The sequence below is a fragment of the Miniopterus schreibersii genome, assembly GCF_964146895.1.
Source record: "Miniopterus schreibersii genome assembly, chromosome: 22".
Classification (NCBI taxonomy): Eukaryota; Metazoa; Chordata; class Mammalia; order Chiroptera; family Miniopteridae; genus Miniopterus; species Miniopterus schreibersii.
The window spans coordinates 15995783-16100210 of record NC_138124.1 but is presented as its reverse complement, the minus strand read 5'-3'; the positions used below and the strand labels follow the sequence as shown (position 1 = coordinate 16100210).

The 104428-nt window shown below is 50.2% G+C and overlaps 5 protein-coding genes across 37 annotated transcripts; 4 read left to right on the top strand and 1 right to left on the bottom strand.

Moving 5' to 3' along the window:
• The first annotated feature begins 5596 nt into the window (after nucleotides 1–5596).
• Nucleotides 5597–33762, top strand: ZFAND6 (zinc finger AN1-type containing 6). Of its 20 annotated transcripts, XM_081124419.1 has the most exons (9): nucleotides 6064–6234; nucleotides 8664–8842; nucleotides 17175–17334; nucleotides 22110–22227; nucleotides 27524–27694; nucleotides 28967–29075; nucleotides 29932–30032; nucleotides 30623–30736; nucleotides 32842–33762. In XM_081124419.1, exons 5-9 carry the CDS (start codon nucleotides 27541–27543, stop codon nucleotides 32988–32990), a joined length of 627 nt encoding a protein of 208 aa, XP_080980545.1. In that variant the 5' UTR covers nucleotides 6064–6234; nucleotides 8664–8842; nucleotides 17175–17334; nucleotides 22110–22227; nucleotides 27524–27540; the 3' UTR covers nucleotides 32991–33762. The 20 variants fall into 20 exon arrangements, with proteins under 20 accessions (XP_080980542.1, XP_080980545.1, XP_080980551.1 ...); XM_081124417.1 differs by lacking the exon at nucleotides 8664–8842 and having other exon boundaries at nucleotides 6088–6234; XM_081124421.1 differs by lacking the exon at nucleotides 8664–8842 and having other exon boundaries at nucleotides 6089–6224.
• A 1334-nt stretch (nucleotides 33763–35096) lies between these two features.
• On the top strand, nucleotides 35097–45627 carry FAH (fumarylacetoacetate hydrolase). Its single transcript, XM_081124414.1, has 14 exons — nucleotides 35097–35268; nucleotides 37245–37355; nucleotides 37970–38091; nucleotides 38526–38575; nucleotides 39249–39339; nucleotides 40383–40480; nucleotides 40587–40639; nucleotides 40833–40932; nucleotides 41629–41759; nucleotides 42545–42620; nucleotides 42801–42847; nucleotides 44384–44485; nucleotides 44627–44744; nucleotides 45421–45627. The coding sequence occupies exons 1-14, from the start codon at nucleotides 35188–35190 to the stop codon at nucleotides 45498–45500; spliced, it is 1260 nt and encodes a 419-aa protein (XP_080980540.1). The 5' UTR covers nucleotides 35097–35187; the 3' UTR covers nucleotides 45501–45627.
• A 573-nt stretch (nucleotides 45628–46200) lies between these two features.
• BCL2A1 (BCL2 related protein A1) lies at nucleotides 46201–56331 on the top strand. Of its 11 annotated transcripts, none has more exons than XR_013997911.1 (7): nucleotides 46223–46697; nucleotides 49173–49255; nucleotides 51495–51647; nucleotides 52062–52741; nucleotides 53520–53735; nucleotides 54260–54483; nucleotides 56049–56331. XR_013997911.1 is itself a non-coding variant. In XM_081124410.1 (5 exons), the coding sequence occupies exons 4-5, from the start codon at nucleotides 52322–52324 to the stop codon at nucleotides 56154–56156; spliced, it is 528 nt and encodes a 175-aa protein (XP_080980536.1). In that variant the 5' UTR covers nucleotides 46223–46697; nucleotides 49173–49255; nucleotides 51495–51647; nucleotides 52027–52321; the 3' UTR covers nucleotides 56157–56331. The 11 variants fall into 11 exon arrangements, 4 of the variants coding, with proteins under 4 accessions (XP_080980536.1, XP_080980539.1, XP_080980538.1 ...); XR_013997912.1 differs by having other exon boundaries at nucleotides 52027–52741; XR_013997908.1 differs by lacking the exon at nucleotides 51495–51647 and having other exon boundaries at nucleotides 46209–46697; nucleotides 52190–52741.
• A 1480-nt stretch (nucleotides 56332–57811) lies between these two features.
• Nucleotides 57812–68245, top strand: MTHFS (methenyltetrahydrofolate synthetase). 3 transcript variants are annotated; one of them, XM_081124409.1, is made up of 3 exons: nucleotides 57812–57968; nucleotides 62159–62420; nucleotides 67370–68245. In XM_081124409.1, exons 2-3 carry the CDS (start codon nucleotides 62213–62215, stop codon nucleotides 67600–67602), a joined length of 441 nt encoding a protein of 146 aa, XP_080980535.1. In that variant the 5' UTR covers nucleotides 57812–57968; nucleotides 62159–62212; the 3' UTR covers nucleotides 67603–68245. The 3 variants fall into 3 exon arrangements, with proteins under 3 accessions (XP_080980535.1, XP_080980533.1, XP_080980534.1); XM_081124407.1 differs by lacking the exon at nucleotides 57812–57968 and adding an exon at nucleotides 59002–59194; XM_081124408.1 differs by lacking the exon at nucleotides 57812–57968 and adding an exon at nucleotides 59398–59751.
• A 15334-nt stretch (nucleotides 68246–83579) lies between these two features.
• MINAR1 (membrane integral NOTCH2 associated receptor 1) lies at nucleotides 83580–96723 on the bottom strand. Of its 2 annotated transcripts, XM_081124456.1 has the most exons (4): nucleotides 96674–96723; nucleotides 91587–93922; nucleotides 89537–89788; nucleotides 83580–87537 (listed from the first exon to the last, which is right to left on the bottom strand). In XM_081124456.1, exons 2-4 carry the CDS (start codon nucleotides 93870–93872, stop codon nucleotides 87340–87342), a joined length of 2736 nt encoding a protein of 911 aa, XP_080980582.1. In that variant the 5' UTR covers nucleotides 93873–93922; nucleotides 96674–96723; the 3' UTR covers nucleotides 83580–87339. The 2 variants fall into 2 exon arrangements, with proteins under 2 accessions (XP_080980582.1, XP_080980583.1); XM_081124457.1 differs by lacking the exon at nucleotides 89537–89788.
• Nucleotides 96724–104428: the final 7705 nt, after the last annotated feature.

Below are 104428 nucleotides of genomic sequence, written 5' to 3'. Positions count from 1 at the left end.
CCGGGCGGGGCTTCGGCACCTGGTCGTTGCCCTGCTGGCCCTAAGCTCCAGGGCCCCGTGTCATAGGGCCTGGATCTCCTGGCCCTGCCTCTGTCCCGGGAACCGTCCTGGGTCCCGCCCTCCGAGCCCCGGGTCCTGCAGGGTCCCTGGGGCGTCCAGCTCCGACCCGCGGGCGGGGACTGGCCACTTCTCGCAGGCTCTCCCGGACAACACTACTCACCAGAGGTGACATGGGTGGTGGCGCCTGTGAAGAAAAATCCACTGAACCGAAATTGAAAGAGAAACACCCATCAACTTGAACGTTTAAAACGGGTATATTTTCTTGTATGTACATTTTGACTTGGTCAGTTTCATTTATTTCTTTTTAAACCAGCCGGCTTCATTTTTGCTTGAAAGACAAAAACTAATTCTCCACACAGGAGGCGGCAGAGGGTAGGAGAGGTGGGGGTGAGGGGGGTCAGTTTCCAGAAAAAAAAATTACGTGATTTGTACTCTCCTCTGACACACCCTCTTTCCTGCCCCCGGGCCTTTGCTTGTGCTGCCTGCTAGTCTCCCTCCTTCGGTGCTCCTCTCCTCCGCTCTCCACCTGGCTCTGCTTCAAGTCGTAGTTTAGTAGCCACATCCTGCCCCCCTGTGCTCACTAGTGCTCTGTAATGTCTTCCCTCATGTCCTGTGTCATGCTTCTTAATTACACATTTGTTTGTGTCATTATTTGTTTCATGTTTGTGGCCCTAATTATACTTCAGAAAGGCAGCAACAGTGTCTAATTTGCTCATCGCTTGGTTCTTAAGGCCTGGAATCGTGGCACTTAAGTGGCCAAAGTAGATGCCCTTTAAGTGGGTGGATGGATAAAGGGTGTTTTAAATACAAGTGTTATTATTTAGCTGTGGCAAGGCCAACTGATCAGTAGTTGACTGGCATTCAAAAAAAGAGTTTGTGATACAGACCCCAACAGAACGGGGCACAGGCCACTCCAGGGGTAGAAGCACCAGGGTGGTCAGGAGGCAGAGGGAGTGAGGGGACTGTGTACGCAACAAGCTTTCTTGCAGTTTCTATAGCAAGGACGGGAGAGACAGGGTACGAAGGGTTAGGATTGCCCAAACTCCACCCAGAAATGGGAAGGTTGCAGCTGCTCGTCTGGAGCATGATCACATTTCCCAACTAGATGGACCATTTCTACATGCTGGGCCAGCTCACAAGGCTTAGCATCTGGTCCTGAATGTCGCTGTCCCTAGAAATGCATTAAAAAGCTCTTGGAACCTATAAGACACCCAGGTGAGGATTACCTCGTTTTTATCCTCAGGATTTAGTTCAAGATCCCTGAGTTCAAATCCTCACTCTGCCGTGATTTATATGCATAATTTTGGGAAAGTCATGTAATTTCTTTTTTTTTCATCCATTGGTTCCACAGAGAGAGAGAGATTTGTTGTTCTACTTATTTATGCATCATTGGTTGCTTCTTGTATGTGCCCCAACTGGAGATTGAACCTGCAACCTTGGCGTAACAGGACAACGCTCTTACCAACTGAGCTACTGGGCCAGGGCCATGTAACTTCTTGAGATAGCAAGTGTCTCATCTATAAAACAGGCTGGTGCCTGCCCAGGGCCTTAGGGAGCCCCTAAGGGTGGGTGGACCGATGCATGCTGCCTCCTCCAGGCCTCCCTACCCCAGGTGTGCCACCTCTACCCCCTGCTCCACCCCACGATAGCACTCAGCACACTGCATATAATTGACTAGCTATGTCTTCCTCCTCCCCAGTCGTCAGTCCACAGGAACTGGTCTTATTTACCAGTAGGGCCCCGCACCAAGCCCACTGCCTGCACAGAGGAAGCATTGCAGATAAATATTTAATGAGTTGGTCAGCACAAGAGGCAAACACTGAGCATTAGAGTCAGTGGGGCAGGAGAGGGTGGAGTTGGATGTGAGTAAAAGGCGAGGCAGTTGCCAGCGTCAGTTAGTACAAGAGGCTGAGAGCCAAATGGAGCACACACATGCTGATGGCATGTGACAATCACGTCTGGAGACATGCCTGGAGCCAGCAGAGGTGAGGAAGGACGCAGCTGTACGACACTTGAGGAGAGACATAGGGCGGGCCCACGGCATCATTCTGGCTGCCCTAAGGTTCTGGCCTAGGCCTGCAAGGTCACATCATGGCCTTCAAAAGGAAACACCCACACGTGACACTTCACGGCTTCTCTTCTGCATACGGCTCTGTATGTGTCTGTGCTGAGTTCCCCTGGGACACAGGCACCCCTGGGGGGGGGGCTCCCTTTTTTATTGCTTTCTGGACCCTGCCAATGCACTGCCCAGCTCCTTAAGAAGACAAGTGCCCCCGATTAGGATCCAGCACACATGTATTGGCGGAATGAGCGGCCTGCAGAAGAGAGAGCGCTGGACCTGGCCGTTAGACCAGCTCTTGGGGAGGCCCCTAAACAAACACAGCCTGTGCCAGGAAATGTAGCAAAATGAGGCCCCATGGACATTGTGAGGTTGTTGTCAGAGTGCTTCCTGTTTGTGTGCTGGTCTATTCTGGTCCTCTCGTTTTGACTTACCATCTTTCAAAATGATCAGCATCACCATTTCATTCTGCCCTTTCGAGCTCCTAGTTCTGCAACAGCTAAACTGCAACTTAAGTGCATTTCCTCAGCCAACACTTCCTGGGACCCTGGAATGTGCTGTATACAAAGTCCCCAGACTCGAGGTTCCATAGGAGAATCTGGACAGACAGCCCAACAATAAACGTGTGTCCGGTCGAGATAATAAGAGAGCACAGCGCCCAGGAGACACCGGAGGCAGACACCAAACCAAAATCACACAGTATTGATCTTCTGTGCTTTTCCTGACTGTGTTTCCTCCCTGTAAGAGTGACTGATGCACAGCAATTGGAGGAATTCGGGTCAGAGGTGCCTCTGTTTCCCAGATACCCAGCTGTGCGGTCCCTGAAAGCACCTGGGGACAAACGTTAACCCTGAAGCAGTACTACTTCCAGGGACCAAGCCTGGGGCTCAGCCTCGGGGTCAGAAGTGACTCACTTGGTGCACAGCCACTCCTCACCCTCAGCTGTTCCAGGACCCGTCCTTGGGGCTCGTCACTCTAGACTGGTGTGACCACTGTCAGTGTTAGCATTGTTCCTGCACACCCTTCCGTCCCAGGTCAACAGGAACAGTGGGTCACCCTTCTGTCTGTGTGATTTGCTGCACGTGCTGGTCTGCACACATTCCAGGGCAGCTGGTCTGGATCAGGGCTAAGGGACAGAGAAGCGTCAACTGCCGCACAGAAGCATCTTGGTGTCAGCACCTGCCTCCCTGGTCTGGCTCCCTGCCAGCTCCAGCTCCCAGGATTCAGGCCACTCAGACCTGCTGCCGGCTGACTCATCCATACCTCACCTGTCAAGTCAGTCCCGCCAGGGCAGGTAAGGCAGCTTTGAGCTCTGTGAGGTTGGAGAGGCTGCTGTTCTGTCCACTACTCTCTTTTTCATAGTTGGCACAAGGCTCTAGGAGCATGAATGAGTTAGGGATGGTCTCAGTCTCTCTGTTCAGGGGGGCTAAGGCTAAGTAAGCCCCTGACCCATGCCATGTGCCCCCTACTCAGGTCTCCCCCACTGCCATTTGGACACAGGGACTCCAGACTCCAGGGCCCGGCCTAGAGCACCCATGTGGCCTGGAACCCAGCCCTCTCCCATTTCCCCGTCCCATGGGGACTTGAAGCTGCCCAGGCCACTTGGCCAGTCTCTGCCCTGTCCCCCTGAAGTAACCTTGCCTCATTCCTGCCAGACGTCCCAGGGCCCAATGCTGGGGTTTCCACCTCCTGGGCTGATCACAGTGCTGGCTGCTCAGTCACCTCCATGGTCCCTACTGGCAGCTGCCTGGATGAGGAACCCTGTGTTTGACCTACACTTACTGTGGGAAATCTGTATGTTGACTTTTCTGAACCTCTGGGCTGGCAACTCCTGTGGGTTCTGTCCCCACCCCTACTCAGCTGTACCCACACTTTTATGTGCATTTCTGTAGGTGCAGAGAGGTGGGTGTATTTAAAATTTTGAGAACAACTGCATTCTGGTATTGTCGAGCCCCAAACGTCGTGACACAGGGTCCATTTGGTTGTGTCCTTTCCAGCTGTAAAAATCCCTGAAGCAGTTTTCAACTTTGGGAGGCAAGATGTGGGACCACACTGCTGTTTCTGCATTTCTTTGCTTTCTAGTGGGGTTGAGCATCTTGACTACTTTGCTTGCCAGCTGCTCTAGTGGCTTGCTAATTGTCATGTGCGGCCTTACCCATTTATCTATTGCAAAAGATCGTCTACTTTTAGCCATCACTGAATCAGACAACTAATTAGAAAACATTTATAATTACTGTTTACTGACCACTTATTTTTGTCCTAGACACTGTACTAAGCACTCTGCATAAGCTGTTTTCCATGTAATCAACGTAATGAAGAAAACAATATTGCCACTTTATTTTAAAAAATATTTTCATTGATTTCAGGGAGAGGAAGAGAGAGAGGGAGAGAAACATCGATGAGGAGAGACACTGATCAGCTGCCTCCTGCAGGCCCCTGCTGGGGATGGAGGAGCCCACTACCCCGCCATGTGCCAGAATCAAACCAACATCTCCGGGATCCTAGGTCTATGCTCAACCTCTGAGCCACGCTGGCCGGGCTTATCGCCCCTTTAAAGACAAAGAATCAAAGCAGGGAGAACTTCCATCAGCTTGCCCAGGATTACTCCTGGCGGATGAAGCAGCCACAGTTGGAGCCCAGCACTGGCTGCCCACTGCTCTAACCACTGGGCCCAACTTTACGCATGAATTCCTGACCTTGCCCCTAGAGCCTCTGTCAGTCTATCTGTCGAACCCCACACTGCCTCTTCCAGCCTCCGGAGCAGAGCAGGAAAATGCTTCTTTGGGTTCCCAGCAGGGCTAAGCCTTATGCACTCTTCAGTGCCCAAGCTAGAGCTGCCTCCTCCCTGGGGACTTCTTTCTAGCCTGTATCTTACCCTCTATAATTAACTGCTTCCTATCCCAAAGGCCCACTGCACAACACCTAACCTTTACACTGCCAGTCGCGTGAAAACCCGTCCCCAAGTGAGACCCACACAAGGGTGAGGACAGTGATACTCAATAATAGTGTAAAATTCAAAGGGACACCAAGAAGCTCAGTAATCAAGATAAATAGCATTTTAACAGTGTTTTTTTAATCATCAAAAATGGATGCAAAAGACTCATAATGAACAAAACATAAAATTTAAAAATGAAGATGGGATCCTCGGGACTGGGTCCGCCTCCTACCTGTCTATCCATCCGAACCACTCACTCAGGTAACAGGATAAAATGACCTCCAACTTGACCTTGCACTTGTTGCTACTGCTGCAAGAAGCCCGAGGGCAGGGACGCTTCGGGCAGCCATGGTCCTCATCACCCCCCACCCCGCTCGACTGGGGGTGCAGGGGCCGCGCTGCAGGGACCCGGGGCTGGGGGGCGCGCGTGCCCCGCTTGCGCGTGAAGCACACGTGTGCACGCGCACTTTCCGGCCGGCTGCGCTCTGCAAGCCTGGGGTCGGTACCGGGCAGCGCCCTGCCCTCCGGGCGCGCCCCGAGCTCGGACTTTGCACGGGCGGGGCGCAGGGTGCAGGTTGCAGAGCGCACTCGGGATTCCTCTTGCACAACTAGCAGGTGGAGCGGCTCCTCCTGGAGCCTCAGGTCCGGACAGGAACGCGCCAGCCCTGCGCGGCGGCAGAGGCCCTGCTGCTGCTCTCCAGCCCCTTCGATCGTCCGCGACACCCCCACAACTGCGCGCCCACAGCTGCGATCGGAGAGGCCCCAGCCGCGGGCCAGGCGGGCGAAGGCGGGACCGCGCGGGCAGGGGCGGGGGGCGAGGAGGAGGGTGCCTCCCACGCCCCGCCCCATCTGGATCTAGCCAATCGTCACGCGCCCCGAATCCTGGCCCCGCCCCTGGCCTTCGGCCTGCGAGCCGCCCAGCCGGTAATAATTAAGCTGCGGGGGGGCGGGGCGCCGCGTCAGCGCCGGACGCCGGCCAATAGGGCGCGCTCTCCGTGTCGCGTCATAGGCCGAGCAACCAAACAGAAAAGTTTACTAAACAGCGGACGAGAGGCCGACGGTGGCGGCGGCGAGGGGTCCAGAGCGAGCGGGTTCGTCGGCCTCACCTGTCCTCGTTCACCCGCGGCGACCGGCGGCGGGCAGCGCGTCCGGCGGAGGGGCCGCCGCCAGGTGAGACGAGGTGAGGAGCTGCCCGGGCGGCGCCGGTCCCCCCGCCCCTCCCCCTCCGTGAGGCGAGGCGCGGCCCGGCCGGAAGCGGACCGAGGGCGGCAGGTGGCGGCGGGGCCCGGCGTCCGCTGAGGGCCAGGCGGAGGCCGAGGGTCCCGGGGCGGGGTGGGGAGGGGGCGCCCGGCGGGCTCCCGGCGGCCGCGTTCCGGGCGGTTGGCGGGCGGGGGTCCCGGCGCGCCCGTCCCGAGCTCCCGTCGGCCCTTCCGGGACCTTTCCACCTGCGGGCGGGAAGGGGCCGGCGTCCGTCCCGCTCCCGGGGCCCCGGGCGCCTGCGTTTCTCGCCCGGGACGGAGCGGTTTCCTGGTTTGCGCCTGAGGCTGCGAGACCGGAGCGGAAGACCGTGTTGGAAGAGGTTTTTAACTTTTATTTCGTGTTGGAAGAGGCTTTGACTTTTGTTTCGGCCCGTCGTGGGGAGGCCGCACGGTCGAAGACGCCGCGGCGGCCCCGTCTCGCGAGCGGGAAGCTGCTGCCCGACGGGAGCGGCGAAGGTGCCGGCGCCACCTGCGCTCGCGCGTCTGCGCGCCGCCGGCGGTGGGAGCGGGTCGCGGTGAGCATGCTCCGCGAGGCCGCGCTGAACCCTCCCGGCGGGCTCGGGGGTGTTCAAACGTGAAGAACCGCAGACCGGCTGAAAACACTGCAAAATGTAGTTGGCGTGCGGTGTTAGTCTCAGGGGTGCAACAGGGCGACTACATGTATGTACCTCGCAAAGTGACAGCCACCCTAAAGTACCCTAAACTTTGAATGTTAAGGTTAGTTATGTAATGATCATGTTACCAGTTTTTAGGACACTTGCCGAGTTACTCACAGTCCAGGGCTTTCAAGGGGAAAAGTTTTTCTACCCAAATATTCCCATTTAAAGTAAACAGGTTGTCTTTTAACTCTTTTTTTTCCAATACTGTTTCGTGTTGGCTGACTTAAACAATATATATATATTTTAAAAGGATAATAGTTCTAGGAATGCAGTAGATACTATTTAATAAAACCTGTTGCATAAATTAAACAAAATAAAAATATACTTAAGAGAGGAGCAGGGATTACAAAGATACAGGATGAAATCTAGGGGTTAGTGGACTATTGTCTTCATTGTGCAGATAATTTCCTGGTGTCAAAACTGATCACATCTTGCCCTTTAAATATGTGCAGTTTATTGCATGTCAGATATACCGTCCATGAAGCCGAAAAAAGTATTCAAAATTATATTTCGCTCTGGCGGGCGGTGGGGGGGGTGGGGGGGGGTGGCTCAGTTGCTGCCTGATCAAGTGCACTGAGGGATCTGGGGGTTCCATTCCCCAGGTTTTGGGTCCCATCCCTGGTGGGGGTGTGTATGTGAGGCAGCAGATGGATGTTTCTCTCTCTCCCCCCCTTCTCTTTAAAATCAGTAAAAATGTTTCCTCTGGTGAGGGCTTTAAATAAAATAAAATAACGTATTTAATACCACAGAAGAATGTGGAACACAATTCAGTATAAAGAGGTAAAACGTAATAAAAATCCATGACTCCTCCCCAAACCAAGAACTGGAACATTGCCAAAACTTGCATCTGTTTACGTTTATGTTTCTTATCAGTCCTGCCTCTCCTTACTCAGGCAATCTGCCTGTCTAGTTTGTGTTTATCATTCCCTTGCCTTTATAAAAAAAAACAACTTTCATCGCATATATTAGTAAGTATTTTTTAGTTTGCTTTTCTTTCAAGCTTTATAAAAATAATGTAATGGTAGTCCATTTCATTGCTGTATACTATTGTATTGATCTTCCATCACTCATGGGCATTTAGATTATGTTTTTGATTTTGTTTTGCTAGCAACAATTGTGCTCTGTGAACACTGCTTCTTGACTCCTGGTGCAAGAGCATCTCTATAGTACATAGTGTAGATTGCATGAGAAAGTTTTAGGTAGTCAGGAGTAAAATATATTGAAATACTAGAAATAAAATGACTTAACAACATCTGAAAAACCTTAGGACTCTCTTTTATGTTTCAATGGAAAATTTATAGCCATAATGATTACTTCATAGTTTTTGAACATTTGCAGGAGAAACCAGGGTTCCTTGTTCAGCTGTGTATGCTGAATCTTTTCCTTTGAAATCACATTATAAGGAGGCTGGCACTATTTGTGATCTCCTTTTTCAATGTAAAAGTAAATAGAGCCCTGGCTGCTGTGGCTCAGTTGGTTGTAGCGTCAACTCATACACCAAAGGGTTGGGGGTTTGATCCCCAGTCGGGTCACAATCTGTGTGTCTCTCTCACACCGATGTTTTTTCTCTCTCCCTCCCTCTCTAAAAATCAGTTTTTAAAAAGTAAATACAGTAGAAAAAAGGATTGTATGTGACATAAATCACCCTTTCTGTGTTCCCCTCCCCCCTTGTGTAATCTGGCAAATTATAGGCATACCTCGGAGATGTTGTGAGTCCAGTTCCAGACCACCATAATAAAGCAAGAATCGCAATAAAGCGAGTCAAAATCTTTTGTGCTGGTAGAGGGTCAAGCCTTCAGTTTAAAAAAAGAAAGAAAAACAAAAAAACGCAACGTCTGTGAAGTAATAGAGTGGAGCGCAATAAAACGAGGTATGCCTCAGGCCGCAAAAGAGAGAGAAGGGAACTTAAAGTATGCCATTCTGTTTCCTGTCCTTTTTCTATGTCTAGCAGTTAACTTTGTTGTGTTATTTGGCACATGAAAATGTATGACTATTAAATCTTAATACTTGAGGATTATGAATGCTTTTTCCCTTACGATACTTTGGTCTCAATATTGTGATCCCTGTTCCTTTTTAATTTACATTTGGTGTTGACCCTCTAGACTTAAAGTGGTATACTGTCTCCTGGAACGACATCTCTTCTTGCAGCTAGGTTTTTGCTTTGTTACCTATTTTGCTGAATGAGCAATTACCACCCTCCTCCTCTCATACTCACCTTGTGGTGGTTTTTCCCTTAATGAGTTAGGAGATGCACACCAGGAATTGTAAACTCCGACACATACCTCACTTTTGAGGGCAATATGTATTTGTCAGTGAAATACTTATAAAAATTATTTGTTTTCTCCACTAGTTGGTTGTTTTCAGACTTTATCCTTAGTGACCCTAGCCGTGTTTTGCTCATGTCAAGGTGGTCCTTTCATCTATGTAAACCACCTATAGTGCCCAGGGATGATGCCAAGGACTCACGTCTGTTTTAGGAAGAATAGTTTGAGTTATTTTAAGTCCTGGAAAATTCTAAGGAAGTTTTCATTTTGCTCTCTTGGTACCAAAAGTTATTACTAATAGTCTAGGTATTGATTCTTTATATAAGGCCTTTTTAATCTAAAGTGAAATGAGACCAAGTTGTTCAACAGCTTTTTCTCTTCTAAGTTGTTTTTAGTTGATAGGTTTGGGAAATCTCTGAGCCCCCACAAAGAATATACAGTAAGTCCTTTGAATACTTGATGTTCAGAACGTGGTATTGTCACATTTAGTCAGGGAGTCTTGGAGCTTTGCGGACGCTGTGTTCCTATGAAGCAATATTGTTGTTAAATAATCTTAGTCCTGATACCGCTGTTTTATTTTTATTTTTTTCTTCTGCCACTGATTTAGAAGTAGAATACAATACCTTTAATTTTAACCTGTGAGCCACCTTAAGATGATATTTATCACCTTGAGCTTCTTTCAAAGAGATCCTGGAGATTTTTGAGCCATCTGGAATAGCTAAATCCATCTCTCTTCTTTTGGTCATAGATTGAGACTGGTCTTGGTGTTATATTAGTGTTTGTGATCTGTGCCTGTTGTATATAAATAATTAATTTTGAAGTGAAATATTGTTTCAGAGCCAAGGTTTATTTGGTTCCCTTCACAAACTACTAATTTTATGCTTGCCAGATTTTAAACTTTAAATGTTTGCCATCTCTTTTTCTGTAACGCTGTAAAATTTGAGCCATCTAAGACCTGTTCTCTCAGTGTTCATCCTGTAACTCAAATTCTGTGTTGTATCTGTTGTTGGCTCCTATAGCTCTTCTGCCTCCTGCGTTCCCTTGCAAGAGTGTCCACACAGCGGGAAGGAAACCTGAACTTGACTCAGTGAATCCTTGCAAAGGATCTTGGGACTAGACCTCTGTGAATTGGCTCTTTCAGTTTGTCCACTTAAAAGGCGTAATAGATTATGCAGCTGTTTGGGCTTCTGCAGGATATTGCTCCACATTCATGTCTAGTTGCATTATGTGAATTTTTACTTTCTTACAAAGAATTCTCTTGGTATTCAAGACAAGCTTGTAGGCTTTGTGTTCTAATACATGCATTTGAGAAAAAAAGGCTTGCAAGAATTTGAACTTAGAAAACTGTAAACTAAAATTGAAAACTATATAAACTTAATGAAAGTATATTTTAAGAAGAGCCTCTCTGGTTTGCTTTAATTTTGAATTTGTTTTCATACATGAGTCAAATTTTTTGGTAGAGGTGAAATTTCAACTTTACCGAACAAGGTAAGTGTTACTCAATCAGATAATGGTTAATGTTGGAGTAATGTTTTATGGACCACCCTACTAAAACAAGCAGTTCTGATTAAATATACATATAGTAAATGTTTAAAGTGACAGATCGTTTTTACTTGAAAACCACAGTGCCCATATACTCTCTTTAGAAACTGTAGTAAAAATATAATTTAATATAATTTAGTATTTTAAGGGGAGTATATCCTTCGGCTTCATCTTGAGGTGCCCATTGCCACCTTAAAATAATAAGTAGGGTGCAAAATGGTGTCCATCCTTATTTTAAAAAACAATAAAAAAAAAAAAAAATTAAGCCATCCTAAGCTTTTTACTGAACATATCATAAGAACAAATTGCCTTTTCTTTTTATCTTGGTGTGCATAAGTATTAACCTGGGCAAAACCATTGTCAGACCTGAAAATATGTTAATAGAGAAATAACATTTCCATCTCATTTTTCTTCATTTTTAAGTAGAAATATCAAGTTTTGATGTCACTGAAAATGTTATACTGAGAACATGATGAATTTGATAGCTTAGAAATTCATGCTTTGCATTCGGTATTTTAGTGCTATTTATTTTCACTTAAGTTGCAGTCTTCTCTTGAAATCTTAGAGAAGATATTGTCTTGTTCCTCTTCGCAAAGTGTTGCCTAGGATTTTCTGTTGCCGTTCTGAAATTTTGTGAACGCTCTTGAAAAAGGAGTCTGTCTTTATGAAGAATAATTTCACCTTCATGGCTCTGAAAAAATATCAAACGATTTTGGTTAAAAGCATTGTGTTTTAAGCAGTTGGACACTGACCTGCAAACGAAAGCTTCTCCTGTGAGGTTTTCATTGCTGTTAGTTTATTTTTACACAGACAAAAGAGCAAGCAAATAGCATAGAATGGGAAAACTGAAAGATTACATACTGTTTCTTTAAGAAACCAGCTTAGCCAGGGGGTTTTAGTGTGTTTAACCTAACCTGCTAGCAAGGAAAAGTTCTTTAAAATAATGGATATTAGCCTTCTCCAATCACAATGACCAGTTTCACTAACAAGGAGGAGATTTTGCGCTTTCGGCCACTAGAATTGGAGAAGGTGGAGCTTGATGTTCAGGTTTGGTTGCTTTGGGTACAGCTTCAAGTGAAGTTAATCTGAGGTGAAGCAAACAGAAAATTGTGGAGGTTTTGTTGGTAGGATTTTTGTTCTAATCTTTTAATGATCCTTAATTTTACACTTTTTATCCTTTATGCTTCTGTGTCCGCCAGGTTTTGTCATCATTGCTGTTTTCTGATGCAAACTGAACATTAAAATAAGCAGGGAAGCAGAACAAAAGGGCTGTTTGGACAGGAAATAGGTGTTCAGAGAATCAAACTTGACTTTCTTTTATCATTATTTTTAGTTCAGAATGTGAGTGTCATTTTTTAAAATGTTTGACTCAAAATCATCTCAAGTAACAGGCTTAGCTCTTGGGCTGGATGTTCGAGCAGTCATTTGTCAGTTTTTATAAATGACACCTTGAGGTCGATTTGATATGTCATTTTCCTTAAACTTAAGATGTTAAGTTCCTAAAAGACAGATAAATGTGGTAGGCTTAAATTTGTTTGCTTCTTGTTGTTTTTTAAAGAACTGAAATGCCAGTTGTTTCATTTTTTCCCCTGCACAGCCCCCCTTTTTAACTTCAGTATATTTTAAATTTAGAAATATGTTGGCATTTTAAATATGCTCGTAATTTTAGCTTCCTTTTTAAGAAGATCATTGATTTATTTTATATAGAACAAGGTAAAACTGCTTTCTCCGTCATTCAAACTTTATTTCAAAGGTGAAGATAAGTAATTAACACCCTTTTGAAACAGGAAATGAATAGATACATATTTGTAAGACCTATAGCTAGGCTACCAAAACTTTTTTCAAAAGTATCTAGGATTCTGTTGACATTTCTTACTTTTGAAATAATTGTATTGTTTCAGCACCAGAAGTTTTCTTTAGAGACCATTTTCTTTATATTGTTGTCCTTTGATCTCATAGTCGTTAAGGTATAAAAGTTCATTTCAATAATCAGCCCAAACAATAGCTAAGCATTTCAGCCAGGGTAGTACTTGTATTTGCTGTGCTGCTGCTTTCAGATCACGCAAAGGCCTTTAAATTAATGCTTTTCTGCTCTATCTATTGCTTAAATAATGCAGCAATAATAATAATAATAGTTACAGTAATAAAATTAAGAAGAGTCGCCACATACCCATGAGAGTGTTGTGTGGTGGCCTTATAATTTCCTCTTCACTGTCTGTACCATGTTCTTGTATTTTTCTCAGAATTGTACAGAAGTACAGTTTGGGGGGTTTTTTAACTTCACTAGATCGTCTAATGTTCACCTTGTTTTAATTTCTGTTGCTGTATAATGCTTTTGTTAGTGGGACCTTACTTCACCTAGGCTTTTGCCTGTTTTATATTTAGCTTGTTCCTAATTTTTCACCATTAAAAATGGCATTGCATTGAACAGACTTCTGTGTGTAAATTTTAAAATCTTTTCCTCTTTATTTTTATAAATGATTTATTTGCTTTGGAAAAATCCCCTGGAGTGGGCTTACCTAGATCAAAGGATATGAGCACTTCATTGGACAAATTGCATTTCAGAAAGGGTCTGCAAGTTTATATTGCCACCAGCAGGATGGGCTTTAAAATTTCTTTAATGGTAGCCCTGAAATGTTCTGTTGAAGCTTGCCTATGTAGCCCTCAGACTATTGATTAGTTTTCTAAACTAATAGCCTATCTTAAATTCTATTTTCCAATATGTAGATGGATCTAAATCCATTTTTCTGAATATTGAAATCATCTGAAGGAAATTTGGAAAATTTTCACCCACTTAAGTGAGCCAGTTATATCTTTGTTGGGTATTTTACTTATTACATATATTGCTGTCCATGAGTATTTTACACTGGCATTGTGGTTCAGTCCAGCTTTCCTGAGCACATGCTTCTGGTAAGCACTTACCAGGAGAAATATTTTGTTCCAATAACATATCTTAGAGAGGGGCTGGAACAGCGCCAGTTAACATTTTACCTGTCTCTAAGCAGATATGAATAGCCTTTGTCACTCTTTGTGCATTTCTGAATTTTTTAAGTGCAGTATAGATACTGAATATGTATATACAGATCTAGGATTTAAAATGGTATATCGGCACCTTCCTAGTATTTCACAGGTTTTCAGCTAAAGGTAAGATACACGGGGTGGTCCCGGGCATGTTGTTTCTGTTGGTCTTAAGAGCATTCTTTGTTTGGCAATAAGTGCTGATTACATGGACTTTTGCCAGCTAGTCTATGAAATGGAATAGTCTGTAACTGAACTTGTTAACTGTTGTTCCAGAATAAACTTAAAAAAAGTTGTTTTAATGCAAAAATGAAGACAATTAAAAATACCAATATAATTTATAAATGGGAGGCGATGATAAGTCATGGGTTAAGCTCTAACTCATTGATGCGACCAGTAGTTGAGCATGTGTAATCTTGAATTTCTCTAGCTCATTTTCAAATTTAAATAATTTAACTTATTACCTGTAAATTTTTATTTCAGTTTACTCATAACTTAGTGTATCCAACTTTGAGAGCTAAGGTTGGTATGTTGGTTATTGAGTCTGTTTCAGGAGAAAGTTTGTTTTGTTTTCTTTTGTTTTGTTTTAAATATCTATTTTGTTTCTCATACCTGAAAAGTTTGATTTTCCAGACACTGGTTTTCTTATCTGGAATAGAAAAGAAAAACTTAACACTGTCCACTTTTAATCAGTGAAAAAATTCTTAGGAAATACATCTTCTAGGCATTTGCTAGTCATTTGCTAGATGTGTCAGACTTTATGCAGACAAATACTTTATGCATGAATACAATGATTGAGTTTCACTTAAATATTTAAAAATTTGTGTGGGTGCTTAAATATTTATGTCATGAATACTCCCTTCGTTCTGCATTTGAGAAAATGTATTTAATTTTCTTCTTAACAGATTAATTTTCTTGCTGCCAGGTAGAGATGAAGATAACTGTAAATATAACAATTTTAGTGAAAGTCATTTCCAGTTTGGCTGTAGATAACATTTTAATGGGCACCCAAGGTAAAGGTTTACCTCCTCTTCTAGTACTCTGGGAACACTGGAACTTTGATAAATGATTGTCTCTAATCATTTCTCTGCTGTGCCTCTACTATGCTGGTCTCTGGTTGATCGCCAGGGGTATCGAGTTCTCCCATGTAGTACCTAAGTTTTATTCAGAGGGTAGGAACCAGCTTTCTAGAGGGAGAAGGAAACACTTTATTATTATTATTAATGTATCTTTATTAATTTCAGACAATGGAAGGGAGAGGGAGAGAGAAATAGAAACATCAATGATGAGTCATTGATCAGCTGCCTCCTGCATGGCCCCAACTGGGGATCAAGGAGCCTGCAGCCAGGGGCATGTGCCCCAATTGGGGATTGAACCTCAATCTCTTGGATCCTAGGTCTATGGTCAACCACTGAGCCATGCCAGCCAGGCAGAAAGCACTGTAAATGATGTAACATTCAGGCAAGATAAGAATGGTGATAGCTTTATTTTATTTTTTTAGAATGTAGAAAAAGTGATATTTTTTCTAATAACAGAAGAAAAAATTTTAATGGACAAATAAGTTGGTAAAACTTAAAAGAACCTGGAAGCAGTGGCTTACTACTTGTAAGGTCTCTTTGTTCTATGTAATAAGGGGACTTGACTGTTTTGCAGTGTGTTTTCCTATATGACTTCTTTGTAAAAGTCGATAAATGTTTTAGGAGGAAATTTTTTTTTTAGCTTTTCTTTGTCTTTTATGACATTGACATTTTGGAAGAATGACAAGACATTTATTTATAGAATCTTCCTCAATTTGGGTTTTTCGGATAGGTCTTTGTGATCATATTTAGGAAATGGAGTTTGGGCAGAAGTGCTGTATTAGTGATGTGTGCTTCTCGGCGGGTCACATCAGGAGGCACATGTCCTCTTGTCCTGTTTTCAGTGACATTCATTCTGATCTTTTGATTAATGTGGTCTCTGCAGGTTCTTCCACTTAAAAGTTACTGTTTTTCCTTTGGTACTAAGTAATTTGTGGGGAGATACTTTGAGACTCAGTATAAACTGTTTCTCATGAAACTTGGATCCACAAAGACTTTAACATTCTTTGGTAATTTTGCCAGAATCTCTCATTAACTGTTATTTATTATTATACAGAAAGTATGCTTCTGTTTTACAGCCCAAGATTGGTACAATTTATTTTTTAGTCACTGTGTTGTACTACAGTAGGCTCACTTAAACCAGCAGTGAAAATAAGCTTATAATAAGTTCCCCTGAAGCTCAGACTCTTGGACGAACACTTTAACTTGTGTGAAAATTATTCTGTGAAGTTACAACTTTTATGAGGTCTTGAATTATTTTTTTTTTTAATTTTTATTTTTTGATTTGAGGTGGGGGGGGAGATTTGTTGTTCCACTTATTTATGTGTTCATTGCTTGTTTCTTGAATGTACCCTGACCGAAATCGACCCACAACCTTGGCATATCAGGACGATGCTCCAACCAACTGATCTGGCCAGCAAGGGCCTTGAATTAATTATTTCTGAAATCATTTATATGTACACTATAAGTAGATTATAAGGAAGTATTTGAGTTATTTCGAATGAGCCCTGAAACCGTTATCTTTGAGTGCACAGAAAAGGTGCAATAAATATTTCAGCATTAAATAATGCTTTAAAAATTTGTGAAATTCTAGTGTTTAGATGCTATTTCTCATGGTGTTTTTAAGCCATGTTGCTAATATAAATAGTAAGCTGACTGTGAAATCCTGAAGTTTTCCCTAAAACTCACTGTAGAAGTTGAGGCCAGTATTGCACGTGTCGGGGAAAGTAGTTATCTAGGTATTCTAGGGTATTTTGATTGTTTTGTTTTTCAGACAAGCCCTCTAACACTTGATTAACCTGGAGCAGTAATGATGCTGTAGAACTTTGAATCTGGGGGAATGTGCTGTAAACCTTTGGAGTAAATGTCGGAAATGGGGCTCCTCCTCCTGTCCCATCCTCCCCAGTCGGGAGGGTCCCGAGGAGTATTCTTGGGACACTGAAGTCACTCCATTGACTGTAAAAGTTATTCTTTAGTTGTTTGTTAGCTGTTTATGCTAAATATAAATTAGCATGAATTAGAAAAATAGAAAAATACCTAGTTGGCTTACTTTGCATAGAAATGATTATAAAAAGTAATCCTTGCTCACCTAGCTTGTGGCCAGGTGAAGAAAAACCTATATGTTAAAAGTTACCTATTATTATATTATACATTGGTGTCAAATACCAAATGAAGTTATTTTATTTCTTCCTTGTAACTCAACAGCCCTTTTTTGAAAGCACTCCTTAAAACTTTAGACAATTTAAATGCACATATTCAATTTTAACTGTCTCAACTCTGTCTCATGTTAAATGTGTTACAGGAATGAATCTGAAGTCTGCTGCAGGAAAACACTGAAGGCTTTAAAATGTTTTCTTGCATAAAACTCAAACTTTAAGTAGCTGCTTATGAGGATAGGGAAGGCAGGAAGCTAATGTCTGTCTCCAGATACAGGACAGCTCTTTGCTCGTCACCTCAACTGTGTGAGTAGACCTAAGCCTGTAACCTCTGTAACTGGGCATAGTAACTTCACGTTTCCAAATCTCAAGGGCTCAAAGGTACCGAAGTCAGCGTGAGAGACATTTCTTAGGGTATTTTTATTTATTTATGTTATTTTTTGGTGGGTAGGATACTGAGGGTGGAGTGGGTGGTAGATTTTCATTTATGAAGTATTATTTAGAATATCTAAATATCATTAGTTATTGTATCTCTTTTGCAGAATTATGTTAAGCAGTGGAATCCACATTACTAATCTTACTGTGAGACAAAAGATGATAATTCATTAGATTGCTGTTTCTTTCGCAGTTGGTTTCAGCCTTTTTAAATTAATATTTTGACCAAACAGCCATAACACATTTTTCAGAATATGATATTAGGTATTAATATAGAATGGCTCTTGGGAGTCATTTAAGTTATAATTAATAATTTTAAAAATAGCCCTGTTTAACCGGAGAACATGCACCTCAAAATAAAGGAGCTCTTGTGCCCTAAATGTAGTTGGGAATCTTTTAAACTTGCCAACTTGGGTTTCTTAAAGTGCTTTGACAATATAAATACCCATTGAAGAAGAAAAAATATCCTTTTTTTCTTAATAAAAGTTATCACCTTAAGAATCAGTGTGTGTGTGTGGGGGGGGGTAATGTTTTTCGACTTTTCCTGTTTTGTTTTTTTCTTTATAGATTTAGGAGTGAGACTCTTAATGGAATGTTTTCCCCCCTGGAGGAATGCATCCTGGAGGAATGCATGGTTGCACAGATGAGATGATTAAAATATAAGATGTTGCAGTGACCAGAGTGATAAGCACATAGATAAAGATTTACAAAATCTTAGTAATTATTTAGGGAGGCGTGGACTGGAAGGAATGTTATTTGATTGAGGCGAATTTGCTTTTTCTTACATGACAAATGTGTTGGCTGAAGAAAAATCAAAACTGACTGTCTTCAGAATCAGGAATGAGAAGTCTTTTTAGAAAGCATAGGAGCAATATACACTGGCTCTGGATATTCTTAGGAAAGTAGTTCAAGGTACGAGGCAGAAATGAAGGAGATGTGCAGTTTGGTTCAAAAATAGGGACCTCTAGATGTCAGTTTGCCCAGTTTTTCCCTTTCCGGTTTGGTCAGCAGATACACAGCAGTGTGAAGTCTCCAGGGTTTATCTAGTTCCCAATCTTTCACTAGCTCTAAAAGAGAAATATTATAATCTCCTTGTTTAGTGGCTCATAATGATTATTTATAATTTGGGAATTAGATGTGATATCTGTGCAGATACGTGAAAATCACACATTCCTTGTCCTTATTCTGATTCTTGAGAGCAGAACCGTGTATCATGAACTTTTCTTTTCTAGCACTGAGTAGAGCAGTAGGCACCACAATAAGTACATTAAGGCACCCTGGACAAAGAGCTATGGCAGAAGGAAGTAAAACTGACCACAGCCGTATAATTTTGCTATATCTTTCCTGATAACATTTTAACTAAAATAGTTTTGAAATCATTTATTCATCCAGTGTATACCTCCTGTGTGCCTGGCATTGATCTAGAACGGGGATTGGCAAGCTGTGGCCCACTGGCCACATCCTTTTGGACACCTCTTTCTGTAAATAAAAGTTTTATTGGAGTGCAGCTGTGCCCATTCATTTACATAAAGTCTGTGGCTTCTTTCTTATACCCAAGGTGGAGTTGAACATTTCCGACACTGTATGGCACACAGAGCCTAAATTATGTAATGTTGGGCCCTTTAAAGCAGAAGTTGACCAGCCCATATCTACAGTACTGGGAATACAACCCTGAAGAAATGAAGTAACTGCTGTCTGTATTTATGGTTTTCCTCGTTTATGTTCTCTCCTTACAGACCATATTATTCGTCCCTTATTCATAGTTCATGTAGAAGGACGATGTTGCTTGTTATAAGTAGCTGTCCTTTTCCTCTGAATTTGTGGAGTATGTTTCCTTAGCTGGCCTCCCCCTGAAATGGGATACTGACTAGGAGCTGTGTGCCCAGATCTGTCTGAGGTGGACTTCAGTTTATGTTGCTGTTTTATTAAGAATATTCCTAAGTGATGGTGGCTTTTTTTGTTGAGTGTGGCAATGAGGACTGCAGTGACTGACTCACACAGTTGGGTGCTGCTGCCTTGATCTGTGCCAAGGCTCCAGCTGTTGGGCCCTCCCTGCTTTTACACTGCCAGTCAGCACCTGGAAGGACAAACAGCAAGCTCTTGTTTGTATGAAAATGGTTTTGAGCTCCTGGACCTCTGGAAGGACCACAGGGATATCCAGGGTCCACAGATACGCCTGGGGAATGACTGGTTTAGGGCATGGGCAGCGTCCAGACTGCTTAGGTTGACGCTCAGCTCCATCACTGAATAGCTGTGTGACCTTGAGAAATTCTCTTACCCTCTGATTTCTCTTCTGTAAAATGAGGATGGTCATAATACCCATTTCATAGGATTGTTGTAAGGATTAAAGGAGTTGATATTTATAAAGTTCTTAGAACAGTGCTTAGCACATAAAGCATGATATAAATATTGTTAAATAATAAATAGTAAAGCCAGTTATTGGTATAAAAAGTGCTGTATAAAAAAAATTTCAAAGGAACAGAAGACATTGAAATTGAGAGGGTAACCATATTAAACAGAAGAAATCTTGGAGGGATAGTCATGTACAACTATTGGAAGTCAGTTGGAGATTTGCCTTAAGGAGAGGAGACTCAAAGGGTTGGGGCTGGAGCAAAACACAAAGTTTGCATGGTTGAATGATAATACAATGTTTAGGGTCAAAGAGGAGGGAATAAAAAGGGTTTTGTGTATGGATCTTGCATATCAGATACTATTTTATGTTAGTCTTTTTGAGAAGAAAAGTGAATTTTGAAAGTCCAGAAATACGGAAACCAATGGGATAATTTGATTGTTTTTCCCCCCTTTTGCAAAACATGATTTTATGCTGCCTTGTGCTGATAATAACTGTGACTAATTCTTAAGGCACGTGATATATGGAACCTAGGTCAATTTGAGAACTTAAAATTGACCAACTTAATTTTACTCGTAAAAGTACTATTCGGCATGCTGAGTTCGGCAGATTGCTAAATGAACCCCTCTGAGTTGACTGAATTGGAAAAGCTTGTTCAGTGCACAAGTACATAACTGTATGTAGCGGCCCCTGCTGGCAAACCCAAGCAAATTCAGTTTCTCAAACAGCAATTTTATTTTCTTTGATCCCGATCCAGTTATTTGCCTTTGGACAAGTACTTCACTACTATTGGTTGTGTGCTGGCAAAGGGGCAGGGCCATTTCCTCCATGCTTTCAGCAAATACTGAAGGCCTGCCATGTACCCAGCATTATTTTAAGCATTAGTGAACAGAATGGACAAAATCCCTGCCCAGTACAGAGGTCATGTTTCAGGAGAGGGAAGACAGGCTGTGTGAGTGTAATTTAATAGTAAATGAAATTGAGATAGGTGAGGAAGGAAAACATACCAGACAGACACAAACTGTCAGATTTTGGAATGTAGATATCTTCCAGGTTCAGTTATTGAATGATTGTATAATATTAAAAAAAATTTTTTTAATCCTCACCGGGGGATATTTTTTTAGAGAGAGTAGGAGAGAGGGAGGGAAGGAAGGGGGAGAGAGAGAGACAGAGACATTGATGTCAGAGAGATACATGGATTGGTTGCCTCCCACACACACCCCAGTTGGGTCCGGGGATCGAACCTGCAGCCTAGGTACATGCCCTTGACCTGGAAATCGAACCGATGACCCTTTTGTGTGCAGGCCAGTACTGTAACCACTGAGTCACACCTGCCAGGGCTGATTGTGTAATTTTTAAGATACTGTGGATTTATTTAGTCTTGCTGAATAAAAAACAGTTTGCTACATAGAGGTGGGATTGTACCAAGAGCAGTACTGTCATTTTTCTCGTCATAGCTACAGCTGTCCACATAAGCCGTACCTGGGGATACAGATTTGGGTGCACCCTGCCTTTCTTCGTCCTTTCCCCTTGTTAGGTGATGAACATACACTTAACTAAGGCAGATGAGACTTAGCAAGAGCAAATAACACTTAAAATTTACACTCAGCTTTGGAGTGCAGAACCCCACAGTTAATGGTACTGTGCTTGAATCCCATGTCTACCCAGCCGCCCCACAGCTCACATAAAAGGCATTTCTTAGTCAGTCCAGAGGTTGGCACATTTTTGGCTTCTTACCTACTTTTCGTTCAGCCCATGAGCTGGGAATGTTCTTTTGGGGGGGAGATCAAAAGAGTGAAATTTTGTGCGGTGAAATTCCGATTTTAGTGGTCGTAAGTATGGCTTTGGACCACGGCAACCATGCTCCTTTATTCATTATTGTCTGTAGCTGCCTTTGCACGGCCACAGCAGTCAGGTGGTTGCAGCAGAGACTGTGCGGCCCATGAAGCCTAAAATACGTACTGTGGTCGTTTTCAGAAAAGCTTGCCGACCCCCGATATAAACATTGGTGGGCAGAAGGCAGCAAATGAGGGCCATTGCAGATGGAAATACCACTCAGAGTTTCTTTAAAAGCCTGTCTTTTTCAGCTGCAACCAACACAGTGACCCGTTTTTGAGTGAAAACTTTCCTTAGAGCAATAATGGGACAGTGAGGTTTATATTTAACTTTAGGGGTCTCTCTATATAACCTAGTATGTTGGAAGTGATGAGTTAATCATTTGCTGGAAAGAATAGGTAGTATCCCAAAGGTGTTACTTTCATGTTAGCCAGACTCCTCATGCCTTTTTGTCTTCCAGCCCAAGCAACAGCAGGAAAGAGCCTGACCTAGGGACCTGGGGACTGCTGTACAGAGACAACTACAAAGCATCCTCAGTACCATAGGAACCTAACCCAGGTCCTTATGTGTCTATCAGCGTGAGTAGCATTTGTCCCAAGCATTTTATAGCAAGTCATGCTTTCTGATCTGTTTGCTTTATGAACTTCCCTGGATTTTTTGGTCACCCCTGCAAAGTTTCTCACCCCCCAGAATGTGTGTATCGCCCATGTGATAGCTGGTAGACCAGATGCTCGTAACATGGGATGTCATTGTGCTACCAAAAAACACTAGTTTCAACACCTGTGCTGGGACGAGCATCCCTCCTTTGATCCCTTATGATCAAAAAGTTGAAGCAGGGTGTTCCCAAGTTCCACTTGGTCCTTCTCTGGGGTATCCACTTGATGCAGTTGTGAGATCAGCCAATCCTGAGTGGTTAGGAAAGACGGGAGGTGAGGGGAAAGCTGGCCTTACCACCTTGTGCCTGCTACACGAGTTCAAAGTTCGGTGTCCATTCTTATTTAACTCAACATGTTATGTGAATTTTTTCTTCTCCCGACGTGAGTAGTAAAGACCCCAGATTGAAAAGGTGATAACCTAGGAATTGTAAACGGATGCGTATAAGGTGAGTCAGTCACTGAAAGTAGAAGTGGCCTTGAATTGGAGAGCACAGGCTCTAGGAGGGGTTTTAAGTCTGAGAAGACGAGTCCACTGTTGTCAGGTCTTCCTATTTTTCAAGAGAAACTGGAAATCTGGAATTTTTATGTGACATTCCCCTTTTAGAAATTGGTATTGAATTTCCTTTGCAGCCTTAAAATACGTGATCTTGAATTTTTATGATAATGAGACTCTTAGGTAAAAAAACTTAAAGGAAAAACAAATTTTCTCAAGAGCTTAGTTAAGCTAATTAAAGCTGCATAATATCTTAAGGTTGAATAATAAATGAAATTTTTAATTGTCTTTAAATAAAAAGAATAAGAATTGATGGATGTTCACAAAGTTATGGGATGGGCTTTGAAAGTCATAATCTTCATTTTTTAGACAAAGACCTAGCTGCTTACTACATATGTGACCTTGGGCAGGTTAGTAAGTCTTTTTGAATATTGGTTTCCTCATTTTTTAAAGGGATATCAGTAGCACCAGCATCAGAGGATTCTGGATACAGTTAAATGAGATAATGTACATGAAACTGTTCTTGGCCCGTAGTAAGCTGTGAATAACTCTTAAGTACTATCTGAGAGAATAGGACAGGTAATGGGTTGTGGTTTTGATTGTGAATGTTATTAAGAGTCAGAAAGCAAGTTTTCTAAATTCTCTGCAAGTCATAGACTTAAAAAAAATTATACCATGCTAATCAATGTTTTGTTATGTCCAGTAATCTCATCCTTGACCTCCTTGGATTTGTGGCTTTATAATCCCACAGTGCAGCAGCTAAGGAACTATTCTGTCTTTTCATTCCCTTCCCTCCTCTCTTTTCCTCCTGAGTGCTGGACTAATGGGCCCTGCATGTTGTTTTACCTGCTGAAAAGGTGCAGTGAGTAGCAAGGAGGCAAGACTTGCAGTCTCCCCACAGCTGCCCCCCCCCCGCCCCCACACGTTCCCATAGACTAAGATGCCCTTCTGTGGTTTTGGTCGTCTTCTGAATCTTTGTAGAAAGGTTCATTTTGAGGCCTAAAGATGAATAAATAAAGTTGATTTCCCCCCCCTTTCCTTTTTAAGCTGTGAAATCCTCTGTGCTTTTACCTCACAGGACAGTAGTTTTTTATAAGAAAGCTCTTGACTTTGAAAATCATTGTTAATTTGCTGCGGTGCAGGGCAGTTAGCCTTTGGGAAATTGCCAGTGTTACCAGTTTTTCAGTTTAAATCTTACTGTTCAAAAGTGGGTAATGTGACATGTAACGGCTTGGTGGTCATATGTACTTTTAATCTGTGACTATTTACTTGAGTTTTCATAGAATCAGAATATTTTTTCTGGAGATGTGGGATTGCCAGCCATGTACGAAAGTACCCGCGGGGAAAGTTCCTTTAATTCTTATCTTACATCATTTTAATGCCAGTAATAGGCAGCATAGAATAGCTGGTGGTTTAGAACAGTTGTTTCTTTTCTTTCTTGCACTCCTCAGAAGCCTTTTCAAACCGTTTGTTCCTAATTGGACTCCCACCTCTGAAAAATTTTAATTTTACAGCTATATACCTATTTATGTATTATATGTATAGCCGTGTTTTATACATAAAGAATAAGCGTTTTTTTCATGTGCTCCCTTACCCCAGAGAATCACTTTGCCCCTTTGAGGTGGTCCTGGCTGCCTTGAGAATGCATGATGCCACAGCAGTGGGTTCTCCAAAGTTTTCATTTCAGAACCTTTATGTTCTCTAAAATTACTGGGTGCCCTACATAGCTTTCATTTATGTGGGTTCTATTTAGTGATATTTATCATATTATAAATTAAAGCTGAGAAAAATTACAGAATATTTAAAATTTTTTGTGAAAAAGAACCATTCCTTTCCCCCCCCAAAATGGCTTAGTGAGAAAAGGGGTTTGTTGCCCATTTCTGCCAATCTCTTCAGGGTCTGGCTTAATGACAAACAGCCAAATTCTCCTAATTGCCTCTATGTTCAGTGTGTAACAGTGCTACAGAGAAGCACCAGTGTCACATATAGCATCTGGGAAAGCAAGGAGTATTTCAACAACCTTTTCAGATAATAGAGGTTCTTCTTTGGTTGTTACACTAAACAATGTGTGGTTTCCTAAAGGTATACATGCAATGTAGAATCTGAAGCTCTATAAAAACTTTTGTTCTGTTACTTTAAAATCCATTGGTCTATCTTTCACTTTGAATAGATCTTTTGTTCATAAGTAATTTTGAACCATTATACATTGATTGCTTAGAAAATAATGGTTTCCTGACTTACTCTGATCTTCCAAACGTTGATGTGGTTACCAGTTGCTCACATGTCATTAATATCACCACTGATCTTAGCAGAAACTCTAAAACTTGGAGGTACTTGTCAAGATTGTTTTCACTTAAATGTTTTACTCGGCCGTAAGTACTATTATAGTTGTTTTTCTTCAGGTGACAGGCTCACTTTGTTCATTTTTGAGAAGGTGTCTGCCATATACTCATCTGAATAACAAGAGTTTATCAGTCTTCTTTCAAATAAAAGACATGTCCCGTGAAAAAGGTGCCTCGGTCAGCACACAACTTGAACAGTTGCACACATGCCTTCCCTTCAGACTGTCATCACACCTCTGTGTGCAGCAGGCATGCTTATGCGTGCTGCCCAGTCTGTCGCACAGAATGCTAGTAAGACATGTGAGTTCGGGGTCGAGATTTAATGAAATTAACTTTCTGTGAGCGTGTGCTGATGAAGAATCCCACTGTAGTATTATACTTAGGTGCCACTGTCAGGATTTGGCTCCTTGTTCAGGCTCCAGGTATTTCATTCACTATTGCTTTTGTAACATGTTACCACTTTGAAAAAGGCAAATAACTACTTGTTAGCATGAAAACAGTTTGACCTCCCTGGTGTTTGTGGCGCACACTTGGACAACCACTGGTATAGTGTGGACTTCAGAGCCAGACTGCCTGTACTGAGTCCCAGTTACTAGCTGTGTTCATGACCTTGAGCAGTGACCCTGGAACCCAAACCAGACAAACACACTATCCCTCAGGAACATGGGCCCCCAAATCAGAAAATGTTTGTGAGTAGCTTTTCTGTCTCATCATCATTTTTTTTTAAATCTGATACGTATATTTACAGAACTGTAGGCGAGGGAGGGACCTAAAGTAGCAGATATATTTTTTAGGTTCAGCAAAGATTGGATCCTGAAATGACTTGCTATCATCATGGAGGAAGAAAGGTGTCAGAATCCCAAATTGTATTCTTAGGGTAAATGTCTAGATAGTCTCAACATTTTTACGACATTATTTTTTATTTTTTATTGATTTCAGAGAAAGAAAGGTAGAGAGAGAAACATCAGTGATGAGAGAGAACCATCGATCTGCTGCCTCCTGCACACCCCCTACTGGGGCTTGAGCCTGGAACCTGGGCATGTGCCCTGACTGGGAATCAAACCGGTGACCTCTTGGTTCATAGGTTGATGCTCAACCACTGAGCCACACCAGCCAGGCTAAAACATTTCTTTTTAAAGGCGCATGATAGGCTGGCTGCTTTGTTTTGTAATCATTCAAATGCCTTATGGCTCTTGGTTCTGAAATCTGCATCAGATCCCCGCGCAGCAATCTGTTCTGATAGTTTAGATGTGGGAAAGTGTGTTAATGGTTATATGGTAATATGAATGGTTTCCCTCATTGCTTATCAGGTCAAGGAAACTTCAGTGGCAAAACATGGCCCTCTCATTTTTCAAGATCTGTGAACGTAGACTCATCTTAAATGTACATATACCTTCATTTTATTTGGGAGTTTCTTAAATAACAGACTGTTACTACCTCCTGTCATGTTATTCATGGCAAAGATCTACTTGCTTTATGAGAGAAATAGCACATAGGATTCTTGCATCTGCTCCAGTTGATTATTGCCTTCATGTGGTTCCCAAACAGTCCTCTGTCCTGATAGTTTTTAATTTTTAAATACTTTTAAAAATTTTTGTTCCATTTAGTCAAGTAGTGTCTTCATTTAGGAGGATTTTATAAGTACACAAAAGGTACAGATCAGAAAAAGAGTCACCATTCGCTTTGCCATCCTTGACATGTCCTTTCTTATCTTTTTTGATGATTAATAGATGCCCTTTTTATCCTAATTGGCAACATATTGTATATACATTTCACATTGTGCCTGTTTTTATTTTTTCCTGATTATACCCTAGTTGTTCTAGTGCAGACTCCTGTGGGAGCATGAGGGGTCAAAGGGCAGCCTTTTATAGGCTTTTACGGTGAATGGCCAAATTGCTTTCCAGAAACATTGAACCAGTTTCTCATTTCAGCAACATTCTGCCCATTTCTCCACATCTTTACCAATACTGATACTATGTTAAATGCTTTTTAAACAGAAGAAATTATACAAGTTAAAACGTGACCTTGGACCAAAGTTTAAATGTGCAGTATAACATAGCAGAGTTTACAATGTATATTCCCTATTATTAGCAGTCCAAGCTGAATTAGACATAAAGGGTTTTCCTTAGCACCTGATGGTGTGGAATGTCCTGAAGAGAAGCCTTCTCTAGTAGCTCTGTGTACTTCCTGAGCTGGCACAGACCTGCTTATATAGAGTGGGTTAGTGATGAAAGTTCAGTTTGTATCCTTTTAATTTTTTCTTTCCCTGTATAGAGGGGTTTAGAGGGGAGTATATGTGGGTTTTTCTTTATCATATAAACTAGATTTGGATAATGTATGACTGTGGTATGTGAATTTTTTGCTAATTCTTTGTAAATTTCAGGTGTGCAACAGAGGAACATGGCTCAGGAAACTAATCACAGCCAAGTGCCTATGCTGTGCTCCACTGGCTGCGGATTTTATGGAAACCCTCGTACAAATGGCATGTGTTCGGTGTGCTACAAAGAACACCTTCAACGGCAGAATAGCAGTAATGACAGAATAAGCCCACCTGGTAAGTCTGCTAAAACCTGCAGTATTCAGAATTGAGATACACCTGGCTTGTGCAGTGTACCCCATACCCTTTTCTGCTCTCACATTGCACTTATTTTACTACATTCATATCAGTAAAATGTCTCATTACATATTATAGTTATCAATGGTAGGGAAACAGGAATAAGAGTATCCTTACCCATTGAAAATAACTACCAGAAATCCATTCCATAGTCTTACCTGCTGTGCTACAGAACTCTATGGTCTTATCAAAATAGGAGCAGACTTCAAGTATACCGGCTATCTTGGAAAGTAAGGTCAGGGAGTGAGGGCTACAAGAGGGCCTTAGTTCTTTGATCTTGGAGGACGTCTGAAGTCAAGACAGTTGTACAAGGAAAGAGTGGGAGATAGATGGCCACAGCTGACTTTAGAGAAACTCTGACCCCACTAGGAAGGAGCATTGTAGCAGTGCAACTCAGTGCAAGTGTCCAACCCCAGGCACTTGAGTTCTCTGTGTGCCATTTTGAGTCAAAGGGTTCTCCTGGAAGTGAGGTGGGTTTTTGTATCAGCAGTTGTGTAAGAAGGATCATGAGGGTTCATAGTATAAGCTTTGCAAAAGTAAGGTAGTACTAGTCCTCACCTGGGCTAGTCCTCGTGTAGGTTAGTGCCTGAGTGTGTGGGTTTCAGTGCTTAATGAACGTGTAGGCTGATGCTTAGCTCATTTAACATTTTATATGGAGTCTTTTTTGCCAGTGCTTCATATTCAAGCCAAAAACTAGAACCATTTATTCAAAACTTCTCCAATTTTTCCTAAGGCTGAGATGAAACCAGTATAAATCACTGTTTTTGAAATTAAATTATCGTCTCCATTTCTGCCTTCTGAAGAGAAGGAGAAATAATGTGACCTAATATGCTGAGCACAGGTTTCAGTTCTGAAACTAGGTTTGCCTCACTGTGAACTTATCTTTTACCATAAGTATCTCATTTCTGCACTGGAACTTGGAAGATGTTTGTGAGTTAAAGGGTCTAGTGATATTCAGTCCTGAGAAATAGGAGTTTAGTTTACTAATACATATGGTTTGTGTGTAGCTTCCTTCATAGTTAAAAATCAGTATTATTGTCATTGGAAAACTATAGTATTGAAAAACCTTAAAAGTATTGAATTGAGCATATTACATAGTGAAACAAAGTTCATATACTATATTTTGTGGAAAACTGATCTTGATTTTTTTAGATAAGGTGTTGGACTGTCCAGAGTGCAGAATCACTAATATGAAATGTGGTACCATTGCAGCGACTTCTGTCAGTAGTCTGTCTGACTCTTTACCAGTTCAGTGCACAGACGGCAGTGTCCCTGAAGCTCCGTCCACGTTAGACTCTACATCTTCATCTATGCAGCCAAGGTAGGATGTGGTCTCTGAATGGGGGTGGGACAGCTAAGGAGAAGTAAAGAATATATTCCTTGTTTGGTTGGTCAGTCCTACTAAGGAAAACTATGTAAAGTCACTTCAGGGCCAACAGGCCTAAAATTCTGTCTCATTATTATTAATGACTAGTTAGAAAAGCCTTTTTTTTTTTTTTTTTTTAATGTTGAAATGGGGTTTCCTATTCAGATAGCTTTTCCTTTATTCCTCCTTCTAGTATATTCTGACACACCCACACCCCGGAGTGCTTTGAGGCTAAGTCCTTCCAACTGTAGTCTTATATTGCAAGTAGTAGTATTTCATATTCAGAAACAGTCTTGTCCCAGGTCCTGTTTGTTTCATATCATGATGTGGCACTCGTACTTATTTGTATGGTAGTGTGTGTATTTGTTTTTTAACTTTGAGGTGACATCATTTAGAAGCCAAAAATACAGAATATTTGTTTCATTTTTATTCTACCGTTAGGAAACAAATACTAAGTTTCTACTCCATGGTTCCTTTTTTCCATTCAGGACAGGAGATGTTCAGTTCTGTTTTGCTAATGTATCATGTACAACTAGGGCTTCTTACGCATGTCTTTATCATGCCTGTGAATTCACACACAAAGGACACACACTATTGCTTTTATTTCCAAAGCAATAAACATCTGGTCCAAATTAGTCTCTAGTTTCAAACCTCTATGGTTATGTGTACGTTATAAAGAGTAATTTTGTGCTAATTCTTGTCTTAATGATCTGCTTAGATATGTTGAACCCCTCATCCTTATTATGTCCTTTTAGCTACTATTCATGCATAGAGATGATGTTTGAAAATCTAAATATTTTTGCTTTTCTAGTCCTGTATCAAATCAGTCACTTTTATCAGAATCTGTAGCATCTTCCCAAGTGGACAGTACATCTGCGGACAAAGCAATACCTGAAACAGAAGACCTGCAAGGTTTGCACATGAACCAGCATATACTTTGTCATTTATTTAACATTCCAATATTACAGGTTGGGAACTAAGCTAAGTGCATATACTTTTTAAAGGTTTTATGTGCAACATTCTGAAAATTTTAAATATACTTAGTATCCCGCTGAATCTTGGTTTCAGCCCCCTCCCCCCCTTTTTTCCTGAGAAATCTACATAGTTCTGACCCCAGCAATGTTTAAAAGTTTGCATAAGGCCATTTTCTTACACACGTCCTTAGGATGCCTAAGTAGTATTTAAGTATGTGTCTGGGTGCCTTTTATTGGTCAAGTACATAATTATTACAAAAGTTAGAAGATACAACACTTTCTGGAGTCACTGTGAACATATTAATATATATTCTGCATGTGTGTACATATGTTACATACATACCTACATTTAACAGAAAGGGTTGTGTTTATATAAACTCTTTGTAACTTACTGTGAGCATCTTTTCATAAATAAATAAATTCCTCAGTTACCCTCTGATTAGCAGGTCAGTGGATTTGGGGTGGGGGACAACCACCACCCAAATATCATTGAATAATTAAATTTTACCGCCTTCCTATTTTTGTCAGCTTCAGTATCAGATACGGCACAGCAGCCATCTGAAGAGCAAAGCAAGTCTCTTGAAAAACCAAAACAGAAAAAGAACCGCTGTTTCATGTGCAGGAAGAAAGTGGGACTTACTGGTAAGGGCCCAGATCTCATGGTTCAAACGTAAGATTTTAAAGTAACGCCTGGCTTACTATCACTGGCTTCAAGTAAGATTGTTGCTACTTCCGTGAGAGTTAATACTAGATTATGCTTCAGCTTCTGCATTTTCTTAAATAAATAAAAAGTAGATATAATTATGTACCTAAAAGTGAAATCAATAGTTTTATTTTAAGAAATCATTTCAGCTGAGTTTTGAGAGTGAGACAAGTTAGGTCAGTGTGCCAGGTGCTGTGAAACGGCAAAGATGTGGCTCCTGCCTTCCAAGGACCCAGAAACTGTGTGTGAGAGAATATTTAGTACCTGGCGAGCTGTGAAGTACTTTGTATAAAGGGCTCATCATAGGTTGTTGTGAGGATTCAGTGAGTTAATACTTACAAGGGGATTACCCCATGCTGGTGCTGCCACACAATAAGTAATCGATACATGTTGACTACTGCAACAGAGTTGTCAGGTGGCATTGTTGCTAAGAGAGGTAGAAAAAAGTGTTTGAGATACTGCTTGGGTATTTAACAAAGAAAGCACAGTAAGTGTAGTCCAATAGATTGGTTTGGTAATTCAGGGATGGGAGTGATCAATTTATATAAAAGAAGAGGAGTAGAGGCCCACTGAGGAAAGTATCACGAAGGCAGAATGTTTTAGCTGGGTCTTGAAAGTTGAATAGGACTATAACTGATGGAAATAGGCATTTCAGCCAGAAAGAATAGCTTGAAGGAAAACTCAGAGAAGGGAAAGAATAGGGCATTTCAGGGACCAGGAATGGGGAAGGTTGCTGTGGCACAGAGTATGTGAGGATCAGACAAGCAGAGATGAGGCTAATACTGTGGACTGTGGTGAATTTGGGGGAGCAGTTCAAGGTACACTAGTGACCATTTATTGTCTGCTATGTGCCAGGCATTGTGCTGAATTCAGTATGAGCTGAGAAGAGAAGTAGATAAGATTTTGAGCAAACTGATGTTTTAGGGAAGTTTCTCTGGCTAGGGAATAGGTTGGAGGTAAAGAGGAAAGGAGATTTCAGTATGATATCAAAGATGCTTAAGATTGGCCCATCCAAACATGAACAGATAAGACATTTGAAGATTTACATATTTAGTATCAAATATAGTCTTCTAAATCTCAGAAACTCTCAAATTTTGTGACTGGATGGCTGAGACGTACTAATTCTCTCTTTTCCAGTCTATCAGTCTGGGGTTATTGTTGGCTTCGTTTTTCATTCATTCATTATAAAGTTACAGAATATATTTTTAAACTTAAAAAATGTGGTAACAGAAGTTTACATCAATTGTCAGTGTTTAAAATACTGATTCCTGTGTTCCATTTCCAGTAATTCTTTCCCAGCATAAAATCCTCATTGAGGAGCAGGACCAGTTTTGTGTAGACTGTCCACCGTCCTAATAACTCTCTTTTTACTTCAACTATGGACTAAGTAGCGTTTGTTGTGTGTTTACTATGTGTTAAGCACTTAATACATTCCTCATGTAATCCTTACAGTAACTTATTATTCCAAAATTACAGGGACAGAAACTGAAGCACAGAGAGGCTAAGTAATTTGCCTATGTCAGTAAGTAGATTCATGCTTAGGCAGCCTAACTCTAGACCCCATGATTCTAATCACTCATCCGAGGTGCAGTTCTCTTCCATTGGAAGTTAGCCAAGGAAAGCTGGTGCGGATGCTGTTACCTGTTAACAGTTCTGTCACAGGGTCATTTCTTCTTTCTTAGTTAAATTTTAAGATTGCCTTCTGACAGTGTGCCTATTTTCACATTGTAGAGTTTGGGTCCCAGAAATGTTTTACATTTTCAATTTAGCAATCTGCTTTTGATGGGAAGTAATTGTGGCCATGTCACATACAAGGAAAGGAGCTCAGAGAAGTGGTGGTGACATGCTAGTGCATGCCTGCTAAAGATAGGAAGCCGTCAGCAAGTGAATTTTGAGAATGGTCTTGGGTCGTGAAACTGCTTGTTTAGAATTATGGTTTAGATTGTAGCCCTAAATACATGATCTGTGTAACATTAATTATGCTAAGGAACTTAATATTTCGATCTTGCATCCAACTCAGGTGTGTGTATTAATCCACTTTCAGGGTTTGAATGCCGGTGTGGAAATGTTTACTGTGGTGTACACCGTTACTCAGATGTACACAATTGCTCTTACAATTACAAAGCCGATGCTGCTGAGAAAATCAGAAAAGAAAATCCAGTAGTTGTCGGCGAAAAGATCCAGAAGATTTGAGCTCCTGCTGGAATACAAAATCCTTTGACCATCTGCAAACTAAAAATTGACTTGAGGTTTTTTTTCCTAGTCATTGGGAATGTAGAGCATTGTATCTTGCATAGACCTTTTAATCATGCATGTCATCAGAAGAATAGATTTTTGTTTTTGTTTTGAAAATGACTCTGAACATTTATTTCCATTGCAGTTTCTGGGCTGAGAAGATTTAAGTAAACTTCACAAGTATTATCCTTTTAAGATCATTTTAATTTTAGTTGAGTGCAGAGGGCTTTTATAACAAACTTGGAGAAATTTTGGAGGGCTGTGATTTTTTTCCAGTATTAAACATGCATGCGTTAATCTTGCGGTTTATTTTCTCATTGTGTATGTATATATAGCTTTTCTCTGCAGCACGATTTCTCTTTTGGTAATGCCCTCTAGGGCACAGCTAGTTATCGGTAACTGAATGTATCTTAATCATTACAGCTGCTTCTGTTTTTTCATTAACAAAGGTTATACATATGTTAGCATATAGTTTCTTTGCACCCACTATTTATGTCTGAATCATTTGTCATTGGAGAGAGTGTGCTGATGAGATTCTAAGTTTGTGTGTTTTTAAATTTTTTTTGAGCGAGGGAAGGAAAAGCTGTATACGCTTCATTGCTGACTGCAGGTTTCTTTCAGATGATGTTCATCCGTCTGTGTGTACACAATATGAAGAATGATCTGAAGTAATTGTGCTGTATTTATGTTTATCCACCCGTCTTTGATTAAATAAAAAGGAAAAACCGTAGCATTCCCGCGTCCTGCCTTCTCTCTATTACTCTTCTGGTCGTTTGTTTTGTCCCCTTGTCCTGAAGTTCTCTACGCCACTGATTTTGTAAGAATACTGTGGTTCGCCTCACATCTGTCTATGACTAATGTTCTGATTTTTCAGCAATCTCACATTCCTGTGAGTTGAAGATGTCAGCCCAGAACTTCTGTCACTTAAATGTTAAACTATCTCTTGTCTCATTGTCTGCTCTGCACTCTGTCACACTGAGTTGGCATCTGGGAGAAGCTACCTTTTCTGGCAGGATTAGAGAAACTGAAAGCGTAATTCACACAGAGCAGTTGGAGAATTGTGGACTAGGAAGACCCTCAAAAGGCTACTTGTCCTGTGGTTTTCAAACTTAATCTGGCAACCATCCTTTTTAAAACATGAAATATTATGTAAAACAAGTGACAGCAGTATTTCACAATACTATTTCACAAAGTTCTAGGTTTAAATGTGTTTACTACTTTGATGTTCTTAGTATGTAACGGTGGCTTAGCATTAAAATCTGTAGATGTAATTTATCACATTAACAGATTACAGGAGGAGAAAATCATTAAGACTATTGCAGCAGATTCAGATGAAGTATTTAATAGAATTTAGCAGTCATTCATGATTTCAAAAAATTCACGATAAATGAGCACTAGAAAGAACTTCCTTAAGCTGCTAGTTTCTGTGTGAAACCAACCAAACAATAAGCAAGCACCTTCTAAAGAGGAAACTCATTCCCTTATCCGTGCAAAGCGCCTGCTCAACACCCCCCTCCCCCAAAGGAGAAAAGACTAGACAGTGTATTTGCAAGTTACTTCCAGTGTTTGGTTTGGTTTGTTTCCCCAGAGAACAGCTTTGGCATTTTCAGACACTGTAATTAGTGGGTTGGCAAGTCTATTTTAAAACTATGGTATCTTAACTTCGCCTTCGCCCATCTTATGTCCGCACCCCTTCCCCCCCACACCCCCTCTTCCGCCACATCTTTGGGTCTTCTCTTCACCTGGCTTTTGGGGTCCGGGCGCGCTCAGCCAGGGGTGTGTTCAGCAGGCGCCTGGAGAGGCCGCCGAGCTGTGTGTGTGTGGGGGGGGCCGTCGGGGGTTTTCTGAGTCCTCAAGCATTTGTGGAGCGGCTCTTCTGAGCCCGGGCTCCGCTGGGTGCTGAGGGAGCTGCACAGAGAATGAGACGGGACCCCTAAATCTAGGGAGGGTCGGGGCCAGTGCGAAAAGAGCAGCAAGCCCACAGCCTCAGGGACGGCGCGCTCGGGAGGGGCGGGGCCCGAGGAGGGGCGGGGCCCGAGGAGGGGCGGGGCAGTGGGCGGGGCCCGAGGAGCGTAGAGCGTCCGGCCCGGAAGCTGCGGGCAGAGGAGCTCTCCCGCCTGACCGCCCGCCACGCGAGCCCACCTGTCAGGTCAGCATGTCGTTCGTGCCCGTGGCTGCGGACTCGGACTTCCCCATCCAGAACCTGCCCTACGGCGTCTTCTCCACCGCCGGCAACGTGAGCTGAGGGCGCGGGCGGGCGGGCCGGGGCGGTGGGGCCGGCCCTTCGGCCCTGAGCAGCGGGGCGCGCTCCAGGGGCGCCCGCAGGTTTGCGCGAGAAGTGAAGGCGGACGGTCCCGGCGGCTGAGCCGGGCGCGCCCTGTGGCCCGCGGTGCCCGCGGACGGCCCTGCCCGGCTGTCGCCCGGCTCGCGGACCGTGTCGGTGGCGTAGAGGCGGGGCCGGGGCTCGGAGGGGGCTCTGCCCGCAGCCCCGGGGCCGCGAACCAGCGCCTAGAGCCCGCCTCTGGCGGGAACTTCTGCGCAAACTGCGGCGCGCCAGCAATGCCGCCCTTCCAGACGCGACCCAGAAAGTAGGTGCGGCTGGCCCACTCGCACGGCGGGCTGTTGTGATGGCTGCTGTGTTTTTGTGTGTTTAATCTGCGCCTGAGAATATTTCTCCCACTGAGGGAGGGACGGACGGGCGGACGGACGCTGCCTCCCTCACCGCCCGACCCGCGCCCGGGGCGAGCCCTGGGCCGGGAGTGGACGCCGGCCCTTCGCTGGGCGGGCTCGCGCTCTGACCGCCGAGCCAAGCCCGGGGCTGCCGTCGCGTCTTTCTTTGACAACCGAAGGGAAGAGACTAAATAGTCAGGTATCGCGCGTTTTAAATCCTGGCGTTGCTGCGCTCTGCTGCCTGGAAGGAAGCCTGTGAGATGGGGCCTGTCAGCAAGTGGGGGTGAGGTGCCCCCGCTGGGGAACGCGCGTTCCTTGGGGTCCATTCGTGGTCGTTTTGCTTAGACGTCCCCTCCCAACTCTGAAGCTAAACCAGAGAACTTCTGCCCGGACTCCGCTTGCGCCCCACAGTGCTCAGGAAGCGTTCGCCGTGGGGTGCTGCTGAGAGCCCCTTCCTGGACAGTGGGTTCCCTTCCCACGGTGACCGTTGCCCCAAGGAGGGGCCTCGCGGGCCACCCTGCAGCCAGCGCCCTGGTCTGGAAGAGTCAGCCTGTGGCCTTGCAGCTGCCAAGCCTGGCCAGCTGTTGCAGGGACACCAGAGGCTGAGGACACTGGGCTCCAGGAGGGCCGCGGTCAGCCTCCGCCGCGCGAGCCACCCCTCTGCTCGCAGGTCGCTGGTACTTTGTACCCCGCGGGCCTGTCCTCACTGTTTGTGGGAGTACAAATCGATGAGGCGTGACACTGGCCAGAGGCGGGTGGGGTGCTCTGACGTGCTTTCCACAGGACTCTGGAATTACTGCCCCTTGGAGTGTGGCCGGTGGCCTTCAGACACCTCCGCCTGCTGGTTTGTTTGTTTTTTGAACCTCTCTGGAGGATACGCTCTTACTGATTTTAGAGGGAGAGGAAGGGGGCGAGGGGGAGAGAGAGAGAGGAGAGACATCTCTTGTTTGCCTCCCATGGATCAAACCCGCAACCTGGGTATGTGCCATGACCCGGAATCAAACCCACAAGTGGGGGTGAGACAGCCCCTGGGTGGGGACATTTATCTTTTATGTTAAAAGTATTACAAATGTCCTTTTTTCCCCATTGACCCCTACCCTGCACCTGCCCCCAAACCCATGCTTTTTGGGGTATGGGATGATGCTCCAACCAACTGAACCAACCGAGCCACCCAGCCAGGGCTCTCCCTGCTGTTTTCATATGAGAACGTGAAGGGACAGCCACGAGGGACGTCTGGGAGAGACAGCCCCTTCCCACCGCCCTCTCCCTCTTAAGCATGCTGGGGTGGGGACTTGGCCTCTTGGGGGGTCCAGGAGGCCCAGGGCCTTCAGGCCTCATCAGAAGCCATCACTGCAGGCATACCCATTGGGAGGCATAGGGAGCTGAGGTTCGGGTCTGGGGATCCACTTCCTCTGTCCCTCTACATAGAGGGCCATCTATAGGAGGACCCATGGGCTCAAAAGCTGATGGATTTTTTGGGTCAATGAGCCCAGCCAAGCTGAGGATTTTTTCCCTCTACCGACCATGCCACCTTCCTCCCAGCCAAGACCGAGGATCGGCGTGGCCATCGGCAACCAAATCCTGGACCTCAGTGTCATTAAGCACCTCTTCACTGGACCTGTCCTGTCCAAACACCAGGATGTCTTTGATCAGGTAGGACATTGTGACGTGGCTTGTCCTGGGTCTCAGGAGCACTGCAGAGCTGTAGCTATAGCCTGGGGGGAAGGGACAGCTGGCCCAGTGCCCCCCTGTGTCATCAGCCTGCAGTTTTCATACCCATGGGAAAGATGTGAATTTACTTCCCTGCAGATGGTCAGGTGCTTTGATGTGCATCTTCCCATCCCACAGGTCAGGAGAGTGTTGTTTTTCTAATATGTTTTTATGGGTTTTTAGGGAGAGGGAGAGAGAGAAAAGACATCAATGATGAGAAATGGTCGACGATCAGCTGCCTCCGTGCCCTCTGCTGGGGACTGAGCCCGCAACCCGGGCCTGTGCCCTGACCAGAAATCAACAGTGACCTCTTGGTTCCTAGGCCAAACTGCACCAGCAGTATCCAGATAGCAGCTTCCTGGCTTTGCCCATTGTGAGCAAGCCCGTGAAGAGCTGAGTCCCATCAGGAGAAGTGACACCCTTCCCCAACTTGATGAACAGATTGACAGAGTTCAGAGCAAAAGTCTTGAGAGTTTCAATGACCTGGAGATGAGTGACAGGGCCCTGGAAGGCTGGCCAGCCTCTCCTATGTGTGACCTTTTTTCTTTCTGTTTTAGCCAACTCTCAACAGCTTCATGGGCCTGGGTCAGGCTGCCTGGAAGGAGGCGAGAGCTTTCTTGCAGAATTTGCTGTCTGCCAGTCATGCCAGGCTCAGAGATGACACTGAGCTTCGGAATCGGTGAGGAGCGTGTGGACATCGGTGACAGGGAGAAGAGGGCATTGTGCTAGTCAGGGCCATTCTGAGTCACCACAGGGCTGCCTTGAGCTCATGCAGCCCCTGCTCAGGCTGTGTGGAGGTGGGAGGGCTCCAGGTGGACTGGAATTACCCCTGAGCCACTGACTCACTTCCTCATGAGCATCGTCCGTGTCCTTGTCTGGTTCCCACAGTAGCAGTAATTTAGCTCATTCCCTACAGTGGAACCTAGACCCAGAGAAGAGCCATCTCAGATTTAGTGGGTGGACCCCCTCCCTGGTGTGGCCACTTCAGTCCAGCTCACTGAAGATCATGAGCAGGATTCAGGGGTGGTCTGGGCAGAGCCTGTGTGTGGGCCCCCAGAGCAGGGACCTCCCTCTGCCACTGGCTTGACCCTGAAGTCCCTGGTTCTGTTTCAGTGCTTTCGTGTCCCAGGCTTCTGCCACGATGCACCTTCCAGCTGCCATTGGTGAGTCCAGTCTCGTGACTAAGGCCATGCACGGAGCACCCTAGTGGGCCAGGACGGCTGGTCTCTACTTCCTGGTGGGGAGGGTCACTGGGGCTGTGACCCCCCCTCCCTGTCACTGACTAACTCGGGCCGTGTCGAAGGCCAGAGATCTTATTTATTATTTGTTTCTTAGTTGGGAGTTCTGAAATAATTTTTTTTAATCCTCAACTGAGGATATTTTTTCCATTGCTTTTCAGAGACAGTGGAAGGGAAGGGAGGGAGAGAGAGAAAGGGAGGGAGTGAGAAAGAAACACTGATGTGAGAGAGACACAGCAACTGGTTGCCTCCTGCACTCGCCCCAGCTGGAGCTGGGGATCGAACCTGCAATCCAGGTATGTGCCTTTGACAGGGAATTGGACCTAAGACCCTTTGGTATGCGGGGCCAACACTCTAACCACTGAGCCACACCAGCCAGGGCTAATTTGTGTACATTTTGTGCTGAGCTTTGGGGTGGTGCGATGTTGTGTGTATGTGCTCACGGCCCCTGCCTGCCACCTCTCAGAACAGGATGCAGAGGAAGTTTGCTCTCCTGCTTCCTCCGCCTTGTTCCTCTCATCCTGGTCCTTGGAAGGCCCCTCCTGTGTCCTGAGGTGTCTGGGTCACTGATGGGCTCTCTGTGACTTTTCCTCTGCAGGTGACTACACAGACTTCTACTCCTCCCGGCAGCATGCCACAAATGTCGGGATCATGTTCAGGGGCAAGGAGAACTCGTTGATGCCCAATTGGTATGTCCCAGGCTGGAGCTTGATGAGTTCAAAGTCTGCCTTTCCACGTGTAGCAGCAAACAGTGATGACCATCATGTGTCACCACCTCTGGAAACAATGGTCTCACTTTCTGTTCTCCTCACCTCCGCCCTGGACCTGCTGCGGGGGGATCAAGGAGCAACCCCTTAAGCTCTTTTATATAGAGAATGGGGGTTGGAGCTAAACTCCCTGAGTCACTAAAATATCTCCAGGGTCTTTCATGCATAACAATGTAGCATTGTTCTGTGGGCAAGCCTCAGATCCTGGCATTCTTCAACTTAGAATTCTCTGATAATTGAGAATCCTCATGAGTGTCCAGTGCTGTACACCTCTCAGAGTGTGGTCAGTTCAAAACGGAGCTACGTTCTTTTATTGGACCCTCCCACCAGTTCAGTGGGGTCACCAAGGCTAGGACTGTTAGCCCATTTCACAGAAGGGAAAACAGTCTCGGAAAAGGGTTGATCTGTTTGAGGACCAACAGGGCCAGAGGCTGTCTCCTAATACCCAAGGCCACTGCCCAAGGCTTATCCTTGCCCCTTTGTTCCACGTGCTCTGGAGGTGACGGTTACTCAAACACAGTGGCATGTGCCCAAAACCCTGGCCAGTGGGGGAGAGGAAGCCCGTGTGCTTCTGCTGGGTGAGAACAATTGGGCCTTTCTCATGGTGCTTGGTGCCAGGCAGCCTGCACTGTGCCTTGCTTACTTTATGTATATGTGTCTTATTATAAAGGTAATATATGCTTATGGTGTTTCACCCAACCAGGCAATACAGGAAATCATAAAGCAGAACACTAAAAATTTAAAATGTGCCCTGGCCAGGTGGCTGGGTAGGTTGGAGCGTCCTGAGTAGGGGGCGTGCAGGAGGCAGCCGATCAATGTGTCTCTCTCATTGATGTTTCTCTCTCTCCCTCTCCCTTCCTCTCTCTCTAAAATCAATGAAAACATATTTAAAAAAATAATTTTTAAATGTATTCTGCAACATGTAACTGCATTGACACCTGCATCCTCTTGCCTCCCTCTCTCAGGTTGCATCTGCCGGTGGGCTACCACGGCCGTGCCTCTTCCATCGTGGTATCTGGCACCCCGATCCGAAGGCCTATGGGACAGATGAGACCCGATGACTGTGAGTGCCCCCAGGTGCAGGACCTGCCCATGCAGCTCTGTGTCCCCACATGGTGAGTTCCCTGTCCTGGTGCTCACAGCAGCCTCTTGTTCTGGTGTTGCTGCAGCTAAGCCGCCTGTGTATGGTGCCTGCAAACTCCTGGACATAGAGTTGGAAATGGTAAGCTGGGCTCCACATAAACAAGATGGCAGGCTCTGGTCCATGTGGCTCAGTGGTTGAAAAACTGCATTCAGAACCTCACCAGACCCCCCTTGGCAGCTGAGGTTTGGAAATGTCTGACTTTTGCCCTCCAGGCAAGTGACCTGGGGCTCCAGGTGAGCCCCAGATTCTAATCAGCTCTTCCATATGGCAGGCTTTCTTTGTAGGGCCGGGGAACAAACTTGGGGAGCCGATCCCCATTTCCAAGGCCCACGAGCATATTTTCGGGATGGTCCTCATGAACGACTGGAGTGGTGAGTGTGGGGTATTGGCGGCCTGAGGTCAAGTTCACTGCTGACGCTCTGCTCTGGGTGGAGACTGGGTATTTGGGAACACTTTCACAAAAGCCCAGATGGTTTCCTGGGTCTGGTGCTGACCAAAGGCAGCCAAGTGTGTGGGCTTGGATACCAGACTTCTTGGCTCTGAGCCCCAGTGTTCCCGTAAGTTGAACAGGGACAAGGGTCATGTCATACATAGCCTATAGGTATGAGCAGTGTGTGCAGGCCATCTGAATGCCTACTGGTAATATCATTCCCATTTTACAGGTGAGGCACAGAGAGATTTCAGTTCATTGCAGAGCTAGGATTTCAAACTCAGCAGCCCAGTCTCTGAGCCTGTCTCAAACCCTGTGCCACATGCGGGGGGAGGTGGTGCCTAAGTCCAGAGGTGTTCACCTCCCAATTTGAGCCTGAGAGACCTGCCCCTTCATGAGGAAGGATCCTGCCTGCCCAGGTCATTCTTTTCTTTGCTGGAACCTGGCACAGTGACCCCAAAGGACTTCTGTCCTGGGCATGGAATGCTGTTGCCCCTTGGTCCTAGGGCAGACTGTTGGAGCCAGAGCACCTCGGGGGGTGGGGGAGGCTGTGCTGGGCATCTGTGGTCAAGGGGAGGAGGGAGCGTTGGGACAGGGCCCCGGTCACCTTGCGTAAGCCTTGCTCTTTTTCCTGCAGCTCGAGACATTCAGAAGTGGGAGTACGTCCCTCTCGGGCCATTCCTGGGAAAGAGTTTCGGAACCACCATCTCTCCATGGGTGGTGCCCATGGACGCCCTCATGCCCTTTGTGATGCCCAACCCAGAGCAGGTAAGCACAGCTTCTGCAGGAAGCTCCCAACCCCGGCCTCTCTGCTCTGAAGCTGCTTGCCCACCTGTTGGCGAGGAAGCTCTGTGCCCCAGCCAGTGTGCCCGCATGTGAATTCCAGGCAGGCACCAATCATGCTGCCCTGTGCTTTCCCGTCCCCCTGCACAGTCCTCGGGGAAAACACAAAATTTCGTAACCTTCAGAATCCTCTGAGGCCAGGGGAACTGGCTGTTTGGCAGGAGAAGCGGTCCCTGCCCTTGCCACCACATTGCACAACTTACCAGGTGGTCACGTTTTCAGTGCGATGGCGCCCCTGGAGCCAAAGTGGTAGAATGCAGTTTGGAGCTGGGAACCAGCATTTGGTTCAAGCCTTGCGCTCTGGGAAAACGCGGCTTGAGGCCTCGCTGCAGACTTTCTGGCCTGGCCGTCAAAGCAACCTCCACAGAGGGTCCCGCCTTAGTCGGGCGGAGAGCCTGTTCTGGCTGCGCCTGCCTCCCCCTTCCCTCTCTGTCCCCTGGCCCTTCGTTTCCCACCTCTGGCTCTCCCACTGTGCACCTCCCCCTGGACTCCACTCCCTGCCCTTCTGGGACATCTGATTCAGCCCCTGTACCTTCGACCTGCTTATGCCCTCCTCAGCTTCTCTTCCCAGAGTCTGGCACATAGCATCACCCTCGCCTCTCGCTGACGAGAGACATGGTACTGGGTCCCTGGAGAGCTGCCCCTCAACCTCATGTGCTTCGCTGAGGGTCCCTGACAGTGATCCTCTGTGCTGTGCTCTGCCCTCGCAGGACCCCAAGCCCCTGCCATACCTCCGCCATGACCAGCCCTACACATTCGACATCAACCTCTTTGTCGCCCTGAAAGGTACTGTCATAGGGTTGGAGGATTGCAGGGGCTCAGTGGGCACTGCCATTGCCGATGGCTCCTGAGCTCCAGCTGGATAATGGGACGTGTAGGCCACAAAATTCACCTTACAATGTGTTTTTTCCCCTTCCTGATGAACAGGATTGAGTCTCTTTGTCAATGTTACTTGTTTTCCAACAGGAGAAGGAATGAGCCAGGCAGCGACCATATGCAAGTCCAATTTTAAGGTATGTTTGGGAGCTGGGCAAACTTCTTGTAGAAGTGAGGGAAAGAGGGAGCTGTTCCTCCAGGCAGGAATGGGGGAGTCACATCTATGTTAGCATATGATGATGGGTCCCAGGTGGGCCCCGAGCTTCCATGGCCACATTTCTTTCCAGAGAGGCCCTTAGGTCACAGAGACCCTGAACTCAGATGGAGGCTGCACAGATGTGGCCAGTGATTTTCCTGGGGAGATGTTCCTGAAAGGGTCTAGTTTCTGGCTTCTGTCGTGCAGGGGCTCTGGATGGATCAGAGTGACTTAATTTTTTTTTAGGTGAACTTTCATTTTTATATATGTTTTTATTGATTTCAGAGGGAGGAAGGGAGAGGGAGAGTAAGAAACAGCAGTGATGAGAGAGTCATCAATAGGCTGCCTCCTGCACGCCCCTGCTGGGGGTCAAACCCGCAACCCCCGGCATGTGCCCTGACGGGGAATCGAACCCCAATCGCCTGGATCCTAGGTCGACGCTCAACCGCTGAGCCGCGCTGGCCGGGCTCCATGCTGCTGTTGATGGCCATGTGCGTGTTTCCCCTTTTGGGCAGTTATAGACTTACCACGAATGTCCTCGTCTGCCTTTCAGTGCATATACGTGCACGTGTCTGTGGAGTAGACATCCCAGAATAGAATTGCCGGGTCATGGAGCACATATATCTCTCTATACATTAAGCCCAGAAGAGCTTCCAAACAGCCTTTCCAAAGGGGTCATACAATTCACACTCCCATGGGCATCGTGTAAGCATCTCAGCTGCCCGGCTGCTCCATGTCATCACGTGGCGGTGTTTGCCCTTTTGTTTTGGCCTTTCAGGGGGAGTGTGATTTCAGTGTGTGTTTCTAATGACTGATGCACCTTTCCTGTATTTGTTGTCCATTTGCACACCCTCTTGAGTCCCTATGTCCTACACTCTTCCTTCTCAATTGATTCTGGGCTCCTTGGGCTACTGAGAAATAAGGCTTCCTTGGAGAATTTTTAGACAAGAATCTATTTCACTCCTGGAGCTACACATCTAAGTGTCCTCTGCCTGGATGTGTAGCTCCAGGGGTGGCAGATCTAAGAAGCTGTGGGTGCAGAGAGGCTCAGGTGGGCGCTACACCTGAGCCTCTGAGGGGCGGACACACGGTCCTGGCCCCTTTCCCTACAGCCTGACCTCCCTTCATGCTCTTTTGTTCCAAGGCCCAGGGTGGGAGAGGTCTCTGCTCACAAGATGCCTCTGCTGTGATGAGGACCTTGTCCACTTAGGGGTATTCGCAGGACAGAGTGTAATTATGGACAGATGAGCAGGCTGCACACCAAGGCTGCTCAGGGGCTACTTCTTGAAAAAGGTGGGGTGGGGCAGGTCTGACACAGAGAGAGGAAGGTCTCTGGGCAGCTCTGCAGGAGGATGGCTGTGTTGTTGCCTTAAGGAACCTGGGAGAGGGTATGAGGCCCATGAGGAAGCCCCGGAGGCCACTGTATGGGGAGCAACATGTGATGGGGCCTGTCCCCACCTCTGCCTCTTGCCCGCAGTACATGTACTGGACGATGCTGCAGCAGCTCACTCATCACTCTGTCAATGGCTGCAACCTGCAGCCTGGGGACCTGCTGGCTTCTGGAACCATCAGCGGGCCGGTGACTATCTCCTTGCCCTGGGGCCTCCCCATACAGTTAGAGCTCCCCTTCCCTGCTCCCCACACAGCAGCCTGGACAGCCCCCAGCTCACCCTGGGGAGGTAAGTCCATGCGACACTCTCCTCCCTTTTTTGTTCCAAAGGAGCCAGAAAGCTTTGGCTCCATGTTGGAGCTGTCGTGGAGGGGGACCCAGGCCATCGAACTAGGGAATGGACAGACCAGGAAGTTCCTGCTGGATGGAGATGAAGTTGTCATAACAGGTGAGGCACCCAAGCCGTGGCTTCGTCTCCTCACCTGCACGTGCTGCCCCGTCTTCTGTGCCCCCGTCTGTGCAGCTGCGCCCCACACTGGCATTCCTGGGGCTGTGTCTGCTTGCTCTGTCCCTTGCCCCAGCCTTGACTACGAGGGGCTTTTAGTCTGATTCTCCCCAGACTAAAAAGACCTCGGATGTACACCCCACTTTGTCCCCCTGCTCCCTGAGCAGGATAGGATAGTGTCATGCTCCTGTCATTCTGGACTTGGCGGTGTGGAGGCCCTGTGTCTGGGCGTCTGCCTTGTGCGTGTAGAATGGGGAGGCTGTGGCCAGCTCTGCCCACCAGGATAAAGCGGGAGGGGGTGATGTCATGGCTGTCATGGAGCTGGTAGGTGGAGAACCCAGACTTTGAACTTGGGCACCTCACTTCGGACTAGAGCAGACCTAGGATTTGAACCCAAACTCCCATGGAAAGCTGTGGAGCATCCTTGGGGTGCTTCTGAGGGTCTGTGACTGTGGGGTAGGCCTGGAGTTCTACCTCCTGTGCCTGTGGCCTGATAGGGCTGTTCTTCTGCGAGGACGCTTGTTTGTCCTTCCTCCCTCCCTCCCTCAGGCCCAGCTGTGCCATGAGCAGCACCATGGCTGCCTGGGCCCTGGCTGACCCCTGCCTTCCTCTGTTCCAGGACACTGCCAGGGGAATGGCTACCGAGTCGGCTTCGGCCAGTGTGCTGGAAAAGTGCTGCCCTCTCTCTCGCCGGCCTGAGGTTCTCTCTGGCTGGTGTCCTGGAAACAAAGGGCTGGGACCCCCCCACCTGTGTCCGGGAACCAGGCCCCCCTGTGGCTGGTGGCCGGTTCCTCCTTCAGTAACAATAAAGCCGCTGTGTTCTGTGTCCGCGCTGCAAGCCCCTTGGTTCCCGTCCGCCAGTTACCGCCCTGGGTGGTGTGAACACGTCCTTGGGAGACACTGTGCGCCGCTCGGCGGCGGGGCTGGGCCTCCGCTCGGGCGCCGACCTGGCCTCGCGTCGCTCGAGCCCGAGAGGCCACAGCAAGCGCGACGCCCGCTGCTGCTAAGAGGCCTCAGCCGGCGGCCCAAAGCCCGGCACCCCGCCGTCCAGCGGCGGCGGACGCGACGTTCACGCCCACGTGTCGTCGCAGGGGCTGTGACGTCGTAGCTCTGGACGTGTCCCAGCCGACCTCGCAGGCGGCTTGACCTTCGCGGCGCCGGAAATGACGTTTCCTTGATCGCGACCTCAGCGCCATTTTGACGTCTCTAGGCGGACGGAAATGACGTTTATGTGTGACATTTATGCTTATGTGAAAAATCCCCCCGGTGTCCTGTCACTGCCGAAATGGCTTTTCAGGGAACGGTACATGACAGCCGGTGGGCTGTCACTTTGGGGCGGAAATTACGTTTTAACCCACCGACCTCACAGTATTTAGACCTTACTGGCGCCGGATATGACGTTCGCTTGAGCGCGACCCCGCAGCCCTCCTGACATCTTGCCGCGGTGAAAATGACGTGAAGCCCACTTGCCGTGGCAGCCGCTGTGAGGCGCCCACAGGCAGAAATGACGTTCGTTCGGCGGGCTGCGCGGTCGAACGTCCTGTCCGCGGGCGCTCACGCCCACGTGACGTCTCAGCCCGAGGGACGCTGCGCGGCCGCCGACGGCGCCTCGGAGCCCGGAGGCCGGACCCGAGGGTCGTGACCGAGCTGGCTGCGGACTGGCTGCCTTCGTGGGCCTCAGCCCCTGCCCGTGAAGCGGGCTGGAGCCGGGAGCCCGGAGGCCCGTTTCTCCTCGGGGCACAGGGCGTGCGGCGCGCTCGTCACCTCCCTGCGCCCGGCGGCGCGGCCTCTCCGCGCGCGGGCCGCGGGGTCCCCAGCTCGCCGCGCGGCCCCTGCGCCTGGCCTGGCTTCTGCCCCCCGGTTTGGTCTGACGCCGTCAGGTCGAGAGCTCCGCAGGTAAAGCACTGAAATGCTTAACTTGCAAGTTCCTTGCAGCGTCAGGCTGTACGTGTTGAAACTGCTGTAGAACTGGGCTGTCTTTACAACTACGAGCATGCAAAGTAACGAACACGCTGCGTATCTTCGGGAAGAAGCGCGCTCGCCCTGGCGGCAGCCCTGTCGGTTCCAGCGCCGCCCGAGACGCGGGGTGCGGGCTCCACGCGGGGGTGCGGGCTCCACGCGGGGGTGCGGGCTCCACGCGGGGGTGCGGGCTCCACGCCGGGTGCGGGCTCCACGCCGGGGTGCGGGCTCGACGCCGGGGTGCGGGCTCGACGCCGGGGTGCGGGCTCGACGCCGGGGTGCGGGCTCGACGCGGGGGTGCGGGCTCCACGCCGGGGTGCGGGCTCGACGCCGGGTGCGGGCTCCACGCCGGGTCGGGGCCGCTACAGGCAGCCGGCGAATGCAGGGTCCGTGGAACGCGAATAGGCGTTTCCCCTTCTCTCTCTCCAAAATCAGCAAAAATAAAAATTTAAAAAGAAGGAAAGGGCACAGGTTTATTGCAAAGGCACGTCTTAATTAGTTATGGCCGAAGAATGACTTCATGTGTGTGTTTACATCCCCAGGGATGACTTTCTCATTGCTAGGGGTCAGCAGCGTTTGTCCTTCACTTTTTGAACACGGAGGAGCTTTCTTCCTAGTAAATCAGCGCGCAGTTCTGTGCCCTGCAGCTGGCGCTTCCCCGCAGCCCGGCGGCCTAGCCCGAAACGCCTGAAAGCGTCCGTCAGCTGCTGCTTCTCGGCTCCAACGCTGGGCGGCGTCCTGCCCCGGGAGCACCACGGGGGGGCTGGCACCGCGGGGCAGGAGGGGGCCGCAGAACCCGCCGGCGCAGTGCCCGGAGGGGAGCTGAGGCCCGGCCCGCGGCCCTTCCGACCGCCAGGGGTGTCCTGGGGCCAGCGCGGTCCGTCCCTCGGCCACGCTGCCCCTGCTCCCAGCGATTCCCGCGTCGCTCAGGCCCGAAGCAGGCTGAGGACCCGCCCTGCCCCGAATGCGCGGAAGCGCCAGCCCGCCCGCCTCCCGCGGCCGTGCGTTTCTGGGACGGCCCGTCCTGGCCGGTTCCCCCGCTGGCTGCAGCCCCTCACGGCCACCAGCCCTGTGGTCCCGCCGCCTCAGTGCCTCCCCCAGCGCCTCCCCGTCCCCGCGCTCTCCATCCGAGCTTGGGTCCGAGTGTCTCCCCTTAGGAAGACAGCGCGGACTTAGGAAGCCGCCTCCCGCCCCGCCGCCCCGCCTCGGGCAGACGGGCTGGCCCCGCGGCGCTGCCTCCGGTGCGCCGGGCGAGTCCCCGCCTTGCTCAGCCCGCTGCCCTGCGTGCGGCTGCTCTTGTCCGCGCGGCCTCGAGACCCTCTCCGGCCTGGCCCTGCCCAGCGCCTGCCGCCGTCCTCTGGGCTCGGGCTCTGGTCTGTATTGAACTTGCAGTTCCTCCCAGCTTCTGTTGTCTGGCTCACCCCATTCCTCCATCGGTGCTTCCTCCTCCGCCTGGCAAACTCCTACACATACTACAGCAGCAGCTGCACTATAACCTCATCTGGGAGACTTTCCAGCACACCTCGTGTTGGGAGCACTTGCTGTGTGGGATTGCAAGAGTCGTGGGATTGCCCATGGCTCTCTCCATCACCAGACTGTGAGCCACTCAAGGGCCACATCTTCCCACTCAAATCTCCAGTGTGAAAGGGCTGTCGCATACAAGGAACTCTTTAAAATAGGAAGGGTTTCACTGCCAGCACAGCGGATGCAGCCAGCCTGATTGGCAGGGGTTCCCCCGGGAGGACTTGCTGTTGCCACTTGCTGGGGTCCCTGAATTTCTCAAGCCAGCCCAAACCTTTGGTGACGGTGCCTGTAGCTCCTTTCACCCTGGCATGAAGCCCTGGGAGAAAGGAGCACGTGGTTTGCAAGGGTGGCGGGGCCTGTGCTGCATTTCCACATGTGACCACGAGGCGGCGCCCTGTGGAGGCCTATTGAGTGGGTGCTGGGCATTGGGCCTGCCCAGCCCCGCAGCAGGATCCTCGATAATCCAGAGTAAATTAATTGATACTTGACTTGTTTGTGATGGTGGACGGAGCTCATGGAGACCGGCATTTATTCATTCATGTCCAGATGTGAATTTAGGAAAAATTTACAAATAACATTGTATGTGTCTGTTTTGGCGTCAGACAGCCCTGGGTCTTATTTCTGGCTCGGCTACTTCTAGCCATGGGACCGTCAAGTTCTGGGGGCCGGATTCTTCCTCTGTGGAACAGAGTGAAGACTTGGGGGATTTAAATGACAGGAGGTTTTTCAGAGTTGCTGGCATAGTTCCTGGCACGTACTAGATGTCCAATAAATATTCCCTCTCCCTGCTAAAATCCTTGTATCAGCTCCTGTGGCTCCTTGCCATCCCTTCCTCTCTACTCTGTTCTACAGTACTTCTACGTCTTTTTTTTTCTCTCTTTACTCCAGGCTGGGGATTCCTGAGGGCAGCTGTGTCTGGTTTTCTCAGTGTTCAGCATCCAGCCTAGAGCCAGGTACACAGTGGCAATAAGGTAAACACTCAACAAAAAGATGGTGACTGAGGACTCCTCCTCCCCTGTCTCCACCCCAGACAAAAACCCCAGGTGTTCAGGTCTAAGTTCTAAGCTGTTTTTGCATTAAACACACAGTTGGGAAAATGTGGTAAAACCTGAACTGGTCCTGTTGTCATCAGGGACCCCAGAGGCTTGTCTGCCTGCGCACCGTCCACAGAGGCTGGGAAGAATCCGCCTGGCTGCAGTCCAGTCCTTAGAAAGGTGGCCTCCTGGGGCTGTGATGACAAGGAGAGCGACCTTTCAGGTCCACACAGGATCACCTGTGTCACAGACAGGCTGGGACTCGCCACCCTGGCCTGGCATGCCGGGAGGGCACAGAGAAGCAAAGGGCAGGCTGCAATGGTACTCCCTCTGTGTGTGGTCCTGTCTGAGTCCCTGTCGCCCTGGCAGCCCCTCTATTCCTGGAGGACGGGTCCGGTGTCTCCACTGAGCTCTCTTCCTAGGCCTGGGGGCGTGCACATTCCTCCGGGCTCCCCAGGCCTTTCGGGCAGGAAAAGGGAAATGGCCCCAAGTCCCCTCTGGAAATTATACCTCACCAAAGTTGATTTAAAGAAACTCTGTGGCCCTGGCCAGGTAGCTCAGTTGATTACAGCATCGTCCCACTATGCCGAGGTTGTGGGTCCGATTCCCAGTCGGGGCGGATACTGGAGTCGACCGGTAGGCGTCTCTCTCATTGGTGCTCCTCTCTCTCTCAAGTCAATAAACATATTCTTAAGGATTAAGACAAAACAGAACAGAAAAACTTGTTGCCGAAAATGCAGATCTGGATGAGTTTCTCTCCTGCTTAACACCCTTCGGAGTGTCCTCTTACTTTTTAGTCACTTCAGGCCCCTGGCCCAGTATGTGGGCTGCTGGACCCCAGCCCTTGGCCCCTCCCAGTGCCCCCACAGCCCCTGTACTGCACGGCAGCCTCAGCAGCAGCACCTGTCTCTGCCTGGGGGCGTTTCACACCATGGAAGCTACATGGAGCCTCCCCTGGGAAACCCTTGTGTCATTTTCTTTTGGGGCACTTACCATGGGGAAGTTGGACTTTCTGGTGCTCTGTGTGGGACGCCCCCCATCACAGCACGAGCACTGTGGTAATGAACACGACCCCTGTACTATGTGCCCATCCCTGACCAGGCAGGAGGCAGGTGTTCCCTGAAGTTGGCTGAGTGAGAGGCTGTGGGCTCTCATCTTTGCTCTGGGGTGTCCCAAGTTCTCGGCTCCCCACAGAGGACTGCCCTGGAGGGGTCCCCGTTTCACTCACCAGCACCCACTTCTGCGTCCTCCGTGTTGTCTCTCTCTCGCCATTTGGTTTCTGGCAGTGGAAAGTCCAAGGCCCTCTCTGCCCACATCACTTGAAGGTCCTATTCAAATGGGCTATTCTTTGGTACTTTCTCTAAGATGGCATTTAGGAAAACCCAAAGATTTTGCTTTCGCTTTGCTGAGTGAAACAGAAAAAGGGATGTAGCTGCAGCCACGGTATCAGCCTGTGAAGTAGACCTTTTGTGAAAACGGACATTATGGGCAGTGATGGTGATAGAATCCTGGCCTCCTGAAGGAGTCAGATACGTGAGGCTGCCCTCTTCCTGGGAGAGGGGTCACTCTGGAGCCCAGCAAAGGGCATCACCAGCAGATCCACCCTGAAACATGCTATTTATAGGATTCCTGCAGGAACATACACATGGTGAGATGCCCTGGCTGTAGGGAGAGTGGGCCTTGAAGGTGGAGATTTGGAGACATGGGAATGAAAAGAAAAAGCCATACCAGTGAGAGACACAGGAAGACCAGCCTCCAGGAGCCAGGAGGATACCCAGAGAGTTCGGGCAGAGGACTGGGGTGTAGGAGATGGTGTCTAGGGACGTTGAGCCAGAGCGATCCTTTGAGGAGTTGGGGCTCCTCTGCACAGGCCTAGGGGAGTCCTTGGAGGACGGATCCTGAGCTGGTGGTGGAATGAGCTGCGACCTATGTTCAACAACCTGTGAACCAAGAGGTCCCCGGTTCAATTCAGTGATGAGAGTCATCGATCGGCTGCCCCCTGCACACCCCCTACTGAGGGTCGAGTCCGCAGCCCCGGCAGGTGCCTGACCTGGATGGAACTGTGACCTCCTGGTTCGTGGGTTGATGCTCAGCCACAGCTGCACTGGCCAGGCTCACTGGTTGGTTCTGGTACGGGCCCTGACCGGGGACTGAATCCACAACCTCGGCTTACCAGGAGGATGCTCTAACCAGCTGAGCTCCCGGCCAGGGCTAAAATGACCCGTTGTAAAGGTGACGGTTCGGTGGTGCTGAGCGTACTTACAGTGCTGTGCAGCTGCGACTTCTGTGTCATCCCCAGACACTGGCATCACTACAAAACCTGTGCCTGGTAAGCAGTTCCCACCCCCGCTCTCAGCCGCTGGTAGACGCCAGTTTGCTTTCTGTCTCGATGAATTTACCTATTACGGATTTTTTAATCTATTGGCTTCTTTCAGTTGGCGTAATGTTTTTGAGATTCATCCTCGTTGTAGGGTTCAATTTGTGACTGAATGATGTTATGCAGTTTGCTAATCCATTCATCTGTTGGTGAGTGTATGGGTTGTTTCCATCCACCTCTGTGGCTGTTGTGCATAATTCTGCTGTGAACATTTGCATTTAAGTATTTGTTTGAGTCCCTATTTCTCACTTCTTTTCGGTAAATACACTTAGAAGTGGAATTCCCTGGTCGTATGGTCATTCTGTATTTAGCTTTTTGGGGGAACTGCCAGATTTTCACAGGGGCTGCCCCGTTCCGTTCCACCAGCCATGGACAAGAGTTCCAACAGCTTCTCTGCACCCTCGGGTTGGAGACTGAAAAAACTGAATTAGCCACCACAGGATGGGGAAGTGGCCTCTCTCTCTGGAGACGTGAACTTTTACTTTTGTATGCAGCGGGGGAGGAAGGATCCCATCCGGTGATGTAAGCAAAAATTCCACCGCCCCTGAAGGCACTGGGTGTCGCACCCCACCGCTGGCGCATTCTGCGCTGTGCTCTGTAGGAAGGAGCTCAGGACGAGGCAGAAGATGACCGACTGCGAGTTCAGATTCGTCCACAAGCTGGCCCAGGACTATCTGGAGTACGTCCTGCAGATACCGAGGCCTGGGTCCAGGCCCAGCAGAACCTCCCTACTGTTGCAGGATGTGGCTTTTTCTGTCCAGAAAGAAGTGGAGAAGACTTTGAAACCGTGCTTGGACGATTTTGATGTTGCGTCGGTAGATATGGCCAGGACGGTGTTCCGTGAGGTGATGAAAAAGGAGTTTGAGGACGGCATTATTAACTGGGGGAGGATTGTCACTGTGTTCGCCTTCGAAGGGATTCTCATCAAGAAACTGCTCAGGGAGCGCATTTCCCCAGACGTGGACACTTACGAGGACGTGCCCTCCTTTGTGGCCGAGTTCATCACAACGCACACGGGAGAGTGGATAAGGCAGAACGGAGGCTGGGTAAATGTCTTCCTTGTCCCTTACTTTGAAATAGGAATTTAGTTTCCTTGCTAATTAAAACACACACACACACACGGTGTTCCAAAAATATTCATACACCCTTTACAGCTGATCACTCATTTGATGTTTCTTTTCAGATTTAACCCATTGAAATTAATAATTATTGTAAGTGCGCATACATTTTTTGGGACACCCTGCATATATATGTGTATATATAGGATTTTCAAGACCCATCTTTAGAATCAACAGTGCACAACCTAGTCCAGGCCTTAGTGTTTGTTAAGGTTGTCATGATAATGCAGATTTAGCCAAAGAGTTGGTAATGAACACTGTTTTATTACCACTGTTTTATAAAAGGTAGGTGTTAACTTTTTGCAAGTTCATTGCTCACATATTGATTTTTCCCTCCCAGTCTTCTCATATAACAAATTCTGGCTATTAAAGCTTGATAATAAGAAAGCAGTGTTACTGCACCACCAGCAAGAAACTTTATTCAAGAATTTCCAAATAAAAATTCTTTATTATCAAGACTTCGGAAAGCCAGGACCGCACGTGGGGCTTGTGTTAGAACTCACATTGATGAGGGGCCTTTCGGAGCTCAGTGTCTATGCTTTTCTTTATATCCCAATACTTGATAGCTTTTTAAAAGTGCTGTGTCCCCAGGGATCTTCTCCCCATTGAATCTACCATAGAAAAAGATACCTCTTTGTAAAAAAATTTGTTTTAAATATGTGTACAAATAGTACATGATCCTTTTTCTGCCTTTTCTTCACCCAAGGGTATTTGAAACAGTATTTTCTAAAGAGGGCATCCATGTGCTGTTGTGTGCGGATGCTGTCGAAGGTCTGGCCACTTGCAGCTGATGGGTATTAGGTTATTTCCACAGTCCACTGTCGGAAGGACACTTCATTGGCTGTCTTTATTCGTGCCTTCCCTGTGCACAGGTGTGCATCTCTACGGTGGATGTTGGGATATAGAACTGCTGGGTCGTGGGGTAGGTACAGTTTTTAATTTACTAGGTCCTTTCCATCCCCAGTACTTCTACCAAGTAACACCTCCCATCACAGCTTGTGAGCATATCAGATGTTTCCTCCGCCAGCTGACTTAACACTGGGCTATAGCCATCTCCTAGTCTCCCCCCTGTCGGGTGAAAGCATATACCTAGTTACTTCTGCTCCATTCTTGTTCCCTTTACTGCGTGTGCATGGATCAGTGGCCGCTCTTACTTAGGGAATCGCCTACTTACCTTCCTTGCTCATTTCCCTATTATATTTGTCTTTTTCTTACCAACTTGTAGGAATTCTTTGACTATTTTGGATAAAAAATATTTTTAAACATGGGGCAGATTATCTTCCAGTTTGCTAACCAGCTTTTAAAGCCACAGATGTCTTCTAGTCATTATAAAATGTTTTAAAACATGACGTGTTCCTAGTTCTTAGTCCTTTGCATTTCTTTGAGGCTCTCGTGCAGAATGACGGAGCTTACTGCAGGCACCCTCTCTGCCTTTTCTTCCTGCAGCTCTTCCGACTGAGCCTGACGGGGGGCTGGGCGACGCGTGTGAGATCTTGTCGTAGTTTCTTCCGGCGGCTGTGGGAAGCCATGGGGCAGATGGACTGGTGGAAAGTTAGCTGTGCTGTGCAGCTTTAAGTGAAGGCAAACGTCCTCCAGCACAGGGGCCACAGGGAGCCTGGGCTGGTACTGCATTCCCAGTGCCGACTGCAGTATGTCGGGGACAGACAGTGGTAAATGTTATTTGAAAATTTACTGCTTCCTTTTTTTTCTTTTCTTTTTTTGGTAATCCTCACCCGAGGGTATTTTTTCCATTGACTTTCAGAGACAGTGGAAGGGGTGGAGGGGGAGAGAGAGAGACATTGACTTGAGAGAGACATCAGTTGGTTGCCTCCTGCTCCCTGGGGCTGGGGATCGAGCCTGCAACCCGAGTACATGCTCTTAACTGGGAATCAAACCCACAGCCCTCAGGCCAAAGCTCCAGCCACTGAACCACCCGTGCCAGGGCTGAGAATTTAACGTCTTACCAGTAAATGTTGGGAGCTCATGGAACTCATAATCCGTGTGTGGCGGGGGAGCTGGGGAGCTGTCTCTGAGAATTTCTAGGAGTGTTGTTATCTTTTGGGGAGGCAGAGGTGTAAGTGTGAGCATGGCAGGGGGAGCCTGTCTCGCGTGGAGGCGTAAATCCACACATGTGCCTGCGCACGCCCACCTGGCCTTTACAAAGTCCTCAGGTGGGTTTTAAGCTGTCGACTTTACACCGGAATGTAACTTAGGTTTGAGACATGATGGAAACTCTTTGTAGGAGGTCCTTTCAAAGCCGCCTCAATCTTCCTTTCCCAGCTCTGAGTCATTGATTCTGTTCATGGAAGGGCCCTGCTTTTCTGAGTTCAGGGCAAACAGGTTTTGACAAATCTCATAGCCATTTTGACAAATCTGCCCCGATGAATGAACTTAACTCTTGAATGACTCATTTCAGGGAAATGGCACAGTGACAAGTCTGTTAGTGGAGTCAGGTGGCCCACAGGAAGAGGGCAGAACAGCACCCACTCTGAGGCAGACGGACCTGGACTCCTTTCCGGGCTCCTGTGTGACCTAAACAAGTTACTTCACTTCTCCAAGCCCAGGTTCCTCCTCCATACAACAGGGAGAATACTGCCACCTACTGATACCTCCTAGGACTGGTGTCAGGATGAAGTCAGTTAAATTGCATGGAGAGCACCTAGCACAGTTTCTGCAAATAAGTACTCAGTACTTGCTGTTGTAATTATTAGTAGTATTGCCCAACTTCCCTGAATAAATATATTAAATCACCTGTTCTTTAGCTAATCCCTTCACCTCCTTTATCCGATCATCCCCACCCCGACCCCTCAAGCACTGGCCAGTCTGTTCCCTGTATTCATGTTTCTGGGTCCATTTTGCTCATCAGTTTATTTTTGTTCATTAGATTCCACATATTAGTTCAATCCTATGGCATTTTTCTTTCTCTGGCTTATTTCACATAGCACGATACTCTCCAGATAAATATATTTCAAATATCAATTTTGCCTGTTTCTTTTTTCCTTTTTTAAAATGTGGCCACTGAGAAATTAGAATTACATACGTAGCTGCACTGTTTGTGTTGGGCAGTGCTGCCCTGGGATCGGAAGTAGAGAAAGACGATGACAGACAATAAAACGTGAAACCACAGGGAAGGTGAACCGCCTGCATGACTTAAATGAGCTTCTTTGCTTTTTATTCCAGCAAACTTAGCCTCCACTGATTTTTTTTTTTAAATGTTAAATCTGTTCTCTCATAGGAAAATGGCTTTGTAAAGAAGTTTGAACCCAAATCTGGCTGGCTGACTTTTCTGGAGGTTATAGGAAAGATCTGCGACATGCTGTCTCTCCTGAAACAATACTACTGACCAAAAAGGACACTCGGTATTGTGCAACCTGCACAAATTCCTGGACTCTTGCAAGAGGTATTGCCAACACTTACTTCTTCCAGTTTTAAACAAACAACACTTGTGATGCAACTGGACGTTCCAGAGTTACGGATAATTTGTCCCCATTTTAATGAATAAATTGAATGTATGTGTCTCTTGGTGTAATGTGTGTCTTGCCTGGGAATCCAACTGAGGGCTGACCCTCAAAACTGGGGACAGGTATTAGATTAAGGGGACAAGTAAGGGAAGCTGGTGTCTTCAGCCACAGGCATATTTTCTTAAGGGTGTGTCCATGACCCAAAAGTCATTTTCTTTGTCACTGGTCTAGATTGCACAGTGGGTGAGGCGGCTTCTCACTTCCGGCCTGGCCCCAATGCCCTTGGATACTTAAGAGTGTTCTCTGGATGCCCTCCCCCCAGCCTTCATGCCTTGGCCTGCTGTTTGGAGTTGATGGATATGGCAGCCAGATACTCAGGACACAATGAGATAGTCTGAACAAATTATATAGTGTCGAGCCATTGTTAAACCTTCCATTTAAAAAATTTCACAATTTAGAAAATCGACTCGTTAGATCATGTTCCAATTTTGAAGTCAGCAAACTTGACTGCAGCATGCGAGCTCTGGACCTCATTCTAGACCTTCCTGCTCTCCCTCCTCCCACTCAGTCTCTATCCCTTGGGGTTAGATGTAACCCCATTTTACTCTTGAGGAAGCAGGCTTAAAAGCAGGAAGAATCTTGTCCAAGGTCATGGGGTTGGTGGGTGGGTCACAAGGACCCTCAGGCCCACGCTGGTCCTCACTGCCCTAAGCCACCTCTCACTTCAACACTTCCTCCTGGTCACATGGTAACACCCAGACCCTCCACTTCCTTCCCCACCCCTTTCAGGAGTTGAAACTGCTTATCAAGGTCTATGGGTTGAAACTAGTCTCCCCACTGAGGGGGTAGGTCTTCAGCAGCCAGCCAAGTGTCAGGTGTCCTCCCTGTAGTATCGCCAGCTTAAAACCGGTGCCACTATTTTGGATCTGGAAACTTTTACCAGAGGGTGAAAGTTGCTGATGGGGGAAAGGCTGCTCTACATAGTCCTGTGTGAAAACAAGACAAAACCTTCCTTTATAAGCAGCAGCTCTGTGTGGCTGTTTCTGCTGGAAGATGCTATTAGGGGCACCGTGAGAGAGGCGCTTGGCTAAGTCCTTTCTCCAGTGTTGGTGGGTTTTCTGATTCATCTGCCTTACGAACAAAGGCAGGGTTTTCCAGACCAGCTGACTGAGCATGGGGCTAGATAGAGTACATCTAACTGGCACACAGGAAAACCAAACCCATGACCGGTGTTCCCCGAAACTGTTCTCAGGTTGAAGGCTGAGGACTGTGTGTTTGAGCAAAGGGGCATATATACAGGAAGAGTTTGTTACAGACACTTACAACACTGTTTATGATAATGGGCAATTTCACTGCTATCGACCTTGCTTCCTATTTCACTGGGAACTTCCACATCTCAGACCCTCCCCATCATGTCTACCCACCTGCCCTGCATCTATGCCGGCATATTTTCCTTCCCTCCTTTCACAGTGAATTGGTTGCTCTAAGGCCAGCCCCTAGTAGTGGTGTACCAGCACGTTCCCTGTTCCCTCCGTAGGGACGAACATCTCTTGAGCCTCACTCTGCGTCAGCCGTCCTCGCTGCTGGATCAGTCCCATTAGCACCCTGCCGTCGTTTCTTCTGCGTGGGTGCGGCCGACCAGCAGTAGACCTTCACCGGCTGGCAGACGGGTTCGGAGCCTGCTGTAATAGACGGTTAGCAAACACTTGTTGACTCACGCTAGAGTGCACTGAAAATTCTGTGTCTATTTGTAGATGTGCATTTAAAACCGTGCGTTTACACTGGCAGTTCTGTTGTTAATCCTCACATGAGGATACTTCTCCCACTGCTTTTCAGAGAGAGTGGGAGGAGGGAAGGGGGGGAGCGAGCGAGAGAAACACTGATGTAGAGACACGTCGACGGGTTGAAACTTACGTGGGTTCCTCTACCGTGGAGTTACCGTATCTCCTTCCCGCCCCCGCTGAAGCCCCAGCGTGAGGGCGCCCCGCGCCCAGGGCCCCGCGCCCTGCTGCCCCGGGTGCCACCCTCTCGGCGCCCGCCCCAGGGCCCCGCGCCCACGGCCCCGCGCCCAGGGCCCCGCGCCCAGGGCCCCGCGCCCACGGCCCCGCCCCCAGGGCCCCGCGCCCTGCTGCCCCGGGTGCCACCCTCTCGGCCCCCGCGCCCAGGGCCCCGCGCCCACGGCCCCGCCCCCAGGGCCCCGCGCCCAGGGCCCCGCGCCCTGCTGCCCCGGGTGCCACCCTCTCGGCGCCCGCCCCAGGGCCCCGCGCCCTGCTGCCCCGGGTGCCACCCTCTCGGCGCCCGCCCCAGGGCCCCGCCCCCAGGGCCCCGCGCCCTGCTGCCCCAGTGCCACCCTCTCGGCCCCCGCGCCCAGGGCCCCGCGCCCTGCTGCCCCGGGTGCCACCCTCTCGGCGCCCGCCCCAGGGCCCCGCGCCCAGGGCCCCGCGCCCTGCTGCCCCGGGTGCCACCCTCTCGGCCCCCGCCCCCAGGGCCCCGCGCCCTGCTGCCCCGGGTGCCACCCTCTCGGCGCCCGCCCCAGGGCCCCGCCCCCAGGGCCCCGCGCCCTGCTGCCCCGGGTGCCATCCTCTCGGCCCCCGCCCCAGGCCCAGCCCTGCAGGCGTAAAAGCCTCCGCGGTCAGCAGGCGCACAGCCCCCGCGGCGTCCCCGCTGCTCCACCTTAGACAGGGACGGCCGGGCGCCAGGAGCCCGGGTGCCCCGCGCGGTCGGCCGGGGGCGGGGCGGGGCGGGGCGCCAGCGGTCCGGAAGCCGCGGGACCTTCCCTGGCGGGCGGATCGCCGGCACGGACATGGCGGCGGCGGCTGTGAGCGGCGCCAAGCGGAGCCTCCGGGCCGAGCTGAAGCAGCGCCTGCGGGCCATCAGCGCCGAGGAGCGGCGGCGCCAGTCCCGCCTCCTGGCCCAGAAGGTGCGCGACCGCGGGGGCGGCGGCGGCGGCGGCGGCGGGCCGGGTTGACGTGCACGAGGCGCGCCGCGCGGGTTGCGGATCTGCGCAGGCGCAGGCCTCTGGCGCGCGCACGTCCCCCGTCATGCGCGCACCCCCTCTCCCGGAGCGCGCACGCTCACCCCCCGCCGACGTGCTCACGCTCCCTCCAGCACGCTCACGTCCTTGGCGCATGTCTGGACGCTCGGAGGCGCGAGGCGCGCTGAGAGGGCGTCTGTGAGGGTGACGGGGCTGTGAGAGAAGCGAGGGGTGACGCCCGGCTCCCGCCGAGGCCCCGTGGCGATGAGAGGCCCTCAGTGGGGCTAAGGCAGGTGCTGAGGCCAGAGCAGGTGCGAACAGAGACACCTGTTGGGAGCGGGGCGGGCCCCCGCCGAGGTGATTTCAGTCAGCGCTCGAGGAGGCTAGTCCTGCCAAACGACAGGGAAACGCCATGACTGCGGACGAGGACCGTGCACACGGGGCGGCAGCCCACGGCCCGAGGCCCCCGACAGCCTCGGGGCCCAGCTCTCCCGTGGCGGCAGGTGAGCGGGACGCTCTCGGGAGCGAGGCCCCTCCCCCCGCCACGGCGGTGTTTCCGGCTGTGTGACGTGTTTCCTGTCGGTGGCTCGGCGGCCCTCTCCCGCCAGGAAGCACGTTCTGCACGTGCCCGCGAGACCTATTTCGGTGGACACTAGAGAGAAAAATCGATGTCCCGCGAGTTTTTAACAATGTGTCGTGTGCATTACAGCAGACGTAGCGGTGGTGGGGCTCGGGTCAGCGCGGCGGTAGAGTCCGCCTTGGGCGGCGGCCCCGTGGGGCGAGCCCCCGGCCCCGCGCGTTGGCGGCTGGCTTCCCGGGGAAGGAGCGCCGGCCTCCCGCCTCCCGCCTCCCGCCTCCCGCCTCCGGAGGAGCCTGCCGGGGCTTCCCCTCGGGCCCCGGGGCGGGGTGCGCCGTCAGAATGCCTGTCTTCTGAAGTGTCTCTGGTTTGGGACAGGAAGGGCGAGGGGGAGCTTCGCCGCGGGGCCAGCGGCTCTTGGCTCCCGGGCGACGCTCACCCGCCGAGCCACACGGGCGGGCCCCAAATATATTTATTAATTCTCTCAGTGCTTTATTCCAGTAGCAGCCTGTTTCGTAGATGCAGCTATCTTGAGTTTGAGAAAACAAACTTGAATTAAAAGAAAACTTTTTTGAATTAACTCCGTTTCCTACCGCGCCCCCCTTTCCAGTCCTTCCTTGTGCGTCGGCTTCCCAAGGGTCGGGCGGGCCCTCGCCGCCTCTGCGCCCTCGCGAGCGGAGCGTGGTGGCTGCGAGGGTTCCTGTGCCTCCGAGTCGCTCGGGTCCCGGGAGGAATGGGGCCGCCCGCCCTGCGCCCTGCGCCCTCCGTGTTCCCCGAGCGCTGCGCCCTGCGCCCGTCCGCGGGATCCCCGCTCTCTGTCCCACAGAAACGAGGCGCCGCCCTCTCTGCCCGCGGGAACCCCCCCCCCCCCCCCCCCCGTCTTACAGAAACGAGGCGCCGCCCTCTCTGCCCGCGGGAACCCCCCCCCCCCCCCCCCCCCCGTCTTACAGAAACGAGGCGCGCTCCTCTGCTCTAGGTGCTGCCACCATGCTTTTCACTGCCACGTAAACGAGATCTGAGGAAGGAAGGTAAAAGCACGCGCGGTCTCACACTGACTGTTTCGCGGACGCTCACGCCGACCTCCTCAGCTCCGCAGTTCCTGCATTTGCTCCCAGGAGCACAGAAAAGACACTCAGCTTTCTCAGGCAGTGCTTGGGCGCCAGAACCCCCGGATCTGCCGTCCACCCCGGATGTCCCGTTCACAGCGGCCTGGCCTGCTTCAGGCCTCCCAGCTCGGTAGCGTCTCAGGAGATGGAGCTGTTTTCCTTCCTAACTCTGGTTTAGTGTGCACTTATTTACTCAGTTTCTGTGTGTCCCTTTTTGTGAGGAAAGCTTGACTTTCTGAGCCTGTGTCTTTCTGCCAGTCGCCGGACACCTGCCCTGTCTTTTTCTTCTTAGCTTGCAGAACAAGGGGGAGCAGACCAGGAGGGGAAAGAAGGGAGCTAAGAGCTAACTCTGAGTCTGGGGAAGTTCTGAGGTTGTTAACTTCTCTGTGAAGCAGAGCTCAGCCCCTCTTCTCCTGCCTGATGAATGATTAAACTGACTGTGAAGAGGATTCCTTCACCCATGTCTACCTTCTCAGACACTTGGCACTTGCTTTTAGGGGGACTTTGCCTCTCCAAGAACCCCACCTGCATCTTTGTGAACATTTTAATGTTCATTTGAACAGAAGGGTTTTAGGAAACAGAGATAAGAGAATTATAAGGCATGTTTTCTGCCTCCTGGGATCTTACAGACTGGTTAGAATACTATATATAGTTAGGGCACATGAAACAATTAGTAATCAACTCCTGACAATACGTACATGTTAAGTTATATATTAACTGTAAATGTAAGGGTTTGGCAGAAGTCGGGAAGAGTTAGGGCTTGAGTTGGGCTTAAATGGGAAGGATTTAGAGGAGAAACTTGACAATCCAGAGGGTGAAGAAGCTTGTGGGAGACAAGGTTCAGAGTGAAAATGATGCAAAGACTCTAGGGGAAGTGTGTGAGAAGAATGGGTGGGTGGAGGTCACGCCTGGAAGTCTCAAAATAGACAGCAAGGCCCCACAGTGACTATATAATGAGTTCTCATACCTACAAAAGTAGGTGTGCTGGAGAGGTGTAAAGGGATCAGAGCAGTAAGTGTTGGGTTTAGACTGAAAGTTAGGGTTCAGGATGTAACATCATCTGACCCACCTACTGTAGCACTCTGTTTTTGCTTTTTGTTTTCGAGTAGTTCAAGAAGTTGAAGAAGGCTGACAGAGAAGAGAGAAAGTGTAAAAACTGTTAAAGGGAGGCACTGATTTTTAAAAGTATAATCTTCAGAAATATAATCACCATCATTTCCCATTTAGGTGATCACCCACAGTCAGTATCAGAAATCCAAAAGGATTTCCATCTTCTTGAGCATGCAAGATGAGATTGAGACAGAGGAGATCATCAAGGACATTTTTCAACGAGGCAAAACCTGCTTCATCCCACGGTACCAGTTCCAGAGCAGTCACATGGACATGGTCAAGTTAGCATCACCCGAGGAAATTTCTTCGCTTCCCAAAACATCCTGGAATATTCATCAGCCTGGTGAGGATGACGTTCGGGAGGAGGCCTTGACAACAGGTGAGCACATGACAGGGTATTAGAATTGACATTTTAGGATGCTGTCAGACTGTGATGAGTCGTTAGACCTCTCATTTGTTTTTCCACTTATTTATGCATTCATTGGTGGTTCTTTGCATGTGCCCTGACCAGGGATTGAAGCTGCAACCTTGGCATATCGGGATGCTGTGCGAACCAACTGAGCTACCCCTCTGGGGCACTATTTTTATGTTATGTATACAGCAAAGTACCAGATTGGTAAATGAAATAAAGGGGCTGCCTCTTTACTGAATTTATCCTCAAAATGAGGACTGCCTGGGCAATTAGATTAGCCAGAAACTTTCCATTCAAAGTAAAAAATATGATTCAATCTGCCTTTAGCAAAATGGGATTTTATTGGCCCAGAGACTTACAAATCCATTGAAGGGTGAGCTTTAGATATGGATGGGTCAGTCTCATCAGGATCCACACTCTCTCTCACTTTTGACTCTGCTGTTTTGGCTGTGTACATCTCATCCTGGGCTCTGCTGGGCCCAGGCTGAGATGAAGACGCTGACTATACGTAGGCATACCTAGGTGGAAAGTCTGCTGTACTCCTGAGTCAGAGTGCCAGGTGACACCTGTAATGTCTGAGTCCACGCAGTGTTCTCAACACAGTCTGTGGGTATCATCTAGTAATGTTATGTGAAGACCAATACCACTGTCCCCAAAGTGACTGTCAGTTTTGTTTGTTTAATTTTTATTAAGCCAAGAAATAATTAGTGATTACAAGATCCTACAAGGTTTGATATTTCAGAATGACTCATAATAACAGCTCATGCTCTTCCTGGAAGAGGTGTTTCTAAACCTTTAGCACATCTCTCTTTTGCTTCACAAAAGTCCCCTTCACTAATTTTATTCAAACTCCCAAAATACATTATCAAGATTAAAAATTAATCAGAGCAGCTGTAATTTTGGAATGTGCTTGTGTGCACTATACCCGCCACTGTGGGAGTTTTGGGTGGCCTCTCCCTGGACAGTAGAGAGCCCTGCGCCCAGAGTTAGGCTCTGTGGGAGGCAAAGCAGACTGCCCAGTCCTCACTTCATCTTCCTTAGATGGTCTGATTGGAGCCCAGGGAGGTCAAGGGGCTTTTCCACAGACACAGAGGTAGTTCATACTTCTCCCGTTTTCCACTCCAGTGCCCATTGAAGCACCATTTCTTTCCTCAAAACCTCCATTAAGCTCGATTTAAGATCTGCATTTTCTTCTCTCCCCTGATGGCATACTGCAGGAGCACCGTTATTCATGGAATAGGCACCCTTGTGATTGCATTCCTGGGAACATTGTTACATGTTCCCAAGGAAGGTCTTGCACTGAGTCAGATGTATCTAAAAGTACGCTGATCATAACCTTAAGTGTTTTGCCCTCAGTTATTTTATATTCAAGTAAATACACAAGAGGAAGAGCCGTAGCTTTCATTTATATCGGGGTCTTTCTTTTGAATTGTAAGTGCACTCTGGATCGGCTTCCTTGGAGCTGTTCCAGAATTGTCTGTTTTATCTTTTGCAGCAGCAAATTTAGAATATATTCTCATTTCACAGAGTGGTAATTTACTTTTTGTTAACTCCCAGCCCATTAAGATGAAAAGATACTTCCTTGGGGGTTATGGCCTGTTGTTCTTGCCGAGATGGGCTGGCCTGCTGAGTGTCCTAGTCAAGAATAACGACTAGCTGCATGCCGTTGAACATTTAAGGGTCATTAAAAGAACGAACCCACATAGAACCTCAGATATTTAAACTTCTTTTCCAATTAAATTTTTATTTCATTACCTTTGAGACGTTAAAGTGCCTATTAGGTTTATGTATGTTTCTGTATATGTTTACTTCAGAGAAGAGGCAGAATTTTTAATTCTTTAAAATATGTTTTCATTGATTTTAGAGAGGAGGGAGGGAGGGAGGGAGAGAGGGAGGGAGGGAGGTACGGACATCTATCAATTGCCTCCTGTAAACGCCCCAGCCCCAACCAGGGATCGAAACCTGGGTGTGTGCCCTGACTGGGAATCGAACCCACCACCTTTCAGTGTGCAGGACGATGCCCCAACCAACGGAGCCACAATGACCAGGGATCCAGGAATTTTCATCTGGCAAAACTGAACCTCTGTTCCCATTAACAACTCTCCTCTTCCCCCTACCCCCCCAGCCCCTGGCAACCACCTTCTATTCTGTTTCTATGAATTTGACTATTTTAGATACTTCATATAAGTGGAATCATACAGTATTTGTTTTTTGGTGACTGGCTTAATTTATTTATTGATTGTATCACACAGATACCCAAGGAATTGTCCTTAAAATTCTCAGAATTACTAAGCTTTGATTCTAAAGAGGTCTGAGAAATTGAAGAGTTCCATCCACTCATGTTACAGATGGATGAGGAAAATTGGACAGTCAGAGATTGCCCAAATTTAGTGGAAAATTGTAGTGAGTTCTATAATTTCTTCTCAGTTTTAAGCTCCGTTGATTATCAGTCAGAGAATCCCAAGCTCTGACCCAAAACACTGTTACATTTAGAAAATGCTGTTTGGATAAAGCTGCTGCTGCTGGTCCTGTGTTCTGCAAAGCATTTGTGTATATCTGCAATAAAGACAGTTTAATTCTTTTTTTCCCCCAAAAAGATTATTTTGGTCAGTATCTGCTAGGGTGGAATAAGCTGAAGTTAGGTTTTCTTTTTCTCTTCTAACCTATTGTAGATGCTATAAAGCTGGGCTCAGCAAACTCTTTCTGTAAAGAGCCAGATAGTTAATATTTGGGACTCTGTTGCAACGACTCAGCTCTGCTGTTTCAGTGTGAAGCAGACAGTGGCTGGGTTCCACAGACACTTGATCCACAAAACCAGGCAGTGGGCCAGGCTTGACCTTCAGGCCGTAGTGACCCAAACCCTATGGTCAAATGTTGGGACCCTCTCTTCTCTTTTGGTCCTTGGCACCTAGCGTGCTATCTTTGATATAGGAGACAGCCACCAGAGGGCACTGGCGTTCCAGAGCCAGCACTGAATAGAAAGGCAAGATGCTTAAGCAAACAGCTTGTGGGGCTGGGTGAGCCAGGCAGCCTGGGAATGCAGAGTCCTGTTGGAAAGCCAGCAGAGCCTGGGGAAGAGAAGCCAGCAAACCCTGACTGCAGAACAGCATGGGCCTTGTGAGGAGCACTTCTGGAACTTGGGGTTATAGTCCCGGTGCAGCTGGGGCTCCTGGCCTGTGAGTCACGTGTACACAGGACTGACGTCGGACGGCTCTTCTTGCCCATGGTGCTAATGTCAGCATCCTCTCTTCATGAGCCTTGGGTGACTTGAAGATGGAGCCGTGCTAGAGGCTGATAAAGAATATGCGCACGGCCCAGGGTTTTTCTCCTGTCCCCTAGCTGAGTTTAGACTTTGCAGTGTTCAGTCAACCTCCATTAGTGGGGTGCCCCAGGGTGGGACCAGCATGTGCAAGGAAAAATATTAAGCCTGCACTTCATGTCCCAGTCCCATTGGTCGGTTGCCTGTGGGGGAGAGAGAGCATCCAGCACAGTGTTAAGACAGTGTGCAGAGCCCAGGTGTGTGTCCATGGGGAGAGGGGAGGTATGCATGTGGTGATGGTGGTGACACAGGAAGAACTTCAGGGGTGACGACAAATGGATGAAGTCAGGGAATACACCACGTTTCAGGAGATTCACCAAACAGCAGGAGCAGGCCACAGAGGGGTCCTGAGGTCCTGAAGCCAGAGCAGCAGGTCACACCATGTTGAAGGGAGCAACCATGACATCCTGTGGGTTGGGGTCCAACAGCAATACCCCAGATAGGGCATCAGGACCCCTGCCTGTGAAGGGCCATTTCAGAGCCTTTCATCACCTTAGAATCCCAAAGCCATTCTTTCTTGCCTCACAGTTGTTGAGCTCACTTTGGACAGACAGCGTACGAGGTGATACTTCTGTCACTTTCTTGCCCCATAATGTTGCCCATAGACCTTGGAGTTTTTAAAGTAGGGATGTCATGCTAGGATGGATCCACTCTGCAGGTGATCGACTCGCCTCTCAGGGTTTCTCTGACCTCAAATGCTGTTTAGGTCAAGCATGAAGGGCAACTGGGAGACACTGTGGCCCTCAAGGAAACGATCTGTCTGGCGGGGCAGACATCAGCCATTGCTGCCGTGCAGGGCAGACTTCAGGGAGGCTGTAATCAAAGCATAGGAGTAACCAGGGGAGAGGGAGCAAGATCAGCTCAAACTCGAGTGATTTGAGAACGTTACTTCCTTACTCTTGTTTCCTGTTTTCATCCTTCTGGCTGCCTGCAGATGGTCTCTCTGAGATCCTACTTCTCTCTCTTATGCATCAGTTGGTAGAAACCCAGACTCTTCTCCTGGCTTTCCTTTTGGTATCTTTGCCTTTAAAAAAAAATTGTGGTAGACACATAATATGGATCTACCCTCTTCACAGAGTTTCAAGTGCACAGCACAGTGTTGTTACCTGTAAGCACAGTGCTATACGGCATAAGTCCAGTGTACCCTTCCATCCTGCATGAGTGAGACCTATACCTGGTGAGCAGCAGCTTTCCATCCCCCCCTTCTCTGTCCCTGGTAACCACCATCTGTTCTCTGTGAGTTTGGCTACTTGAGATTCCTCATGGACGTGGAGTTGTGCAGTGTTTGTCGCACCTAAGCCGGCTTATTTATCTTAACCCACTGTGCTCAAGGTCCTTCCATCGTTGAAGCATATGGCAGGATTTTCATCTTTTTATGGCTGAGTAATATTCCATTGTGTGTACCGCATTTTGTCTTTTCATTTAATCCATCGATGGACATTAGCTTGTTTCCACCTTTTGGCTATTGTGCATAATGCTGCTGTGAGTTTCCTTAGCCATCAGAGAAAGAATAGATGTCATTAAAAACCCAAATTTCAGAGTGGTCTGTCTCTTTCTGGAACCATTAACTCCATCTGTGTGTTCCTCTTCTCCACAGGGGGACTGGATCTCATCGTCATGCCAGGTCTCGGGTTTGACAAGCAAGGCAACCGGCTGGGGCGGGGCAGGGGCTACTACGATGCCTACTTGAAGCGCTGTGTGCAGCACCAGCAGGCAAAGCCCTATACCATGGCTTTGGCGTTCAAGGAGCAGATTTGCCTCCAGGTCCCAGTGGACGAAAATGACATGAAGGTAGATGAAGTCCTTTACGAAGACTCCTCAACATCTTGAGTCCTGCTCACTGCAGCCAGAAACAGAGTTTCATGCCTAAGAAATATGAACACAGAATATATGTATTTTTCTGTCAGGAATTAGCTGAAATTGCACACTAAGGGGAACACGGCTCCATTATTTTTAGTATAATTACAAAATACATAATATAAAACCACCTTTAAAAACTAATAGACTTGGGAATAATACAACATTAATTAAAACGGAGCCCATCACCGTGGGGGTGGAGCTTAATGTCATGTGTGAATGTGACAAGTTGATCTTTCCTCTTTTCAGTTTAAGTTAAATTTTTATGAGGAACTGTGCTCTGACTCAGAGTGAGGGAGGAAGGTGAGCTCATCAGGAGCGGACGCTGTGTCATTAGTCCCGTCATGGGCCTGGTCCGTCTCTGGCAGGTATGTGGAGACTCACAATTACTCATTCATCTGCCAGTGTTTGCTCTATGTATGGAGTTCCTCAAGAACTTTATTTCTTACCCTTTAGTAGATACTTGGACATAGAGTGGGTATTTGAGAATTCTTGGGGGGATGAGTTAATTGAATACATTTAGGATATTTTTATTTACGTGGATCCATATTCTTTGGATGATAGCTTATGATTTGCTGTTTCAGGCACAAAAATAAAAACACTTTAAAAATGTTCATTGATCTGAAGTAGGACTTTCACAGTGTAGTATGCACAACGAGGAGTGGGAAGGAAACAGTTATTCTAAGCTGTACAATCATATTACTGTGCTGGTTAAAAATCTGAAGGGTAACCTCAACCATGAGGTCAGGGGAAAGTTACTATAGCTCACAGACCGTTGGTGTGAACTGGCTACACAGTAAAATCCTGAGCCGCGGCAGGTCTGAAAGCTTTAGTCCCACGAAACTGTTATCCTTCGGCCAAAGGGGAATGTTAACCAATACCATCCAGCTTCCCCTGTGTGGGCAGCATGCAGGTGACTGACTGGGGACCCAGGTGCTGAGATTCAGGGCATGAGGGCTGCAGGGTCTCTCCTGGACAGGAGACCCTTCCCCAATGTCCATTCATGGGCAGTGGTCATTGTGCAGAGGATGCTGGAAAAGGGAAAAACAACCCTGACAACACAGGTGATGAGGATCTGTACCTGGGATCACCCACCTTCCTGGTGGACCGTGTGTGTGCGCGCGCGCGTGCGTGTTGGGAGGGAGCCTGGCTGCTCTGCTGTGCAGTGAGGGCAGTGCTCGTTTTACCACCACCTCCCCATGTACTTTGCATTCGGCAGCTCCAAGAGCAGGAGCTTCCTCTGCTGAATTATTTCCAATTTCTTCCTTAGACATTTTAATCAGAGATGAAAAATGATGGTCTTTTTCCAGCATTTCAGTCTAAGAGGATGTTATTTGCCTCTTAAAGGCACATTAATTGGCAGTGACGTTAGTGGAGAAGACAGAGTGATGCTGTAGTGTAGAAAGGGACCCAGAATCTGGGGGTCAGGGATAAGCCCAGGTACTGGGTGGCCCAGGAGTTGTCAGGGACACTTGCCAACTCCCCTCCTCCCTCCACTCATGCAAGTTCCCATTGCCTGCTTGAGTGTATCTGCCCGCCATCCTCCAGAGTGTCAGTCACAGGACTGACCCACTGACATCCTCTCTAACGGCGCTGGCTCCTCTGCCATCTCCCTGTGGATTTCCCACCGTCCTGCTGAGACCCTGATAAGACTCCTGCGTGAACTTTTGCCCTAGTTTTCTCTCCCTCACAACTGTTCTCTCCTCCTCTCCACATTCCCCTCCTTCCTCATCCCTACTCCAGAGTCAGGACAGGGGCTGCAGCATCCCCTCCCTCTCTCATTCTTTGCCCAGCCTTCTCCAGAGCCACCTGTCAGTATATGTGGGCTCAGGCAGGAGGGCAGAGTTTATCAAATTCCCTTTCTCTGGGCCACATAGCAAGACCAGTTTTCCTAGATCTTTGGCTCGGGAGGACGTGTCCCACTTGGGAGGGTTCTCAGTGTCCTAACCCACAGCTGCCCAGCAGATGCTACTCAAATCAACAAAACCATGAAATATGCCCAGTGGGAAAGGAGAAAAGTAAATGAAAAGGTAATTCATAAGAGACACAAATAGCTGTTAATGTATGAGAAGTATTTAGTTTCACGTATCACTTGAGAAATGTGGATTAAACCACATGAGTGGTAAGAACTAATCAGGAAAGTGAGGGAGAGTTTTGGCTGTGACGCAGGAATGGACGTGTTCTCCGATGCTGCTGCGAGACTATTCATTCTTCAGTCTTTCTGGAAAGCAATTCAGCAAAATGTCACAAAAATCCTCTATTTTTCAATGACTGCAGACCCTGGGTTTTCACTGTCAGGTCAGGAGTTTATCCCAGTGAAATAAGTGCACTCTCTTTGCAAAGAGTTTTTCCCAGATGGCAAGCATGGGCTGCTTCCCTAGTGACACGTGGAGCTATCCAGTGACATATTCAGGCAATAGTCGGGGCTGGTACACGAGATGGCCGCCGATAATATCATCAACATATTTAAAAAGGAGGAAGTTCAAGTCCTAAGACTTAGAGAAAAAACAAGTTACAAAACCTATGCCACAATAATTGCATTTTGTGGAAAGAAAATGGATGAGACAATATAACCTAAAATGTTCACATGGCTATTTCATGTTTTATCATACACAAAGATCTAAGAAACATTTATTTAAAAAGATAGAGCCTTGGCTGGCCGTGGCTCAATGGTTAGGGAGTCGGCCTGCTCACTGGAGGGTCATAGGTTCGAATTCTGGTCAAGGGCACCTACCTGGGTTGCAGGTTTGATACCCAACCCTGGTCGGGGTGTGTGCAGGAGGGAACCAATTGATGTGTCTCTCTCGCATGGATGTTTCTCTCTCCCCCTTTTCCCCCTCTCTCTGAAAATCAATGGAAAAAACATCCTCCTTGAGTGAGGGTAAAAATAGAAAGCAGGAGTCCTGATCACAAGCCCATAGGAAGAGGGGGCTGCGTTCTAGTCCTTGGTCTGCCTCTGCTCTGAGGCCTTGAGGAGGTTGTTTGGAAGTGCATGCCAGTTAGGGCTCATCCGGGGAAGTGCAGGTCACTTAGGGCTCCTGGGAAGAGCGGGTCACTTAGGGCTCCTGGGGAAGTGCAGATCACTTAGGGCTCCTGGGGAAGAGCAGGTCACTTAGGGCTCCTGGGGAAGTGCAGATCACTTAGGGCTCCTGGGGAAGAGCAGGTCACTTAGGGCTCCTGGGGAAGTGCAGATCACTTAGGGCTCCTGGGGAAGAGCAGGTCACTTAGGGCTCCTGGGGAAGTGCAGGTCACTTAGGGTTTGTGGTGCTGCATGTAACAGAAAACTCATCTAACAGTGGCTTCAACTCACAAGCTAGTTTTCACCCCTAACAATCCTAAAGAAGTCTTCAGGGCGATGCCCTGCTTCAGGGAGAAACCGAGTGTCCAGGTTCCGGCTCTGCTTTGCTGTCCTTGAGGTGCGCATCTTCCTGGTTGCAGGTGCCTTTCCTCCAGCCATCACGGTTCCATTCCAGGCGGAAAGAGAAAGGAAAGGCACAGGCGCACACCAGCGTCGTCGGCTTTGTTTCCCTTAAGGTCCCACACGTTGGACTGCTGTGTACATCTCACTGGCCAGGCAGGTTCCCCTGGTCACTCACTGCCAGCCAGCTACAGTGGGGTGGGGAGGTATTTTAAATTGGACACGGTGCACGCTGAACAAAAATCGGCATTCTACACTGAAATAAAATATTGGGAGGAGGGGAGATGGGTGTTGGCTGAGCCACTAGCATAATGGGGAGCCTGACAGAGAGAGCCAGCCCTCAGTGTGCTCGTTATAAAGCTGAAATGTCACGTCAGGAGCTTTTACACGGCTCGTGAACTATTTTCATCTCTCTAAATGGGTCTTTCTTGACTCAGCATATACCCCAAGTGTTTCCTGCGACTCTCATTTGTACCCTCACTTGAATCTCCTTCTTGGCAAATGCCCAATGCATGAGACCGTAACATTTTCCTTTATTTATAAACAATCCTTTCTGGCTGTTTAGGGAAAAAAAAGAGAAGGATAATTAAAAAATACATAATTACCCAAAGACTCCATTAACGGTGCTGCGATGTCCCAGCAGGGATCCTCCAACCCAGAGAATTCGTGATCGCTGGACCTGGAGAGGCGTAATGAACAAATGTCACAGGAGACTAGCTCTCTGAATTATTGATTGGAAGGGGTTTTCCAGGCTCTTTGGGTCTAATTGCACTCTCAGAGAGATGAAGCCGGCAGGAAAGGCAGGATGCAGAGATTTAGAGGAGCAGAGAGGGTGGAAACCGCTGCACTGCACTCCCTGTTCTGAAAAGCTGCCCCAGGGCTCCTGGGCACAGACTCCCAGCAGAGGGGCCTGGTGCGGGGCGCCAGGGAGGGTGTAGAATTCCTGCTGGTGCTCTGACAGGAGGTTGCTCTCTAGGAGTGCTGTGCCCCACCCTGTTGAGGGAGCAGCCTGGGTGCTGGCAGGTGGAGGCAGAGCGTCCTTTCCCTGCACACCTGCCCTGAGAATCTCTGGATCTTAGCCAGGCTCCCGAACCTGTGTTCCTGAGGATTTCTGGGCCTCCCAGGAGACATAGGCCTCTTGGGACTCAGACCCAATTGTAGGCGAAGGAATCAAGATTTAGCAACTAAGAGGCTGCCTAGTGCTCTCGGGGGAATGTCTGAATAATTTAGAACCCGTCCACAGGAAGATGGGCTGCCTGGCCTGGCTCCGGGCTGGGGTGCTCTGTTGTGTGTCATGTGGTATGTGTATGGGGGGGGCATTCTGATGGATGCTAAACCAGGCCTAGGGAGCTTGTCACAACTTCCTGTTAGGGGTGACTGTGCCGGCTGCTTTCTGCCTTGCCTGTTGGGCCTGCTCTCAGTCCCCTCAAAGTGCTAGTTCCTGCCATACGTGTCCCTCACATCTTGCTTTCCTGGCACACTCTCCTCCTCCCCAGCCTCTGCCCCTCAGGCAGGTGGCAGGTGTCGTGGATGCTCCCTCTCCATCAGAACTCTGCTGAGCTGTCTTCTCCTCCGGGAGGAATGGCGCCTCCCTTTTCTGCTGTAGGTCAGGGCCTTCTGTGTGCCTCCCCCAAGACTGTGAGCAAGACCAGGCTCTGTTTCACTTCCCCTCTTGATCTGTTGAACATGCTCACCATCTCACCCCCCACCCTGGAGCTCTCCCTGAGCTCACCCCCCCCACCCCCCCACCCCGCCCGGAGCTCTCCCTGAGTAGCAGGAACAAAGCAAAATCCCAGCGCCCCTTTTCTCCAGCGAGGTTGGCCTTTGGGGATGCTGAGCCCAGGCAGATAGAGCTGGAATGTGGTGAGGCTCCCCTCCAGGGCAAGGAGAGAAGAGAGGAGGGTTGGACACAAGGATTGGGTATTGTCTGGAGCTGCTTTGTCACGGAGATTTACCAGGTGCATTCTGAGAGCTCTGGACAGAGTGACTGCACTGCAGCCAGATGGGCTCAGAAGCTGCCAGCTTGGGCCTGTGTGTCCTGCGGGAGGAGGAGGGTGGGGGCGGAGAGGCCTAGCAGTGGAAGGAGAGCCAGTGACAGCATCTGGTCTCATCCCCTGTCCCTGAGTGGTCCCTCTCTAGCCACTTCTCTACTGCACTGCTATTTCAAACCACTTCTTATAAATTCGTGCAACTAATATTCATTCCCGAGTGCCTACAATGCTCACACCAGGAGCTCAGCCCTGCCTCATTGGAATCCCAGTGTGAAGGGGCATGTGCCAGAGAGGGGACACCCCCCCCCCCACCAGACGTAGGGAGATGGGACTGTCAGGGAGTGAGCTCCACGCAGACCCTGAACAGCATTGGATGTAGGAGCAGGGGCCGTGACTGGGGCAGGAGGGGCATCCCGCAGGCTGGAGAGCAGTGTGCAAGGCCCTGCTGTGTGTGGGAGGTGGATGGCAAATCCAAGGGACTCAGGAAGGCCTGGGTGATGGGAGGGAGACGGAAGGGGACATGGTGAGAAGATGAAACACAGGATGGGCTGAGAGATTGCACATTTCCGGCCCAGATGGTAGAGGAAAACGGATAGTGGTGGTGTCCTCACCACACTTGTAGCTAATACTTTCCTGTGCATCAGGAAAGAAAGGGAAGCAAGCAAGGAGGAGGTGGGCTTGCAGGGACCTCCAGGGTGCTGTCTGAAGTCCACACGAGGAGGAAGGTAATGCCTGAAGCTCTGCACATACCTCAGACTCCTCCACACTCATTAAAATGACCACAGACAAGTCAGGTCGGATCCCCAAACGCTGAGCGTGCCCATGCCGATGAGCAAATTAAGTTCTACCTTTTTTCTTTTTTTTAAAATGTTTTCATTGATTTTTAGGGAGAGAGGAAGGGAGAGGGAGAAGGGAAAGAGAGAGAGAAACAGTGATGAGAGAGAAACATCACTGAGCTGCTGCCTCCTGCACGACCCCTGCTGGGGATTGAGCCTGCAGCCCAGCCATGTTCCCTGACCAGGAATCAAACCAGTGACCTCTTGGTTCATGGGTCGATGCTCAACTACTGAGCCACACCGGCTGGGCTCTTAATAATTCTTTAAGGAACAAAGAGCAGAAAATGTTGCTCCATCAGAAGACAAGTCATTAACTAGGGCACCCTGACCACATCCACCCAAGTGGGAATCGAGATTGTCACATTGGCCGCCAGACCGCCCGGCATGTGGTGTCTGCTCAGCCCAGGCACCCTGACCTGACAGCTTCAGTTCTCAGAGCTTCTGTGTTTTCTCCTGTAGAACCAGGAGAACAGCAACTGTATTGCCCCAGCCTCTCCACCCAGAGGGCAGATCGATTTTATACACATACATGTGGAACAAGTGGGATTCAGAACAATGAAATAAGAGGGAAGCACTTTGTAAACTGGTAAACATGACAGAATTTAACCCGTTTCTTCAAAAATATCAATGTTGATATTTCCCTTTCATCGATATTCCTCTCTCTGTCCTTTCCTCTCTGTCTAAAATCCATAAAAACTTTTTTTTTAAATAGGTTTTTATTGATCTCAGAGAGAGGGAGGGAGAGAGAGAGAAACATCAATGATGAAAGTCATTGATCGGCTGCCTCCTGCTCGCCCCCTGCTGGGGATCAAGCCTGTAATCTGGGCCTGTGCCCTGACTGGGAATTGAGCCAGCGACCTCCAGGTTCATAGGTTGACGCTCAACCACTGAGCTACACCAGCTGAGCCTGAGGTCCCCTTTTGCTTGCTGGCTGTTGGCCAGGGTTTTCTCAGCTTCTAGAGACTGTTTGCATCCCCTGACTTGTGGCCCCTGCTCTGTTTTCAAAGCAGGGGAGGGAGTGGAGACAACCACAAGTCCGCTCACTGGCTCTGAGTACTGGCCCCTCACCTCAGGACACTCAGGACTCTGCTTAGGTCCAGCAGTCAGTCCCTCTTTGCTCGGGCACTGAGGATGGAGCAATGAGTATTATGTGAGTCCTCCGAGGATTAGAGTAGGTAAGCAGAAGAGCCCTGTGGAGAGGCACAGCCCACCCCAGGGCAGTGACAAATGGCAGAGTGTGGGGCACTAGGGCAGTAGGTCAGTGTCCAGATGCAGCTCAGAGGGAGCTGGGGCAGTCCTCTGTGAACAGGCCGCATTCTTAGACTGAAGAGAAATGATGCGCAGATAGAGATGTCTTTTCTCTTTAAATCAAGCCCCCCTTTTATTTAGGAAGAAGAATAAAAAGAATCTGGGTGGAGAGGCTCTGCTTCTCCGCACTGTCGATTCAGTCTCGTTTCAGAGACTCGGGGATTTATAATTGGTTTTCCACATGTCACCCGGGCACCTTAATGGCTTCCACAAATTACTTGTTGTGCAACCAACATGGATGGGAAGCAATGTGAAAAAAAAGACCATGACAACAAACCAAGCTACTTATATTTATTCCTGCGTTTGTTCGGGCTTTGGCCCATGTGCACAGTTACTCACAGAATGGTCATCGTTCGTATTAGCATATTACATGCAGAGTCTGTTTATTGCGTCATCGTTAGAATAATGCCTTTTAATGGCTGTTGGTCAGGAATGGATGACTTTTTTTCAAAATTTTTTTTATATAATGGATTTCTGAAAATGAAAACCAGTGACTGTTGTTTTTTTTTAATGTTTTCATTGATTTTTAGAGAAAGGAAGGGAGAGGGAGAGAGAAACATTGATGATGAGAGACACACATCAATCAGCTGCCTCCTGCACGCCCCCTACTGGGGATGGAGGACCCTGCAACCGGGGCGTGTGCCCTGACCGGGAATGGAATGGCCATCTCCTGGATCCTAGGTCGATGCTCAACCACCGAGTCATGCTGGTTGGGGCTCTGCGACTTGCTTTGGATGAGTTATTTAGGTTTCCTTTTCCTCGGTTTGCTCATCCACAAGTGAGGACAGCTCTTACATACCTACCTGGTCGGACGGCTGTGAGGACTGCCTGATTTTGTGACTCCGGATGTTGGCTGCCTAGGTGGATGTGGACGTCTGCGATGTGCCACAGCGGCTGCTGGCCAGGAGCCAAGTTAATCAGGATGCTCTCGGCAAGCGGCACAACGCTTGACCCAGAATGGCTCGTGCAGTAAAGACATTTATTATCTCACGTGATGAGTTTAACTGAGGACAGGCTCTGGGGCTGATGGATTCAGTGTCCCAGTGTCATGAAGGACACAGATCGCTCTCCTCTCTATCAAGCCCCGCGGGTGTCCCCTCACGGGTACAAGGTGTCCGCCAGCAGTGTGCAGGATGACATCTACTCTACCTTCGTCACATCCACCTGGGGGCCTGAGAGACGTCTCCCTGGGCCATGGGACTGGGATGTGATACTCCCTCCAGTCCGATTAGCTCAGCCAAGATTGGGGGTCACCCTGGACCAGTGACAACTGCTGGGGGTTGACACATCAGTTAGCTTAGACCAGGAATCCAAAGTCGTCCAAAATACGAGAGCACCTGCCAAGCTCACAGAATTCAGACAGTTGTCATTAATGCTGAGCCTCGTCTCGTCTCACTCAGTTTTAGTCTGACTCGTGTCGAGGATGATGAATTTGGAAAAAAGAGCCCAAGTGCATATTGAAGACTTTTTCATTCCCCTCAGGTCTGAGAGTGTCCTCCCACAGACAGACGCCCAGCACCCTGATGAAGTGACGCCGCAGGGCTCCTGCCTCTCACACGAATCATCTCTCTCGGTGTCTGGAGCGGGCAGCTCTGATGGTCTGAAGCTCAGAGCCCATCCTCACGGACCATCTGGCACCTTGTGCAGCAAGGTGCCCGCTGCAGGGGCCCCGTGGCTCCTCCCGACCTGTCCTTTTCCTCACACAGCCACCCGTCTCCCCTCTGTTTCAAAGTAACTTCTTCAAGCTCTCAGCTCAGTCTGTTTCCAAATTGTCTCCTGGGCTCGTTTCCCTCCACACTTTCAACACCACGTCGAATTCATCCCAGGCTAGGATTATACGAACCAGGGGTGTATCTAATATGAAAAGGGGCTCTGACTATAAAAACCTGCTTTTGTTAAAAACCAGAGTTTAGCAAATCACGTTCGATGAGAGGGTGAGGGAGATATGGCTGCCTGGCGTCCGTGAAACATTCTCCTTTCCCAGAGGCCCCGGATGTGAGTTCTTCACAGCTTCCCATGTCCTCAGGACAACTCGACAGCTCTCCTCAGGGTGCACGTCCCAGCGATGCCTTTCGGGACGCATGGCTTCTCATCTCCAGCCCATCTGGCTTCATTTCCCTGAGGAAGCAGGGCACAGGCTGTGCAGACTTCTGGGATGGGGCTTCCTCCAACTCACTGGGACCCGCAAAATGCCAGAGGGACCAGCTTGTACCTGTGAGCAGGTCCAGACGCTGCAGGCTCAGGAAGCCAGGGGATTCGGAGGAGCAGAAGCTCGCCACGCCTGGGTTGAAATCCCAGCCCTCTGCTAATGAGCTGTGTGACTTTAGATAACTCACACCACCTCTCTGAGCCTCTGGGTAATTACTGTGTCTCTCTTCTGGATCATAGGTCCACATCTCTGGGTGCTTGTAGGGGTCAGGAGAGCAATCAGCATTGACAACCTAACCTCAGGCACCAACCTTCCTAACTGATGCCCCTGCGTCCAGCTTCTCTCCTGTACACCCTCCTCCATGTCACCATGAGTATAATTTGTATTCATCGCAAACTGACCATTTCCCTTTCATGTTCAAAACATTAGGGCGCTTCCTCAGGGGCTATGTTGGAACTCCTTCCCGTGGATCAAAGGGGTACCTTTCCCTGCCTCTTTGGACCTTCTCAGTGCCTCCTCAGGAATTAACAAGCCTCACGACAGTTTGTGGGGTCAGGGGTCAGGGACTGAAGCTTTCTTTCTAACTAATACAGATGCTGAGGGATGGAACAAATCATGATTATTTGAGACATATCAGCGCCAGGTAAAGATGCTGTTTTCACTGCTGCTTTATTTGAAGCAAATTCCTGTTGTGAACAGTGGTTCATTGGCACCTCCTCAACACCAGACCTATCCACCAGACACCCACCCAGACCCATTCGCCACACCAGCCATCCTTGGCATGTCCGCAGTGGGCCAGGTAAAGTGCAACAGCCTTGGGAAAAACTCACCTGTCATTACCCACGTGGACACCCTTATGCCCAAGCCGATGACTTGTCTCGTCTTTTCATTTGCTTCTTTTTTCCTCTCTTCTCGGTCTTTTCCTCTTTCCGGGCTGGCTCAAGTGACAGATTCGATGAAAAATGAGACACACTCACACGCATTAGGGAAGGAACCAAACCTCCTCGCTCCATCACCTACAAAACCAGCTCCAAGCTCAGGGAGACTGGTTTCCTCACATCCTTCCTCTCGCACCGACATTTCATCCTGAGGAGTCAATACTGTGGGTGTTGTCATTTCAACAGGCTCTCTCTTGCCCACATCTGAATTGTTGGATGGGAGTCTGGGAAGAGGTCTCCCATCTAGTCATTTCCTGTTTTAATCAGAAGCCAGCTTCTTTGTTGCTTTAATGCAAGAAAGACAGTGGTGAGCCAGCCAGCTTGGATGCTTCTGGCGAGTGACATATATAGATCTGAGCATGAGGTCGACTTTGGGCCCAAAAAGCCAACTGGGGAGGGAAACAGAAATAACGAAGAAGTCAGGTCTCGGCGCGTTGCTGTCCTTTGTCCTGAAGGTGGTTGGAGAGACAGGACTGGGAGAGGCGGAGAGTGTGCGCGATAGGCACCTTCCTGGAGCAGTCCTGGGATGCTCTGAGTGCTGGCTTTATTGGGTCATGCAGAGGGGCCAGATCCCTGGAAAACAAGTCACACAGAACCCACGAGAGGCCAAGTATGGGCATTACTTTGTTATGTGGGGGGCCTGGACCGGTGATGAGGGAAGGTGTGCTTGGCGAGTGGAAGTCAGACAGACCATGGGGCGTTCAGAGAAGAGAACCAGCTGGGAGACCGAGGTCGGAGTGGTGCGGAGAAGCAGGAAAGGAAGGAAGACGGAGGGTGTCAAGCCTGGGGGCAGGTGGAGTGAGCAGTGAATGGAGGTGACACTTGGTATCTGCGCTTCAGCTTTCCTGGTGGGTTTCATTCCCGGGCACATGTGGACAAGCACTGGTGACTCATCCAGCTTCACCTTTCCTAAATCCCTTATTAGTCGACAGAAGTTTTGTTGGCTGCAAATAGCTTCTTGTCCACTCGATGGCCTGGCCTTAATAGGTGTTTAAGTAAAGGCTGACCCACAGGATCTTAAACTTTGCAGCCGGACAGTGTTCCTTCCTCTGGCTGGTTATTAAGATTTCAGAAGCTTGTCCATTCCGGAGCAAACTGGTGTAGCTTTAGGTGGGTGGTTTCCATGGAAACTAATCCCATCGATTTTTTAATCATTTCTCTCGGTGCTAATGTCAGCAAGTGACTAGTTCTCTGGCCAGTCACTTGTGCACTTGTTTTTCTTATTGCTGATGCACTGACTTGCGACATTGACAGTTTGCTTTCTAAGCATTTTATAATTGCCGTTTAGATTTTTTTTCTTTTATGCTAGAGTTACTTAGGATACTGCTTTATAAAATTTTTAAGTGATTGGATTTTAAAAATAAATATTTTATTAGGCTTGGAAAATGAATCTGTACAGTTTCTCTTTTGGCAAGTTTCTTATTAAAATTTCCTTTGGAGTCCAATGCAGACCACATCTTTGGGCACCAAAAAAAGGCGTAAGGATTTCTGGACCCGGATTATAATGTAAATTAGTTAAATCCGCGTTACTAATTGTGTGCTTCAGGCCTTTATGTTCCTGTTTACTGTGCCCTCCCTCCCCTTAGAAGCACTGACGGAATATATTAACTACTCACTGCTCTGCCTTTCAGTTATTCCTGTTTTCTTACGTTTGTTTGGATGCAGTGCACTCTGTTAACCATGCAGCTTGTTAAAGGTTCATGCCTTTATTTTTTTTTAATTAAAAAAAATATCTTTATTGATGTCAGAGAGAGGAAGGGAGAGAGAGAGAAACATCAATGATGAGTCATTGATCCTCAGCCTCCTGCTCGCCCCCTGCTGGGGATCGAGGAGCCTGCAGCCCTGCATGTGCCCTGATCCGGAATCGAACCTTGATCTCCTGGATCCTAGGTTGATGCTCAACCGCTGAGCCACGCCGGCCGGACAAGGCTCATGCCTTTATGAATTGGACTTCCCCACAAAAAAATTCCTATTCCCTCTGTCTCTGTCATGTTTTACACCTGAGCTGCACTTTTTCTGGTATTGGGATGGCAATCCCTGCTTTCCCTTTAACTTTGCCCAACCTTAACTTGAACATCTTAGCAGCTCTTTTGAAAATGCTCACGATTCCCCGGCTCCTGAGAGTGCTGCTGTACTGCCGTTAGTGTAAGCCGTCTGTCTCCTCATCTTTTCATGGGGATTGTGGTAACAGTGTCTGCTGCATGGGCTGTTGGCAGAATTAAATAAGATCACGCACGTCAGATGCTTAGCGCTGTCTTATTGTTAGTATTATGATGAATCCCAAAGCAGTAGACATCACAGACATCCCAGTTTTCTTTTAAGTTAAGTTTCCCCGTGCTGCACTTGACACCAGAGGTTGCCTTGTCATCTAATGAAGTTTTAATTTAAGCAGAAAATATACAGCTGTTTGTTAAGGTTATTTATGAGCATCCTTGTGCTGAGAAGGGAACTGCTATAGATTGAATGTCTGTGTCCCCACCCCGAATTCATAGGTTGAAATCCTAACCTCCAATGTGAGGGTATTAGTAGATAGGGCCCTTAGGGGTGATCAGGTCCTGAGGGTGAAGCCCTTATAAGTAGGGTTAGTGCCCTTACAAAGGACACCCAGAGAGAGCTCACCAAGCAAGGACACAGCCAGGAGACAGCTGTCCATGAGCCAGGAAGCAGATCCATACACACACTGGCCTCAGAACTGGGAGAAATAAATATTTGTTGTTTGGAAGCCACCCAGTCTATGGTGTCCTGTTCCAGCAGCCAACAGACCAAGACAGGCATGGGAGTAGATTTTCCTCTCAGACTGTAGGAATCGAGCCACCAGTTAGTTCCCTGCCCTGACGATGTCCTGGCATCGTGGTGGAAAGCACGCCGGGTGGCCAGCCGCCTGCCTCCGCAGCCCCAGCCCTGGCAGTGAGTGGTCAGACGAGTGACTCACCTTCACCTCCACACCCTCCTCATAGGTCTGTCCTGAAGTTGAACCGAGTGGTTGGTGCCTGGCAGGTGCTAGGTGAAGGTGAGATGTTCATAGCTCATCCCCTCCGCTCCCCCTCTCAGCACTTGTCCAGACCCCTGCAGCCTCATCTACAGGTTAATCTTAATGAATTCAGTGAAGTCCAAGAACCATTTTCAGAGCCTGCTGTGCCCGGGGTGCTGTGCCATTGCTTGTACACAGCTCGGTGTCTGTCTTGGAGACAGACATATAGAAATGAGCATTGTAGGGCAGTGCCAGTCATGATTTACTACCAACCTAATGTGATAAAACAATAGTTACAAAGCAGTGTAGCAGATATAACGTGAACATAGCTAAGGGGTGGGAAGGAAGAGACCCAGAGAGAGGGCAGCTGCTTCCCTTCGGAGAGCGAGCCGGGAGAGGACGGCTTGGGGGGGTGCTCATGGGGTCACAGGCAGGGACAGAGAGGTTTTCCAGGCTCGTCCCTGGCCTTCCACTGTGGAGCATCTCCCATGTTGTTTTCTCCCTGGACAGATGTCCCCCATCTTCCAAGGTCGAGCTCAAGTCCCACACGCCACTCTGACTCATTTCTCTTCCCTGAACTTGTTTAGACCCACACGCCTGAGCTCTGACCATGCCGACAGCCTCGGTCTCCTTCAGAGCAGACCCCTGCTAACTCTCCGCATGCCCCCCCTCCCCTCCCAGGGCCATGCCCTGCTTGCTGATGCCACGTAGGTGCTTGTGACGGATGAGCTGCTCCCTGGAAGGATTAGATAATCAGTATGGGCCCTATCACCCTGGCTATGAGAGCCCAATCCCCCCCCCCATCCCCATTAGTCTTTGAGAGTGAGAAGAAATCCGAGTGATCTGTCTTTTCAGAGCCCACAGTACATGTTCCTTGTACATGGTCCTTGGATTCAGGCACAGAAGGGATCTGGCTCATGACTACAGAAAGGCCGGGAGACGGGAAGCAGAGGGGTGTAGGAACCTGGCAAATACACCCTCATTGCCGAAATGTCAGACCCACTGGAGTCAGGCCCATTAATCTTGTTTTATTGCGAGATTCAAAGTCGCCACGCTGTGGCAGCCACAGAATTGATGGATGGGCTTCCCCGCGCTTGCCCAGCACCTTGCTGCCTGGGAAACCAGCTCTCGGAAGAACAGGGAGAGGAAATTAAAACCGCCTGCCTTTCGAGGTTTCTCAGTGTCTGCTTGCAGAGGAGACGGGGCAGGCATTCACAGCGTCTGGCAGCTAAGTTGCTAACGCTTGGTGTTTACTGCCTGTTTTATAAGCAAATCAAAGAAGCACAGTGCTGAGACCCTCCCGATAAATCTTGAGCAGCGTCTGGCTCCAGTGAGGGGCCTGTTGCTTTGGGCCACCAGGCTGCGATCTTGTTTGATGTCTTGTTGATGAGGCAGGTGAGAGATGGCAACGCCTAGCAGTTCTAAGCTCAGTTCTTTGATCACTGGGGGCCCAAACCTTTTGCCACATGTCAGTCTCTGGTCAGAGTTCCTCTTGTATTTTTTATTTTTTTAAAATATGTTTTTATTGATTTTTAGAGAGAGAAGAAGGTAGAGGGAGAGAGACACACACACATGATGAGAGAGAAACATCATCAATTGGCTGCCTCCTGCACGCCCCCTACTGGGGATCGAGCCCCAAACCCAGGCACGTGCCCCGAACAGGAATTGAGCCATGACCTGCTGGATGCTAGGTCCTGGCCAGCGTGGCTCGACCTCTGAGCCACACCAGCTGGGCTAATTGTCCCTTTGAGTAACTTCCTGCAGAAGCCAACAGGAACCCTCCACTTATCAGCCACATTTCATCTATCTCATCATTGACAGATACGGTTGGAGTTTTTAAAACAACCATAATATTTGCTAATTAGTTTCTAATTTAAAAAATGCACGCTTGTCATAGATGTCACCTAGATCTTAGCCGAGAAGGCTGAGATTTGGAGAAAATTAGCTCAAGCCTCTTATGTGGGTGGGATTTCCAGTGCCCGTCTCCAGATCGCTGGGAATTCCCAGGGGCATCGATGCTCAGTCACATCGAGCTCTCGTTTCCCCCTTTGGCTGCACTTTTGCTTTCATGTTACACACTCAGCAGCAGGGCTGAAATCGACAACAGACAGTTCCAACTGTGGAGCACCTGGAACTCCCATACATACCGCTCAGGGACAGGCAGGCTTCTGGATGCCTGAAGGTCCTGGTTTTTGATGTGGGTTCTGATTATGTGGATGTGTTCGAAGTGCGGGAAGCCATCAAGCCAGACACTTGGGATTGGTGCATAAAACTGGACACTGAGAACTTACGCATAGGAAAAAATCTCACCACAAGATGTGATTTTTCCATTTATTTTTTATTATATTGGGAGACAGATTTTACAGGATAGCTTCAAACCAGCTGATGTCCATTGACCAAATTTTACACAAGCCATTGGAAAACAAGATCTACAAATGTGCTTAGTTACTGGTATTATATAACATGGATCAAGCACCAAGAGTGTGCTGAGCTGGACAGGACAAACATAGGAAAGACAAGTCCCTGCCACCCTGGACACCCGCTCCTTCCAAGTTCCGCGCACAAACGTCGCCTTACCTGTCACACCCTTTATCATAAGGCATAGATAAGGAAGTCTGTTGCCTTTCTCATTGTCACTTCATAAATATCTTATACCCTTTTCTGCAACAATTAATAACATCTTGGCCTTTAAATACAAATCTCTGTAGTACAATACACAGAATATACTGATTTGGTAGTCACATGATCGACCACAATAATCTCACAGGTTGGTTATAATATGAACCATATTAAATTTTCAACAGTTACAATTTTGATACCACTCAGAATCATTCACTGTTGGCAGAGCCTTTTTTTTTGGTTAAAAAATAAAATGAGGTGCCGTGGATGTTTTGTTAATAAACTGTAAAAAAAACAGCACTACCTCGGTTCTGATACAGGAATCGGAACTAACGGCACATTTAGAACAGTGAGGCTGAGCACATCCAATAAACTAGCTTTGTGGTGACCCGTTCCATAGCCCCATGCCCTGAAACACTAGCAGTGTATGATTTGCAGTTTCAAGAAGGGGCTACTGGTGTAAAATACCTGAAAACCGTGAGCCGGGAAATTTTTTTGCTTTTCTGCAGGGCTGGGTGCAAAGCAGATTCAGACTAGAAAAGAGGGTGCATTGACTCTGAATATATTCATTGGCTGAGGGTATCGGATTTCAAAGTAACCCCTTAAATAACAACATCTGAATGTTAATTTTTTTTAAAACACAAGGGAAATGAGGTGAATTTTGATAGTGTAGTGATTTTAGGCTCAGGCACAAGAAATTATGCTTTACGTGGAAATGTCTGAGAGTGTGGTGAAAGGTGACCCCCGTGCAGAGGACAGGCCCATCCCTATTTCACCACAGGGAGTTCACAAAAGTTGGACATGAAAGGTGAATTGGGAGGGAAAGGGAGATGTTTCCTTCCCAGCTGGGCACTGTCTGGACCCGTTCTGCAGATAGAGGGATGCAGGAGCTAGAGTGAATCTGGGGCCCAGGGAACAAAGGCTGTAATGAGCTTGGGGGTCACTGGACATATAGAACCCAGCTGTGAACTTCACCTTCTCCAGATCCCAAGAACCTGAGCATCCACGAGCTTCCTACCACGGCAGACATCCATAACTGGACACCAGAATCAGAGCCATCAGGCTGAGGAAACCCCTTCGAGGAAACCATCTGGCCTTTGCTCTCTCACTATCTGGTTTCCAGGGGTGTTACCCAGTCTGGACCTTTCCGTCATGTGGCAATGACACTGAGTTCATTTAAAAGCTCTACTGGACTTAGAGCAACACTACGTTTCTCCGATTACCTCCCCAGATACAAAAAGTGTAAAAGAAAATCCTACAGGGTCCCTTCTCTTCCATGCGTGGGGCAGGGCTCCTGGTCACGCCCTCCCTCGGTAGCTAGGCCCGTGGCCAGACAGGCCCATCAGGAATTGCCACCCAGGGCAGCACGACAGTGGTTTGGTCCATCCCCCATGATCCTCCCTGGCAGGCGAAGAGTCCAGTCAGGACAGCAGCTCCCAGTCCCCGAGGCTGTTAACCTACTTTCCCCTTTAGGGTGAAAAAAAGAACCAGCCTTATTTCATATGCCCACCCAAACCCAAGCACCAAAAGACTAAAATTCTGACGACAGTAACAGATATATATTTTGTTTTCAATGATACATCCTCAGTTTTCCATATACTAAGGCTTCACTTTCAGTCACCTAGTTGAAAATCTGCACATAAGCATGAGACCAAAATGGACAACACCAAGACCTGTATAAATAAAGGCTCCCTACAGGTGAAAGCATCTGTCCCTTCTTGGTTAACAGCTTGAAATGTTCTGACTACGCCTTACGGTGGAGGACAGAGTTAGACGCAGCAGCTGAGCATTATTTGGAAGTTTTCTGGGATGGATGCTGGGGCTCCTATTGCTTTAAAAATCTGAGATGCTTTCCCAATGTCTCTTTCAGGAGTTTATTACATCATCCAGGTTATTCTCACTACCAGCATGTTCTCAGAAGAATTAGAGAGCTAGTAGTGTCTGTCAATCATTTCCTTTCCCCGATAGCACGACATTAGAGTCAAATATTGAAAAGGACTCTTTCTGTCCAGTTATGTCAAAGCACCATCCAACAGGCGGAAATGGAGATCAAATTCCAAAGAAATCGCAGCGGCTCCCTGTGCACTGTAGAAAGCTTTCTCTCAAGTTATCTAACAGAGAAGACAACAGACCAAAATTAGGTATTTAGATAGACGTATATAGATAGATACATAAATGATTAAATAGCTATTGTCTTTTGGACAGCCGACCAGTATTGAGAACTCTGGACTAGGTGCTGGGGTAGCTGAGAACAGCTCAGTGCCTCTATCATATTAGAGACAAGCTTTCGAAATCTCTGTGAAAGCCACTGGAAATGGCCACACTTGGTGTCACATAGAGACTGTGGTTTACAGTTAGAATGTCAAAGTCTAGCCATTCTCTCTACTCTTCAAGGCACAAGGACAAGTTCCAAACTCTTCAACTCGTGAGCGAGAGGCAGAGCATCGGACCCCACCAGGAGACCGAAAATCAGGGAGTGGAGCCATACACCGAAGCAGGAACGGGGCCTTTCAGGTGGCCACGGCTTGCACACGCTGACCTCCCTCTGTTCAGGGGCCCTTCAGGTGGCCACGGCTTGCACTCGCTGACCTCCCTCTGTTCAGGGGCCCTTCAGGTGGCCACGGCTTGCACTCGCTGACCTCCCTCTGTTCAGGGGCCCTTCAGGTGGCCACGGCTTGCACACGCTGACCTCCCTCTGTTCAGGGGCCCTTCAGGTGGCCACGGCTTGCACTCGCTGACCTCCCTCTGTTCAGGGGCCCTTCAGGTGGCCACGGCTTGCACTCGCTGACCTCCCTCTGTTCCCAAGCAGCCCTCCCGGGCTGGGGGGTGGGGACAGGAAGGCCTCCGGGCCTGAATTCCTTCCGTCAGGCAGGGAAGAGCCCGCTCCAGGCCACGCCCGATTGGGCAGTTCAGCTCCTCCCGGCCACGGCCACAAAGAAGAGCCCAGCAGGTCCCCGTGGAGACTGCAGTGGAGGTCGCAGTGACGCCAGAAGGGCGAGAGGGAGAGTCCACAGCCCTTGAGACGAGTCAGCAGAAAACAGGGTGGAAACGCTGTGACTTTGCCTGCAATACGCGCCTTTTCTCACCGGCTGCCTCTCTCAGCTTCCCTCCGGGCAGGCGTCTGATATCTTCTGGTGACGGTTCCCCACCAGGGCGCTTCCTCAGGATGGACAGAGTCTGACTCCTGTGCCCTGTTTTTGGCTTGTAATTCCGTTTGAATCCCTGGTGGTTCGGGACAGTCCCTTGGTAGGAAGTACTATTGCAGGTCTGAAAATGCATCCAGGACCATTAAGTCGAAGCTCACAGCAGGGAGGTTTCTGTCTAGACTGCGTGCCTCCCGAAGACCATCGTCAGCATTGGCAGAAAAGCCTCCATGACTTCATCTCTGGGCCGACAAACCACCGCGACGCGGCCGCCCAAGCTTTTAGACGGCAGAGGAGCACACGGTGGTCCCAGCTGTGCCCGTGGCTGCGTCCCGGCTCAGGACTTCATCGTGCAGATGGGCACCACAATGACCAGGATGACGGTGCACGCGGCCGCCGCGATGAGAGCCGCCATCTTGCAGGCCTTGGCTCTTCGGAACTCGGCTTCTTTGCGTTTCAGCAGCGAGTCGTAGCCCGGAGTGTAAATGTCTTCCATCCAGTACTCTAAGTTGTTTGGATTTAAAGACTCCTGTGTCTGAAAGTGAAGAGGGAGACGTTAGGAAGATGGTGAATACTTGGAACCAGGTAAAAGACATCCTGACAGTCGTGCCCCCTGAAGCACCTACGGGTGGTCTGCAGAAGGCAGCTAACGGTGCTGTGTGCCCAGCGCTGACGGCCCCCCCACAGGCATACCTGCCCCCCCTTACTACGTGCGACTTCCTTCCGCAGTTACGCACGTGTTATGGGCTGGGAGTCAGCCTGTGAAATACAGTATTTTTAATTAGGTTTTTCAATAGCCACAAGCTCTAATGACACCAAGGTCTCACGTGACCCGGGCGAGCGTATTCAATTCCAATCAGGTCTCCCGAGCAGGGGAGAGGGAAACAGGGCCCGCACCTTCCCCGGTGCCCTCAGGCGGGCACCCCGGGACCCCATGAAGACTGCCCACACAGTGCCCGCACACACCCTCTCTAGTCTGCTGAGCTGTTTCTACATTTTCTGTGTAACTGGCTACACTGTCCTTCCCATGTTTAAGTTAATGTCACCTAAAGCTCTCTAATTCGAAGATCTGCTTTTATGTTTTATAATTCTGTCTTTATGTTTATAACCATTGGCACGTTAAAAGTGCACATTTGTCTGTAGCGGCCACATCTCCCAGCCTCCTTCCCCAGAACTGTGAAAAAGATGATTCTCCCTCAGTGACTCAGCCCCTCAGCCTGACCCTTTCTCTCCAGGTCGTCCTGAGACTGGTGAGGTGCGTGAGCGTCCCACTGCTCGAGCCGTTTGCACCTGAGAGTCCTCTCTGTCTCACCTGCTGCGAGGGGCATCCTGACGCCCAGGAGCAGAGCTCAGTGTGACACCATGAGACACTACGTGACACCGTTGCAGAGCTGCACAGGGACCCACATGCATGAGGAGCAATTCATTGCCAAAAGGACGGTGACAGGCGAGGAAACGGCCTGAAGGGACAAGTGACCTGCAGGACCCACAGGGGACAGGTCATGCAGGAGGTAAGAGGGGCGAGGAGTGGCTGCCCCCAAACCGCATGCTTGGGGCCTGGCCAGAGCTGCCCCCGCCTGTAACTGCTGACATTGCAGTCTTTTGGGGCCGTGAATCTCCCCTGCGCCATCACCCAGAGGAGGGGAGGGTGGTGAGGCGGCAGATGGCGCGTCGTGGGTGGTCCAGGGTGGATCTCGACGCGTTCGACCTGGGGACTCAGTGCCTTGTGTTCGACTCCTGCCCCGCAGGCCACCGTGCCTGGTCCCGAGGCTGCTGTCAGCGGCCCCCTGCACACCGCGTGTGCTCGGCGTCATCTCACGGGTCCCCCGGCGCCTTCTCGGCACCCACTCACTGCCAGGCGGTTTAGATACACTCAGTCCCCACATCGACTCTGCCAGTTACGTCTCATTACGCACAGTTAGCGGGCGAGGCAGGGGAGTGAGTGTCCAGGTGCCACGGCGAGGTTGGCCTGGAGCTTTCTCCGCACCATGACACCCCTTCCGCGGCCCCATCGGGACTGTGGCCTCACTGCCCGCAAAGCCGAGCCCACAGGCGGGGACAGGTGCTTCCTGAGCTCCTGCGGTGACCTGGAGACGTAGCCAGACGTGGTGGGAATGGAGCCAGGAGGAGCTGCCACCAGAGTGAAAGTGGGGCCACAGCCCAGCCCTGCCTGTGGGCGGACCGACAACAGGCCCTCCAGGCACGCCTGCCTCGCAGGGCTCAGGGCGGCTCTCCCCGGGGCCGCGCCGTGTGGACGCACAGTCCACAGTGTGCTTATCCCACTGCTGCGTGCAGAAGGAGAAACAGCGCGTGTTTCATGGAACAGTTTGGCTCAGGTCTTGTGGGCAGATGTGAGAACCTGTGCTTGGCACGGAGTCTCAACCGAATCGGAGGGTGGGGGTGAGCCAGTCGGTGAGGCCTCCCCACTGCTACAAGTTTGCAAACGGGTAACAAAGCAGCAACCCCTCGTTCAACTCGGGGCCAGGGAGCGCAGTGCCGAGGGGCCGCCCCACCCCGGGCCCCCAGGAGCTCACCTGCAGGTCCAGGGCCGCGAGCTTGCCCTTGTCGCCCCCGCTCCGGGTGTACCCCTCGGCGGCCCAGGGGGGCTGGCCCCGCTCCACCTGGGCCAGCTCGGTCAGCCGCATGTCCGTGTACAGGGGGTTGCTCTTCAGGGCCTTGAGGGAGGCGGGGCGGGGCTGCGGGCTGAAGACCTGCTCCACCAGGAAGCCGTCCCTGGGCTGCTTGGGCCGGCGGTGTTGGGGGGGGAGGTCGCGCTGCCGGTCGGCCTGCGGAGGGACGCAGAAATGACAGGGATCCCGGGCAGCCCGGCGGCCGCCAGCTTTGCCTCCCAGCCCCGTGGACGTACATCCAGGTGCAAAACGCAGTTACGCAAAGACACACTTAGAACAGCCCTACTAGGAGCAAAGGGTTCTGCGCCAGGAAGGGTGGCTTTATCCAGTCCTCCCACCACCACTGCTCTTGCCCCCCCCAGGCAATACAGGTAAGGAAGGAGAGCCCAGAGAGGCGCCGTGACTTGCCCCAGGGAGCAAAGCTGCCCCGGGGCGGGGATGGCTTTAAGTCTCATCGCCTGGCTTCCTGTGTGGCCATCACTGCCCCCCTTCCTTTTACCAGTTCGCTTCTGGTACCGAGGAGTAAGAGACGTGGGCCTTTCCCCAGGAGCTTGCTGGCACCACCCTGCTCCTCCCGACGGAAGAACCGAGCCAGAAAGCACACCGGGGGGGGGGGGGGGGGGGGGCTGTAGTGATTTTCAGAGACGTCCACACGGCCTTCGAGGTCTGGATGACCGTGTGGACGACAGGGTGGAGGTAGGAAGGTACCCACACTGTGGGCGTCCCTGAAGGTGTACCAGGGCTCTGTTCCCAGTGAAGCCTGTTACAGCCGGGGCCTTCTGATGCGTCCTACTTCTAACTTGAGGCCTCAGATCTCTCCATAATGCCCCTTCCTCCAGGAAGCACTCCTTGACCCACCAAGACTGGCTCAGTGCCCACCTATGCAGCTCCACAGGGCGGGGACAGACCCCGCAGCCAACACTGTGCCACTGAACTGTAACCACCTGTTTGCCATCTCTCTGCACCGGCCTGTGAGCTCCTGGAGGGCGGGGCACTGTCGCGTCCACCTTTTAAGCCCCCACTCCAGCAAAATCGCTCCCCCAGCACAAAAGTGTGAGTGTGAGCATTCGACACCTGGGCTAGGACCAGCACAGACCCCCCCCGGCAGGTGGGCCCATGGGCTCTCGCTCAAATACAGACGACATTCAGCACTTCCAAGACCTCTGACACCCTGAATTACCCTGCAGGGAGGGCAGGGTAATTCCACCAAACCCAAACAAGATGAGGGTGCCTCTTATTTCCTAACTCATCAGCACCAAGTGTGTTCTAAGAGGCTTCACTGATCTTATTAATTTTGCTTATTACCGCCACCCAGCACTCAGAGCTGCCACGGCCTGCAAGCCCCACAGAGCTGGGGGCGGCAGGGCCGACAGTGAGGATGAGGCCACCACCATCAGGGTCACTGTCCCCCGAGGGCTGGGCTCAGTGCCGAGCATGCACTACCTCTGTCCATCTTCTCAACAACATCCGAGGCTGTGACTGTTATCCCCACTGTGGATGCGAAGCCAAGGTCAGAGAGGTTGAGAACTGACCCCATGTCACAGCCACTTGGTGGACACCCAGGATTCGAACCTGCCCTGACTTCTAAGGCTCCGGGAAGCTTAACTGCTGTGCGCACCCACCTCATGGCTCCTACGCCAAGGAGCTGGCGTTCCAACCTGGCGAGTCAGTGTATACACGTAATAGGTTTTTAAATAAGAGTTTAAATCTAACAGATCTGAACAAAGAAGACGGAGGGCTGGAGGTTCAGAGCCCGGCAGTCATCCCTCAGAAAGGTTTCAGAGGCTGAAGAATTGAGAGGCCTCGAGGGGAACCCAGGCCCCAGGTCAGCATGGAGCAGAACCTGGGAGGACAGCTGGTGGGGAGGGAAGGTCCCTTTCTCGTGTACGGAAATGCCGGGGGCTGGGAAACGCACCCGGCCTCTCCCTGTCACGGGAGCTTAAACTGAAATTACCTCCTTAGATTTCCGATGCCAGTCCCTGCTCTCCCCCGGGCCTCTGTCCTGGACCTCCTCCTCGCCAAGGCCCCCGCGGCCGGCACAGGCGACGGTGCGCCAGTCCCTGGGCGAGCTGGAGACGCTGGCGATTTTGGACTCCGTGGCGCTGTTTTCGGTCAGCGACCTGGAGGATGGCCTGGTGAAGAGGCTGCTCTTTAAGGCCTTGACTCGCAGGCTTTCGCCATGGCTCCCGCTGGCCTCGGAGCAGCACCAGTCCGCGCCGTTCTCCAGTTTGGGCCCGTGGGAGCCGCTGTGTGCGGGGAACGTGCGAGGAGAGGCGCTGTCATCAGATGGAGCCTCACTGGTCAAGGAATTCAGGTCCGTCTGCACACTCACCTTCTCAGGCTGCTGCATTTTCTGGTCCAGTTTATTTAGTTTGCCCAAGACCTGGGAGATTTCCTCGCGGACGCCAGACAGCGATTCAAGCTTCCGTTCAATTTCGCCGATCCTGAGCACCAGCTTGCAGACACTGGTTTTCAACTCCTCTTCCGAGGGGTGGCTGTTTTCAGGCCGGTTGCCCTTTCCGCCTTTGCCGCCGGCGGCGATTTTGGTTATGTTGCGCTCGGGTGAACTGTCGCAGTCCGACCTGTGGAGCTGAGACAGGGACCCTGTGCTGTTGTAGCAGGATGAGTGGATCACGCCCGTGGAGCCGCTGACGCTCATGTCGTCGAGGAACCGGAAAATGTCGCTGATGTCGTCGCTCACGACCTCCGAGTCGTCGTCCGACTGCTTTGTGGGGTGCCTGTCCCCGTACTTGGCCTGCACCGAGGCACACGGGTCTCTGCATTTCTTGGGCTCCAGCACATGCTGCTCGGTCTGGGTGCCCACGCTGCTGGTGTCCGAGCTGAGCTGCCCGCTGGTGCAGCAGATGCTCTTGTCTTTTAACTTGACCGGTTCCTGCTTCTCCAGGTCAACGGGGGACGAGATCTCCTTAGATTTGAGCCCATTGGGTTTCGCCGCGTAGCCAGCGGGGAGCATTGGCTGCTGCTCCTTTGGCGGGAGGTAAGCCGGGCGCTGGTCCCGGGCTGGGAAGCTGGGAGTCTGGCTGCTGGGATTGGGGTAGTGCAGCTTCTCCTTGGAAGGGTTTCTACTGAAAAAGGACCGTTCGAAGTCAGGGACTTCTTCTGTGTTTAGGCTCCAGCTCTTGGCTGGCCAGGGGGTCTGCTTGCCTGGCCTCCCGGGACAGCGCCTGGCTTCCGGGGTCCCCATCATGGGAGTGGGCCCAAAGTACGTGGAGGCCTGAAGGTCATCCAGGCTTTCATGCTTTGCCCGCCTTTTGTCAGGAACAGGGGAATACACGGGGTTCAGGTACTGGCTATTGTAGGGCATCTCAAAGCTGTGGTTAAAGAAGGGTGTCTTGTGGGGCTCCTTCCGACTCTGGGGCTCCCCATGCTCTCCATCGGCCTTGTTAGCAGGGGCAACCAAACTGGGGGACACGGTCACCAGATTGTGAAAATCCTCTTTGAAGATGTTCCTTTTCTGGACGCAGGACTGGACCACAAAGTGCTCATCGTTGGCCACGAATGTCTCCTTGAGGCCCTGGGGGATGGTCAGCGAGTCCTGGTCTGAGACAGACTCGTTCTCAATGGTCATGGGGAAGTAGGTCCTCTGCATCTCGCAGGGCTGAGGGCTGGCGACCGAGTACGGGCCCAGCGCCTGCAGCCTGTCCAGGGAGGCGGCGCGGGCTTTTGCCTCCTTGCTGACACCCAGCAAGAAGTTGGGCTCCGAGGCGGGTATGAACTGGGGGCAGTCCCTGCAGTCCAGCTTCCGGCACTTGGACGGCTGCCGGGCAGGGTAGTTCTGGCCAAAAGGCCTTCCGGCCAGCTCACAGTTCAGGGGCTCGCACTCGGCCGCGCTGCAGACCTCCGTGTCTGACCTGCAGGACTCGAAGGACGCCTCCTTTTTGTGTGCCTTCTGCCGGCCTGCGGGCAGCTTCTCCCTGGCGACGCCCCCACTCATCTGGATCAGGTTGAATATCGTCACGATATCTGCCGCCACCATGATTTTCTTGGACTGCTGGCTGTTCACGGAGCGTTTCATCTTGTCTTTGAATAGCGTGGCTGGGAAACTGGGATCGAGGCAGGCCGTGTAGAAGAGCACGCTCCTCAGTTTGGCGAGCTGCGGCAGGTCAAAGCGGGCACACAGGGATCTGCACAGGTCCTGGTAGGAGACGCTGTTCTGCTTGCTGTCCAGCTCCTCCAGGATCTTCACCAGGACGAGGGCGGTGTCCTGACCGGCCTCCATGGTTTAGGATTTCCAAGGCTCACCCGTTACACAGAAACTGCCAGTCAACTCTACAGCAACAGCATCGAAAAGGAGAGGAGGAGAAGAGGGTTAGACACAGGCTTGCTGTGAACCACATAAAGAAATGCCAGGAAAAACTGTCTAATGATTAAAAATGTATTAAGAGCTTTAAAAAATATTTATAACACATGACCTTCTAATTCCCTTCCCAGGAATCTACCTTAAAGAAATGATCAATAATGAGGAAATGTTATTTATTAGTATATTATCTCCTGTATAATACTTAGCTCCAAAAGGATTACTTTGTTTATCCAGACGTCTCCAGAAATAGCTTCCTGATGTGGAGGCATTGCTCAGGTTCCACTGAAGAGAGGTAAGAGCTCCATTCACTTGCCCTCTCTCCACCTAAAAATCATGCCTGGCTCAGCCTGCCACCTCCTGACCTTTGACCTCCCAGGAAGAGCTGAGGCCCTGGACCTCATGGCAACCACACGGCACCCTGGGCCCTGATCCCCATGCCTCCCTGTCTCGGCAACCGGGGGCCTTCCTGCACAGCCCTGCTCTCTCGATAAGCTCTGAACCAAAGCCGGCACCCTCCCAAGGTTCAGTCAGGATAGGCCCTGTTGTACCCACAACTGCAAACCCACTTTTGCCCAGCCCTGTATTTCCCTTCAGGCACAGAGAGGCAATGTGCCCTGTTGTACAGAGAAGCCTTGCCGGGATTCGCAAACAGTGTCCAGAGGAGCCATTAGGGGTACATGCAGAAATGCTAGCAGCTTAACCAAGATCGTGGAATGAGGTAGAAGCACGCCTGAGGCTGGCCGCCAGCTGCCTCGGCCTGTCTCTGAACCCCATGCCCCTCTGCCTTCTTTCACTGGCACCAAGCCTGCAGGTAAGCTCCAAACACTAAGATCCACGTCGGAGGGAAGAGAGAGTCAGTGGGCTCTAGCAACATAGTCCAGAGGAATGTAGAGCCTTCTCCTAGCCTGTCTGAGAAAACACATCACCACATGGCTGGGGCAGAGGACAGGCCTTCCCCTGCCTTCTCCTGGAGGTCACGTCCCCGCCCAGCAGAAACAGACCCATAGCTACAACCCTGGTTTCTGCTTCACATTGGTCAAGATTCAAGAAAGAGCTTATTTTGGGGAATCCTGAGGGGAACCCTCCCCACCCCAGACCAGTCCTGTGTGCTGTGGATAGAGGCAGGCAGACGTCTCAGCCTCACGGGGGAAATACAGATGTTTCAGAGGCAGGATCAAAGAGTGAATGAGTACAAAGGCTTTTAGGAGCCGGAAGTCACATCAATTTTGCATCTATCACTGGCCAGGAAAAAAAGGCATTATCTATGTAAAATCCCAACAGGACTCCCACCGACAAAGAAACCTTTGTCTGTCTTCCAAGTAGTAAGTGGCACCGAACACTCCCCCACCAAACTCATCAGAAATGCAAATAAACGGACATATTTGTTCTCTGGAAACTGACATTTATGATCACAAGGTCCAGATCTAAACAAACGTCTCTGACGCACAGCAAAAATCAGACTTTATTTGTCAGACATTTAGGGTTTTCCCTCCAGGCTCCAGGAACCTATGGAAATCTCTAAATCTGCCTTTCTTTGGACTCCCCTCCTCCTGCTCCACCTGCCTCGGACACACGGGAAGAAAGCCCACTAAAGGGTGTCTGCCACCATCCCCACAAGCACCAGGCAGCCTTCCCTCTCTGACCCCTTCTCTAATGTCAGCAGAGCCCCAGACACTGCTGCCAGGCTCTCCATGAGCCGGTGGCCCGGAGCTCATGGTAAAGGACATCCTGTGACCACAGCTGTCTGCTGGCTTCTACCTGCAGGGCCAGCTCCATTGATGCTGACGGTCACAGACGTGGGGGGGAAAGGGGCATCTCCCCACCTCTCCATCCGGGAGCGGGGGTCTCGGCAGCAGCTTGTTTGCTGGGGAAAGGGGTGCAAAGCTGGCCACATCGGCTCTCCCAGACTCCTCCTGGCAGGTCTCCATGTCCCACATACAACCACAGCTGAGCCCAGCGGCGAAGCTCCCAGTCAGGGCCCCGAGGGTGGCAGCGTGGCCCCTGCCGCCTCCCAGTGACAATGCCTGTCCTGAGACAGGGTCTGCAGCCTTTCTCGGTGCTACTGAGCCCGCCGAGAGTGCCTGAGCCCGCAACCACCTTCCCCAGGTGGGCTCCCAGCGTGACACCTGCTAACGCTTCCAGCAGGAGGCTGGGCCGAGCAATGCCCCAGCCAAGCTCCCCAGAGGCCACCAGGAGCCCCAGCCTCCCGGAGAGGGCGAGTGAGGGCTCCGGAGGGTGCGGGGCGGTGCGGGCAGGCAGGTGGGACCGCGGTGCCTGAGCCGCGCAGGTGAGCGCGCACCTCCGCCAGGCCGGGCCCCTGCTCGCGGAGGGCGCCGCTGAGCGCGCACCCCCGGGCGAGGACCCGCCTCGGGCGCGCGGGAACCCTGGTCAGCACGGGGGCGCTGGTCGCGCCGGGCACGCCGGCTTTCCGCCCGACTGCGCGGTGCGTGAGGCCGTCCGCGCACAGCCGCTGTCCCGACCCCGCAAAGACCGCCGTCTGCAGCGGCGTTTCCGCGAGAACTTGCCCGCGGGGCACGGCCCTTCCCCTGGTTTCCCTCCACCAGCCCCGTCTGTCCGTCTGTCCGCCCCGCGCACCTCTCCGCCGGAGGCCTGGCGGCCGCGGGCTGCACGCCCGGAGATGGGAGACTCCCGCCCCGCGCGGGCACCGGCCCCACGCGCCCCACACGCGCGGGCGCTCCCCCGCCCCTCCCCGGAGTTACCTGCGGGGCTCCCGGGGCGGGTCCGCGCCCCCGCGGGCCTCCCGCTGCTCCCGGCGCCGCGCCGCCCGAGGCTCCGGAGCCTACGGCGCCCGGCCCGCCGGCCCGCGGGTTCCGCGCGGGGGCTGCTGCCCGGGGCCGGGGCTGCGGCTCTGCCCCCGAGTCGCGGCTCCGCCGTCGCCCGCGCGGCGCCCCCCCGGCTGCGGGCGGCCGGCAGCGGCTCGCATGGCGCCGGGGCCCGGCGACCCGGGAGGTGGCCGCAGCCCCGGGCGCCCCGCCTCGGGCTTTGTCTCGGCCGTGCCGCCGCGTCACGGGCTCGCGGGCGGTGAGCAGAGGGCGCCCCGGGGCCCGCCGCGGACAGCGGGGCGCGGCCTCCCCATCGTCCCCGCCCGGCGCGCAGGCTGGCGGGGCGCACGGCGGGCACTGCGCGCGCCCTGGGACCAGGGGCGGGCGGGGGCCCCCGGAGGCCGCGGGAGGAGAGCGCGGGGGCAGAGCCCGGGAGGCGGCGCCGGGTCCCGGCCGAGGCTGCGGCGCTGGAGGAGCGGCCGGGCGGCGGGTCCGCGCCTCCCGCGCCGAGGCTGAAGGTGACTGCGGCCCCCAGTGGCCGCGCAGGGGCGCGCGGTGTCCTCGGCTCCCTCCCGGCCGGGCAGCGCGGCCACCGAATTTCCCTCTCGCCTGGCCCCGGCTTACATGGTGCGCAGGCTGGAGAGCCCGGCGGTCACGCGACCACCCCTTCCCCAGACACCCACAGACCCGGCCAGCGGAGCCGGGGCGGGCCCCGAGAAGTGGGTCCGACACCCGGGTGGGAGCTGCGGGCCCGCGTCACCCCGCGCGCTGCGGCGGGCCCGGGACGCAGCCGCCGGTGGCGCCACAGCCTCCGCGGGCCTGTCCCCGCCCGGAGCGGCTCGCACGCGGCCCCCTGGGTCTCCTCGAGGGAACGGCGCCCTGTCCCCCCCGCGGGACCCCGCCCCCGGCTGCGGAACGGGCGCGGAGAGCCTGCCTCCCGGGCAGGGCGCCCTTCCCGAGCGCGGTCCGGCGCCGGCCCGGGGGCCACGGAGGGTCACCAGTGGTCCCAGCGTGGCTGGGGCACCTCCGCCTCCCTGCGCCTGCTGCTGGGAAGAGGCCGGCAGGCCTGCAGGTGCACCTGCGGGGGGCGGGGCTGCGAGCACCTGCGGGGGGCGGGGCTGCGAGCACCTGCGGTGGGCGGGGCTGCGAGCACCTGCGGGTGGGCGGGGCTGCGAGCACCTGCGGTGGGCGGGGCTGCGAGCACCTGCGGTGGGCGGGGCTGCGAGCACCTGCGGGTGGGCGGGGCTGCGAGCACCTGCGGTGGGCGGGGCTGCGAGCACCTGCGGTGGGCGGGGCTGTGAGCACCCAGGGTCCAGGGCCCCCGAGTGGACAGCCCGGCGTTTCCCAGAGCCTCTGCCAGGCTTTAAAACTCACTTGCCTTTAGTACTTTATTGTGAGGCCGGCTCTGACCCATCCTATGAAGGCAAAAGGGTTTGACGGGGCGAATGGAATAAAGTTCGATTCCTTCTACCTGGCTCAGGGTTTTGTTGACTTATTTTTTCTAAAATTTTTTTATTTTTTGCTTTTCTCTGCTCCGCCCACCCCTGCTCCCCTCCCATCTGGGAGCCATCCATTCGCTGTCTGTACCCGTGAGTTTCCGTTTGGGTTGCCGGTTCATTTTGTTATTTAGATTCTGCATATCGCTGAAACCGTATGGCATTTGTCTCTGTCCCCCGACTCGTTTCTCTGAGCACAGTACCCTCTAGGTCAGTGATTTTCAACCCCTTCCACACATAAACTAAGTACTAAAATTCTGCGGCACACCAAAAATCTATTATATTTATTTGCAGCTCTGACCAAAAAATAGGTATAATTTTGGGTCACTCACGCCAGACAGTTGTGTTGGCTGCTGTCATTTGTTTTCTTTGACAATCTAAGGGAAAGAGGCCAGTGCGCTGACTAAGGAGTTCAGTATTGCGATTAAAAAAAAAATGTTTTTATTGATTTTTTTTTTAGAGAGATAGAGAAAGGGAGTGGGAGAGAGAGAGAAACATCCATCGGCTGCCTCCTGCACGCCCCTGCTGGGGATCGAGCCCGAAACCCCAGCATGTTTCCTGACTGGGAATTGAACTGTTACCTCCTGGTTCATAGGTCATCGCTCAGCCAGTGAGCCACACGGGCCAGGCCTGCAAGCGTTTTTCAGTACATGCCTTTGTGTCTACCAGGAACCAGCATTTAACCCAGCGTAAACCAAGTAGCCTGGTACTCGGGGCTCCCCTCTGCTCTAAGCCTGGCCTCTTTCCCATTGGCTCTGTTGTGTGCTTTCTCCCTACTTTTGAAAATGGGAAAAATCCCCTGCCGTGAAGAAGACCCAGTAACCCATCTTTCAGTGGAAAGGACACAGTCTAGCGGGGAAACCCGGTCCTGCTGCAGCAAATAGAGGCTTTCTGACCACACCCACTTCAGGGAAGCCCTCCCAGGTGGCAGGCACCACCCAAAGCCAGACCCTGGCGGTCGTTTCAGCAGGAAGTTTGCAGCTTTGGAAGAGAAACCTGTCTCCAGGACACGTGCCGTAGTCGTGATGTCTAAGCTCGTCCCTAGTGGAAGAAGGGGCTATTAACTGGAGTTAGGAAGACTCACCCTGCAGTCATGCCTGGAAGCTGTCTGCCGTTTCATAGATGCTCAGGTGAACAGACTCCTAAACTGTATATTTTGTATTCTCATTATTGTTAAGGAGACGTAGCTGAGCTCTGTGGACCCAGATGTATTCGCAACCCAAATCCCCCCCATCCCTCCCCAGGCCTTCCTCACACCACTGTCTGTCCGTGGGCTATGCACGTATGCGCATAAGGTCACTGGGTATTGCTCGCTTTGTTTAACAGCTATCAGCTGTGAAAGTGTGCATACATTTTGGGGGAGGACAGCGTATATATTGTGCTTATTTTGTGCCTATTACATTATCTGAATTATATAATTTAATTGTCACAGAAATCCTTGTCAGGCAGGTGTCGTTCATTGTGCCACTTTGCATGTGAGTGAGCAGAGGCTCAGAGGTGCATGTGGCTGTCGGGTCCCAGCCTGGGTAGAAGTTCAGAGGGAAGAGGAGGGCGCTGAGAGAAGTGGGCATGAGGACGTCCAGCGGGAGGGAAGGGGCATTGTGGGTAGAGATGGTCACCTTGGAAGCCAAGGACCAAGAGGCACTGTGAGAAGCAGACAGACCACACCACCCTCTGGCAGCTGGGGGAAGGCCTGCAGCCCCACGGGCAGGTGCAGGTGCTCCTGCGCAGACCCGGCATCCACTGGCAGGATGGCCTGTCCCTGGCAACAGCAGTTCAGCTCTGTGTCTGGCACGGTCTTTCCCCGTGGGCATCAGCAGATGGCAGCTCCGAGCAGGTACTGCTCTCAGCCAAGAGAAGCTAGAGCTAGTAGCAGCTTTTTCGTCTTCTTCCCAGTAAGACAGATCATAGAGGCAAGGCTGGGGTGCAGCCAGCTTGGGGCCTTCCTAGAAAGAAGCCCCTTCCAGGATTAATGCCCACGAGACTGGTCATTTCGTTCTGGTTCTTCGGTAAAGAGTTGGAGCCCAGCGGTGCAGCGCCCCCACGCCCCCTGGAGCCTGCATTGTGGCCTGGGTGTCTCTTCCAGAGCAGGCCTGCCGCTCCCATTGCTCAGAGCTGCCAGGAGGTTCGGGGCAGGGCAGGGGGGTGTCTTCCCATCACCAGCTGCAGAGCACAGAACCCAGAAAGGAGGCGACTCCTTCCAGTGGAGTCCAGAGGAAGTCACGTCCTAGTCCTGGGGCTGATGTTAAGGATAGAAGCTCCTCTCAAGCTGCTACTCAGGTCTCAATGCAAACAACTTTATAGATGGGGAAGCTGAGGACAGAAATGTATCACTTCCCGGTCAGTGGCAGAACCGGCCACCTTTTGGCCATGGTTCCTCACTCAGCCTCAAGAGCCCTGCGTGCTCTGGGAGGAAGGGGCAGGTGCCGCGGGACAGGAAAGGCCGCTGTGGTCAGTCACAGATTTCGGCTGACTTTGCAGTCACCCAGCACATAGAGCCCTTTACAGCAGTGAAAGAACCAGGCAGAGGAAGGTGTGTGTCGCTCCAGCGAGGCGGAGCCAGGTCCAAGCGGCTGTGGCATTACCTGTCCTCTCTCCTCTTCTCTGAAGGGCGATGAATCACCAAGCTCTGGCGCAGTGGGGCAGACCTTGGCGACACCCAGCAGTTGTTCTAGACAAAAGTTACCCAAGTGAGCTGGTCAGGTGCTCCTGGTGCAGAGCTTCCCCACAGGGGGCAGTGAGGGCTGTTCCTGCAGATCGCCTGCTGCCCCCTTAACCTTCACCCCATTCTGCTGCGTGTGCACCTCCTGAGCCGTGGTGCTGAAGTGAGCAGAAAACGAGACTCAGAGCCGGTCACTTAGCTTCTGTCTGTCCTGGTGTTTCTCCTTTTGGTTCCTGGGGACTGTGTGCACTTGGTCTTGGCTCAGCCCCTTTCGTTCAAGGCTGCTGAGACAGGTCCCAGCCTACCTGGTTTCCCCCCAGCAATTGCGGAATGCTGCCACCCCGTGGCGACGGTGGGACCTGCCCTGCATGGGACTCCAAACCACAGAGCCTCAAATGACCGTAAAAGAAGGCTTTGAAAACAGTGAAAATTAAAACTGTAAAACCTGCAGAGCAAGAGTAAACAACCTAGTGCATCTTAAAGTTAAGCAGAAGGAGAGCCTGACTGAGTCCCCGTGTTGCCGGGCACAGCAGACCACGATGCCGTGGCAGGGCTGTGAGCATCAGCCAAGACGCTCCGTTTACAGTGTGACAACACCCAGGAAGGTCCTTTGAGGGTGAAATATTGTCACACAGAAATTTGCTCACATGAACAGATCCCTTCTGGTACACAAGTCCCTGCACCATGGGAAGATTTTAACCATACGGGATCCTGCTCCCTGCAGCCTTGCCCAAGCGGGGTGACGCTCCCAGTGTACACTGTTCCATGAGGGCCCCCCAAGGCTCTATATCGCAGGCGCTGAGTCAGGTGCTGCTGGGAAGAGAGGGACAGGTGTGAGAGCCGTCTCTGCATTCCCACCAGTGCTCATTCCTTCCCACCCCAGAACCTATTTTATAGGAAGGGAAGCTGAGGCCGCTGCTCACACACACCTGGACTCACACAGGGTGGAAATGCCCAGGAGCCACTGGATGCTAGACAGAGACTCCCCCTGCCCTAAGGCTCCCTTTTGCTCAAGTGGACAAATGCTTACCGATCAGTTACCATCTGCTGGTTTTCTTGCTAGGGCCAGTGAGGACGGCAAAGGCCAGGCCCCTGGGGGCGGAAGGAGCAGCCACCAGTGTGATTCTGCACTGAGCCCAGTGGAAGAACAGTTATTCATGCCTGGGGCGGGGAAGGCTGTCCTCAGATGACACTAGAGCTACCAGCTACAGACACGGACACGCTGTTCTGGGCAAAGGAGGCCCCTTCTAGTCCCTGAAGTGCAGCCTCTGGAGCAGGGTGAGAGGCGGGGACTTGGCAAGGGTGGGTGCTCAATGGGCTGTGTGCAGAGCTGACATCCAGCAGGTACACCCAGCTAGGCCCCATGCATGTAAAACAGTGTGAGTCTTCCTCTGGTTGAAGATGGCTCCTGATCCTAGTTCCTGAGGTGCCTCTGGGAACCCCAGCACCTCCTCGGAGGGAGGGACCCTTGGACCCCCCCCTACAACCCAGCCACTAGAGAGTACACGCCTGGCCCCTCAGAGGGCCTGCAGGACCCCGACCCAGTGTGTGACCCTGGCCTGAGTTTGTTTTGATTGGTTGGTGCCCAGTGATATTCTGGAAAACCTGTGCAGGTCATTAACTCTTCCGAATATCGCTGTTGGTTGTGTGTATCAAGTTACTGAATTCGACGTTTACCTTGAAGGTGACCTTGGGGAGAGCAGAGCTAGCTGTCTGATAGATGGGCTTTGGCAGGTAAGTTAACTTCTTTCTACTTATCCTGAAACCTTAGTAAACCCACTCGCCATCTCCTGATCGCGCCTGGAGCTTTTCGAAAGGAGCAGAGATGCTTTGTTTTAAAGCACAACCACGTAGAGCCGTTTATAGGTTGATAATAAGTCAGTATGAATTGCGTCATTGTGGGAACTTGGCATCAGGACAGCCTGACTGAACCCCTGGTTTAATTCTGAGAGGGACCGTGGCAAGGGAGGCGGAGGTTGATATAGAAAGACTACAGCCCGGCCGGGCGGGGCTCAGCGGTTGAGCATAAACCTAGGATCCAGGAGATCAGGGTTCGATTCCCGGTCAGGGCCATGCCCGGGTTGCGGGCTGGGCAGCCGATCAGTGACTCTCATCATTGATGTTTCTGTCTCTCTCCCCCTCCTTTCCTCTCTCTGAAATCAATAAAGACATGTTTAAAAAAAAAAAAAAAAAAGACTACAGACTTCCCGTTAGAAAGAAACAAGGAAAGGGTTTGAGTTGCCAGTTACAAAGAAGAATTCAGGCATCAAAGCTGTTCAAAGGGAGACAGCAGGTGCCTGCGTTTCTCCCGCGGGCTGCCTGGGAGGCGGTGACGGAGCCCGGGAGTGTCCCAGCAGACTCGGCCTCACCTTGTCATTTGGCAGGTGGGGAAATAGGCCCAGGTCAGAGAACGGACAGACCCCAGGCCAGGGAGGGCCCGCGGAGCCCCCTGGACGTCGTCACCGGCCAGCACGACCTCCCCGTCCAGGAGAGCGGCGAGGCCGCCAGACAGGCAGGGGCCTCCCAGCGCCCAGGCCTCCCCGGGTCTGGTCTTGCACTTCTCAGCAGTGGCCACCAGATGTCACTGTTAAAGCCCCGACCAGTCAACGCTTGTACTGCTCCGCTGTTGAAGTGAATTTCAAAGTACAAGGGAGTCTCCAGTTTTAAAAATGAACATTTTTAAGAGGGAAAACCATAAAAGCCTTGTGGTGAGGGCATCAGTTCACCTTTTTCCTTATAAAAGAGAGAGGGCGTTAGGCATGTCTAAGAGCTGCTTTAACAGCGTCCCAGGGGCTGTGCCGAGGGGGTTCCAGTTAGCATGCAGCCCCTCTGGGACTCTTTATAGACCCTCCATCCATGTCTGGAGCCCTCCCAGGAAAGTGTGCTCTGAACCCAGGCCTGGGCCCTGGGCCCTGAAACTGCCCCAAGTGACGCCAGTTGTCCAAAGGGCTACGTCCCAGCCTTGCCCAAGTCCATCCCCTCGCCAAGCCTCAGTCTTCTCTACGGGGTCACTAGGTTCCTCTCAGAGTTGTTAGAAAATCCAGTGAAATGAGAAAATGTATTTGAGAGAGGCAGGAGGGGACATTGGAATGGCCTCTGGCCGTGGGGTCAGACCACAGTGTGGACACTGGTCCTCTCTTAGCTGTGTGACCTCAAAGTCACTGTACCTCTCTGAGCCTCTGTTTGCTCATAGGTATAACCCGTGAGAGGGATACCATGATTCTCTGAATTTGACAGCAGGTGACACTGGGACATAGGGAGGTGAATTTAGCTGTGGTCGAATGACTCGGTCAGGGAGCCAGGTGGCCCAGATGCAGGGCCGGAGCACTGGGCCCCTCAGTGGTGCTGTGTCTGAGGCAGAAGGTCTCCGTGGATTTGTCGGATGGGAGTGAATCGGTGAGATTGGAAACTGAGCCACACTACAGAGCATTGAGGGGAGCGACCAGGGGAGCGTGCTGGTCTGCGCTCAGACCTGCTGCAGCTGTGCCTCTGTGGAGGACAGGAGAGCCCAGGCTGCAGGGCAGGGCGGAGGGC

What these genes read in the sequence shown, in the direction of transcription:
- MTHFS (XM_081124407.1), top strand. Translation starts at nt 59,078, where the DNA reads ATGGCGGCGGCGGCTGTGAGCGGCGCCAAGCGGAGCCTCCGGGCCGAG. An exon ending in CCCGCCTCCTGGCCCAGAAG is followed by an intron (nt 59,195 to 62,158) that starts GTGCGCGACCGC and finishes TTTCCCATTTAG; the next exon opens with GTGATCACCCACAGTCAGTA. An exon ending in GGAGGAGGCCTTGACAACAG is followed by an intron (nt 62,421 to 67,369) that starts GTGAGCACATGA and finishes TCTTCTCCACAG; the next exon opens with GGGGACTGGATCTCATCGTC.
- ZFAND6 (XM_081124415.1), top strand. Translation starts at nt 17,286, where the DNA reads ATGTCTGTCTCCAGATACAGGACAGCTCTTTGCTCGTCACCTCAACTG. An exon ending in TTGCTCGTCACCTCAACTGT is followed by an intron (nt 17,335 to 27,523) that starts GTGAGTAGACCT and finishes TGTAAATTTCAG; the next exon opens with GTGTGCAACAGAGGAACATG. An exon ending in TGAAACAGAAGACCTGCAAG is followed by an intron (nt 30,033 to 30,622) that starts GTTTGCACATGA and finishes TATTTTTGTCAG; the next exon opens with CTTCAGTATCAGATACGGCA.
- FAH (XM_081124414.1), top strand. Translation starts at nt 35,188, where the DNA reads ATGTCGTTCGTGCCCGTGGCTGCGGACTCGGACTTCCCCATCCAGAAC. An exon ending in TGGACATAGAGTTGGAAATG is followed by an intron (nt 40,640 to 40,832) that starts GTAAGCTGGGCT and finishes TCCATATGGCAG; the next exon opens with GCTTTCTTTGTAGGGCCGGG. An exon ending in CTGGAACCATCAGCGGGCCG is followed by an intron (nt 44,486 to 44,626) that starts GTGACTATCTCC and finishes TTTGTTCCAAAG; the next exon opens with GAGCCAGAAAGCTTTGGCTC.
- BCL2A1 (XM_081124413.1), top strand. Translation starts at nt 52,322, where the DNA reads ATGACCGACTGCGAGTTCAGATTCGTCCACAAGCTGGCCCAGGACTAT. An exon ending in TAAGGCAGAACGGAGGCTGG is followed by an intron (nt 52,742 to 56,048) that starts GTAAATGTCTTC and finishes GTTCTCTCATAG; the next exon opens with GAAAATGGCTTTGTAAAGAA.
- MINAR1 (XM_081124456.1), bottom strand. Translation starts at nt 93,872, where the DNA reads ATGGAGGCCGGTCAGGACACCGCCCTCGTCCTGGTGAAGATCCTGGAG. An exon ending in GGCATCGGAAATCTAAGGAG is followed by an intron (nt 89,789 to 91,586) that starts GTAATTTCAGTT and finishes GTCCCTCCGCAG; the next exon opens with GCCGACCGGCAGCGCGACCT. An exon ending in TCGCGGCCCTGGACCTGCAG is followed by an intron (nt 87,538 to 89,536) that starts GTGAGCTCCTGG and finishes CTTCACTTTCAG; the next exon opens with ACACAGGAGTCTTTAAATCC.